General features: G+C 45.6%; 4 protein-coding genes across 10 annotated transcripts; 1 reads left to right on the top strand and 3 right to left on the bottom strand.

The window, feature by feature from the left end:
• The first annotated feature begins 5,983 nt into the window (after positions 1 to 5,983).
• LOC138349510 (uncharacterized) lies at positions 5,984 to 19,153 on the top strand. 5 transcript variants are annotated; one of them, XM_069317953.1, is made up of 10 exons: positions 6,044 to 6,088; positions 7,161 to 7,300; positions 9,036 to 9,287; positions 10,999 to 11,255; positions 11,727 to 11,811; positions 16,415 to 16,529; positions 17,330 to 17,426; positions 18,044 to 18,112; positions 18,360 to 18,437; positions 19,001 to 19,153. In XM_069317953.1, the coding sequence occupies exons 4-8, from the start codon at positions 11,152 to 11,154 to the stop codon at positions 18,105 to 18,107; spliced, it is 465 nt and encodes a 154-aa protein (XP_069174054.1). In that variant the 5' UTR covers positions 6,044 to 6,088; positions 7,161 to 7,300; positions 9,036 to 9,287; positions 10,999 to 11,151; the 3' UTR covers positions 18,108 to 18,112; positions 18,360 to 18,437; positions 19,001 to 19,153. The 5 variants fall into 5 exon arrangements, with proteins under 5 accessions (XP_069174056.1, XP_069174055.1, XP_069174054.1 ...); XM_069317955.1 differs by lacking the exon at positions 7,161 to 7,300 and having other exon boundaries at positions 5,984 to 6,088; XM_069317957.1 differs by lacking the exon at positions 9,036 to 9,287.
• Positions 19,154 to 54,378: 35,225 nt separating this feature from the next.
• LOC123773407 (mucin-2) lies at positions 54,379 to 119,393 on the bottom strand. 3 transcript variants are annotated; one of them, XM_069317951.1, is made up of 5 exons: positions 118,041 to 119,393; positions 78,271 to 78,374; positions 67,681 to 69,572; positions 64,188 to 64,357; positions 54,379 to 63,727 (listed from the first exon to the last, which is right to left on the bottom strand). In XM_069317951.1, the coding sequence occupies exons 2-5, from the start codon at positions 78,372 to 78,374 to the stop codon at positions 58,307 to 58,309; spliced, it is 7,587 nt and encodes a 2,528-aa protein (XP_069174052.1). In that variant the 5' UTR covers positions 118,041 to 119,393; the 3' UTR covers positions 54,379 to 58,306. The 3 variants fall into 3 exon arrangements, with proteins under 3 accessions (XP_069174052.1, XP_069174053.1, XP_069174051.1); XM_069317952.1 differs by lacking the exon at positions 118,041 to 119,393 and having other exon boundaries at positions 67,681 to 68,067; positions 68,227 to 69,572; positions 78,271 to 78,986; XM_069317950.1 differs by lacking the exon at positions 118,041 to 119,393 and having other exon boundaries at positions 78,271 to 78,986.
• LOC123773248 (protein SON-like) lies at positions 56,947 to 58,230 on the bottom strand. The gene is made up of 2 exons (XM_045766862.2): positions 58,207 to 58,230; positions 56,947 to 57,852 (listed from the first exon to the last, which is right to left on the bottom strand). Exons 1-2 carry the CDS (start codon positions 58,228 to 58,230, stop codon positions 56,947 to 56,949), a joined length of 930 nt encoding a protein of 309 aa, XP_045622818.2.
• LOC138359121 (glutamine-rich protein 2-like) lies at positions 91,438 to 113,223 on the bottom strand. The gene is made up of 3 exons (XM_069317837.1): positions 113,186 to 113,223; positions 109,572 to 110,173; positions 91,438 to 91,478 (listed from the first exon to the last, which is right to left on the bottom strand). The coding sequence occupies exons 1-3, from the start codon at positions 113,221 to 113,223 to the stop codon at positions 91,438 to 91,440; spliced, it is 681 nt and encodes a 226-aa protein (XP_069173938.1).
• Positions 119,394 to 144,179: the final 24,786 nt, after the last annotated feature.

Raw genomic sequence — 144,179 nt, 5'->3', positions numbered from 1 at the left:
ATGTTCACAGCGCTAGTCACAGCATTATTTCGTTCATCTAGGAATCTTGAAATGATTTTTTAGGTTCCTTTTCAAAATAAACGTGTGGTCACTTATTCATTTACAGGAATTAGTGACCAGGATTGTGATAATAGTAGGATTGTGGTTATAATTAGCGTTGTGCGTAGTATTGTGGAAGGAGGAATTTTGATGAGGGAGGAAGGGGTTCATAGAATTACCCAAATCGACCCAAAAGTACCCAAATCTTCCTAGCATTACGTAAGTAATGAAGAAATATGGTATATTTATTTACTAAAATGTTGGTGCTACACGTAGAACATGATCAAACCTATTTTTACTCTGAAATAATCTAATTTCATAACGAAATTAGACGTAAATATGTCAGAGGTGACGCCATAGGAAGTCGACGGTCCAAGTGACAATTGTGTGGAGCGACTTATCCAAGATATATGGTCGCCTGGAGAGTGTTTGCTGCCATATCAGCCTCCTGTACACAGTGATCCAGTCGTCGTATTTCATGGCTCAAATTGTCGCAAATTTAATTGGTAATATTAACAAGTAGAATGTGTATTTATAATAATATTTTTCATAAACAGCCACAAAATATTTAATATTTATTAAAAAAAAGTGTCTGGAAGTTAAATCAATTCCACATGACAATAAATTTGTTATATAGATACAAGCGTTATTCGTTGGTATGCGTTCGCTATTTAAACTACTCCAGTCCTTTTCGTTCATAGAACACCGAACCCTATACGCTCTCTGATATATTGCTTAACAAATATTCACAAATAAAGATTATATTTATATATGTTATCAGAAAGGCAGATATAAAATAGTTTGTGTTAATGCATCACAGAGATTATACCTTATTAGAGAGGAAAAATATTCATATTTTAAACAAGGCTTCTTGGCCGACGCTCTCCCTTTCGATGGGAACTATGACCTTTTGAAAATCAATGTTAATTGAATCTATATATTGTAAAAAACGAAGTTTTTTATGTCATCAGAAAGACATATAAGCTGCATGTTAATACTTTGGTATAAATATAACTGAAGTGAAAGTGAAGATATATGCCTTTTTATAGTTACTTGATGGCTCGCTCAGGGAGTGTGAAGGCCTGCACACAAGCCAATCAATTTTATAATTAATGTACATATATGCAAAGTAACGTCAACGGTTTTTATTTCAGAATAAAGACAGATGTAGACGATAATGTAAATACATTTCAAGGAAAACATATCTTAAATGAAAGCAAAGATATGGTCAAATAAATAGGCAATACCACACCATCGCCAGTGTCCGGACACATGAATATTCGCATTAGGTAGGTGAAAGGAAATGTACCCAACCATGCATTTCCATTTACGCGACCAGTTTCCGTTCTTATGTTCTTACTTACATTTATTGAAATTTATCATCATCATCATTTACAGAAATAAATTAACATAAAAATGTAGTAATTTTAATACACAAAACAGAAGTAGATATGTATGTAAATTATGACGCAGGATAGGATCACTATTGCAGAACTATTCGCATACTTTGTGTCTTTATATACAGTACTGGAATTTAAAAAAAATCGCAGAATTCAGAGATAACACCATCATTGGTGTCCAAGAAAAGTGTAAGTACTTCATTTATAATGATGTGCTGCCCGAAATCTTAGCGAAGTATCTAAAATTTGCTTACTGTAAGTAATTCATGCAAATGATTGTAAAGCCGTCGCCCAGTTGGGTGGGTGTGGAGCACATGACTGTTAAGCTGCCGCCCAGTTGGTTGGGTGTGGAGCACATGACTGTAAAGCTGCCGCCCAGTTGGGTGGGTGTGGAGCACATGACTGTTAAGCTGCCGCCCATTTGGGTGGGTGTGGAGCACATGACTGTAAAGCTGCCGCCCATTTGGGTGGGTGTGGAGCACATGACTGTTAAGCTGCCGCCCAGTTGGGTGGGTGTAGAGCACATGACTGTTAAGCTGCCGCCCAGTTGGGTGGGTGTGGAGCACATGACTGTTAAGCTGCCGCCCAGTTGGGTGGGTGTGGAGCACATGACTGTTAAGCTGCCGCCCAGTTGGGTGGGTGTGGAGCACATGACTGTAAAGCTGCCGCCCAGTTGGGTGGGTGTGGAGCACATGACTAAAGCTGCCGCCCAGTTGGGTGGGTGTGGAGCAAGACTAGTAATTGGACGACTCACCATAGATGTAAAGTGCCTAGTATAGTGACTTGTGAGCCTCTTGTTGAATCACTTGTGATACAAAGATTATTGATGTGTGTGGGTGATTGAATATGTATGTGAATGTATATGTATGTATATGTATATATGCAATTGACGATCACGTAATCTTAATCTTAATCTTAAACCGGGAGGACATGGAACAAATTTGTGTCCAAGACCTCTTCCTGTTAATCAATTTGGCTGTGTGTAACCAAACTAGAAGTGCTCTACAAATCAAGGGACCCAGAATGTGGAATGACTTCCCGAATCATGTCAAAGGCTGTACCTCTCTCAACCAGTTTAAGAGTTAAACCAAGTACTGCCTAATTAACTCCATGTAACCTAACTTACCTCCTGAATGTCAATCCATGTCTTGCTATTTTTTAAACAACGCTGTTCACCAACATGTGTAATTGCTGATTTATGCTATGTTAACCCCCCTTTTTGTATTTTTTATTCCTTCTTTCACCACAATTTATACCTCATCCCGATTACTATTAAGTTTTAGTCTGTGTTTTTTTCCCCCACACCTTGCCCGAAATGCTATGAGTATTAGTGGCTTTAGGTATTGTATGTACTAGCTCTGTCTATAAATCCAACATTATGTTTGTAAATCAACTGTATGTACTTTTCCTGAATAAAATGTATTTATTATTTATTTTTTAATCAGTAAGTATTAAAAGAAGGCACCAAGCTGGGAAGGCTATGTAGCACCATTGTGTGTAACAATAAACCAAATTTTTTTTTAACAAATAATGCACCTGTATGGTAAAAAATCCTGTCAGCTGTAAAAATATTGATGCAGTTATTTAAATGAAAAATATAATGAAAGAAATATTACTGGTTTATTTTTATCCTATCTTTTTGTACTGTACAGTATATCCAAAGAAGTGAAAAATTGAGACATAATGCACAATTTAATGAATGATTAGCATGGATTAGCAGTTCAAAAGAAATATGACTATTACATATGAACATGAGATCTTAATGATCCATGGTCAACATGATTTAATAAGGATAATATAGTACTGAATTTGTAATAATACAAACTATAATTTAAAATCTTTATTACTGATTATTTTTATTAAGAAGATTAGGTATACACACCAATGTGCTGCTACCCTATTCTATATGGAATATTACACAGTGTAGATAAAAAACTAGCTATAAGTTTATCTAATACTCCCATCTCACAGAATGGTTAGACATACTGTACATGGAATCAATTTAGAAAATACCAGCCTCAATACAAAAAACAAATCAACTCTGACTAAACAACTCTAAGCAATTTTCACAAGAGGTAAGCACTGAATCATGGAAACATTATATTATAATTACTCTTACCAGTTTCTACAAAACTCCTCTCAAACAATGTATTTTTAAACATGTTTAGGTATACTCAGCAATGTGCTGCTTATCTATTCTGTATAAAGGACCACACAGTGTAGATCAAAAACCAGCTACAAGCTCATCCAACATCCTCACCTCACAGGATGGCCAGTCATACATGGAATTAGGAGAGAACAAAATACTTAATGCTGATCTATTAGCCTCCACTGGCAAAATCTGGGTGCAGCACAAGAATATCTTCCAATATTCCTGAGTGTATGAAGTAATTACAGAGCTCAAAATACCTCATACCATTTGGTATGAAGTCACTGATAACAGGACAATCACAGATATAGTGTTGGAGAGTATGTTCTCTCAAGTAGGACTGAAAACAGATGTTTTTTTTCCACCAAGAGGGCTATGAACCCATGGAACCGCCTACCCGCTGAAGCCGTAAATGCCAAATTCCAGCTAAAAAATATCATTGACAATTGGCGGGCCCTTTAACAAGCCGCCGGCTTTCTGTCCTCTTCGAGGCCACTAGATAATTAGTGGTCCTTGGATTCTTAGAATTACGTAGGTAAACAACAAATGTAACATATTTGTTTACTACAATGTCGGTGCTGGCTGTAGAAGTTGAAAAAACATTGTTTTTTCTGAGGTTGGAAGAAAACGTGCTCAGATTGGGGACTTGTTTATTTTATAATGGTAAATAATAAATTAATATATAATAAATTAATGTTATGTAAGAGCAGCTGCTGGCTTGGGAAAGGGGCCCACGCCGTCTCCGTCCCAGTTTATATAACCTCGGGTCAATGCGCGCAGCTTGGGGCGGTTAAAGTCAGCTTCCAGACATACGTTTTCTTCCACTCAGAAAACCCACCGTTTTGGGAAACAGTGTTCTTTACTTCGAAATATAAAATTTCTTCCTAAGTGGACCTTATTGAATCGCACCTAAGCATCTTCTTGCATCTAAGCATCTAAGCTTCTATGCATCTAAGCATAGCAGTCAGCATAGCAGCTTCTATGCATCTAAGCATAGCAGTCCCCGTGGCGCAGTGGTAAGATACTCGCCTGGCGTTTCGCAAGCGCCTTGCCTTGGGTTCGAATCCTGGCCGGGGAGGATTGACCGGGCGCCAATCCTTAACTGTAGCCTCTGTTCACCCAGCAGTGAATGGGTACCTGGTTGTTAAACGATTCGGCGGGGTCGTATTCCGGGGAAATTAGGGTTAAGGACCTTGCCCGAAACGCTACGCGTAATAGTGGCTTTACAAGAATGTAAACTCTTGTTCTTAGGGCGCACTTAGGAACCTTCGTAGCAAACCCACTTACGAAGAAATACACAGAGCTTCCTGAATCGGTTAGGCCCCATTTAGATTATGCAGTTCAGTTTTGGTCGCCGTACTATAGAATGGATACAAATTCACTAGAACACGTCCAGCATAGGATGACAAAGTTAGTCCCGCAAATTAGAAACCTCTCATACGAAGAAAGATTGACAAAGCTTAAATTGCATTAGCTGGAAAGGCGAAGAGTTAGGGGTGACATGATAGAGGTGTTTACTGGTTCGGTAACAGGATTGTTGATTTGTGGAACCATTTACCGCGTAAAGTGGAGGTGGGGTCCGTTAATTGTTTAAAGCGTGGGCTGAACAATACGCTATGCGTATTAGTGGCTTTAGGTATTGTATGCACTAGCTCTATAAATCCAACATTATGTTTGTAACACATCATCTATGTATGTACTTTTCCCGAATAACAATTTGAATTTTGAATTTGACATGTATGTGGGTGGGATATTGCGTGGTTATAAATAGGAGATGCCTCGTATGGGCCAATAGGCTTTCTGCAGTTATCTTTAGTCATATGTTCTGCAGTTATCTTTAGTCATATGTTCTTATGTATTAGGTGATAGGAAACGTGCCGAAGCTGTACATGCCAAAACTGTTAAATATTAAAATCCAGCTGGAAAAACTCATCACGGTAAATAGGAACAGCCTCGTATAGGCCTTCTGCAGTTACCTTAATTCTTATGTTCTTATATAACATAATGATGTTATATAAGAATATAAGGTTCAGGTTCAGGAGCTTGTACACCAATTGATTGACAGCTGAGGGGCGGGACCAAATATCAAAATCAAAAATCAAAATCAGAATCAAAATGTTTATTCAGGTAAAGTACATACATACAAGGTGAGATACAAACATTGATTTATTTATTGATAGAGCTAGTATATACAAAGCCTAAAGCCACTATTACGCAAAGCGTTTCGGGCAGAAATAGTCGAAGCTCAGCCCCGTAAGCACAACTAGGTGAGTCCATTGGCATGACCATTAGGGTGTGCGCCATCTATATTTTGACAGCAGCACTACACATTAACCCCGCGTTATTCTATATCCAATACATGAGTGTTATGGTCAGTTGCTAGTCTATATATGTTTCTGGACAAAGTAAGTGATGTGAGGCTTGTTGCGGGCCAAGATCGGTAGTAACTGTATGTATTGTGTTGGAAGAGGATGTGTAGGCCAGTGTGGTAGACTAGCGGGTAAGTAGCGAGTCTTCTAGCTTTTTAAAGCGCGTCTTTGTAATTCTTTTGTGGTAATAACCAATTTTAGGCTGTTTAGTTAGGTTTTGTTTGAGATTTATTTAATGGGTATCGCTAGTAATATAAAGGGGGGGAGGGAAATTGTGTAGATAAAAGTAAATTACCTGTGTAAGCTACATACGGTTTGAAACATAATTGCTCAGATCGTTATCTTGCGGAATAACTTAAGCTTTTTTAGGGTTGATGGATGTTAATCTTCGTTTGAAGAGCTGTTAACTTGACAGTTAAGGAAAGTTCCAGCTGTGTCTGGGTACAAGTGACAGGATGAACCCAGCGGGTTTTCTTCCTCTAGGCGAGTGTTGTACATGCTGCTATGGCGGTGTGTCCACTCAAAAGATGAGTGGCGCTGCCCAATAAACTCGCCCCTCGGGGCAAAATTTAAAAAGAAAAAAATTAAAATGTGCCAGAACCCCTAGTGACCTTGAAAAGGCCATGTAGTAATGGTCTTGTCAATTCCCGCACTTTTGAAAGCGGTTTAAACAGTACGGCTTCGGTTTCATAGGCTTATACCTATGTGGGAACATGTCCTAGCAACCACGTTAGACGCTTAATCTGATTGTTTTGAGCTTTTAAAAAGCCTCTTCAGCAGAGGCCGTCCCTTTAATTACGCCTAACGTGCAGCTGGAGTTTTTAAGTGTACTTCTCAGTTAAGGACAAAGACAAAAGGTCACGTATCGAATAGATTAGGGAAAGTTTGAAGTCTATCTGAAACTGTCAGAAGTGATAACGGAGATAACTAGGTTTTTATTCTGTATTTACTAAACATTATCAGCCGAACAAGACTTTGGGAGTACAGGTTGGCTAATTCGGCAGTTACCAGGGAGGATGGTGGTTTATTTAAACAAATGGTAACTCTAGTCTGATAGTTTTTGCCAGGGTGCTTAAAAAAAGGGCAGCTTTGAGAGGTTTATCACTTATTAGTCAGGCAGTACTAGACGTGTGAAGGTACTAATGTGGTACCAGTTTCAAAGGAAAACGAAAATTTTAAAGAATTTTTTTAAGTTATTCTAAGGTTAGCTGATCAACCAGGCTGTGACTCATACGTCAGGCTGCGAGCAGCCAAGTCGAACAGCCTGGTTGATCAGTCCAGCAACCAGGAGGCCTGGTCGACGACCGGGCCGCGGGGACGCTAAGCCCCGGAAGCACATCAAGGTAAGGTTTAATTTCCTTGTCAAATTAACGGCCAATTAGCTTGGTCTATTGTGGGAAGTTACTTTAATCTTAAAACTACAAATATTTGTATTCCTCTTGGAAAAATCGTACATAAATTGCATAGTTCTACTATTAGCTGTTAATGATGTAACACTTGCATAGTTGATGAAATAGTGATAAGGTTTGTGATGTGTACCATGACTTTAGCAAAACTTTTTTTTGATAGTGCCAAATGGAAAAGATAGGCTCAAAATATTGGGTGGTGTATGAAGTTTAGAGCATTGCTATACCAAAGTGGTTAGTATAAATGGTGTTAAAGGAAATATTGTTGGTGCCTCAAGGCTATTCTGGGACCTCGGTTGAAGATGTTGGAGCAGGAATAATTGCAGAATTGCAAAATAAAAAAAAAATCGGGAAAGAAATACTTGCTATCACTTGGAGGATGGTTTTGAAATGGTATAATTGCCAGATGCAGTCTAATGCTGACAAATGCAAGGTTTTGAGGCTAGGAAATGATAGTACAGATAAGAGGTAGATGGTGTGGATTACAAGAGGGACCAGAGTTTGATAAATGCATAAATGTTCGTAATTGGGGCAAATGGGACGGTGATTTGTCAAAGCACTAGTAATAAAATGCCTGGTATTCTCCAGGTATCTTGCTCTTGTTAAAGCCCCATTTAGGTGATGCAGTTCTGGTTGGCATGCTATAGAACGGCTATAAAATAATGCATTCAACGTAGGATGAGTTAACCCCACAAATTGGGAAAGTGTTGTATGAAAAGATTGAAAAGGCATAAATGCATGGCTCTAAAAAGGCAAAATTAGTGACATGATAGGTGTAAACGTGGGCAAATGGACATAAGGGAATATTAATGGGGTATTAAGAGTATGCACAAGACGACCCCGAAACAAAGGGTATGAATTGGATAGTTTAGCTTTATGAAAGACCTGGGTAAATACTAGTTCGACAAAAGGGTTTTGGTTGAACAAATTAACGCGTAACAATGTGGAAGTGGGATCCCTAGATAAATCCACAAGGGCCGTGATGAGGATTGTAACCTGCGTCAAAGAGCATCACTCTGCTTTAATAGACTGAGCACATGGTAAAATCTTACAATGTCGTAGCTCAATCGATTAAGGCAGCGTCTGGGATGCTCTCGGACGCAGGTTAGAATCCTCGTCACAGCCCTTGTGGATTTGTTCATCTAATGCATCACGTTGTGATTTGTGATCCCTAGATAGTTTCAAGCGTAGGTAAATTGTTCAGTATAAGTGGGTGGATATAAGGAGCTGTGCATTGTATGGGCCAACAGCCCTTCTGAAGTTACCTTCATTCTTATCTTCTAACCTGCTTAGGCCTAGTTTTAATCGGAAGCTAATATGGCTATTAACTAGAAAGTTAATTAAAATATTTCAATAGTGAAAGCCAAAGTTGATAACAATGTATACTGTTGACTGAAGTTAAATAGGTGTTGCATCACCATACCAAAGCTTTAATCTTGGTAATCTAGTTTACAGCACTCCATACTTATTTTTATTTTTTATTTTTATTTTATTTATATATATAAAAGGTAAAAGGTACAAAGGTACCACTAGTACGCACAGCGTTTCGGGCAGGTCCTTAATCTAGCAGATAATTTTAAGTAGGTAATTTCAATCAGAATTGATAAATGATAGATACATTACAAGAGAAAAATGAGATGAGATAAGTAGGTATATTAAAGCATACTTACAGAACGACAGCTGAAACGGCTGAAACATCGGGAAGAAACGGAGGAGACAAATATTAACAAGACCTCGTCGTGGATAGTTGCTAAGGACAGGGGTCTTGAAGACCTTGACAAGGCGTCCTACAGACGCCCTAAGGACAGCAAATTCATTTGCCGTGTTGGACAAGTGCTGTGGTGAGCCTGCAGTTCACTCGAAACGGAAATCGGCGAGGAGCGGCGAAGCGCAGACCCCTCAGGCTGCTCAGAAAGTTAAGGAGGTACCAACGCGAATTTTGGTTGTGGGAGATTCCCAGGTGAGGTATTTAGACAGAACGTTTTGTGCCAGAGATAGGGGAACAGATTAAGGGTTTGTTATCCGGGAGCTGGAATTGGTGATATTGTTGGAAACATGAATGATATTATGATGGGAAATGGGAACAAACCCATTATTTGTATTAGTGCAGAGGGTAATGATGTTGGACGAGTTAGTGAGGAACTAATAGATTCAGGACAGCCATTGAATTAGTTAGGAACAAGGGAGGAATCCTGATTGTCCCTTTCTTCAAAGAAAGGGAGTGAGTAATGAATGAATGGATGTTGAGGCCACTTGGTGTCACTTGCTGGCTGGAAAGATATTGCAAATCAAATGCAATCTTTCATAGCCAACTGGAAACACTTCTATGGAAGAAATGAAATGTATGCTCGTGATGGGGTGCATCTATCGAGGGCTGGGGTTGTTGCTGTTGCAAACTCGTTGGAACCAGTGGTTAGAGGTGTTTGTTTGGGTTTAAACTGTTAGTAGATAGTGGTATGGGAATTGATTTGGAGGAAGGAGGTAATAAAAGTATGTGTTCGTGGGAGAAAAGAATTGGCAAAATGATCGGGGAAAGAAAAGGGCCTCAAAATAACAATTCACTTAGGGTATATTGCACTAACAGTAGAAGTCTAAGAAATAAAATAAACGAATTAAATGCTCTTGTCTGCACAGAAAGATTATTGCACATGCCGAAACATGGATGAATGTAGAAAATAGAGGACTATTAGCTGAACATAAAATAGATTTAAACTATATCAGATATATTAGACGAGGGGGAGTAGCCATGTATGTTGGGGACACACATGGTATGTTGGGGCCACACATCTATGGATCATCCAATTAAGGAACCAACGCGGGAAAATATTTTAGATTTAGTGTTAACAGGGAAACACAAATTAATGACATCGAAATAGGGAGTGAGCTAGGGAACAGTGATCAGAGAAGTCAGATTTAGCATAGAATGGAATAGACCTGTAGGAGAAAATTCTGTTAGTGCCAGATTTTCGAGAAGCTGATTTTAATAGCCTAAAATTTTTTGGGTCAAATAGATTGGAAAGTCTTGGGTATGGGGTGTGGGCCGGTCTTGGACATGAACCCAGCAATAGGTGACGTAAAAGGGGATTTCGATGTGGATTTAATATATAACTCGATTAAGAATATTCTAAACAAAGCACAGGAATGTAGTATACCATACAAATTGAATAGATCAAATACTAATGACCCAAAGTGGATAACGAAGAATTTAAAGAACCTTGTAGGTAAAGAGAGCTTGGTACAAAAGGATTAAGCATGGGGAAGTCGGTTTAGAACAGGAATTCATAAAACTGGTTAGAGATTAGGAAAGCAAAAAAACTAAAGTTCGCATAGCAGAGCAAGTAAAGTAAAATCCTAAAGGGTTTTTTCAGTTATATCGAACTAAGACTAGGGAAAGGATAGGTCCATTAAAAACTGACAGGTCAAATAAAGGACAATGACAGATCAGTATTTTTAACAAATATTTTATCTGTATTTACTAAAGATTACTAAATTGCCTTCTGGTGCCCATTTGAAAACTGATCCACTTTGTGTTTAAATGTTTTGAGTGATTTTCATTTCTTTGGTCCTGCATAAATTTACTCAAAATATTCCTAAAATTTGCCATATTTTAGTCTTTAATTAAATTGTATTTGCAGGTGGTAAATTGTTTCGGCTGCTACAGCTCTCCAGCCCAAGTTGTTGACTGGCTAGTCTTTGACTGCCTCCCAACATGTTAGTGAGGTCCTGAGCTGATGTACCCTATGGCGAAGAGTGAGGCAGTAGTTTCCTGAAGTAATGTATAGCATGAGATGGCACCCATGCTAAACAGCAGCCGGCACCAACTCTGGCCGACGTTGGAGTGGACAAGACCCAGATCCTGTGGGGAGGAAAAGTCTACACTAAACTGTAAAAGGTACAGATAATCTGACCTTCCCCCCCCCCCCCTTGGCAGTTTCTCGGATACCCCCTTCTTTTCCATTTCCTTATTTTGTAAAGCTTTATCTTAAACGGCAGCATAGCTTGGCACTCGTGGCTTTAGTGGGACTGTTCCGTTGGATTGTAACTGTGGGTGGGGGGGGGGAAAAGCATCTCTAGTTTTGTTCTGCATTGTAGTCTCTATTTAAACCATTTTAATGTTGCACTCGACTTATTGTTCTTGACAGTTTTGCAAACTTAGATTTTCAGTGAAGAAATTGGTACCATCCTGTCTGACTTGCAATGTACCGTTTTTATTAATAGCAGTTTCATAAAGAATGACTTATTGGCTGGTATTAAATATCCTCTAAAGCGGATAAAATCGGTAAAGTGTCCATGCCTTGGTATGATTAGTTGGGCGAATGAGTGTTGTATAACTGCTTTCTAAAGTGTAAACTTTTATTTTCAGGGTGTTGGTTTTTCTCACTGAAGCTACCACTCGTGCAATTATGATTGGTGATTGTGACTTAGTCCTCCTCGTGATCTACGGCAAGGTAATATTTTTAGCATTTATGTTATGCTGCACATGTTAAGCTTTAGTTTTAAATTAGCTTGTCTTCAAATTACATGTGTTGATGACCGTTTTTGTATGGGCTTCATACCCTTCACTTAAACATAAATTAACATCCTAAAGTCAGGCCAAAAAATAGAATATATGGTTCTGCGACGTTTAGTAATTTGCAAGACGTTCTCACTATTTTTAAACTATTGGTTTTTATCCATTTTAAGTTATTAAATGTGCTTTAACTTGCCAGTAGTGTGGTAGGTGTGGAAAGCTTTAAAAAATCCATATATCCAGAGTTGCTGGAGCTCCTATATTAGGAGCTTAATTTGCATGATAGCCTTGTTTATATAATTTTGGGGGAACCAACACTTTAAATATTTAATGGAAATGGTGACTGAATCTTACTTTAGATACCCAAAAATAACCAGAGCAAAGTGTACTTACAAAAGTAGGCAATTGTTCCATTAAATTTAGATAAAATTAATCAGTTTGGTAGTTCCAGGGAGATTTGTGTAGTCGGTCAGTCTTTACTATTGTGAATTGTAGTTTTATAAATTATGCCAATGCTACTTTTTATATCGAGTCTTTGCACCTGTTTCCTAAGATTGACAGCATGAGGTGAATCTTCCAGCTTCGGTCTTGGGAAGTTGTAAATAATTAGGTAATATAACTTTTAATTAAAAGAAAATGAAATTAAAGTGTAGCATAGGCTTGTATCTCCCTTGGGAGAGTTGTCAAACCCATAGATATTTCCTTGTCAAAATACTTTAAAGGTTGTAAGTTGTACCTATTGTAATTTAGCATTAACGTATTGTCAGTCTTAAAGGGCATGACAATGATTAGGTTTATAATCTAGTATCTTGGCATAGACAAATTTGAATCTACTAAAATACTAAATTGTATAATTATCAATTAACATTGATGCACAATGAATGTGGTACTGCAGTTTAATAATTATGGTCCAAAATTTTAAATTTGAGTGAATATTTCCAGAAAGTTAATTGTGGCCATACCTGTTGGAGTAGTAAAGACGAACGTTCAAATTGCTCTTCTTGATGCTGTAGGCTGCTGTTATTTTAAGAGGTAATCTTATTTTACTTGTGGAAAACTGGCCACTGTAATGATTAATCTCTACTAGATATACAGGCTCAATAGTCTCTATAGTAAATATACTCTATTGTCAATGAAGTACACAAGTCTTAGGTGATCCATTGGCTGAGGAAAATCAAAGTTCATTGAAATAAATTTATTGAGGTAAAATCCAACAAGGGATGAGGTAGCTAAGGCAGTTCATAACTTGTCCTTATTGGTAGTTCAGTAATTTTTTAGCTAGCATGTTGCATAATAAAAATTAAATGGTTAAAATGTTCATTGCACACACCATAATGGCCGTCAGATGTTAAATGTCAGACTAAGGGGTGAGATTAGTGGTAAATGTGACATTGATCAGTGCAATGTTACTATATTCTTGAAACTTTCCCTTGCATGGTCAAATTATGTAATTATTTTAATTTGTATCTATTGGTTTGGTGTTATTGTAAGTTTCATAAACTTTCTAATGCGACTTGTTATACTGAGAGCACTTTATGAATATTGAAGTACCTAAGTTCATAATTTGTAAGCTTAATAGTAACAAAGTATACTAAAATGTATTAATATTTTCTCTTGACAGGTGGAGACGCATTATCTGAAATGGCTGTTGCAATGTATTGAAATAAAATTTTATTAAGAACTCTGGGTTAGTCAGTCACTTATTGTAAATAGTGATGAATTGTGGTATTTTAGAGTTGTTTCTCTAATTTTATTGAAACGAGCTTTTTCAGTGTTTTGGAATGTTTAATAAGGTTCTTGGCACCATCTGTGTCTTGACTACAAATTTACTTGTTACTAGATTATAAATATATTGGTGTTCTGGGCAGCTCACCTTGTTTGAGCAACAAGGTGATGCAAGGCAGTTTTTGTCCCAACTTGTCTGTAGTTGTTAAAGCCAAACATAACTTAGAAACGTTGGTTGCAAGTTTGTAGTGTGGTGCATGGGATTGAAGGAATAATCACCGCTCCACATTGATAAGATAGATTCCTGTTGCATTGAAGTCGGCAAGTTGAATAAATGTTTTGGAGAATATTGTAGTTATAATATTGTACAACATTGTGTTAATTAGAATAATGATCATAACTTGGTGAAAGGGTGGTTATTATATTGGTTTTCAATTTTATAATTACTTTATTATAGCAAATGTTTGTTTTTGAAGGTAGTTCAAATCTAATTTATATATTACCTGTTGGTAATATAGTCGCCAACATCAAACTTAAAGTATACAAGGCATTATAGTAAGTCGTTACCAAAGTTCATGTATATTAGGATACTTAATGTAGGTGTACATAAGCTAAAAGTTGAAAAAATGTTAATAGAACACAATTGTGTAGATTATCATTGCCCATACTGTAGATATTAGTGATAAGTTTTCTACTAAATGAGGTCCATCTCCCTTTCTGGCTGTCGTTGTCGTGACAGAGTAGGGTGGGGGGGGGGGGGGGGTAAACGCACAACTGTCAGATTAGTTTCACGTCACATCTGCAAGGTGACAATATTTCATAATTTCACATTCAATGATCTTGTAATATCGACACATTGATTTTAAAAAACAAACCTCACTTTTGATAGTATCACCTTTTGATAGTAAGACCCTTCAGCCACCTATCATTCTTGCTGGTGCCAGGTGCCCTGTTCAAGAGTACATCCCCCCTCTCACTCATTGTAATAAGTGAGGCAAGTTAGAGCACGGTGCCCTCAAATGCACAAGTCTTCGGTTCTCTCTGCCCCATGTGTGGGGACGATAGCCACTCTAAGACAGATTGCTCATATCCCCCGGGCTCGCTACCTGCATTGCGGCGAGGCCCACCCTACATTCTCTCGCACGTGTATAGACTCAAAGCTTGAAGTAGTCCTTAACTTGAAACACCAGGATCATTTGACTTTTCCCGAGGCAAGACACGGTTTGCAGTGTCCACCCCTTCACTGGCGTATCTTATGCTCGCACGTTGTTCTACCTCTCGTCCTTCCCACCTTTGTCCCACAACCATTTCTAGGCCTTGGACCCGAACATGCCCACCACCTTCCCTGTTCCTTTACGTCCTGGGTCGGAAGGTATCTCTCGTGAATCTCCTTCTGGATTCCCCCCCCCCCCCACTTTCGTTTTCCTACCCTGTCTGCCAAGTCATTTCGTTTTCCCCGATCCTTCCTGTCCCTCCCCACTACCTCTTGGCCCTCCACGTCGCCTGTCTGTCCAGGCTGATGTCATCATCCTCCCAGCAATCTTGATGTTGTTCATTCCCATTCTTCACTTAAGACCCTAGTCAGTCGGCCAGTACGATGTTACTGGAACACTTGTCCGTCAGAAACGTAAGCCTGGCTCCTCTCCATCCTCCTCCCCCTGCGGGTAAGAAAAGAGACGGCATTCCTTTCTTCCTCGCCCCTAACTAATGCTTACTCCCCATTTTATTGGTTGGGGCCCCCTGTCCCTAATGTGGAAGTTTCTTTTGGCCCAATTTCCTCTTGGTCGCTGACCTAGAGTTTCTACCCCTATCCTCCTGGCCTTGACAGCCCCCCCCCCCTCCCTGAACCTTGTCAATCTGCCTCTGGTGTCCTGCTCTTTTTTTCCCTCCATTCTTACTAAGTTAACCCATGGCCCGCTAAACCTTATTCTGATCTTTAGCTTTTTTAATATGCTGTGTTATTTACCTTTGTTTCTTTGTTCTGTTGCTGTCCTTTTATTTTTTTTTGATAATGTAAATTCCTCAATGGAATATTCATGGGTTTTATGCTAACTCCCATGAACTCCAACTTCTGTTTAGGTTTCACCACTTTGTCTCTGGGAGCCGATGCTTGGTGCTCGTCGTGGTTATTCCTTTCTTCCCCTTCCCCTCCCCCCCCCCCCTTTTGAACTTGCTGGGGCCCATAACTATATTGGTCTCTTGATTCGTACTGATAATCCCTTTGTCCTACTGTTTCCATGTCCTATCCATTATTTTGCTGGCCATGTTTTTACTAAAATGTAGTCTGTTAAATTTTTCCCGCAAATGTCCCTCTTTCCCTTCCTGATGTCAGGAACCTCCTGGACTCCTTAACAGAGCTGGTGTTCCTGTTGGGTTATTTTAACTGTCGACATACCCTTTGGGGTGATGTTGACACACCCGAGGCGGCCTTCTCGAACCATTCGTTCTCTTCCCTGTCTTGATCTTTCTCTGATCGTCTCTGTACTTGGATATCTCGTGGAGGGTTCATAACCTCCATAAGTGACCATTTCACCATCCTTGTTTTCCCTTGTCTTTTCACCCTCCCCTCTCCTTCCCTAGGTGGCAGTTTGCCAAAGGTGATTAGAACCTATTCACCCTCTGTGCTAGTGTGACCTCTCCTTACTACCTCTTCCTTGCACCCTCCTCGTTTTCATTAGTCTTCGATGCTACCCTCTATTCCTTGCTCTACCTCCCAGGGCACACGGAAGTGCGTTCCCTGGACTGCTAGGGTTGTCGGCTGTAAGTGTGCAGCCTGGAAAAGACTGACGCTGGCTGATTCTTATATTTTGTTTCAGAAAGTGCAGTGGCCTGTTGGACCACCTGGACAGCGAGGCGCGGGAGTTGGAAGTGTTTCCACCATTACGTCAGATACTCCTCTGCCGCAGATTTGGAAGATTTGCAATATTGTGGGTAAGCTCATTCCCTATGACTAGCAGGTGGTAGCAGCAGAGTACTAGCAGAGTACCACCTCTGTGGTACTCTGGTGGAGCCAGTACAGGTCACAACCGAACTGGGTTCTCACTTGTTAGCTGTGGTTCTAATCTTCAAATTTTCCTTAAACACGTTATTGAATCTCGTGCCTTAAACTTCCACACTCGGTGGTACTACATAGCCTTCCCGGTTTGGTGGGTTTTATAAATTTTTACTAAATGAGGTTTAAGTTCTTTAAAAGTGGCAAATACATAGATCTGTGTACAGTTTGCTTATCTATTTAAAATTAAATCCCATTTGATCCGCAAGCAAGAGTGATTTTGCATGAATCCTGGGCGAGTAACTGTATCATCTGTTTAACGGTGTAAAATTGGTACCTAGTTAAATTTTTAGTGTTCTGGGGTAACATGGAATAAAGTTATTGGGCTAAATGGTACGCATGCTTGTGGCTGTACAAGAATGAAAGATCTGTCGTATTGTTTTTTTTGACATAAATAGCAACAACTCTTGAGTTTGCTTGGCATGTTTCAAATACATGTTACCAAAGATGTATGGGGGAGGGGAATCGTAAACTATAAATTTGAAATGCAAATTTTGTAGGATATAAACCTTAAATGTGGACTTCAAAGTGCTCTATCTTCTAATTTATAAATTAGATATGGTGGGGGGGAAGTAGATAATGTGTTAGTGTAACTTTAAAATGACAAATATTTTAAAGTTAAACAAAATGAAATTGCTATGCAAAACCTTATTAACCATATTTAATGTTCCATTGACAGGTCCTTCCGACATAACTTCAGGAACAGTTGCAGAACAATCGCTGGAAGTGTTAAATGCTACAGAAAGTAGCATAGTTGTCAGAATTAGAGGGCCAAAGTAAGTTTATTTAGTTTAATAGGTAAAATGTGTTTACATAATTTTTACCTAAATATTTAATGAAATTGTGAAGGCCTTGAAATTGGGTAAATTGAAACAAACTAGTTTAAGGCCTTGACTAGTGGGTACTATATCCTAAAGTTAATTCTTGCAAGAATTTTGCTTTGAATAGAATAAATGGGACTTTAAATTTGTGAATAAAGTTGGGCACTAACTGTTAAACGGCATAAATTTCAAGTTAAAGATTTTATGAAATGTTTTATTTAAATCTTAATTTGTTTGCATGGTTCTTAATTATTTGGCTAAAAGTCATTCATTTATAAATTACGCAAATCACAATGTGATATTTGTAATGCACAATGGCTGTGATGAGGGGTTCAAACTTATGTCGGAGGATCCCAGATGTGCTTTAAGACTGTGCCACAACATGGTAAAAGAATCCCAACTGGGAGGTCTACTGACATCATGGATTTAATCTACGTTTGTAGCTTAAAAGGCTATGTTCATAAATTAAAGAATCATTTAATGATGGTATAGTACACAAATTAAATATTGAATGGTAACTGTACTTCAACTTGGTTTATTTATTTGAAGCTTAAATAGATATTGTCTTCCAGAATATTGATGGGAAAGTCGAACTTCAGCCCTGAGTTTGAAGGTGTTAATTGCTTGACATTCTGAATTAGGTGAGTGTGGTAGTAAACATTATAACTTAAACAATCACTCATTATGGCTGAAGATAATCTGAAATGATGCTTACATGTAGATAAAATAAATTGCCGAGAGATATTAGTGACTTTAATGAACTTATGGTTAGTCAAACTAAGTTTAATGTTTTTGCTTGATTAGCATTAAAGGAGAATTCTAACAATCTTAAAGGAACCTGCTTATGTAAAATCTTGTTTAACAAGCTAATTTGGGTAAATGTTTCAGGTGGTATGGAAGATTACAATATCAAAGCATTGACTGGCTTCAGTGTGGTTGTTCTACTCTGCAAATCTACGAAAGTTGGTATGTGGAATTAAGTGTTTTAGCTATGTCAACTAATTAATTTACTTTCTTTCATCTAGTCCATTTATAGATGTGTACCAAAGTCCTACTGTTACCACCTGCAGGGATTGATGCAGTTTGTACTGATCCTACCCCATTTCATAGAAGGGGACCAGGCAGTCCTGCAGATTTCCCTGGCTTGGCTTTTTCAGAGCCCTGCTCTACTACCCATCCAATAGATGGACTAGAATTGCATAGGTGTAGGGACCCTTAACAATGTGCAAACATTGTTAATCACTACAGGGCTTGTTCACTGAAAGAGTGGATACATCCAGAGGTTTAGTGCCTGGAACATGATGTACATAGGCTTTACACAAAGCTTATGTACATCATGTTGGGCACTAAACCAAAAGATGTGATGCACTCATTCCGCCAACAAGTCCTGCCTGAAATTGAAGTAAGGGATAGGCCTTGCTGAGCCTATCTTAAAAGATAGGGACTTAGGGGTTTTGGTGCTTCTAGATAGGTGTTAGTGTTAATAAAACGAGTGTCCCTGTTTGATATACTTTATTTTTCCTTTACAGGTGGATGTTGTCCTTGGTACTCTGGTTTTCCCTGCCCTTTGTTGATCTTTGAGTCTTCAGTGGATTGCATCTAGGAGGAGCAGCTTCCCACAACCTGAAATAGACAATAGTCAATGTTACACTGTAAACTATTAAATAAATATTGCAATGAAACTTTATACTGTACTTTATCCTGAAATTAGCAAAGATTCTATCATGCTGGAAATTACTGATGCAAAGAACTTGTGAAATAACTTACTAGAGTGAAATTAATTGACATCACTAACTTCAGAGTTTTCTGCATGTAATGCCAAACTGGATTAAGCTGATAAGATACTTTGCAAATTAGTAATGTTAGTTTAGATTTAAGTTTAATTTTAGTCAAGTGTAAAATTAACAATTGTAGGGACTACATTTAAGGCTAAGCAACATTGAAAGATTAGTGGAAGTGTTGTAACAAAAAATAAGTTGACATTTAAGTCAAACTAAAACATCTATACAATATGGTTTTCACCAATACCTTACTAAATGACAGACCTGGAACACTGGTTCCAGTAATCAAAAGTTAATTATAATGGGCTAGATATTAAAACTTGATAGGAAAGTATGAAACTACCTATTGTCAAAAGTAAAATCCAACTCTGAAAGTTCCAGTATAAGAAAAACAATATTAGACATGACCAGTCTGCCTTATTATTTCCTGGACTTTGATATGTCCTACTAAATATTTCGAATGAAAATTTCATTCACACCAGACATCCCATAACCACAAATGTTTCAAGCTGATGAATAGAAGTAATTAAGGATAGTAGTGTATTATACACTACCTGTAAAAAGTACCATAAACTGGAAGAGCCTTACAAACTAAAATTTATAATTACCACATGCCTAGAATTTAATCCAAACTTAAATGAACTCTCAGCCAAAATTACTAAAGTTAAAAGATGTTCATAACAAGTTTATCTAGATTTCAAATGTCACTCAAATCTTCGAAATAACCAAGCACAAAACTGTCAGATTAGTTTCACCTCGCAGATGCGAGGTGACAATCATTCAATGATCTTGTAATAACACATTGGTTTGTTAAAAAAAACCTGGTCACTTTTTTGTGGAAATGGTAACCAGCTATTCAAACAAGACTTCTGGTACACATGTCACTTGCTTGCTAAAGCTGTTGATAAGGTACCATATGAAAGAATAGGAGGGGAAAAACAGGCACAGAATCAGTGGTAACAGTCAAATTAAAGCGTCCTAAACAGAAATGACTGGAAAATTTTGCGAGATTCATACCACAAGGGTCTAAACCTTATAAATCGATGACATCAAACACCAAGATTTATAGAGTAAAAAAAAACCAATGATATCGAGGCCTTACAAAGATCTACATGAACTCTAAAAATGGTTACAAGGCTGACAAATTCTTCTTAATATACAAATAACATTGTTCTGGCTCACATGCAAGGTTTTACAATCCATATCACAACTACCACATTAACATTACAACGAAATAGAACGATGAAATAAGGACCTTCGAGTATGAATCATTCACCAAAAGTTGATGCAGTGAAAGGTAAGGTAATTATCAAAAGAAGGCACCAAACCGAGAAGGCTACATAGCACCCTCAAACTGCGAAATAATCAGAGGGCGCTAAATATCACCAAGAATGCCAATACGAGAACAGAACGCATAAGGCGAACGATATCAAAAGTATCCGATTCACCAAGAATTCTATCCAGGGACAAGTGACCGCGAGGGGCGGTCGGAAAGCAAGACACACGCACATCCTGGAAGTCAGGACATTCAACAAGGATATGCACAACTGTACGAGGGACAATAAGGAGCAGGGTGGCGCTCCATTAAGTGACCATGAGTTCAGCGAGTATGGCCAATCAGCAACTTGCTGGAGCAGTTTCCCACCGACGGTTACGGTGGCAGGAAGAAGGACACAGGGACACACTACGTTTGAGAGTACGCAGCTTGTTACCAACTACAGACGACCAACAACCCTGCCAGTGGGCAAGGATGGAGGAATGAATAACAGGATAAAAGTCCGAGTAAGGAATACCTTTATGGGAGATGGGACAAGAACGGATAGCTTCCTTAGAGGCAGCATCCGCATGCTCATTTAAAGAAACACCAATATGGCTGGGAACCAAGCAAAACTCTACCGATTTAAATGTACTAGAAATAAGAAACAGCCAATGTTGAATATCCATGACCACCGGGTGGACAGGATTAAAGGACCCTACAGCCATGAGAGCACTACGAGAGTCAACTACAATCACAAAGGAGGATTGACAATGAGAAAACAAGAGACGGAGAGCATAGAGAACAGCATAAAGTTCTGCTGTGAAGACGCTAGCCTCCGAAAGAATGCGACACATATAAGTGCGGTCAGGCAAAAAACAGTAGCCCACACCGTCCGCAGACTTAGACCCCTCGGTGAAGATGGAAACAGAGTGGGAGTGCGAAGAAAAGTGCTCAAGGAAAAGGCGTTTCAGAACCCTAGGAGGGGTAAAAGCGTTAGTGATGCGGGTCAAGGACGTACAAAACTTTGGAAGGGGTACTCTCCACGGAGGCAAGGAACAATACGAGGAGAAACATTAGAAATACGAACAGAAAGCGAGATAACCGGACAGAAAGAGGGAGGCGATGAAGATGAACAGGAACCGCAGGAGGAGTCAAAGTTAAAGCACGACAGAGGTGAGAGGAAGGATGTTGTAAGGACCACGCAAGATAGCGAAGATAGTAGCGATCACGGCGGTCCTGGAGAGAGAGAAAGCCAGTGTCAACATACAAACTGAGGGCGGGAGTCGAACGAAAGGCACCAAAGCTGTGTGGGGAAACTCCAGGCAGCTAATCTCTTTATTTAAATTGACTTTAATATGATAAAGTTATGTATTATTTATTTTTCTAAGTAAGAATTAATTGAGTGGACTGTATATACTTGTAAACTGCCTGAAATCTTCTTACACACTAATGGGAGGGACAATTGGTAGCCTAAACCACTTTGTTATGGCTCCTTCTTAAACTACCAATTGTTTACCTTTTATTATTATTATATACCACATGTTGGGTATAAAAATTCGTAATTTCAAACTGCGAATATGTGCAGAGAGCCAGAATTTTGCTCCAAAATATGGCTCAGGCCTCGAAATTGGGATGTTTGGGATATTTTGAAAACAGCAGGGGAGTTTGTGCAAAATGTGACTCACTGCCGTTTCCAGTACTTGGCATATGTTGGGTATAAAAAGTCGTAATATCAAACTGCGAATACGTGCAGAGAGCCAGAATTTTACTCCAAAATATGGCTCAGGCCTCGATATTGGGATGTTTGGGATATTTTGAAAACTGCAGGGAGGTTTGGGACAAATGTGACCAAACGCCGCTTTCAGTACTTCGCATATGTTGGGCATAAAAGTCATAATTTCAAACTGCGAATACGTGCAGAGAGCCAGAATTTCGCTCCTGGCTCCAAAATATGTCTCAGGCCTCGAAATTGGGATGTTTGGGATATTTTGAAAACTGGAGGGAGGTTTGGGACAAATGTGACCAAACGCCGCTTTCAGTACTTGGCATATGTTGGGTATAAAAAGTCGTAATATCAAACTGCGAATATGTGCAGAGAGCCTGAATTTGGCTCCAAAATATGACTCAGGCCTCGAAATTGGGATGTTTGGGATATTTTGAAAACTGCAGGGGAGTTTGTGCTAAATGTGATTCATTGCCGCTTTCAGTACTTGGCATATGTTGGTTATAATAAGTTGTAATCTCAAACTGCGAATACGTGCAGAGAGCCAGAATTTGGCTCCAAAATATGGCTCAGGCCTCGATATTGGGATATTTGGGATATTTTGAAATCTGCAGGGGGGATTGGGACAAATGTGACCAAACGCCGCTTTCAGTACTTCGCATACGTTGGGTATAAAAAAGTCGTAATTTCAAACTGCGAATACGTGCAGAGAGCCAGAATTTGGCTCCAAAATATGGCTCAGGCATCGAAATTGGGATGTTTGGGATATTTTGAAAACTGCAGGGGAGTTTGTGCAAAATGTGACTCTCTGCCGCGTCCAGTACTTGGCATATGTTGGGTATAAAAAGTCGTAATATCAAACTTCGAATACGTGCAGAGAACCAGAATTTGTCTCCAAAATATGGCTCAGGCCTCAAAATTGGGATATTTGGGATATTTTGAAAACTGCAGGGAGGTTTGGGACAAATGTGACCAAACGCAGCTTTCAGTACTTCGCATATGTTGGGTATAAAAAAGTCGTAATTTCAAACTGCGAATATGTGCAGAGAGCCAGAATTTTGCTCCAAAATATGGCTCAGGCCTCGAAATTGGGATGTTTGGGATATTTTGAAAACAGCAGGGGAGTTTGTGAAAAATGTGACTCACTGCCGTTTCCAGTATTTGGCATATGTTGGGTATAAAAAGTCGTAATATCAAACTGCGAATACGTGCAGAGAGCCAGAATTTTACTCCAAAATATGGCTCAGGCCTCGATATTGGGATGTTTGGGATATTTTAAAAACTGCAGGGAATTTTGGGACAAATATGACCAAACGCCGCTTTCAGTACTTGGCATATGTTGGGTATAAAAAGTCGCAATTTCAAACTGCGAATACGTGCAGAGAGCTAGAATTTGGCTCCAAAATATGGCTCAGGCCGCGAAATTGGGATATTTGGGATATTTTGAAAACTGCAGGGAGGTTTGGGACAAATGTGACTAAACGCCGCTTTCAGTACTTGGCATATGTTGGGTATAAAAAGTCGTAATTTCAAACTGCGAATACGTGCAGAGAGCCAGAATTTGGCTCCAAAATATGGCTCAGGCCTCGATATTGGGATGTTTGGGATATTTTGGAAACTGCAAAGGGGATTGGGACAAATGTGACCAAACGCCGCTTTCAGTACTTGGTATATGTTGGGTATAAAAAAGTCACAATTTCAAACTGCGAATACGTGCAGAGAGCTAGAATTTGGCTCCAAAATTTGGTTCAGGCCTCGAAATTGGGATATTTGGAATATTTTGAAAACTGCAGGGGAGTTTGTTCAAAATGTGACTCAATGGCGCTTTCAGGACTTGGCATATGTTGGGTATAAAAAGTCGTAATATCAAACTGCGAATACGTGCAGAGAGCCAGAATTTGTCTCCAAAATATGGCTCAGGCCTCAAAATTGGGATATTTGGGATATTTTGAAAACTGCAGGGAGGTTTGGGACAAATGTGACCAAACGCAGCTTTCAGTACTTCGCATATGTTGGGTATAAAAAAGTCGTAATTTCAAACTGCGAATATGTGCAGAGAGCCAGAATTTTGCTCCAAAATATGGCTCAGGCCTCGAAATTGGGATGTTTGGGATATTTTGAAAACAGCAGGGGAGTTTGTGCTAAATGTGACTCACTGCCGTTTCCAGTGCTTGGCATATGTTGGGTATAAAAAGTCGTAATATCAAACTGCGAATACGTGCAGAGAGCCAGGATTTTACTCCAAAATATGGCTCAGGCCTCGATATTGGGATGTTTGGGATATTTTGAAAACTGCAGGGAATTTTGGGACAAATGTGACCAAACGCCGCTTTCAGTACTTGGCATATGTTGGGTATAAAAAGTCGCAATTTCAAACTGCGAATACGTGCAGAGAGCTAGAATTTGGCTCCAAAATATGGCTCAGGCCGCGAAATTGGGATATTTGGGATATTTTGAAAACTGCAGGGAGGTTTGGGACAAATGTGACTAAACGCCGCTTTCAGTACTTGGCATATGTTGGGTATAAAAAGTCGTAATTTCAAACTGCGAATACGTGCAGAGAGCCAGAATTTGGCTCCAAAATATGGCTCAGGCCTCGATATTGGGATGTTTGGGATATTTTGGAAACTGCAAAGGGGATTGGGACAAATGTGACCAAACGCCGCTTTCAGTACTTGGTATATGTTGGGTATAAAAAAGTCACAATTTCAAACTGCGAATACGTGCAGAGAGCTAGAATTTGGCTCCAAAATTTGGTTCAGGCCTCGAAATTGGGATATTTGGAATATTTTGAAAACTGCAGGGGAGTTTGTTCAAAATGTGACTCAATGGCGCTTTCAGGACTTGGCATATGTTGGGTATAAAAAGTCGTAATATCAAACTGCGAATACGTGCAGAGAGCCTGAATTTGGCTCCAAAATATGGCTAAGGCCTCGATATTGGGAAGTTTGGGATATTTTGAAAATTGCAGGGGAGTTTGTGCAAAATGTGACTCACTGTCGCTTTCAGTACTTGGCATATATTGGGTATAAAAATTCATAATATCAAACTGCGAATATGTGCAGAGAGCCAGAATTTGGCTCCAAAATATGGCTCAGGCCTCGAAATTGGGATGTTTGGGATATTTTGAAAACTGCAGGGAAGTGTGGGACAAATATGACCAAACGCCGCTTTCATTACTTGGCATATGTTGGGTATAAAAAGTCGTAATTTCAAACTGCGAATACGTGCAGAGAGCCTGAATTTGGCTCCAAAATATGGCTTAGGCCTCGAAATTAGGATATTTGGGATATTTCGAAAACTTCAGGGGAGTTTGTTCAAAGTGTGACTCACTGCCGCTTTCAGGACTTGGCATATGTTGGGAATAAAAAGTCGTAATTTCAAACTGCGAATACGTGCATAGAGCCAGAATTTGGCTCCAAAATATGGCTCAGGCCTTGAAATTGGGATGTTTGGGATATTTTGAAAACTGCTGGGAGGTTTGGGACAAATGTGACCTAACGCCGCTTTCAGTACTTGGCATATGTTGGGAAGAAAAAGTCGTAATTTCAAACTGCGAATACGTGCAGAGAGCCTGAATTTCGCTCCAAAATATGGCTCAGGCCTTGAAATTGGGATGTTTTGGATATTTTGAAAACTGCAGGGGAGTTTGTGTAAAAATGTGACTTATTGCCGCTTTCAGTACTTGGCATATGTTGGGTATAAAAAGTCATAATATCAAACTGCAAATACTTGCAGAGAGCCAGAATTTGGCTCCAAAATATGGCTCAGGCCTCGAAATTGGGATATTTGGGATATTTTGAAAACTGCAGGGGAGTTTGTGCAAAATGTGACTCACTGCCGCTTTCAGTACTTGGCATATGTTGGGTATAAAAAGTCCTAATTTCAAACTGTGAATACGTGCATAGAGCCAGAATTTGGCTCCAAAATATGGCTCAGGGCTCGAAATTGGGATGTTTGGGATATTTTGAAAACTGCAGGGAGGTTTGGGACAAATGTGACCAAATGCCGCTTTCAGTACTTGGCATATGTTGGGTATAAAAAAGTCGCAATTTCAAACTGCGAATACGTGCAGAGAGCCAGAATTTGGCTCCAAAATATGGCTCAGGCCTCGATATTGGGATGTTTGGGATATTTTGAAAACTGCAGGGGGGATTGGGACAAATGTGACCAAACGCCGCTTTCAGTACTTGGTATATGTTGGGTATAAAAAATCGCAATTTCAAACTGCGAATACGTGCAGAGAGCCAGAATTTGGCACCAAAATTTGGTTCAGACCTCGAAATTGGGATAATTGGGATATTTTGAAAACTGCAGGGGAGTTTGTGCAAAATATGACTCTCTGCCGCTTTCAGGACTTGGCATATGTTGGGTATAAAAAGTCGTAATTTCAAACTGCGAATACGTGCAGAGAGCCAGAATTTGGCTGCAAAATATGGCTCAGGCCTCGAAATTGGGAAGTTTGGGATATTTTGAAAATTGCAAGGGAGTTAGTGCAAAATGTGACTCACTGTCGCTTTCAGTACTTGGTATATATTGGGTATAAAAAGTCGTAATATCAAACTGCGAATACGTGCAGAGAGCCAGAATTTGGCTCCAAAATATGGCTCAGGCCTCGATATTGGGGTTTTTGGGATATTTTGAAATCTGCAGGGAGGTTTGGGACAAATGTGACCAAACGCCGCTTTCAGTACTTCGCATATTTTGGGTATAAAAAAGTTGTAATTTGAAACTGCGAATACGTGCAGAGAGCCTGAATTTGGCTCCAAAATATGGCTCAGGCCTCGAAGTTGGGATGTTTGGAATATTTTGAAAACTGCAGGGCAGTTTGTGCAAAATGTGACTCACTGCCGCTTTCAGGACATGGCATATGTTGGGTATAAAAAGTCGTAATATCAAATTGCGAATACGTGCATAGAGCCAGAATTTGGCTCCAAAATATGGCTCAGGCCACGAAATTGGGATGTTTGGGATATTTTGAAAACTGCAAGGGGGTCTGGGACAAATATGACCAAACGACGCTTTCAGCACTTTGCATATGTTCCGTATAAAAAGTCGTATTTTCAAGCTGCGAATACGTGCAGAGAGCCAGAATTTGGCTCCAAAATATGGCTCCGGCCTCGATATTGGGATGTTTGGGATATTTTGAAAACTGCAGGGAGGTTTGGGACAAATGTGACCAAACGCCGCTTTCAGTACTTCGCATATGTTGGGTATAAAAAAGTCGTAATTTCAAACTGCGAATACGTGCAGAGACCCAGAATTTGGCTCAAAAATATGGCTCAGGCCTCGAAATTGGGATGTTTGGGATATTTTGAAAACTGCAGGGGAGTTTGTGCAAAATGTGACTCACTGCCGTTTTCAGTACTTGGCATATGTTAGGTATAAAAAGTCGTAATATCAAACTGTGAATACGTGCAGAGAGCCAGAATTTTACTCCAAAATATGGCTCAGGCCTCGATATTCTGATGTTTGGGATATTTTCAAAACTGCAGGGAGGTTTGGGACAAATATAACCAAACGCCGCTTTCAGTACTTTGCATATGTTCCATATAAAAAGTCGTAATATCAAATTGCGAATACGTACAGAGAGCCAAAATTTGGCTCCAAAATATGGCTCAGGCTTCGAAATTGGGATATTTGGGATATTTCGAAAACTGCAGGGGAGTTTGTGCAAAATGTGGCTCTCTGCCATTTTCAGTACTTGGCATATGTTGGGTATAAAAAGTCGTAATTTCAAAGTGCGAATACGCCCAGAGTGCCTGAATTTGGCTCCAAAATATGGCTCAGGCCTCGAAATTGGGATGTTTGGGATATTTTGAAAACTGCGTGGGGGGATTGGGACAAGTAAGTAATTATCAAAAGAAGGCACCAAACCGGGAAGGCTATGTAGCACCATCAAATACGCAAAATAATCAGAGTGCGCTAAATATCACCAAGGATGCCAAAACGAGAACAAAAGCGCATAAGGCGAACGATATCAAAAGTGTCCGAGTCACCAAGAATTCTATCGAGGGACAGGTGACCGCGAGGGGCGGTCGGAAAGCAAGACACACGCTCGTCCTGGAAGTCAGGACATTCAAGAAGGACATGCACGACCATAAGAGGGACAATGCAACTAAGACAATAAGGAGCAGGGCGGCGCTCCATCAAGTGACCATGGGTTAAGCGAGTATGGCCAATACGCAACCTCGCCAGAGCCGTTTCCCACCGCCGGTTACGGTGGAAGGAGGACGGCCACGAGGAAACACAACATTTAAGAGTACGTAGCTTGTTACCAGTAACAGACAACCAAGAAGCCTGCCAACGGGTAAGGACTGAGGAATGGATAACCGGGTAAAAGTCGGAATATGGAATGCCTTTACGAGAGATGGGACAAGAGCGGACAGCTTCCTTGGCGGCAGCATCCGCATGCTCATTTAAAGACACACCAATATGGCTGGGAACCCAACAAAACTCAACCGACTTAAATTTACTGTGAACGAGAAACAGCCAATGCTGGATCTCGACAACTACTGGATGAACCGGATTAAAGGACCCGAGAGCCATGAGGGCACTACGAGAGTCAACAACAACCACAAAGGAAGACTGACAACGAGAAAGCAGGAGACGAAGAGCATAGAGAATAGCATAAAGTTCCGCTGTAAAGATGCTAGTCTCCGGAGGCAAGCGACACATATAAGTGCGATCAGGAAAAACAACAGAGTAGCCAACACCGTCCGCTGACTTAGACCCATCGGTGAAGACAGAAACGGAGCGGGGGTGAGAAGAAAAGTGCTCGAGGAAAAGGCGTTTCAGAACCGTAGGAGGGGTAAAAGCTTTAGTGATACGGGTCAAGGATGTACAAAACCGCGGAAGAGGGATCCTCCACGGGGGCAAAGAAGGAACAACACGAGGAGAAACATCAGAAATACGAACGGAAAGAGAATCCTGTAGGCGAGATAACCGGACAGAAAGAGGGAGGTGGTGAAGAGGAACAGGAACCGCAGGAGGGGTAAAAGTTAAAGCACGACAGAGGCGAGAGGAAGGATGTTGCAAGGACCGCGCAAGATAGCGAAGACAGTAGCGATCACGGCGGTCCTGGAGAGACAGGAAGCCAGTGTCAACATACAAGCTAAGGATGGGAGTCGAACGAAAGGCACCAGAACTGAGGCGCAACCCAGTATGGTGCAAAGCATCAAGACGGCGAAGAGTAGAAGGAGAAGCAGACGAGTAAGCAGGGCAACCATAATCGAGCTTAGACAGGACGAGAGAGGAATGTAAAGCAAGGAGAGTGCGCCTATCTGCCCCCCAAGAAGTATGGGACAAGACCCGAAGGAGGGTAAGGGCCTTAGAGCACTCAACACGGAGGTAAGAGATATGGGGAGACCAAGACAAACGAGTGTCAAGGAATAACCCCAAAAGCTTCGCGGAATCTTTGTATTCAAGGGGATGACCATAAAGTGACAAAGAGGGACGAAGAACAACCCGTTTCCGCGTAAAAGTCATGGCACAAGTCTTAGAAGTAGAGAACTTGAAGCCATGACCTGTGGCCCAAGACGACACGGCATCAATTGCAAGTTGAAGCCGGCGTTGAAGGAGAGGCGAATCATCACCCTGACAACAAAGGGTAAGATCATCGACATAGAGAGCGGAGAAGACACCAGAAGGAAGAGAGGAAAGAAGACCATTGAGGGCAACCAGAAAAAGAGTAGTGCTCAGAACACTACCCTGGGGAACACCTTCGTATTGCTGAAAAGAGGGAGAGAGAGCGGTACCAAGGCGCACCCGAAAGGAACGACGAGAGAGGAAGCTGCGGAGAAAGAGAGGGAGATGACCACGAAGGCCAAAAGAATGAAGTTGAGATAGGATATGATAATGCCAAGTGGTGTCGTAAGCCTTTTCTAGGTCAAAAAGGACGGCAACAACGGAGGTCTTCGCAGCAAAAGCAGTACGAATATAGACCTCCAAGTTCACCAGGACATCTGTCGTGCTGCGGCACTTGCGGAAACCAAATTGAGAAGGGGAGAGGTGATGGTGTTCCAGGAACCACATCAGACGAACGTTAACCATACGTTCAAAGAGTTTGCAGACACAACTTGTGAGAGCAATAGGGCGAAAGTCCTTAGGGGAAGTACCCAGAGACCCCGGTTTGTGAACAGGGAGGACAACGGCATCGAGCCAGTCCGCAGGGACTGACGACGACTCCCAGATCCGATTATACAGACTCAGTAAATACTGAGACGTGCTCGGAGGGAGATGGCGAAGCATCTCATAATGAATACCATCGGAGCCCGCCGCCGTAGAACCGCAGAGGGCCAGGGCAGAACGAAGTTCAGAGAGAGAGAAGGGATCATTATAGGGAAGCTGAAGATGAGTGCAGAAATCTAAAGGACGAGACTCAAGGACAGGTTTACGAAGAAGGAAAGATTGGGGAAGATGAAGACCAGAGCTAACAGAAGAAAAGTGGGAACCCAGTTCGGAAGCGACCTGCAACTGGTCCGCCACAAGAGTATCATGGAGGTGAAGGACCGGTGAAACATCGGGAACGAACTTACCCGCTATCTTGCGGATACGCTTCCAGATCTGGGCCAGAGGGGGTTCGGACGTAATTGTTGAGACATAAGATGCCCAACATTCACGTTTAGCCGTACGGATGGCCCTACGGGCCACCGCACTCGCTTTCCGAAAGAAAAGAAAAGAATCGGTCGTCTGCCTACGGCGGTGCCTCTTCCAGGCTGCACGCTTACAGCGGGCAGCCCGAGCACAGTCCGCATTCCACCAGGGAACGCACTTCCGTGGACCCCGAGAGGAAGAGCGAGGAATAGAGCGGAGGGCAGCGTTGAAGACAGTGTCATGAAAAAGGAGGAGAGCGCGAGAGAGAGGCAGAAGGGAGAGGTCAGAGAGAGCAGCACTGAGGGAAAATAGGGTCCAGTCTGCCTTAGCAAACTGCCACCTAGGGAAAGAGAGGGAAGGGCGAAAAGAGAAAAAGGAAACAAGGATGGGGAAATGATCACTTCCATGGAGGTCATCAAGAACCTGCCACGTGAAATCTAAGTAAAGAGAAGAAGAGCAGAGAGAAAGATCAAGACAAGAAAGGGTGCGAGTCCGAGAGTCGAAATGAGTGGGCTCACGAGAATTCAGAAGAGACAGGGAAGAAGAGAGGAGAAACGGCTCAAGGAGGCGACCCCGGGTATTCGTCAGAACGTCACCCCAAAGAGAATGACGACAATTGAAGTCACCCAGCAGGAGCACAGGCTCCGGCAAGGAGTCTAGGAGGTGTTTCAAATCAGGAAAAGAGAGAGCGGGACACTCGGGGGGAGATAAATGGAACAAACTGTGTACCATTTCCCCACAAAGATACGAGCAGCAGAACAATGGAGAGGCGAAGGAAAAAGTAAAGGAACAAAGGGAACATCAGCCCGAATCAAGAGAGCAGAAGAATTAGAAGCCCCAGCAATGGCTGGGGGGGGGGGGGGGGAGAGAAAGGAATAGCCACGAAAACGACCAGGACGAGCACCAAGCATCGGCTCCTGGAGACAGACACAAAGGGGCGAAAACCGCGAAATCAGAAGTTGGAGTTCGAGGAAATTGGCGTAATAACCTCGAACGTTCCATTGAAGAATGGACAACGACGAGAAGAGAAAGGACAAAAACAGAGAACAAGGAAGAAACAAAGGCGAAAGAGCAACAGAGCACGTTAAAGAATATCAGGGTCGGGATCAGGGTCAGCAAAGTCAGGGTTAGGGGGCATGGGTAAACTGAGCAAAGACGGAGGGAAGGAAACGGGAGAACAGATCAGAGGTGGGCGGGCGGGGTCCGGAGGAGACAACGGAGAGGAGCAGTCAAGGACAGCAGTAGGAAGAGGGGGAGTAGAAAGAGGGGAGCACACCCCAGCAAGAGCAGCAACCGAAAGGGAAGCAGGGGCCAAAGAAACCTCCATAGCAGGAACAGGGGGCGCAACCACTGAAACGGGAGAGGAAGGAGCAACAGAGCCAGAAGTAGGAGCTAAGGAAGAAAGCGAAGCCTTCTTACCCGCCGGGGAAGAGGAAGGAGAGGAGCCAGGCTTACGCTTCTGACTTAAAGAGACAGGTGTCCCAGCAACTACGTACCGGGCAACGGATTCCAGTGTCTCAACAGGAGAAGCCGAACGAGAGCACACACGACGGCCGTTAGGAGAGCGATGGACATCCGCCTGCACCGACAGGCGGCGGGGAGAGCCGATAGATGGAGGAAGAGGATGGGAAGGAGGATCGGAGGGGGACGAGGAAGAAGACACAGGAGACATGACAGACCGGGTTGAAAGAAGGGGAACCCCAGACAGAGGACCAGGAGGGGGACCCCTCGGGAAAGAACTCAAAGGAACAGAGGAGGGGGCAGTGGGCGTATCAGGGTCCAAGGCCCGGAAACGGTTGAGAGTCTGAGGAAGGGGGGAAGGACGAGGAGAGGAAGAGCACAACACGCGAGCATAAGAGATATTAGCATAAGGCGGGAGCCGGCGAACCTGGCGCCTCGCCTCAGGAAAAGACAAACGCTCCCGGTGCTTCAAGTTGAGGACGGCTGCCTCAAGCTTGTAATGGACACAGGCACGGGAGAACGTAGGATGGGCCTCACCGCAGTTGAGGCAACGAGCTTGGGGAGAAGTGCACTCCGACTTAGAGTGACCTTCACTCCCACACAAAGGACAGAGAGAGACAGTCCCAGAGCAGCGGAGGGCACCATGCCCAAACCTCCAGCACTTATTACAAAGTCGAGGAGAAGGAATATACTCCTGGACAGAGCACCTAGCACCAGCAAGAATGACAGAGGGTGGAAGGGTCCTACCATCAAAGGTAATCTTCACAACGCAAAGGGGTTGACGGCGACGACCACGAGGGGGACGAGTAAACGAGTCAACCTGGAGGACAGAATGGCCTTGGGCATCAAGGATATGCCGAATATCATCGTGGCAATCCTGCAGATTCCGAACACCGGTTGCAACATGGGGTGGGAGGAGAATAGTGCCAACACTGGAATTCATCTGAACGTTCTTGGAGACCCGAACAGGGATCTCGCCAAGGCAAGATAAGGCAGCCAAGCGGGAAGCCGCATCCTGAGAAGGAGCAGCAACGACACGTGTACCGAGACGAGTGGGGTTGAAAGTAACACACGCATCCACGGAATCTACAAGATGCCGATGGAGGGAGAAATCGTCAGGAGGCGCAGAATCAAGAGGGAGGAGATCAAAATATTTGGCCCATGAAGCAGGACCAAACAAGGCCTGATACGCATCAGCACGGGAAGGAATCGAGCGAGTGCGGTTGGGGCGCGAACGGCGTTGAGAACCCCTAGAGAGAGAGGGGTCAAAAGGCGCAGTAGTCACAACGAAAGACTTAGCCACACCAGGGGACGAAGTGGTCACCACCGGGGGCTGGAGGCTCGACCCAACCTCAGAGGAGGGAGGGGAGCTGGGGGAAGAAGTCAGGACGGTCAAAGGAGGAGCAAGGTCGGGGCCCAACGCAGCGGGAGCTACAGAGCCTGGTCTTCCAATACAGGCCGACTCGGGGGCTTGGTCGCCCACCCCACGAGCCTGAGAGGGTACAACGGAAACATTCAACGACATAGAGACGAAAAGTGACAAATTCATCCACGAATGTGCCCCCATACCCACCATGGAGCCACAATTAGAGGCAGGACACCCAACAGGAAGCTATCGCCGATTATGCCGGGGCCCCCTAGGGGTGCGTCGTGAGTATACGCCCCACAAACGCCACCTTAAGAACCGTCAGTCCGTCGAGATCGGGTTCAGCGACGAAAGGGGGATTGACAATAAAAGGTTCCCCTCGCTCTCGACGTCGGGTACTACAGTTCTACGGGTGCAAGAGTATGCCTCCTCAAACACCCGGGCGTCAAAATAGAAGAAGTCCAAAGAAATAATCCAAAACAAGCAAAAGGTCGGCAGGAAACGACAAGCAGATAGGAGAAGAGGGGGGAGAAAAACGAAACATAAGGAAAAGGAAAAGCGATCCGGCACAATTGGAGAAGACAGCAGCAGGAGTGCAAGGCCAGAAAAGGACAGAGGACTGCCCAACGGAGCATCACACTCCGGCAGCCGTCCACCAAGCCCCCTCACGACGCCAACGGGCCGGAAGGGGAGGGGGAAAATGTGACCAAACGACGCTTTTAGTACTTGGCATATGTTGGGTATAAAAAAGTCATAATTTCAAACTGCGAATACGTGCAGTGAGCCAGAATTTGGCTCCAGAATTTGGTTCAGGTCTCGAAATTGGGATATTTGGAATATTTTGAAAACTGCAGGGGAGTTTGTGCAAAATGTGACTCACTGCCGCTATCAGGATTTGACATATGTTGGGTATAAAAAGTCGCAATTTCAAACTGCGAATACGTGCAGAGAGCCAGAATTTGGCTCCAAAATATGGCTCAGGCCTCGAAATTAGGATATTTGGGATATTTTGTAAATTGCAGGGGAGTTTGTGCAAAATGTGACTCACTGCCACTTTCAGTACTTGGCATATGTTGGGTATAAAAAGTCCTAATTTCAAACTGCGAATACGTGCATAGAGCCAGAATTTGGCTCCAAAATATGGCTCAGGCCTCGAAATTGGGATATTTGGGATATTTTGAAAACTGCAGGGAGGTTTGGGAAAAATGTGACCAAACGCCGCTTTCAGTACTTAGCATATGTTGGGTATTAAAAGTCGTAATTTCAAACTGCGAATACGTGCATAGAGCCAGAATTTGGCTCCAAAATATGGCTCAGGGCTCGAAATTGGGATGTTTGGGATATTTTTAAAACTGCAGGGAGGTTTGGGACAAATTTGACCAAACGCCGCTTTCAGTACTTGGCATATGTTGGGTATAAAAAGTCGTAATTTCAAACTGCGAATACGTGCAGAGAGCCAAAATTTCGCTCCAAAATATGGCGTCCATTAGGGGGGCTCCGGCCTCCCCCGATGCTGTGAGCCCCTGGGTAGCTGCAGTGAGCACACACTGGCCCAAAAAAGCCAGCTGAATTCAAAGATGAGCTCCTGGCGAGGTGTGGAAAGAAAGTCCAGCCAGGAGCGTTCAAACTGCGCGCCAAGATGGCCGACCTTTCGGGCGGGAATCTCTTCCACAACGAAATCTTTTATTGTAGAGCTGTTGACAACATACTTTTATCTCAATTTAAGTTTTTGCCACGCATAATTTTTTCTCATTTGGAAAATACATTATCATCTTCACTATAAATGACTACTATAGCGTGTCATTTCTGCTCACACTCATCTCTAAATAAAATGATTACAAATATTTCCCAAGACAAACTGCCTCATCCAGCCCGCCTCTTCCCTCATTCCACATCCACAAACCCACCAACAATCCTCCAACTTCATGGGAAGGTCAAGCTTCCCATGACCTTGGAGTCATTGGATATGGGTTTGTGGATGACCTGACCTAGCAGTTTATGCCTTTGGGGAGATCTCCTCCCCCCCTGGCATATGCATTAATGATATATAATGCATATGCCAGCCAGTCCAAGTCTAATCTTAAGATAATTCTCCTATCTCTCAATTTATTCTTTACCTACTCTTCACAGCAAGTCTTTGTCACCCACATTGAACAATATTCTAAGTCTTCACTACCCCAAAACTTGCCTCGCCACTCAGCTTTTACCTTACCATACATCTTTGCTACCCATCATTTGGTTTGTATTAAACATTCAAGGTTAAATGTTTGCCCTTGATCACCTAGCAGCAATTGAGGATACAGATGTAAGCTGATTGGAGAGTCGCGTTCTGAGTGTAAACTAGTAGAACGTAAGTCAAGAAACTGCAGATGGCCTATTGTCCTCCACGTGGCACTTCCTATTTATATCCACCTACACTCATTCATATACGTCTAACCTAAGCTTCAACCAATCAAAGATTCCTATGCCTATTATGATCCAGTAATATGGATCCAGTGATCCAGTAGTATGATCCACAATCGACTTGAGAATGGTCCAGGACGGACCGAAACGTCGTTGTCCCTTCACCTTCTAGTGTGTGGTCTGGTCAACATACTTCAGCCACGTCATTGTGACTCGTCGTCTGCACATGATCCAGTAATTTGTTCCACAAATCCACAACCCAGTTACCAAACCAGTATTTACCCAGGTATTTCCTAAATCTGAACTTATCTTCATTTAAAGCCTTATCAATAGCTTCCTTGTTATGCCCATTCATCCACTTGTACACTTCAATCATGTCACGTTAAGGTTTTTCCAACATCTCTTCATACGGAAGCTTTCTAATTTGCGTGATTAACTTTGTCATCCTAACTGACGTGTTCTAGTGAATTATGTCCATTCTTTAGCATGGCGATCAAAACTGAACTGCATAATCTAAATGGGACCTAAAAACAATACGTTAATAAACCCAGCCGACTTATTGCTAACTCTTCTATAAATAAATCTATGGGAAAGAAAAGCTCTCAGCCTGCTAACAAGAGTGTACAAATCCACAAGGGCCGGGACGAGGATTCAAACCTGCATCCGAGAGCATCCCAGACGCTGCCGTAATCGACTGAGCTACGACATGGTCAAAAGGAGTTGAAACCGAAGTTCTACTGAACTTACTGGATCCTGCAGCCTCTCCGAGGCACAAACCAGTGTTAGTGTAACAAGAATGTGAAGTTTTCTACGTCCATCTAGTTCCACCCGCTCCTCCCCAGAACTAGTTGTTAAATAAGCACTTTACCTTGACTCCTCTGATCCAACACTTGTCCACACGTGCCACACTCCTGAAAAAATATTTTTTACATATATTAAGGGCAAGTATAAGTAATTATTAAAATAAGGCACCAAACCGGGAAGGCTATGTAGCACCAGGGTAAGTATAAAGTTTATTTCAAATACAATCGAGTAGGAAAATACAATTATGAATTTCAAGAACACTGGAACCAATCACTGGAAAAGGTGTAATTGCAATGGAGATTAATTACAGATTGTATCAACAATAGCGAGTACGCAAGACTGATAAGACTGCAATAGCCTAACGGAGTACATTTTTGTCTTGGACTCATGAAGCTATGGTTAAGCATCAATGTTCTTTTAAAGTTACATAGAAACACATTACCTTATTAGGGTCTTCCACTAAAACAAACCTTTAGCTAACCTTAGATAAACGTACTGTGTATTGTTAATTTATTTAGCTGTCTATTGGCCTAAATTATATAAATAACATGTTTAAAACCTCTCAAGTACAGTATATGGTCTATGAGCACTAAACCAACGTTAGAAGCCTAGTGATTACATTGTCAAAAATGACCATTTACAGGTGAAACCATTTTATATCGCAGAGTAAACAAGATGCAAACAATTAACATCTTCCATCTATTAGATAAACAATTATCTAGTCGTCCCTTCACTTTCTAGTGTGTGGTTTGGTCAACATATTTCAGCCCCCGTTATTGTGTCTGCAATTATCTTCCCCATTTATCTGCACAATTGCTATCCTGATATGACCACTCCATCGCCCTAGTCGTTAACACTAAACAATCTAGGGTGACTTGTTGCTAAACATTATATGCCACCTTTAGCTTAGCTACAAAACACGTTGTGCATATTATCAAACTACCTTTAATGTCATAATGCAACAGTTTGCGCGCTCAAAATACAGATAGACAAACTCCACAGGAACCGTAGGGGAACCTTTGACAAGCCGCCGGCTTCCTGTTGCCGTAGAGGGCACTGGACAAATGGTGGCCCTCTGGTAAATTTAAGTCAATATTACCTAGGAGTTATGATGTACCAGCCATTGAACATCTGGGACTCACAGTTAATATGAAAACAATCCTTAAGAATAGTTAAACGAATCTTTGACTTAAACGAACAACGTTGAATATTGAACTGTACGAGTCTCTGTTGTGGTCCCATCTGGCCTACTGGGTCCTAATATGGAAACCTCACTTCAAAAACACATCAATGATTTTCCGCTTTGGAGAAAGTTCAAGACAGCAACAACAATCATGCCAGAACTTGTTCAACTGTCACTACCACGAATCAATGAAGGATTAACACTATAAATGTTTAAATTGTTGTAGATTTTGATAGATTAGCCTATAAATTGTCCTAGAAATTACTTACTTAATATTATCTGTTAGATTAAGGACCTGCCCGAAGTGCTATGCGTACTAGTGGCTTTACAAGAATGTAAACACATAGTGCTATGTACTCCTTGTCACCTGTCCTCTTAAAAATAGCGTCGCTTTTGGCCGTTTACCCGTATGGCCGAATTTGGACGTAATTTGAAAATGAAAATAAATTTGGGATTTCTTTTTCAACAATAATAACTTAAGGGTCCTCTGATAGGTTAGATGGGCAGGAAATTCTCATAAAGTTTCAAAACGTTATGAAAAATGTTAATGGAAAGAATCCTCTTCTAAGCTGGCCGAGTAAGCCGGGCGACTCAAACAGAAAACGGAACAGTACGTCACTTTTGTGAGTCGATTTCATTTCAAATTACGTCCAGATTTGGCCATAGTGCCGCCAAAAGTGACGTTAGTTTTAAGAGTACGGGTTGATCAGAAACCCAATATAACTTGTAGATATATAAATAAATAAATAACAGCCGAGGCCTTTGTAATACTGACGAAGTTGGAGGTCATTAATACAGACCACTTCTCTAAAATGTCATATTTGACACAGACAGGCTGGACAACAGCTTCAAGCTCAACAAGCCACAATGTAACACAGAAAATAGATGTGTTGTTTCCCCCATAGGATTATTAACCCATGAACCCGCTTAACCACTCAAGTCGTAAATGCCGAGTCATTCCTCTTGTTCACAATATACACATGACAAATCCTCAATAAAATAAGGGTGGAGGGAGTAGGAAGGCTGACCTTTGACAAGATGCCGCCGTCCTGTCCCCGTCGAGGCCACTGTAGATGGTGGCCCTTAGGTCAATTCATCATAGGAGCCCTTCTCCTTCCATCATTCTGAATCATGCTCATCATATTAACCTGCACCCCCTCAATTCCCCCCCCCCCCCCCCCACCACCATCTTCACACAATCTGTGGCCAAAATTTCTCGTTTCATTCAGATTTTCATGAAAATATGTCGAAGATTTCTCTTTGGGTTGTTTTAAGGGGCCTGACAGCCGAGTGGACAGCGCTTCGGATTCGTAATCCTGAGGTTCCGGGTTCGATCCCCGGTGGAGGCTGAAACAAATGGGCACTTTCTTTCACCCTGATGACCCTGTTTACCTATCAGTAAATAAGTACCTGGTAGTTAGACAGCTGCTATGGGCTGCTTCCTGGGGATGTGTAAGAAAAAGAAGGCCTGGTCGAGGACCGGGCCGCGGGGACGCTAAGCCCCGAAATCATCTCAAGATAACCTTAAGATTGCTGGCTAACTACTGGCATGGCTATTAAGGCCACCACCACAAGCGCCCTAATGACTTAACTAGCGGGTACACCTATGGCTGCCACCTGACAATCTCCTCTATATTTTGTCTAAATACATAAAATATACAAAATAATAACGAATAACAACATGAAGTACACACCCCGAACAATTCTTTCTATATTATGATTGAGTAATGATATCTGTAACACATTTATTTTTTTTCACTGGTAATCAACGTGACCCTTGCCAGGCGGCGGCTGGTCGACAACTGAGCCACACGTTAAGAAGCAGGACTCCCAGACGCGCCACTCACCCTTACTTCACTATAATATCTAAACTGTCAACCTCTAATACAGTTAAGCATCTGACCACCAGAGGCGCTACTGCTCCCCTGTTATTACGCCATCCATATAATGATTGCTCTCATTATTCATTGTTGCAACGTGTAAATACATTCAACACACTGTAGTGACAGTGTCAGATGCAGGCGATGAGTCACAATAACGTGGCTGAAGTATGTTGACCAGACCACACACTAGAAGTTGAAGGGACGACGACGTTTCGGTCCGTCCTGGACCATTCTCAAGTCGATTGTGAAGAGGAGGTAGAGACAGGCAATAAATAGGCAAGAGAGAGCTGAGGAGGAAAGTAAGGTGTAGGGGATAGTAGTAATAATGAGAACTGCAGAAGGCCTATTGGCCCATACGAGGCAGCTCCTATTATAACCACCGAAAGAGAAGGAGATAGTAAGAATAAGAAGAGGATAGCAAAGGAGCGTAGGAGAAGACAATGCACAGAAAAAGGTGAGAAGAGAGAAAGAAAAGGAAAGAGAAAGAAAGATAAATGGAAGGGGTAAGCTTATGTTAAGTCACGTTTGTTAGAAAGTTTAGAGCATTTGAGTATATACTGTGAAAGGGAGGAGTCCACAGCAACAAAGCCAGGACTCAAGTTCATGTTGGGTACATTGTGTATCAGAGCCGATTCTACAAGACAGCGTCTGTGTAGAGGCAGGAAAGATTATTTTGTAGGAAGACCAATCAATGGGATGATTAGAATCCCTCACATGGCAGAAGAGAGCATTGTTAGTGTCTGCAGACTTAACACTTCTCTTGTGTTCTTTAAGTCTGTCATTCAGTGTGCGGCCAGTTTGCGTAAATGAAATTTTTTTGACCATCATTGTTTGCCGTGATCGCCAACATGGTATTTAGAAAAAGTTGATCTGCTGCTGACCTCTTGCTAAATCTCTCCACTAAGTGACATTAGACGCTGGATGAATCATAGATCAGCAGTGTTGTTGATCTAAATATAGCAGGTGCATTTGAGTGGGTCTGGATTAGTAGGAAAGCATCACGCACTAGCCCCTATCAGTCACCATTCTGCAATATAAACAAAAATCCCCCATGCTTTCCACATCACTTGTAATACAGGAAATATGGAGTGGATTAACAGGAATGAGAGAGGACCAAGTCAGAGAGAGAGAGAGCTGAGGGTCAAGGAAGTCTATGTTCCCTCTCTATTACAGGCCAAAACAAAAATTCATACCTTGGATTAATTTCCAACTGTGGCTGCAAAAGTGAGTATCTGGTGTCTTCGGGTACTGTGTAAATTGAGTGTGTACGAAGTGTCTTGCTGCACCCATCTCTTCCACAGTGATGACACATGGATGCTACTCCAGACGAGAAGTAGCCTTCACTCCCCAACATCGTCCAGCCAACACAGTTTTTAGCCAGTCCATAAATTCATTTGCTTGGGAACGACGAAGAATACTCTCAGCTGACACTGTAAAAAAAATTGGACACAATTTATATGTTATATGCAATAAAAACCCAGAGTTGAATGTAATGAAACGCCATTTTCTGGGTGAGACCTGGAGGCTCCCGGAGCTTACTAGGCTGATATGCTAATGTCAGCCTTTGGCATCAGTCATGTGTATGGAGTTCTGTGGGCCTACCGGGGACCACGAGGCAGAACCTGGCCCCCTCAGAGAGGGGGCCAGGCATGGTGAGCAATGGCCTATAGAAACCCTCGTGTGGTTGGAAGCATTCTATGTCTGCCATAGACCAGGTCAGGCACCCAGAAAGGTAAGCATCCCAAAACAAACCCCTATTCTGGTGAAATTATTGATACCACAAGCCGAACAAGTGGATAGAACTCCCCCTAAAAGAAACGAGCATGACGTCACACGTCGCCGTGCCGCTTTCTGCACAGCTGGTGGGAGCCTCAGACTCCCTACGCCGGCTATCCACCCTTCAGTTCTGAGGCTGGATGTCAAAACATGCAAAAAACTGCCGACCAGAGGGAGGTAGGGTGGGAGGGATGCCGGGGAGCCTCCGGGTCTCGCCCAGAAAATGGCATTTCATTACATTCAACACTGGTTTTCTGGGGGGAGCCCCTCCAGCTCCCCAAAGCTCCTCAGAGCTACTTACCAAACGACAAAAACATGAGGGACTTACCCCAGAGGCAGTTGGCACTCACCCCTCAAAGCGAAGTCGAGACAACTGGCTGCAACCATCGACCCAAAGCAACACAGGCCTCGGATCATTGACCAAGTAGCGCGCTGCCAGGACCCTGTCCGACCGCCAAAAACTCCGCACCCAAATCTCGGCCCAAGACATGTTACCGAAGACGGCAGCAATGAGCAGCAAACTTACGAATGACGTGGCCACGGGGATAGATCGTAGGCTGGCTAGACCGAATAACCCTACAGACGACCTGGGAGACCCGAACCCTGGAAAAGGGAAGGAGGGAGACCGGATCAACCCAGAACGTGTCCCCAGACACAGAAGCCGTGGCGTGCAAAGGACGGTGGAGAGCCGCAACCAGACAACACATGATGCACCCACAGCCTGACCAACCAAGCATCAACAACCCAAGGACCCCTCCGGAAAGCATCCATCTCATTCTTTGCCAGAAAAGAAGAAGTGGGACAAACTGCAAAAGTGCCGGTGCAAATCCTGAGGCATTACGAGCCATTGTACGGCATCGACCCATTGCAGATGAAGCCACCCCAGGTGGCACATGCAACCCGGCCTCAGACTCCACCTATGGCCTACCTCGACCAACTCATGTGCATAGCTCTCTTCCTGGCCAGAGCAGAGCACCCGGACATTCTCTGAGAGCCAATCTGGAAGGAGCTCAAGGAGGCTCAGCAAGCCTACGACAGAACCCAAGTGCCGACAGGCCCGTAGGTAATCCACCACAAACAATGCCAACAGCGAGGGAAATAACATGAAGCTGCAGCTCACTAACTTTTGTGAGAAAGGGCGGAGCCAAAGATAGGCATCAAGGGGCTCAAAGTCGAGACCCTTTAAAACCTAGAACACTTTCCCAATTCCACGCCACTCCAGCATGCAGGGATCGGCAAAGCCGCGCCAAGAAAAGTGAGAAAAACAATGGGGTGTCAGCTAGCCAGAACGACCGAAAAACCTTGGACTGTATCAAATAGGATAAGAAGGACCTGAACTCAAAACAGGCCAGGGCCAAAGCCAAGGAAAAAACTGGGCCACACAACAGAAGCTCATGCTCCTCCAAAGGGGAAGACATGAGAACAGAAACCTCCAGAAAGATGCCTACCCCCAGGGAAACCCAAAGGAACCCCGAAAGCAAAATTGAGAGGGAGTCGAACCCAAGTCTAAAAACGTACAGGTATGAAATATCCCACTCCTGCATGAAAATACCATGCATGAGTATGAAAATACCCCCCCCCCAGTAGGAGTATGAGTAGCCTGGGAGAAGCTTCGGCACAGTTTGTTTTAACAGAATAACTGGTCACACAGACCACAATGCTCCCCACCAACCAAAACACTCCCGAACCAAGGAAAAACAAAGACAGATTTACTTATTAAAGGTTTTAATATATTTAATTTATTTAATAACACAGATTAAAGGTTTACCTTAAGGGCGAGGACCACCACAAGTGAGGAGGCCCCCCTGAAAAGAGTGTTGACTGAATGCCCCCAAGGAAAGATAACCTTCACCATGCAAGGCTAGTACTTACAGAGCGCACAGGGAAGGAAACCCTGAGCACATGCAGTTCCAGTACACTAAACTCCTGGCTCACGCACACATCCCTATAGGAACACACACCCTCAAAAGCAAAAACACCAAAGAAAACGGGATACCAGAGCCAGAGCAAAGTGACTACCAGGCCCGGACATCAGTATAGAACTAGACTCTACACGACCTGGCTGACCCAGGCAGGTGGGGGGGCAGACTAGTGATGGGGGAGGGGGGGCAGACTAGTGAAGAAGGGGAGGGGGCAGACTAGTGAAGAAGAAGGGGGGGGGCAGACTAGTGAAGAAGAAGGGGGGGGGGGCAGACTAGTGAAGAAGAGGGGGGGCAGACTAGTGAAGAAGAGGGGGGGGCAGACTAGTGAAGAAGGGGGGGGGCAGACTAGTGAAGAAGGGGGGGGGGGCAGCAGACTAGTGAAGGGGGGAGGGGGCTAGTTTTAAAAAATTTTGTTTTCATTGTGGGGGAGTTCGTTTGGGAAATTTTAGGCTACGGTTTCGTTTTAACCATGCGGTAGTCTGTTTTGATTTGCTTATCTTGCTAGGAGCTTTCCCTTGGATGGTGAAAAAGATGATAAACTTTACAATTATTTAAAGTGTTCACAGGCCATTGCTCCCTGCTCCTCTCTGAGGGGGGGGGGGGGGCAGGATCTGGCTCATAGTTGTTTTGTTGTATAAGATTCGTTCCTTGGAACAAAAAGTTCCAAGTAGCATGGGCTATGGTGAGCCCGTAGTGGACTTTTTTCTCATAGTCCACAGAAGGCCAACAGAACTCGGCAACTGATGACACCTAGTAGTATGGCACTTATTCAGTGTGATAGCTTCAGAGAGCTGACAATTTCCCTCACAGAAAATACAATAACAAAAGCAGTATTAAAAATAAAATTAATGATTTGAATGCACTTGTGTGCAAAGATTCAATGGGCATTATGGAATTTTAATTAATCCAGATTGTAGATGAATGTAGACAATTGGAAACTTACGAGAACAGAAAATTATGGGACACCAGTTATTTCACATTAATATACAAATTAAAAGAGGAAGGGAATTAGCAGTAATATCAGAAATTTTTTTAAATTTTCACCAAAGAATGAATAAAAACTCATGAACATAATGTTTTTCTGTCTTCTTAGCAACCAGTTAGAAAAGTTATACAAAAGTTGTTAAGTTTCTTACTTCCTTCGTAATCAACTGCTTCTTTATCCGGACGCTTTTCTTTCTCTACAGAAACAATTTTCCTGTTAGTGAATTCCCGTAGCTGCATGAGAACTACTTCATCATAGGCCTCGTAGCAGAATAACACTTCCACATTGCGTTCCTGCACAGGAGAAAAAAGAAACACATTAACTGTTATATCCTCAGTATCATAATTCTAAGAACTGTCCAGCATTGCAAACATCACTAAATTATTGTATTGAGTGGAACACCTTAAACCTAAATGGTTCAGAGATTAAGGTGTGGATCAACAAGTAAGTGTGTTTTAGACCTGGAACAGTTCCACACCGGCTAGTCTTAGATGATATAACTACTATTTGAGTCTTATTATTTCTACAACCTATTTTTTTCAGGGAAAAGCCCCTAGTGGCTCCCTGAAGCTACTATACTGATATAGTGCCAAACTACAAGGTGCCATCAGTTGTGGAGTTCGTAGTGACAGAACCTGACCCACCTCACAGATGCAGGGAGCAAAGGCAGTTATGAAAAAAAATTGTCAACTTATTTCTGTTTGCCACCACCAAAGCAAGGCACCCAGAAAGTCAATGCAACAAAATAGACCACAGCCTCAAAACCACCAAATGAACAACAATGTAAACAAACAATTGAAAATTCATGAAACTTGAGCTAGCTCATTTGCCTCCACCTCCCTCAACATTTGGGGGAAGGAGGGAGGCAGTCAGGTGTCAGCCAACTGCTCCACCCTCAGTTCTAATGCTGATATGTATGTGCCTAGTTCCTCTCTCATTGTTCTGGCTCTGGTCTTGGTTTCAGCTCAGTGGTGTTTTGCCCTCGAGGCTTTTTGCCCTCATTCCTCTAAGGGGGGTTTATTTGTGCCATTCCTGACTTATTAGGTTTACCTAGTGTCTAGGCATGGATGTTCCCCTTTTTGGTTTCTCTCTTGCTCTTTCTGGTGGTATTGGGTGTTAATAGGGGAAACCTATACAATTATATAGGAGTTACCACCATGGCTATAACAGTGCCTGGGCATACCTGCAGGGAACATTCACCCTGCAAGCCCTGGAAAACCCCTATGGGTTTGGTGGTCCTTGTGATCCACCCACCATCCCTGCTCTTACTTCGAGCAAATTTCTGGGTTGCGCACCATCCATGCTTTGTGGCAATGTTCAGTTTGTCTGCCTCCACTACTACCTGTTGGGTCTGTGACACCTTTGGCACTGAGTCATGAAGGGGATGCTCCCTTCAAGTTGCTCTACTCTGCCAATTTTGGAGGGGCTTCTGGCAGCAACTGCTGGTGTCTTTAGTTCCTGGATTGCAGCAGTCAAGGTTGTGTCCCCGGTTTGAGGTCCGGGGCTAGCAAATGATGCTTGTCTCATGGAATAGGCGGTGACTTTGTCCATACCTCCTTTTCCTTCTTTCTCCTTTGGGCAGGGGGTTTGCCCTTCTCTTTTTTCCCTGCCCCTGGCCCAGTAGCAGGTTTAGGGTTGGGGTTTTTCTTTGGGATATCCCTTCCTTCAGCTACGAGGGTTGTCCCTTTCAATTCGAGTGTAGACACAGTTGAGCCTTCTCATCTTGCCAAGGTTTCTGGGAACTCCTTTTTTGTTCCATCACACAAAACAATAAAAAAACAGCTTTGAATGTAATGAAACGTCATTTTCTAGGTGAGAGCCCGGAGGCTCCCCAGAGCTATCCAGGCAGATATGTATACAGTATTATTAGACTTTGGCATCAGTGTGAATGAAGTTTTAGGCCTACCAGGGACCACGAGCCAGAACCTGGCCCCCTCAATGAGGCACGAGGAGCAATGACCTATAGAACTGCACATGTGATTTGGAGCATTCTATGTCTGCCATTGACCAGGCCAGGCACCCAGAAAGGCAAGCGCCTCAAAACAAGCCCCTCTTCTGGTTAAAACCACTACTGAAACTAACGAGTGGACTCAACTCCCCAAATGAAAACGAGCATGATGTCACATGTGCCGTGTCACTTGTCTGCTCAGCTCCCCCCCCCCCCCCCCCCACCCCCGGGAGGGGGAAGGGGGAGCCTCAGACCCCTCATGCCAGCGATCCACACCCCAGTTCTCGGCTGATGTGATAAGGCTCAGTCGTGTGGCTCCAGATTCTCTCTGTTGTGCTATGCCTTGTGTTCAGTACTGCTCTTACAGTGGCGTGTGAGCTGGGAGTAATAATCTAATATTCACAGGTACTCGGGGTTGTCCTCTTGCAGGGTTTTTCTTTTCATTTTTTTTTGTACCTAGTGGGGGGGCCTGCTTTTGTAACTAGTGCGGGGGGGGGCCTGCTTTTGTAACTAGTGCGGGGGGGGGGCCTGCTTTTGTAACTAGTGCGGGGGGGGGGCCTGCTTTTGTAACTAGTGCGGGGGGGGGGGGCCTGCTTTTGTTCCCCTGCCCCCTGTTATATTAGGACCCTGACCTCCTGGGCTCGGTGGTTCCCCCTGCTTGGCCCCCGTGTGTGGACACGTCCCGGGGGTTCAGTTTTAGAAATTTGTTTGGTAGACTTGGGTGCCAGTTAGCAGTACCCTGGCAGGGCTTACCCTTAACAAAACCTGTCTTAGGGCCCTGGGAAGCCCTGTAGGGGTGAAAGGGGTCCAATGGATGCGACCCCTGGGTCTCCACTCACTTTTTGAGAGTTTGAAGGTTGCTCTGTCCCCTTGTCTCAGGGCAATGCTCAATGTTTTTGCCTCCGTTATGCTGCCTGTAGAGTAAGTGACACCTTCGACTCCGAGTCCTGCTGTTACGAATCTTACTAGGATTCTAACATTACTCTTGATGCTTATATTACTATTGTCTTGTTCTATAATTATTATAGTATCCAGTTGGATGATATTAGATTCTTGTATGTTATATATTGTAGCATGCTGTTGTGTGCCTGAGTTGCATTATATTGTATGAGGCTTTTGCAAGTATTTTCATGTTGGTTTCTCCGTGTGGGGGGTTGACCATATTTGGATGTGGCCAGTGTGGGAACTTGATGTCAAGCGAGTGAGTATAGTTCAACCTTGACTAATTCTTATTATTGTTTGCCAGTAAATTATATTGAGTAATGTAACATTATTATATACTCTTATGATTAATAATGATTTGAATATTAGTACTACATTTTGTTAGTAAGTAAGTAAGTAATTATCAAAAGAAGGCACCAAACCGGGAAGGCTATGTAGCTCCATCAAATACGCAAAATAATCAGAGGGCGCTAAATATCACCAAGGATGCCAATACGAGAACAAAAACGCATAAGGCGAACGATATCAAAAGTATCCGAGTCACCAAGAATTCTATCGAGGGACAGGTGACCGCGAGGGGCGGTCGGAAAGGAAGACACACGCTCGTCCTGGAAGTCAGGACATTCAAGAAGGACATGCACGACCGTAAGAGGGACAATGCAACTAGGACAATAAGGAGCAGGGCGGCGCTCCATCAAGTGACCATGGGTTAAGCGAGTATGGCCAATACGCAACCTCGCCAGAGCCGTTTCCCACCGCCGGTTACGGTGGAAGGAGGACGGCCACGAGGAAACACAACATTTAAGAGTACGTAGCTTGTTACCAGTAACAGACAACCAAGAAGCCTGCCAACGGGTAAGGACTGAGGAATGGATAACCGGGTAAAAGTCGGAATATGGAATGCCTTTACGAGAGATGGGACAAGAGCGGACAGCTTCCTTGGCGGCAGCATCCGCATGCTCATTTAAAGACACACCAATATGGCTGGGAACCCAACAAAACTCAACCGACTTAAATTTACTGTGAACGAGAAACAGCCAATGCTGGATCTCGACAACTACTGGATGAACCGGATTAAAGGACCCGAGAGCCATGAGGGCACTACGAGAGTCAACAACAACCACAAAGGAAGACTGACAACGAGAAAACAGGAGACGAAGAGCATAGAGAATAGCATAAAGTTCCGCTGTAAAGATGCTAGTCTCCGGAGGCAAGCGACACATATAAGTGCGATCAGGAAAAACAACAGAGTAGCCAACACCGTCCGCTGACTTAGACCCATCGGTGAAGACAGAAACGGAGCGGGAGTGAGAAGAAAAGTGCTCGAGGAAAAGGCGTTTCAGAACCGTAGGAGGGGTAAAAGCTTTAGTGATACGGGTCAAGGATGTACAAAACCGCGGAAGAGGGATCCTCCACGGGGGCAAAGAAGGAACAACACGAGGAGAAACATCAGAAATACGAACGGAAAGAGAATCCTGTAGGCGAGATAACCGGACAGAAAGAGGGAGGTGGTGAAGAGGAACAGGAACCGCAGGAGGGGTAAAAGTTAAAGCACGACAGAGGCGAGAGGAAGGATGTTGCAAGGACCGCGCAAGATAGCGAAGACAGTAGCGATCACGGCGGTCCTGGAGAGACAGGAAGCCAGTGTCAACATACAAGCTAAGGATGGGAGTCGAACGAAAGGCACCAGAACTGAGGCGCAACCCAGTATGGTGCAAAGCATCAAGACGGCGAAGAGTAGAAGGAGAAGCAGACGAGTAAGCAGGGCAACCATAATCGAGCTTAGACAGGACGAGAGAGGAATGTAAAGCAAGGAGAGTGCGCCTATCTGCCCCCCAAGAAGTATGGGACAAGACCCGAAGGAGGGTAAGGGCCTTAGAGCACTCAACACGGAGGTAAGAGATATGGGGAGACCAAGACAAACGAGTGTCAAGGAATAACCCCAAAAGCTTCGCGGAATCTTTGTATTCAAGGGGATGACCATAAAGTGACAAAGAGGGACGAAGAACAACCCGTTTCCGCGTAAAAGTCATGGCACAAGTCTTAGAAGTAGAGAACTTGAAGCCATGACCTGTGGCCCAAGACGACACGGCATCAATTGCAAGTTGAAGCCGGCGTTGAAGGAGAGGCGAATCATCACCCTGACAACAAAGGGTAAGATCATCGACATAGAGAGCGGAGAAGACACCAGAAGGAAGAGAGGAAAGAAGACCATTGAGGGCAACCAGAAAAAGAGTAGTGCTCAGAACACTACCCTGGGGAACACCTTCGTATTGCTGAAAAGAGGGAGAGAGAGCGGTACCAAGGCGCACCCGAAAGGAACGACGAGAGAGGAAGCTGCGGAGAAAGAGAGGGAGATGACCACGAAGGCCAAAAGAATGAAGTTGAGATAGGATATGATAACGCCAAGTGGTGTCGTAAGCCTTTTCTAGGTCAAAAAGGACGGCAACAACGGAGGTCTTCGCAGCAAAAGCAGTACGAATATAGACCTCCAAGTTCACCAGGACATCTGTCGTGCTGCGGCACTTGCGGAAACCAAATTGAGAAGGGGAGAGGAGGTGATGGTGTTCCAGGAACCACATCAGACGAACGTTAACCATACGTTCAAAGAGTTTGCAGACACAACTTGTGAGAGCAATAGGGCGAAAGTCCTTAGGGGAAGTACCCAGAGACCCCGGTTTGTGAACAGGGAGGACAACAGCATCGAGCCAGTCCGCAGGGACTGACGACGACTCCCAGATCCGATTATACAGACTCAGTAAATACTGAGACGTGCTCGGAGGGAGATGGCGAAGCATCTCATAATGAATACCATCGGAGCCCGCCGCCGTAGAACCGCAGAGGGCCAGGGCAGAACGAAGTTCAGAGAGAGAGAAGGGATCATTATAGGGAAGCTGAAGATGAGTGCAGAAATCTAAAGGACGAGACTCAAGGACAGGTTTACGAAGAAGGAAAGATTGGGGAAGATGAAGACCAGAGCTAACAGAAGAAAAGTGGGAACCCAGTTCGGAAGCGACCTGCAACGGGTCCGCCACAAGAGTATCATGGAGGTGAAGGACCGGTGAAACATCGGGAACGAACTTACCCGCTATCTTGCGGATACGCTTCCAGATCTGGGCCAGAGGGGTTTCGGACGTAATTGTTGAGACATAAGATGCCCAACATTCACGTTTAGCCGTACGGATGGCCCTACGGGCCACCGCACTCGCTTTCCGAAAGAAAAGAAAAGAATCGGTCGTCTGCCTACGGCGGTGCCTCTTCCAGGCTGCACGCTTACAGCGGACAGCCCGAGCACAGTCCGCATTCCACCAGGGAACGCACTTCCGTGAACCCCGAGAGGAAGAGCGAGGAATAGAGCGGAGGGCAGCGTTGAAGACAGTGTCATGAAAAAGGAGGAGAGCGCGAGAGAGAGGCAGAAGGGAGAGGTCAGAGAGAGCAGCACTGAGGGAAAATAGGGTCCAGTCTGCCTTAGCAAACTGCCACCTAGGGAAAGAGAGGGAAGGACGAAAAGAGAAAAAGGAAACAAGGATGGGGAAATGATCACTTCCATGGAGGTCATCAAGAACCTGCCACGTGAAATCTAAGTAAAGAGAAGAAGAGCAGAGAGAAAGATCAAGACAAGAAAGGGTGCGAGTCCGAGAGTCCAAATGAGTGGGCTCACCAGAATTCAGAAGAGACAGGGAAGAAGAGAGGAGAAACGGCTCAAGGAGGCGACCCCGGGTATTCGTCAGAACGTCACCCCAAAGAGAATGACGACAATTGAAGTCACCCAGCAGGAGCACAGGCTCCGGCAAGGAGTCTAGGAGGTGTTTCAAATCAGGAAAAGAGAGAGCGGGACACTCGGGGGGAGATAAATGGAACAAACTGTGTACCATTTCCCCACAAAGATACGAGCAGCAGAACAATGGAGAGGCGAAGGAAAAAGTAAAGGAACAAAGGGAACATCAGCCCGAATCAAGAGAGCAGAAGAATTAGAAGCCCCAGCAATGGCTGGGGGGGGGGGGGGAGAGAAAGGAATAGCCACGAAAACGACCAGGACGAGCACCAAGCATTGGCTCCTGGAGACAGACACAAAGGGGCGAAAACCGCGAAATCAGAAGTTGGAGTTCGAGGAAATTGGCGTAATAACCTCGAACGTTCCATTGAAGAATGGACAACGACGAGAAGAGAAAGGACAAAAACAGAGAACAAGGAAGAAACAAAGGCGAAAGAGCAACAGAGCACGTTAAAGAATATCAGGGTCGGGATCAGGGTCAGCAAAGTCAGGGTTAGGGGGCATGGGTAAACTGAGCAAAGACGGAGGGAAGGAAACGGGAGAACAGATCAGAGGTGGGCGGGCAGGGTCCGGAGGAGGAGGAGGAGGAAGAGGAGGAGACAACGGAGAGGAGCAGTCATGGACAGCAGCAGGAAGAGGGGGAGTAGAAAGAGGGGAGCGCACCCCAGCAAGAGCAGCAACCGAAAGGGAAGCAGGGGCCAAAGAAACCTCCATAGCAGGAACAGGGGGCGCAAGCACTGAAACGGGAGGGGAAGGAGCAACAGAGCCAGAAGGAGGAGCTGAGGAAGAAAGCGAAGCCTTCTTACCCGCCGGGGAAGAGGAAGGAGAGGAGCCAGGCTTACGCTTCTGACTTAAAGAGACCGGTGTCCCAGCAACTACGTACCGGGCAACGGATTCCAGTGTCTCAACAGGAGAAGCCGAACGAGAGCACACACGACGGCCGTTAGGAGAGCGATGGACATCCGCCCGCACCGACAGGCGGTGGGGAGAGCCGATAGATGGAGGAAGAGGATGGGAAGGAGGATCGGAGGGGGACGAGGAAGAAGACACAGAAGACACGACAGACCGGGTAGAAGGAAGGGGAACCCCAGACAGAGGACCAGGAGGAGGATCCTTCGGGAGAGAACCCAAAGGAACAGAGGAGGGGGCAGTGGGCGCATCAGGGTCCAAGGCCCGGAAACGGTTGTGAGTCTGAGGAAGGCGGGAAGGACGAGGAGAGGAAGAGCGCAACACGCGAGCATAAGAGATATTAGCATAAGGCGGGAGCCGGCGAACCTGGCACCTCGCCTCAGGAAAAGATAAACGCTCCCGGTGCTTCAAGTTGAGGACGGCTGCCTCAAGCTTGTAATGGACACACGCACAGGAGAAGGTAGGATGGGCCTCACCGCAGTTGAGGCAACGAGCCTGGGGAGAAGTGCACTCCGACTTAGAGTGACCTTCGCCACCACACAAAGGACAGAGAGAGACAGTCCCGGAGCAGCGGAGGGCACCATGCCCAAACCTCCAGCACTTGTTGCAGAGCCGAGGAGAAGGAATGTACTCCTGGACAGAGCACCTGGCACCAGCAAGAATGACAGAGGGTGGAAGGGTCCTACCATCAAAGGTAATCTTCACAATCCGGAGGGGTTGACGGCGACTACCACGAGGGGGACGAGTAAACGTGTCCACCTGGAGAATAGAGTGGCCCTGGGCAGCAAGGATATGACGAATATCGTCGTGGCAGTCGCGCAGGTCCCGAACACCGGTCGCAACATGGGGCGGGAGCAAAATAGTGCCAACACTGGCATTCAACTGAGCGTTCTTCGAGACCCGAACAGGGGTCTCGCCAAGGCAGGATAAGGCAGCCAAGCGGGAAGCAGCATCCTGAGAAGGAGCAGCAACGACACGTGTACCGAGACGAGTGGCGTTGAAAGTAATGGAGGCATCCACGGAATCAATGAGATGTCGATGGAGGGAGAAATCGTCAGGAGGCGCAGAATCAAGAGGGAGGAGATCAAAATATTTGGCCCACGACGCAGGACCAAACAAGGCTTGATAGGTAGCAGAACTGGAAGGAATCGAGCGAGGGCGGCCGTGACGAGGACGGCGGTGAGAACCCCCAGAGAGAGAGGGGTTAAAAGGCGCAGTAGCTACAACTAGAGAAGGAGCCGCGCCAGGGGATGAGGTAGTCACCACTGGGGGCTTGGGGCTCGACCCAACCACAGAGGAGGGAGGGGAGCCAGGGGAAGGAGTCAGAGAGGCCAAAGGAGGAGCAAGGTCGGGGCCCAATGCAGCGGAGGCTACAGAGCCCGGTCTTCCAATACGGACCGACTCGGGGGCTTGGTCGCCCACCCCACGAGCCTGAGAAGGTAAGCCAGAAGCAGCCGAAACAGGGGTTATCATCTTGACGAAAAGAAGAATTCACTCACGAATGTGCCCCCACACCCACCATGGAGCCACAATTAGAGGCAGGACACCCAACAAGAAGCTATCGCCGATCTTGTCGGGGCCTCCTAGGGGTGCGTCGTGAGTATACGCCCCACAAACGCCACCTTAAGAAACCGACAGTCCGTCGAGATCGGGTTCAGTGACGAAGTGGGGATTGACAATAAAAGGTTCCCCTCGCTCTCGACGTCGGGTACTACAGTACTACGGATGCATGAGTATGCCTCCTCAAGCACCCGGGCGTCAAAATAGAAGAAGTCCAAGGGAAGAACCAGAACGAGCAAAAGGTCGGCAGGAAACGGCAAGCAGATAGGAGAAGAGGGGGGAGAAAAACGAAACAGAAGGAAAAGGAAAAGGTGCCCAGCAGAATTGGAGAGGACGGCAGCAGGAGCACAAGGCTAGAAAAGGACAGAGGACTGTCCTAAGGAGCATCACACTCCGGCAGCCGCCCACGAAGCCCCCACACGGCGACAACGAGCTGAGCGGGGAGGGGGTGGGGTCCGAGTAGATGAGGGTGGTATCATCAGCAAACAATATAGGTTTAAGAATGTTAGAGACATTAGGCAGATCATTGATGTATATAAGAAACAGGAGAGTTCCTAGGATGCTGGCCTGTGGCACTCCTACGGTTAATGGTACAATGGGAAAGGGTAATGAATGGATAATGAAACAAAGACAAGCAAAGATATATTTATTTAAGTGTCTTTGTAATTCAAAATCAGTATTGAAACAGCAGAAGCCTACTGGAACTTACACACAGTGGTTTACATTTAAGCTGTCTTGACTGGACCGTACGTGTATTCTACCAGATAAATGTGATTAACCAAATGCTGTAAGATGTTTAAGAGCGCCTTGATCAATTCTGAGGCTATGTTCCCAGTACTGAGGAGCATTGTTCCCAGTACTGGGGGGAATTGTTCCCAGTACTGAAGGTAATTGTTTCAAGTAACTGTGGGGAATTGGCCGTCGTGGACCATGGCAACCAGGCTCTCTACTCCTTGGTCCAAGATGCTTCCAACACTACTGGTCCAAGATGCTTCCAACACTTCTGGTCCAAGATGCTTCCAACACTACTGGTCCAAGATGCTTCCAACACTACTGGTCCAAGATGCTTCCAACACTACTGGTCCAAGATGCTTCCAACACTACTGGTCCAAGATGCTTCCAACACTACTGGTCCAAGATGCTTCCAACACTACTGGTCCAAGATGCTTCCAACACTACTGGTCCAAGATGCCTCCAACACTACTGGTCCAAGATGCCTCCAACACTACTGGTCCAAGATGTCTTCCCCACCACTGGTCAACAAAGACATCACTTTGTATCACCAGTGGCTAAATCAAAATCCTTCTTCATTAGAGACACATCACTTTGAGAGGATTGTAACACGTGAACACAGCGCCATTGTCTCAATACATGATGCGCGTACCCTGGACGGCTTCCCAGCAGGCCTGCCTGACCAACCCGTCCTCATAATAGAACGTCGCATTTTGACGCATACTTTACCTAAGGCCAAAAATTGTCGTACCAGAAAATGACGGCAGCTCGCAAAACTGACATGCTGTCCCGTTTTCTGTTTTGGGTCCTTTGGTAGGTTAGGATAAGGGCACTTTAATATGACAGTTTCTTGACGTTGGGAACCTTAGGGGGACGGACTGACTTGACAAGCATACCCCTAGTAGGTCACACAGTAGGATTACTTTACACTCGTATCGAAGAAGTATACACAGTATCAGTATCACCATACCAGCACCGTGGTTTAACTTACACACTACTGTATTGGCAAATTGTACATTTGGGGTACCGAGGATAACACACACACACAGGCTGTAAGATAGAGGATGTGACATGCAGATATCACACAATGCTGGGTACAGTGGCTCTTACACAGGCCCTATAACATGTGATTCGGTTCATATATAGAATGCTGGGTACAAATAATGATTCAGGGATTATTCGATACAGTGCATGATGTACTTGTAATACAGTGCACGATGTAACTGTTACTACGAAATACATTTAAGGAGTTCTTTTGGCGTCAATACATCAGTAGGGTGTTTGAGAGACCCCGCGGATGTTGGAGAGACGTGATCTGATTGTCTGGTGTTTATCATCACAGGTCACTCAGACGATCCTCACTAATCGCTTATTAAATGAATAAATTTAAGTCATCTTCGCCTACCCCACCTTAATCTTACTCACTTAGTGTTACCGGAACTCTCCGAATTACAACTTTACGTGTACGTCCCACTCTGCATTCGCGTAGATTCTAACAGTGATCGTCGAGTACGCCAATGGTTGCTGCTGCTGGTGATTGTCGAGTACGCCAATGGTTGCTGCTGCTGGTGATCGTCGAGTACGCCAATGGTTGCTGCTGCTGGTGATCGTCGAGTACGCCAATGGTTGCTGCTGCTGGTGATCGTCGAGTACACCAATGGTTGCTGCTGCTGCTGGTGATCGTCGAGTACACCAATGGTTGCTGCTGCTGCTGGTGATCGCCGAGTACACCAATGGTTGCTGCTGCTGCTGGTGATCGTCGAGTACGCCAATGGTTGCTGCTGGTGATCGTCGAGTACACCAATGGTTGCTGCTGCTGCTGGTGATCGTCGAGTACACCAATGGTTGCTGCTGCTGCTGGTGATCGTCGAGTACACCAATGGTTGCTGCTGCTCGGTGATCGTCGAGTACGCCAATGGTTGCTGCTGCTGCTGGTGATCGTCGAGTACGCCAATGGTTGCTGCTGCTGCTGGTGATCGTCGAGTACGCCAATGGTTGCTGCTGCTGCTGGTGATCGTCGAGTACGCCAATGGTTGCTGCTGCTGCTGGTGATCGTCGAGTACGCCAATGGTTGCTGCTGCTGCTGGTGATCGTCGAGTACGCCAATGGTTGCTGCTGCTGCTGGTGATCGTCGAGTACGCCAATGGTTGCTGCTGCTCGGTGAAACATGATAATGTCTCATTTTATACCATAAATTTAATCTATATAGACATCTTCACCCTAACACATCCCAAGCTGATAACTTATTTTTATATATTTTTTTTATTTTCCTTTCATTTGAGTGATGCTTTGCTACATTTAAAACCACTCTGCTTGACACTGAAGTGTGGTTCTCATAATAACTACTACGTATGTACAGTGTGAACTAACAACTAATTAACTATATGTCTCATTATTCCTGCAGGAGGTCCAATGCTAATTAATATTGCACTAACAAAGGGGAACTATGTAAAAGACGACTTTTCTTCTTCACGCAGCTGAGTGTGTCAAGTTGTCCTCACACAGCTGAGAGGCAGCCAGGGTGTCCTCGCACAGTTGTGAGGCAGCCAGGGTGTCCTCGCACAGCTGAGAGGCAGCCAGGGTGTCCTCACACAGCTGAGAGGCAGCCAGGGTGTCCTCGCACAGCTGAGAGGCAGCCAGGATGTCCTCGCACAGCTGAGAGGCAGCCAGGGTGTCCTCGCACAGCTGAGAGGCAGCCAGGGTGTCCTCGCACAGCTGAGAGGCAGCCAGGGTGTCCTCGCACAGCTGAGAGGCAGCCAGGGTGTCCTCGCACAGCTGAGAGGCAGCCAGGGTGTCCTCGTGCAGCTGAGAGGCAGCCAGGGTGTCTTCGTGCAGCTGAGAGGCAGCCAGGGTGTCCTCTTGCAGCTGAGAGGCAGCCAGGGTGTCCTCTTGCAGCTGAGAGGCAGCCAGGGTGTCCTCTTGCAGCTGAGAGGCAGCCAGGGTGTCCTCGTGCAGCTGAGAGGCAGCCAGGGTGTCCTCGTGCAGCTGAGAGGCAGCCAGGGTGTCCTCACACAGCTGAGAGGCAGCCAGGGTGTCCTCACACAGCTGAGAGGCAGCCAGGGTGTCCTCACACAGCTGAGAGGGAGCCAGGGTGTCTTCGCACAGTTGAGAGGGAGCCAGGGTGTCCTCGCACAGCTGAGAGGGAGCCAGGGTGTCCTCGCACAGCTGAGAGGGAGCCAGGGTGTCCTCGCACAGTTGAGAGGCAGCCAGGGTGTCCTCGCACAGTTGAGAGGGAGCCAGGGTGTCCTCACACAGCTGAGAGGCAGCCAGGGTGTCCTCGCACAACTGAGAGGCAGCCAGGGTGTCCTCGCACAGCTGAGAGGGAGCCAGGGTGTCCTCATGCAGCTGAGAGGGAGCCAGGGTGTCCTCATGCAGCTGAGAGGGAGCCAGGGTGTCCTCATGCACTTTATTTGTACTAAATGTTGGTTTAATCCATTGACAATTACGTCGGCATCACAGCCGACTCCGAGCGCTGTGATACCCACGAGCGTTCCGATCTGCGCACAGATTACTGCAAATAGCGGCTGGCGCAGTGTAAGGGTTAACGAGAGCGGGCCAATAACTGTATATACGCCGCCCTCTCTCGAACAACACATACATGTCCAAGTAACGCTTAATCCATAGTGGATCACCGTAAAATCAACATAGCATTAACAGTAAATCAATGTCATTTAAACGTTGTTTGCCCAGATTTGGGCAGCGGGAGACAGGATAATAATAATCGGGTACTTCTCTACAGCTAATAATGCCCATCCGGTGGTACTCTTTGTATATCACAGTATTGTGCAAGATATCAGTGGGAATATATCCACTCTCAGCCCCGGGCGCGTCATTCTATAGTGGCAGCAGGACGCCGGCCCTGTGGCACCAGGTTCTGCAAGCTGTACAGGTGCTTGAGGAGCTCCGACCAGAAGCTGTGAGGCGGCGGCGGCGGCAGGGAGGTCGAGGGCGCGTCTGGGTGTGTGGAGGGCTGGTGGGGCGAGTACGGCCAGAAGGAACCTGGGGGAGGCTCCGTGGGTGTGGAGAGGACGTCCCCTGCAGGACCTGGGCTCTGGTCACTGTCTGGACTCTGGCCACTGTTTGGTCTCTGGTCACTGTTTGGTCTCTGGACAATGTCTGGGCTCTGGACACTGTCTGGGCTCTGGACACTGTCTGGGCTCTGGACACTGTCTGGGCTCTGGCCACTGTCTGGGCTCTGGTCACTGTCTGGGCTCTGGTCACTGTCTGGGCTCTGGTCACTGTCTGGGCTCTGGCCACTGTTTGGTCTCTGGTCACTGTTTGGTCTCTGGACAATGTCTGGGCTCTGGACACTGTCTGGGCTCTGGACACTGTCTGGGCTCTGGTCACTGTTTGGTCTCTGGCCACTGTCTGGGCTCTGGACACTGTCTGGGCTCTGGCCACTGTCTGGGCTCTGGCCACTGTCTGGGCTCTGGCCACTGTCTGGGCTCTGGCCACTGTCTGGGCTCTGGCCACTGTCTGGGCTCTGGTCACTGTTTGGTCTCTGGTCACTGTTTGGGCTCTGGACACTGTCTGGGCTCTGGACACTGTCTGGGCTCTGGACACTGTCTGGGCTCTGGCCACTGTCTGGGCTCTGGCCACTGTTTGGTCTCTGGTCACTGTTTGGTCTCTGGACAATGTCTGGGCTCTGGACACTGTCTGGGCTCTGGCCACTGTCTGGGCTCTGGACACTGTCTGGGCTCTGGCCACTGTCTGGGCTCTGGCCACTGTCTGGGCTCTGGCCACTGTCTGGGCTCTGGCCACTGTCTGGGCTCTGGCCACTGTCTGGGCTCTGGCCACTGTCTAGGCTCTGGTCACTGTCTAGGCTCTGGTCACTGTCTGGGCTCTGGACACTGTCTGGGCTCTGGCCACTGTCTGGGCTCTGGCCACTGTTTGGGCTCTGGCCACTGTCTGGGCTCTGGTCACTGCGTATACTCTGGTCACTGTCTGTACTCTGGACACTGTCTGTACTCTGGACACTGTCTGTACTCTGGACACTGTCTGTACTCTGGACACTGTCTGTACTCTGGACACTGTCTGTACTCTGGACACTGTCTGTACTCTGGACACTGTCTGTACTCTGGACACTGTCTGTACTCTGGACACTGTCTGTACTCTGGACACTGTCTGTACTCTGGACACTGTCTGTACTCTGGACACTGTCTGTACTCTGGACACTGTCTGTACTCTGGACACTGTCTGTTCTCTGGACAATGTCTGTACTCTGGTCACTACCTGGGTTCTGGTTACTCTCTGTACTCTGGTCACTACCTGGGCTCTCATAAGTACTCTCACCCATCATTTGGTCCTGGACTACAATGTTCGCCTGGAGTGTTGGTGCGTGTTGTCCTGCCGTCGGGGACCCGCTGTGGGCGTGTTGTCCTGCCGTCGGGGACCCGCTGTGGGCGTGTTGTCCTGCCGGCGGGGACCCGCTGTGGGCGTGTTGTCCTGCCGGCGGGGACCCGCTGTGGGCGTGTTGTCCTGCCGGCGGGGACCCGCTGTGGGCGTGTTGTCCTGCCGGCGGGGACCCGCTGTGGGCGTGGGGGGCGTGGTGGTGGACGCCCGCAGTTGTCCCCGTGTTCTGGGAACCGTCGTCACCCTCGACAGCTGCACCACCAGGCAGTTCGTCATGACTTGGGAGGTCACTCTCGTATCTACTGACCGCTTGATCGTTCAAATCGTCAACAATGTGCTGCAGTGTCTGCTGGATTCGTAGATTCATGTTTGGAGCTGTACCCAGCGAACTGTAATCCTCATCCATGAAGGAGTAATCCAGGGAGTATTGTTTGGGTGGGTGACTGAGGTGGGTGTGGGCGGCTGTGGGTTGGTGGGAGGATTGCAGCCCTGGGTCTAATGGTTGCATGAGGTTGCTTGCCCATGACAGGAGAGGCAGTGTGTCCTGAGGGCGGGTAGGTCTATGCCCCAGCGGGGGCGGCGGCGGGGGGCTGAGGGCAGTGCTGGGTGCTGGGCCTCCCGGCCACTCGTCGCCGCTCAGGTCGTGGGTCAAGTCGTACGCGCTCTGCAGCTGAGAAATTAAGTTATCCATGAACTCTGATTGTTCAGACTCTGAACCATGGTTACCTGGTGATTCCAGTGCGACTGTAGGTTGTTGGTCAGCGGCGGCAGCGTCCTGGGGGCGCTCAGCCGCCTCCTGAGGTGTACTGGTCCAGTCGCCAGGATGGAAGGGCTTCCCTCCGGTGGTGGTCGACGGCGACGGTCTCTTGGCCGCCTTGTCTGCCACCACTTTCTTGTTTATGTTCTGTAATAAAGTGTCTCTCAAGTTGTCAATGTCATTGAGGCCAGGGGAGGTGTGAGAGGTCGGGCTGCCCCCTGCGTCGCCCTGGGCGCCAGGTTTAGGCCTGGGCAGCCCGATGTAGGACAACAAGGGCTTTAGGGGCTTGGGTGGGCGGGCCGGCTGTGGGCGTGGCTGGTTGACTGGGCGGAAAGGGCTGGGTATGGGTCTATTATACTGGAGCCTGTATGGTCTGTACGGGCGTGGGCGGACCCATTGTGGGGGCGTGTAGGAGGTGGCCGTGGGCAGGACCCACGGGGTGGGCCGGCTGATGAGGGATGGCTGTGGGAGAGGGTAGGCGATGGGTGGGCGGCCTGTGACTACTGAGGGCGGCGCTGCAGGCGTCACCGTCCCGCCTGTCACAGGGTACAGACCCGACGGTAGTGTCAGGGGCGGCGCACCTCCTGAGGGTGTGGGCGCGGGCGGGGTGGCTGAGGGCGCTGGCTGGGTGGCTGAGGGTGTGGGCGTGGGCGGGGTGACTGAGGGTGTGGGCGCGGGCGGGGTGACTGAGGGTGTGGGCGCGGGCGGGGTGACTGAGGGTGTGGGCGCGGGCGGGGTGGCTGAGGGCGCTGGCTGGGTGGCTGAGGGTGTGGGCGCGGGCGGGGTGACTGAGGGTGTGGGCGCGGGCGGGGTGACTGAGGGTGTGGGCGCGGGCGGGGTGACTGAGGGTGTGGGCGCGGGCGGGGTGACTGAGGGTGTGGGCGCGGGCGGGGAGGCTGAGGGTGTGGGCGTGGGCGGGGTGGCTGAGGGTGAGGGCGCTGGCTGGGTGGCTGAGGGTGTGGGTGAAGTGATTGGACGTACACTGTCGGACAGGGTGATTGGACGTACACTGTCGGACAGGGTGATTGGACGTACACTGTCGGACAGGGTAATTGGACGTACACTGTCGGACAGGGTGATTGGACGTACACTGTCGGACAGGGTGATTGGACGTACACTGTCGGACAGGGTAATTGGACGTACACTGTCGGACAGGGTAATTGGACGTACACTGTCGGACAGGGTGATTGGACGTACACTGTCGGACAGGGTGATTGGACGTACACTGTCGGACAGGGTGATTGGACGTACACTGTCGGACAGGGTGATTGGACGTACACTGTCGGACAGGGTGATTGGACGTACACTGTCGGACAGGGTGACTGGACGTACACTGTCGGACAGGGTGATTGGACGTACACTGTCGGACAGGGTGATTGGGCGCACACTGTCGGACAGGGTGATTGGGCGCACACTGTCGGACAGGGTGATTGGGCGCACACTGTCGGACAGGGTGATTGGGCGCACACTGTCGGACAGGGTGATTGGGCGCACACTGTCGGACAGGGTGATTGGGCGCACACTGTCGGACAGGGTGATTGGGCGCACACTGTCGGACAGGGTGATTGGGCGCACACTGTCGGACAGGGTGATTGGGCGCACACTGTCGGACAGGGTGATTGGGCGCACACTGTCGGACAGGGTGATTGGGCGCACACTGTCGGACAGGGTGATTGGGCGCACACTGTCGGATAGAGTGATTGGGCGCACACTGTCGGATAGAGTGATTGGACGCACACTGTCGGATAGAGTGATTGGACGCACACTGTCGGGCGGAGTGATTGGACGCACACTGTCGGGCGGAGTGATTGGACGCACACTGTCGGGCGGAGTGATTGGACGCACACTGTCGGGCGGAGTGATTGGACGTACACTGTCGGGCGGAGTGATTGGACGTACACTGTCGGGCGGAGTGATTGGACGCATACTGTCGGATAGTGTGATTGGACGCATACTGTCGGACGGAGTGATTGGACGCATACTGTCGGATAGTGTGATTGGACGCACACTGTCGGATAGTGTGATTGGACGCACACTGTCGGATAGTGTGATTGGACGCACACTGTCGGATAGTGTGATTGGACGCACACTGTCGGATAGTGTGATTGGACGCACACTGTCGGATAGTGTGATTGGACGCACACTGTCGGATAGTGTGATTGGACGCACACTGTCGGATAGTGTGATTGGACGCACACTGTCGGACGGAATGATTGGGCGTACACTGTCGGACAGGGTGATTGGACGCACACTGTCGGATAGAGTGATTGGACGCACACTGTCGGACTGAGTGATTGGAGGACGCTCACTGTCGGACTGAGTGATTGGAGGACGCTCACTGTCGGACTGAGTGATTGGAGGACGCTCACTGTCGGGCTGAGTGATTGGAGGACGTACACTGTCGGGCTGAGTGATTGGAGGACGCTCACTGTCGGACTGAGTGATTGGAGGACGTACACTGTCGGGCTGAGTGATTGGAGGACGCTCACTGTCGGCGAGAGTGATTGGAGGACGTACACTGTTGGAGAGAGAGATTGGAGAACGCACACTGTTGGAGAGAGTGATTGGAGGACGTACACTGTTGGAGAGAGTGATTGGAGGACGTACACTGTTGGAGAGAGTGATTGGAGAACGCACACTGTTGGAGAGAGTGATTGGAGAACGCACACTGTTGGAGAGAGTGATTGGAGGACGTACACTGTTGGAGAGAGTAATTGGAGGACGGACATTGTCGAACAGTGTGATTGGAGGACGCACACTATCAGACTGAGTGATTGGAGAACGTACAATATCTGATAGAGTGAGTGGAGGACCCACACTGTCGTACAGTGAGAGTTTAGGACGCACTCTATTGAGCAGTGAGGGTAGAGTGGGTGGCGGACGGGCGGTGAAGGGCGGCCGTGGTGTGGGCGGCGGGGGTGTGAATGGTGTGGGCGACGGGGGTGTGAATGGTGTGGGCGGTGGGGGTGTGAATGGTGTGGGCGGTGGGGGTGTGAATGTTGTGGGCGGTGGGGGTGTGGGCGGCGGGGTTGTGGGCGGCGGGGTTGTGGGCGGCGGGGGTGTGGGCGGCGGGGGTGTGGGCGCAGCAGCACTCTTGGCCACAGCGGAGCTGGTTGAGGCTGGAGCCGGGTATAGGTTTATCTGTAAAGAGAACAAACACCACACCATGAAAACCACACACAAGAACAACTTCCTCTATCCCCCCTAAATGATGTTAGAGGCGAGAGAGGATACAAAAAAGGGGGAAAAATCTTATAATTAGGAAAAAGATAACAACACCACATCAAAACATGATCAGAACAATCATTCACAACGAGAAGACACAAAAGACAAAGGAAGGAAAGGTTAACGAGATAGAGAAGGAAGGCATTATCAGAGGAAAGCTCAACGTTATTACGACTATACAGCACTTGGAAGGAGTTAGGATAATGATTTGGGATGGTACAGGGGAAGGAATGGTGCCCAACCACTTGGACGGTCGGGGATTGAACGCCGACCTGCGTGAAGCTCTACCGTCCAGTCCAAGTGGTTGAACAGTAGGAGTAAAGAGTGCTGAGAGCGAGAGTAAGCATAACACCACAAGAGCCTGCCCCTCCATCACCTTCTGGCCAGGACGCACGATGCGGTAGCCCCCGGCGTCTGCCACGTAGTGGGTCACGTGATGCTTGCCCACGGCGTCGTGCCAGCCGTAGCGTCCGATGACCACGCCGTCGGGGCGTCGCTCCTCGTGGCGCCACTGGTTGTCGTCGCTGTGGCCGAACCTGTAGGAGCCTGCAGGGGAGAGGGGGAGACGCCGTCAGGCTGGGCAGGAGGTTTGTACCAGCAGGTAACTTCCTAAGTGACGTCACTTCAACACGAATGAATCTAAAGCCAGTAACAGCGTGAAGATTGTAACGTCAAAACGTCACACATCTCGTTCACACCATATATAAAACACAGCATTTTATCTCTTATATTTTAGTTAGGTTCGGTTTGGTCAGGTCAGGTTAGGATAGGTTAGGTTATCTTAAGAGGTTATCTTCAGATGATTTCGGTGCTTAGCGTCCACGCGGCCCGGTCCTCGACCTCGACCAGGCCTCCTTTTTGTTACACCCCCCCAGGAAGCAGCCCGTAGCAGCTGTCTAACTCCCAGGTACCTATTTACTGCTAGGTGAACAGGTGCATCAGAGTGAAAGAAACTCTGCCCATTTGTTTCCGCCTCCACCAGGGATCAAACCCGGACACTTACAACTACGAACCCAAAGCGTTGACCACTCAGCTGTCAGGGCCCCGGCTTAGGTTAGGTTAGGTTAAATTGGGTTGGCTTGGGCTGGGTTGGCTTGGGTTGGGTTGGCTTGGGTTGCGTCAGGTTAGGTTGCGTTGCGTTTGGTTGGGTTAGGTGAGGATAGGTTGGGTTAGGTTAGGCTAAGTTGGGTTAGGTTAGGTTAGGCTAGGTTGGGTCAGGTTGGGTTAGGTTAGGCTAGGTTGGGTAAGGTTAGGTTAGGCTAGGTTGGGTAAGGCTAGGCTAGGCTAGGTTAGGTTAGGTTAGGTTAGGCTAGGCTAGACTAGGCTAGGTTAGGCTAGGTTAGGTTAGGTTAAGCTAGGTTGCGTTTGGTTGCAAACCCAACGTAATGCCAGAGGCACATACATAATGCAGCGAAGATGCGGGAGCGACGGAGATAGAAATGATTGGCTTCAATTAGCTTAAATGATAAGCATTTAATATTTACTTATTAAGTATCTACGTAATAACTTGTTATACTAAATTTTATTTGTCAGCTGCGGGTAAGGCAGCTGACTCTCCCCCTGTCCTCAGCCTTCCCGCTCTGTTCCACCTTTGTACACGGGTCGTAGTTTTATTGTGGTATTTTTAAGTATTTTTATTGTGGAAAATATGCAATTTTATGAGTTCTGAAAGCTACTTTTTTATGACCTCTGAGAGTTCCTTTTTTGTGAGTTCTGAGAGTTATTCTTTATGAGTAAGGGATCATTTGTTATTGTTGAGACTGCAAGAGTGCCTTCATTGTGCTGGGATCTCTCGCCCCTTCTCATTCCCGGGTGATGGCGTCTCAACATTGGTTGTGTGTCATATTTGGCATGTATGACAATCATTGGTGTTGCCTCTAGTGACCTTGGAGACGCCATCGCTCAGGAAACCCATTCCTAGAAAACCATCCCCAGAAGCCACTCCCCTAAAACCCATTCCCCTTCCCGGGTTTCTACTCGGTCATTCGCGTTCTTGTTCCCAAGCTGAGGAAAGCAAGATGGCGGCCAACTTCCACTGAAACATGCCGTCCATCAACTGTGATCTGTTCACGTGACCGTCCTCCAGTATCTATGGTTGTAATGAGTGACCGTCCTCCAGTACCCAGGGTTGTAATGAGTGACCGTCCTCCAGTATCTATGGTTGTAATGAGTGACCGTCCTCCAGTACCCAGGGTTGTAATGAGTGACCGTCCTCCAGTATCTATGGTTGTAATGAGTGACCGTCCTCCAGTACCCAGGGTTGTAATGAGTGACCGTCCTCCAGTATCTATGGTTGTAATGAGTGACCGTCCTCCAGTACCCAGGGTTGTAATGAGTGACCGTCCTCCAGTATCTATGGTTGTAATGAGTGACCGTCCTCCAGTACCCAGGGTTGTAATGAGTGACCGTCCTCCAGTATCTATGGTTGTAATGAGTGACCGTCCTCCAGTACCCAGGGTTGTAATGAGTGACCGTCCTACAGTGTCCGTGATAATGAGCCGGTCGGCCGAGCGGACAGCACGCTGGACTTGTGATCCTTTGGTCCCGGGTTCGATCCCGGGCGCCGGCGAGAAACAATGGGCAGAGTTTCTTTCGCCCTATGCCCCTGTTACCTAGCAGTAAAATAGGTACCTTGGTGTTAGTCAGCTGTCACGGGCTGCAACCTGGGGGTGGAGGCCTGGTCGAGGACCGGGCCGCGGGGACACTAAAGCCCCGAAATCATCTCAAGATAACCTCAAGATGGATGAGGAACGTCCTTGGTTAGGTCAGGAGTCGGCCACACCAGGCTTCTCAGTAACCTTAATGGGGCGGAAATCCTGCCAGTGTGGTTGAGGAAAAATGGCGATTGTCCTGCCAATCTGGACATTCAACCAGGATATGAATGGCAGTAAGTGCAGCGCAGCGGGACGGACCGCAAGGGGCATTGGGCCAGGATTCATCAAGACCGATCCATTAATCCAGCCTCTTTCGGAACCTTAACATCTATTCTAAATCATGGCGGCCATGTTTACGTTTACAAAACAGTTTAAGTGTGTCGAATCTTCACAGCCCAAGCTTATTAATAACGGTTTAAACAACCTCTCATAATGTTTTGGAACTCATAAACTGTTTAAGTACCCGGGAGTTAGGTAACTGTTGTGGGGGTTGCATCCTGGGGAAGGTCAGTAGTTTGACCTTGAGGGGGGGGGGGGTGATAGGGTTAATGGAAAACCTGGATACAAGCTTAAGCACTGGCTTCCACTCCCCGATAATGGGAATTGATTACCTGAAAAAATCCATTCATGAGAACCAGAACAAACTCTGTCCTCACACAAGATACATCTCCCCTTTCCAGGTCCCTAAACACCTTAACCACAGACACACACCCATCATGTATATTCTCGCCTACTCATTTTAACGTATAAGTAATCTACCGTAAGGCTAACCAATCCTAGCGATCAACACGGCTGACCAGGAATAAAGTCGTATCTGTCATCCCACAACAAATTGTTTTTCAATAATGAAAAACTGCGCAACGGTGTTAATTTATCTGGCTAGTGTCCCTGGCATTGGTGCTGCTAAGCACTATCAGTTGAAAGCTTAGACTTAATAATAATTATAATAATTATTATTATTATATGGTACTGGATAACGTTCTCCCATCCTGTGGTCCAGACGTAGATCACACTTACTGGTCCTAGAAGCAGTACTTAAAACACACACGTATGATGGTCCTGTACGTAGAACGCAATCTAGTGCTTAAACACATTCACTCATATGTTGGTTCTGGAAGCAGTACTAGAACACATTCATCCACATGGAAGTCCTGGAGGCACAACTGGAACACACTCATCTGCATGGCTGCCCTGGAATTGACACAACAATCTTACCTGTCTTGTGATCCTGGAAGTGGTATTGGTAGAGGTCATTGGTATGGCCGCCTCTGTGCTCGACCGGGTAATCCGCCAAGGACTGGGCCCTGGATTCCACCGATCTCCCCAGTGGAGCCTCTTGCGTGTCCTCTTTCTTCTCGTCAAGGTCAAGAGCAAAGTACAGCGTGTTTTCCAAATGATCCACAGACTCATTCCTCAGTTTCGTCTTCGTTTTCTTCTCTGTTTTCTTGTCGTCTTCAAATCGCACCATGATGTTTTCTTCGGGTTGTGCTGGCGTGATATCATTTGCTTCTCTGGGCGTTGTCGGCGATAAAAGAATCGTGTGCAAGATTCTCTCATCAACCAGATCTTCCCTAAATGTTGCAGGAAGCTCTAAATTGTGCTCTGTTGAAAGAATATGCACATTAGGACCGTCCTTCAGCTCATCTGAGGAAGTATGGACGCTCGGGTGATCATTGTGTATCACTGAATCTTTCGTTAATATTTGAAAATATGAGTGATTACCAAAACTCCCGGTGCTCAGGTCACCGTTTATCAACTGACCAGAGATCTGGGCGTCTGGAAGGTGACCCTCAGAGGTCTGGACGTCTAAAAGGTCACCATCAGAAGTCTGGGCGTCTGGAAGGTCACCATCAGAGGTCTGTAAGTCTGGAAGAACATCAACAAAAGACTGTGATTCGGGAAAAACAAAAGAGGTGTGGGTGTGTGTAAGGTCACCAGCAGATTTGTTATCCTGAAGTTCCCCCGTGTAGGTCCGGGTGCTTGCATGATCACCCGTAGAGGCTTCCATTTTCATAACATCACCTTTCAAGGGCTGTGTTTTGGGAACACCACTATTAGAAATATGGGCTTTTGGAAAATCACCGTCAGAAAGGTAGGTTTTTGGAAATTCATCAACATCTGCCAGAGAATTTGGTTGATCCCCAGAAGGGTTTTGGGTATTAGTAAAGTCAACTTCAACAACCTGAGAGTCTCGAAAACCATCAACAGAGGTCTGGGAGCTTGGAAGATAAGTAATAGTATACTGGGGGTCTGGTTGGTCACCAGCAGAGTTATGGGCTTCTGGATGTTCATTCGTGTACACCTGAATATCTTGAAGACCAACAGTAGTTTCTATGTCTGGAAGGTCAGTAACAGTGGTCTGTGAGTGTATATCACCAGCAGAGGTCTGCGTGTCTATACGGTAATCAACAGAGTTATAGGTGTCTGGAATATCAACGGAAGCTGTTTGGAGCTTTTTAGGTTCACCATCAGACGTTTGAGTATCTGGACGTCCAGCAACAGTGGTCTGGGAGTCTGGAAGATCTTCAGTTGAGTTCAGAGCCTCTGGAAGATTATCGGCTGAAGTCTGGATATCTCGAAGATCACCAGCATATGTCTGGATTACTGGAAGCGTCCCAACAGATGCCTCTGTATCTGGAAATTCAGCTGGGTAGACGCCTGGAAAATTACGAAAAGAAGACGGTTGGTTGGCTAAAAAGCCATCAAGAAAAGTTTGACTGTCTTGAAGATCACCGTTAAAAGTCTGGTCTGCTTGATAACCAGCAGAAGTATGAATGTCTTTTAGATCTCGAAAAGATGTCTGGGTTTCTAGATTACTAGCAGAAACTTTTATTTCTGGAAGATAACCGGTAGAGTCCTGGGTATCAGATAGGTCACCAGAAGAGTCCAGGGTATCTGGAAATTCAGCAACCGAGCCTTTAGCACGAGAGAAGTCACCCTCATAGGTGCTGAGGTCAGGTGAAAGAGGTGCAGGATCGTGGCGAGGGGTCTTGTCCTGCCTGATCACGGTCAAGACCTGTCCAGCAGCGTGGGTCTGGAGTCCAGTGTTGTGGGCCTGATGCATCATCAGCTGGATGTCTGGTGGCGGGGCGCCGTCTGCCGGCGGACTGCAAGAGAAAGCTCATGTTACTTTCATCCGAGGATGAAACCTATTGCTAAACGGATGCTATTTGCAACTATACTAACGTTATTTATGCAGCTATATAAATTATATAAAATCTAATAATATAATAATTTTATCCGAATATTTCAAAATTAAGTATTTCATTTAATGTTGAAATGTTATTTATTCTGCCTTAAGTTAACACATTTAAAGACAACGTCAACAAATACCTTGAGGATTGAGACATTAATTTTATACACAATACATAAGACAAACACAGTAAACTTGGTGGGGGTACCCGGCGGTGCCCGGTACTAAGGTCTTCCTCACACTTCTTCCACATCTTCTCCAACACATACCCTCCCTGTCTCTCTTCACACACACACCTTGCCTGTCTCCCCCCCCCCCCCACACCCTCTCCATCTCCCCAACACACAATGGTTGTACTCTTCAAGTCACTTGTGTTGTCCCGTCTCGAGTACTGCTCAGTACTCACTTCCCCCTTCAGAGCAGGAGAGATTACTGAAATAGAGGGAATACAGAGAACATATACGGCACGCATAGACGAGATTAAGCACCTAAATTATTGGGATCGTCTCAAAGCCCTCCAAATGTACTCTCTAGAAAGGAGACGAGAGAGATACCAAATAATATACACGTGGAAGATACTGGAGGGCCAAGTACCAAATCTACACAGTAAAATAACAACGTACTGGAGTGAACGATATGGAAGAAAATGCAGAATAGAACCAGTGAAGAGCAGAGGTGCCATAGGCACAATCAGAGAACACTGTATAAACATCAGAGGTCCGCGGCTGTTCAACGTCCTCCCAGCAAGCATAAGAAATATTACCGGAACAACCGTGGACATTTTCAAGAGAAAACTAGATTGTTTCCTTCAAGGAGTGCCGGACCAACCGGGCTGTGGTGGGTATGTGGGCCTGCGGGCCGCTCCAAGCAACAGCCTGGTGGACCAAACTCTCACAAGTCAAGCCTGGCCTCGGGGCGGGCTTGGGGTGTAGAAGAACTCCCAGAACCCCATTAAGCAGGTATCAACCAGGTACTTCCCCATCTCCCACACACACACACACCCCTCCTTGTCATCCTCCCACATGCCTTCTCTGTCTCTCCTCCACACTGTGACCATTATCCATAAACCCTGTAACCAAAAAGATACAGCCAGAATGCAAACGTCCTTTAAACATACAATTTACAAGTCAGTATCTGAATTCACTAGTATTTAAGATAATGCTAAACTCTACGGACTTTGAGCGGCACATTTCATATCTAGCGTCTTCGTGCATGGGGGTATATGGGGATACATGGGTTCACTGCCCCTCCGAGGGAGGCATGGGGGGCCGACCGTGACTTCCCCCCCATAACACTGCCCATACAATCACTATCAGTCATGCAGAGTTTAATGAGTCTAGTCCAAAGCTTCCAACTTCGGAGAAGCAAAAAGTGCGACAGATATTCCCTTTTTATAGTTATTTGATATCTATAAAATTATTTTATAATTTATATAGAAGGGAGTACCACCTCTGGCTGGATGAAGAGAACCCTTAGCCTTGGAGGAAATCACACATTACACAGTAGAGGGAATGTTTAGGTCCCCTCCAATACAGTTTCTGTGAGCTATTCTTCTACCACCCCCTTCCTTTTGTCTTTTGTGCTTTATTGGATATTTAAAGGTTACAAGATGTACCTTAGTTAATACAATGAGTGTTTGAAGGTTATGGATCTGTTGGAGCTCCTCCGCTTCCGGACAAGAACCGAGAACGCAGCAGTCGTTTCCCCTCTGGGTCGCCACACTGAGGCGCTGGAATAAGAAACTGGCCGCCCTTGGGTCTCTGGTGCTGTCAATGAGCCTGGAGCCCAATTCTTTGAGAAATCCCAAGGAGCTCCTTCCCCAGGGGCCATGCGTCTCAGACGCTATGGGAACAAAGGTGTATTGACAATCCGGTCGCCTGTACGTGATTGATTTTTCTGTTTCCCTGGGGTTGGCTAAGGAACAAGCCACATCTAGTGGCTTGTTCATCTTGTGACATCTCAACCTGCTTGATCAGCACCGAAGTGTATGTATGTGTCAGCCAGGGTGGATACACATATGTAGTCCCACACCAGCTCCCTGCCCATTTTCCAGGAGTACATTGTGATGCCATCTAGGCGATGTGTGGAGTCATCCGTTTTGTTCCATCCTAGGGGTTTTGGTCCCCTAGGATGCGAGGTTCTCTCTCTTCTGGGCACTGAGCTGAGGCAAGGCTCAGTGATATTATTAACCTTGTTGTGTCTTGCATGCCAGCCCTTTGTGCTTCCGCAGTGCAACCCATGCAGTCCATATTGGCCTGCTTCCACTCTGTTGCAAATACACTTGTATTCAGTGTAAATTGGGGCACCAAGGCGGAGGGCCACTGCTACACGAAAGGATTCTGGATGTAAACTCGTGCCTGTTGTCGACATGGGTACTGCCAGAAGGAAGTCTCCTGCATGGGGGGCACGCACTGCTCAGAGGCGGGTTTTCTCCTTGCCTAATGTTGCGGCGCTGAGCATGGCATCAGCTATTTTTTCCACTAGTGGGTGATCCCAGCTGGACTCTTCGTGCTTTTTTGTTGGATCTATGATGGATGTTGGGGCTGCAAGAGCATCCCACTGATTTGAACTGCAGCACTATGCACCTTGGCTGTGCTCTTGGCTCTCTGGGTTCGAATCCTTCTGGGCGTGGTGTTTTCAGTTGCATATTGGCTTGGGGACCATTGAAGCTTGTTCGCATTTGTGTTGCCCACGTGACCCCAAGTGAGGTGATTTGATGAAATGTCTATTTCCAACCTTACCACCAAGTGCTGTCGGGTCGTTGGGGATATAGCCTCGGCTAACAATGACTTCTGCAGTCACGGTGCAAAAACTTTTGCACAGTCACCAGATATTATATATATATATATATATATATATATATATATATATATATATATATATATATATATATATATATATATATATATATATATATATATATATATATATTTATGACATTCATAACATGAATGATACACGTGATAATTTTAATATTAATTATGACTGATAATAGTAATAATAATAATAACATCTTCTTCTGAGTGTGTGATTAGGACGAGACTTCTCGTAACTCATCTCAACATCTAATGAGGCTGCTATCGTCGTTGTTGCTGTTATTTTAGATTCAGCTACTGTGGAACAAAAAGTTCCAAGTAGCACGGGATAGAGTGAGCCCGTAGTGGACTTACCTGGCACAGGAGCGAGGCTGTGACTGGCGGCTATCCTGTTGTTGTTGTTGTTGTTGTTTCAGCCACTCGGAATGAAATGTCCATGTAGCACGGGCTATGGTGAGCCCGTAATTGAGTTTGATTATTGGCGATAACCTTAGTTACTTTGATATTGGGGTCAAAGTTTTAAATGAACGTAGAGTTTCCTATATTTCGCACTGGGTTTAGTCTTTTGTTTAAATAACGTTATCTTGGTCGCAGATGTGGGAACCGACTTGTGAGATTTATATTTATTTAATTTATATGAATTTATATAGAATTTATATTTACGTTAATTTATATTTTTCGATAGCAATTTGTATGATAAGTGGACTGTATTTCTGCAATAATCTCACAAATTGATCCTTACACATTAGGGGGGGGGGTTTATATTGAATTTATATATATGCAGCCAATCAAACTACAGTATTAAACTACATATATTAGTATACATTGAGGAGGTTCCTTATATTATACAACAGGCTTAGTCCACCAGATATAACTAGGATGTAGACACCAAATTATCCTCGTGTGAGGTAGCTTCCGTCACCCAGTAACTGACGCACAAAGCTTGCTTCCTCTTCTTGACCTGTCAAAGGCACTAGCTGTAAAGCCAGAATCCTAATATATGACAGCTTCATCAGAGAAAACACTGTACAATGAATCAGATAATGACCAAGGCTTAATTACCTTTTATTAAGAGGCTGTTCGCATTCTAACCGGTTCGCTCTATCTACTGACATTAATGGCCAAAAATGATTAGATAAATGGGTTTCGGTAGAACACTTTCCTTGTATTTGTTGACAGCGTGTTGATGATGGAAGACCTTTGGTTTCCATAACACTTCGTCCAAGAGAAATTAACAAGAGCCGTTTACTCCCGTGCGCCTCAGGTCTCAACAACAATGGCTGACCAATCCCTCCTCACTGACGCCACTGGCCTATATTGTCCAGATATCAGAAAGTGATAGAAGGGTCACATTTACTTTACACATTTTAATACTGATAATTAAATTAATTCAATTGAGATGTTTTATGATGGTAAAGTCCAAAGACTAATGTATTTAAGAATAATTCCCACCATAATAGGTGGTGAATTTATAATAGTATGTGGCAATGATATCCCGTTTTCTATAGACGGAAAATTCCACTACAAGCTACATTTTCTATGGGTAACTTGTTTATACAATGCAACAATATTATCTGCAATTGCATGTAATATTATTAAATGGTGTCGGATTTTCCGACAGAAGATATAGATGCAAAGTGTTCACTAGTGTGTCCCTTTCTTCAACTGCTTTTTTTTAATCCTTGTAGTCGCTGTGGATTTTTCATTTAATGCAGCTGCTGTCGTTGGATTAATGTTGAGTTTGATGTGCAGGGCTTCAGTAGCTTCACATTCCAGTAAGTAGTGCAATAGTGGCGCCTCTGCTTCTGTTCCACAGATATGACACTCTTTAACTATTGGGTTTATTACCTCCCAGCAGCACTTGTAACCAAGTCTGAGTCTGTGTATGGCTACTGCAATGTAGCCATACCCAGCCATACTCTCCAACGGAAAGATATCTCTGGATATCTTTTTGTCAGGCTTGAAAGAGTAGTACCCAGCACCCAGTGGCTTGTTCGTACTATATCGCAGTGGATCTTCCTTCCGCTACTTTGGCTCTGAGGCGACCTTTGATACTTGGGATTATTTTTTCTTGATTTGCTCCTTAATCTGTGAAAAACTTGTAGGTATTTTAACCTGTACGACAGGTAGATCAGTGGCAGGTTTTGCTAGTGAGTCTGGCTTTTCATTACCATCTACGCCAATGTGACTTGGTATCCAGTTTAGAATGACTGACAGCCCTAGATTGTGTGCTTCGTTTTCTAAATGTAGGACTTCAGTGATGAGTTGTATATTATCTGTGCTGACTGGATAACAATGCCTGTAGCGAAGATTTAAGAGTCGGTATAAATGATTATATCTTTTAAATTGTTCTCAATTGCATAATTTATGGTTTTTTTCAGAGCCTAAAACTTTGTTTGCAATGTTGAGCACCCACTATTCATGCTCCAGTAAGCTTCATGGTTATTAGTGTAAACTGCTGCCCCAGCAGAACCTCTTTCTTGATCAACTGATCCGTCTGTGAAGATGTGAGTGGTTGTAGGTCTTGAGATGGTTTCCATCTGTGGTGTCCTCACCACAGTTAGGCAGGTCTGTGACTGGCGTGGCATTGATATGATTTCTTACTAGCATTGAAGTGCCTCTGGTGCCGCCTTGTGCACTTGGGCAGTGCAAACCTTGATATCCTGGGATACTGATACTTCGTTCAGTGATAGTGAGTGTTTCTTGAAGTCAAACAATATCAATGGTGTCCCTGATAAGCCCAGCTCTGAGTGTTTGTGCTTGGTTTTTGACTCCCTGGATGTTCCATTGTATAATGTTGATTTTGTCGTTATTGTCTGTTATTCTATTAGAGTTGAATCCATTGAGTCCTCAGTGGTTTCTAGTGCGCTGATTTGCCTTACGTGTTGTGTCTTCTTGGCCGGAGTGGAGACTGCCGCTGGGTGCTGAAACAATTCCGTTTCGCCACCTTCATCGACTTCGACTTCGTCGACGTCTTCAGGTAGAGCTTCTTAAAGAGTGGAGGACTAAGTTCATAAGAGGTAAAAAAAAAAAATAATCTAAACATTTCCTTCCTTGACTGAGAGCTGGTCTGTTCCAGTGCTTGGAATACTTCGCCGAGCATCATGCTGAAGGTCTCGGTTAGGGAGGCAATAACCACTGGAACAGAAGTCACTTGATACTCCTTTGGCTGCCTTTCTTGTTTCCCGGGAGGTGGAGACTGTGGGTTGGGTCGTGGTGTCACCGCTACATCCACCTACTGGACCACTTGATGATGTAGAGCTCGTCATCCGTACCTGAGGTATCGTGGCGGCAAGAGCAGGTGTATTGGCCCTGACCTGTGTGTTGTTGTTGCCCTGACCTGTGTGTTGTTGTTGTTGTTGCCCTGACCTGTGTGTTGTTGTTGTTGTTGCCCTGACCTGTGTGTTGTTGTTGCCCTGACCTGTGTGTTGTTGTTGCCCTGACCTGTGTGTTGTTGTTGCCTCGTGATATTATCACAGGTTACAAATGACAGTGTAACCTGTAACATATAGTGCTCTGTTTCCTCCAGTTGCTCGAGGTCCCCTTCTTGTTCTGACTGAAAGGAATTGGAGCTTTAGACTGTTGCTGATTTTCATTTTCATAGACTCGGTCTTGCCGATGAGTATTCTATTGGCTTTTAATTAAAGGACGGGTAGTTTGTGGCGCGAAGTTGTGGCTTTGGGTTGCTGGGTAGATCCAAAGGCTTGGATTCTCTTGACCGTTTCTGGATCAAGAAGACACTTATTTTACTTTTGAAAGTTTGGCTTATAAACGCAAGTTCGGGGTGGCTGTGGGTTCTTCCCGTATCCCCTATTCTTGCAAATTTATATATGGATTTTTTAAGCACAATTTGCACCCACAGTAATAATAGATGGGAAAGATCCCAGAGCTTGAGATATGGTGATGATGTTATCGCTGTAAGTGACGATCATTTCGAGAACCTAGATAGGTACCTAGAGGGGGTCTTAATAGCCTTGAGTTTACTATACAGTTTACTATAGAAAAAAAGTTAATAAAGTTTACTATAGAAAAAAGTTTATAAACAACCACCAATCCCAGGCCTTGGTGGTTGGACTTGGCCAAAACAATGGAAACTCTTGGGCTGCCAGAGCAGGAAATGTCCTAAACAGATTACATTTAAAAAGCATAATTCTTGATAGAGAGGGAGATCATCCACACCCAAACTACACTTCTTCCCTACCGTGGGAGGAGTCTACCTTCAAAATAGTAATAGAAAGTCTCCCAGTGAAAAAGGCTGCCTATGATCCGACAATCCTAAGGCGCATAATAGAAGAGCAAATGTATAGCATAGCAGTAGCAGGAGCCACCCACATCTTCACAGACGGATCGGTGGACACAGAATATGAGAGTGTTGGCGCTGCTCTTTGCACGACCAGCGTGCAGGCATATTGGAGACTGGGAGGACTAGTATCATCAACCCAAACTGAGCTGTTTGCCATACAACAGGCATTCGCATATGTGATTGCACAAAACACTTAAAATGCAATCATACACACAGACTCAAAAGCTGCACTTCAAATATTAGCACAAAAACAGTGGAAAGATAACGTGATAATAATTACCACCATTTTGTATCTTTGAGCAGTCGCTAAAGGCAAAGGCCTCAACATAACTTTAAACTGGATCCCACCCCATATTGGAATCCCATTAAATGAAAAAGCTGATGAAATTACTAAATTGGCAACTCGTCATCCAGTGATACATAAAACAATTCAACCCAGCCTAGAGAACATAAAAAACATCATCACCAAAAAACTCTCACATCTCAACAAAGCCGACCTGCACCAGAGAGTAGCTGAAGGTTCGCCATCTGCAACATGGTATCTTCAGGCAACCAAATTAGAAAGGTTAAATATCCCAAAAGGAATCCACAGGGAAATAGCAGTTAGGTTATATAGACTACGTCTAGGTTACAGATGCAACTGGGAGATTGGTGAACCCCGACAGAGAGAGTGCATCTTCTGCCAAACTGTCACAGAAAAGCCATTACTTCACTATCTTCTGGAATGTGAAGCAACCAATGACCTTAGAAGAGCTTTAAGAGTTCCTGAATCATGCAGTGGCCACCCTGAAGCCATCAACACAGCCACTCTCCTGGTCAACAAAGGTGTCTAGCAGCTGGACACCCTCATAAATAATGTCAAGCAGTATCCTCCCCGCGATAACAGCTTGACGATTAATGGGACCTCAGAACACTGAAAAGATTTACTGAACAAAAAATTGTACCACTTATGGCTATTCATGCCCGTGCCACGTCTTTGGTGGCTTAATCTTTATCAATCAATCAATCAATCATGGACCCAGCATAGTAGCCGCAAGTTACAGGCCGCTCCTCTTTTGGGTGGCTTAATCTTCATCAATCAATCAGCCCCGCTCCTGTGCCAGGTAAGTCCACTACGGGCTCACCATAGCCCGTGCTACTTGGAATTTTTGTTCTTAGTAACTGAATCTAAAACAATAATGATAGTAGCCTCACTAGACTGTGAGATATAATTCTCGTCCTGACCACACACTCAGACCTTCACAAAACACTCAGGAGAGTGCGAAAGACTTGGTGTGAACTCTGTACATAAATTTCACAAACACACAAATGTGGGTTTTTATCCCATGTTATTATGTCTGCGAGAAGACATTACCATTACTTAAATAATAATAATAATAATAATGAGAAAATCAGTAGGAGCCAAGAGGAGGATTCGAACCTGTCCACTGCGTACTCCCAAGCACACGCCCTAGACCACTTAACCACGACATGCTAGAAGCATTACAACTTACTTGTAGTAGATGAAGGAGTGGCCGTAGCCCGAGCTGCTGCCGGACGCGGCGCTCAACACGGCCGCCATCACCGCCGCCACCACCACCACCACCGCCTCCTTCATCTGCCGGACACAACCATACATTATTATACGCAAATATGGCGGCTGAAGCTCATGCAACTGTACTCACCAAGTTGTGCTTGCGGGGGTTGAGTTTCGGCTCTTTGGTCCCGCCTCTCGAGTGTCAATCAACTGGTGTACAGATGCCTGAGCCTATTAGGCTCTATCATATCAACATTTTCAACAGTGTATAAGTCTGCCTCCACCACATCACTGCCTAAACTGTGGCGCTAAGAGCGTCCTCGCTCTCAAGGGAAGCGGCATCATAGAACCAGGGGAGTATGATGAGAATTAACATATTGTGTTTAACATATCTATATATAATATTATATATTAGATGTATTTATTATATACGCTACAGAGACACACCCTAGTGTGGGGCTCCCAGAGACACACCCTAGTGTGGGGCTCCCAGAGACACACCCTAGTGTGAGGCTCCCAGACACACCCTAGTGTGGGGCTCCCAGAGACACACCCTAGTGTGAGGCTCCCAGACACACCCTAGTGTGGGGCTCCCAGAGACACACCCTAGTGTGAGGCTCCCAGAGACACACCCTAGTGTGAGGCTCCCAGAGAGACACCCTAGTGTGGGGCTCCCAGAGACACACCCTAGTGTGGGGCTCCCAGAGACACACCCTAGTGTGAGGCTCCCAGACACACCCTAGTGTGAGGCTCCCAGACACACCCTAGTGTGAGGCTCCCAGACACACCCTAGTGTGAGGCTCCCAGACACACCCTAGTGTGAGGCTCCCAGAGACACCCTAGTGTGAGGCTCCCAGACACACCCTAGTGTGAGGCTCCCAGAGACACCCTAGTGTGAGGCTCCCAGACACACCCTAGTGTGAGGCTCCCAGAGACACCCTAGTGTGAGGCTCCCAGACACACCCTAGTGTGAGGCTCCCAGAGACACCCTAGTGTGAGGCTCCCAGACACACCCTAGTGTGAGGCTCCCAGAGACACCCTAGTGTGAGGCTCCCAGACACACCCTAGTGTGAGGCTCCCAGAGACACCCTAGCGTCTCTCTGGGAGCCCCCAACTTAGTGTGGGGTTCTCAGAGACACCCTAGAAAGAAATTATCAAAGAAGGCACCAAACTGGGAAGACGGTTTACCATGTTGACGGTACTGTTGTTCCGTCAACATGGTGAACCTGCTGTACCATGGTGAGTGTGTGTGCTGCTGGGAGCTGTGTGCTGCTGGGAGCTGTGTGCTGCTGGGAGCTGTGTGCTGCTGGGAGCTGTGTGCTGCTGGGAGCTGTGTGCTGCTGGGAGCTGTGTGCTGCTGGGAGCTGTGTGCTGCTGGGAGCTGTGTGCTGCTGGGAGCTGTGTGCTGCTGGGAGCTGTGACTATGGTCAACCAGTGTGGTGGTGGGAGCTGGGAGCGAGCAAGGAAGGTGAGGTGTGAAGGGCTGGGAGGTGCTAGAGAGACAGCCATACGGTGGGCGGGTGTCACGATGTCACTCCTCCCTCCCATCTTGTTCCCTATCCCATCTTAGCCTGGCCAAAACTATCCCAAGCTAACCTAACTTACCCGATCCAAGCTTAACCTAGGCAAACCTAACTTAATCCACCATAACCCAACTTAATCAAATTGTAGCGAGTAGATTATCCCAATAATATACTCGCTCCAAATATAGTGTTAATATTCCTGTCAACCTTTGGAGATGAATGAGGTGAGGCGTTGCCCGGGCATATAAGCAGCAGGATAGCAAACATTAACCAGAGTCTACTTTCAAGTGTGGTCTAGAGCAGACACTTGCGAGATACTGTACCAACGCTCAGTGCGCTCAACTCACACCAACGTATCACCTGTGTACTTCTGTATATTCGACCAAATATATATATAGTATCTTAGTGTCTGTGTTTATTTGTCACCATACTTTACGTAACAATAGAACCGTTACATTGGTGACCCAGTGAGTGAAAAAGAACACCTAGTCACAAACTAGATCTTCGTCATGGATTTATCTACCAAGTTTCCAGCATACAACGCAGATGAGCCAGAATTTTGGTTCATGCAGATGGAGGCTATTTTCGACCTTCACGAAATTTCGACTGAGAAAGCCCGATATGCCTGTACCCTGCCAACACTTACCTCGGAGGCTATGCACACTGCCTCCGCTGTCATCACCGGACACCAGGACGTACACTGCATTGAAGGCCGCTCTTCTACAGGCAGCAATGAAACGCCGCATTCAACAAAGAGACCAACTCCTCACTGACAAAAGGTTAGTAGACAAAACACCAGCCCAGCTTCTGCGGCATATTCAGTATGTGATGCATACTGCAACTGGTCCAGCCCCCAGCGAGATTGTGAGATCACTGTGGATACAACTCTGTCCAAAACACATTCAACCGGCCCTATTCAGTATGGCTGACGACACCCCATTAGCCCAGCTGGCTACACTGGCAGACCGGCTTCATACGACGTCTGATAACGCTACGCTGTCCCACCTCAGTGATACACAGCAGACTACAGACACCCAACAACTCGACGTCCTCCAGAACCGGCGTTTTTTCCACCCAGGGAAGACGTACCATGCGAATCCAGTATCAGTCTCTAGGCGACAGCGAGAACGTCGTGGAGAGCTTTGTTCTTACCACCAGAAGTTCGGACACCAAGCCCGCAACTGTAGGGCTCCTTGTTCCTGGTCGGGAAACTACTTCGGCGGGGACTGTTAACGGCCAGTGACCCCGCCATTTCAAACACTACACTGCTCTACATATCTGACGTCATAACCAAACGCCGTTTCCTCGTTGACACAGGTGCAGCAGCTAGTGTGTTGCCTCCCCCACTGGTCAAACCAACCCGTACTCCTGGTTTGGACTTACGAGCCGCCAATGGTACGTCCGTCCGTACATATGGGACCCGCGCCCTGGTTCTCGAGTTCGCCTCTCTGGGTCGCTTTACGTTCACTTTCCTCATAGCGGATGTGGAACAACCCATTCTTGGATGGGATTTCCTGCAACACCATCGACTTATGGTGGATCCCGCAGGTGCAGTACTTCGAGCCTCTCCTAGTACCTCACCACAAGTTAACATCGTCACCCCAGTCGCATCTACGGAACTTCAAGCACTCCTGGATGAATTCAAAGATGTGACCCAACCCGCCAGCCCTCGACCAGAGGTGCAACATACGATTACGCATCACATTACTACAACGGGAGCACCTACCTTCGCCAGACCACGCCGCCTGGCACCGGAACGACTGGCGGTAGCACGTGCTGAATTCAATAAGCTACAGGAGGCGGGAATAATCCGCCCTTCGAACAGTCCATGGGCTTCACCTCTCCATATGGTCCCGAAAACAGCCCCAGGGGAATGGCGCCCTTGCGGAGACTACAGGGCTCTCAACGTTCGCACTCTGCCGGATCGCTACCCAATACCACACATCCAGGATTTCTCACAGGGATTGAGCAACGCAACCGTTTTTTCGAGAATTGACCTTGTGCGGGCATTTCACCAGATCCCTGTGGAACCGGCAGACATTCCGAAAACAGCGATCACAACACCTTTTGGACTGTTTGAATTCGTCCGGATGCCTTTTGGTCTACGGAATGCAGCCCAGACATTCCAACGCTTCATCGACCAAGTAGTTAAGGACCTTCCTTTTTGCTACGCCTACATTGACGATCTGCTGGTGGCCAGTACATCACAAACAGAACATCTGCTACACCTCCGACTCCTTCTCACCCGTCTGCGCAACTTCGGCTTGCAGCTCAACTCCGAGAAGTGTATTTTCCATGTTCCAGAGCTGGATTTCTTGGGACACCGTGTGTCAGCAGCAGGGGTCCAACCACTAGAGAAGAAAATCGATGCAATCAAGGAATTCCCGCGCCCATCTACTCCAAAGAAGTTGCAAGAATTTCTTGATGTAGTGAATTTTTATCATCGATTCATCCCACATTGTTCGGACATCTTGCGACACTTATACGACCTCTTACATGGTCGGAAACTCACGTCCCGTCTTCCGTTGGAGTGGACTCCCCAGGCAGAGACAGCATTCACCGACATAAAAAACAAGCTGGCGGAATTCACCTTACTCGCACACCCAGTGTCTGACGCTCCCACCAATCTCTCTACCGACGCTTCAAACACAGCAATTGGTGCTGTACTACAACAGCTCGTCGAAGGAGAATGGCGCCCAATTGCATTCTTTTCAGTGCGCCTGTCACCCACTGAAGAGAAGTACAGCACTTTTGATAGGGAACTGCTCGCCATCTACTCAGCCATACAACATTTCCGGCACTTTCTCGAGGGGCGGAACTTCCACATCCTCACAGACCACAAACCTCTCACTTATGCGCTGGCGGCCAAGGGTGATGCTCACTCTCCTCGAGTAGCCAACCACCTGGGATTTATTTCCCAATTTACCTCGGATATCCGTCATGTCAAAGGAACTAATAATGTCATAGCCGATGCACTGTCTCGACCCACCATAAACCACGTCGTGACAAACCCAGCTCAGGTGGACTATTGTGTAATCAGTAAGGCACAACGGGAAGACCCTGATCTGCAGCGATTACGAACATCTGACACAGCTCTCCGGTTCATCGAGATTCCCATGGAAGGTGGCGGAAGTATAATCTGTGACACCTCACGGACGGGAGCACTTAGGCCCTACATTCCTGCCCAGTTTCGCTGGAAAACGTTCTCAGTATTTCACTCCCTAGCACACCCAGGAGTACGCGCTTCCCAGAAACTACTAACGGAGCGTGTTGTATGGCCAGGAATCAATGCCGATGTTCGACGATGGACTCGCTCATGTCTCCAGTGCCAGCGAGCGAAAACACATCGTCACACAAAGAGCCCTCTTCAACAGTTTCCGTTACCTTCTGACCGTTTCGAGGTGGTGCATGTAGACATCGTTGGACCATTACCGTCGGCAAGAGGATATTCTTATCTACTCACCTGCATCGATCGATTCTCCAGATGGCCGGAAGCAATCCCATTAATCAACATCTCAGCTGAGTCAGTGGTCCAGGCTTTCCTCTCTGGATGGGTCGCCCGTTTTGGCAGCCCCTCTGTCATCATCACCGACCAAGGACGACAGTTCGAATCATATCTATGGAAGGAACTTATGGAATTCCTCGGCACCACACATAACCGAACCACAGCATACCACCCTGAGTCGAACGGAATGGTAGAACGCTTTCATAGACAACTAAAAGCTGCCCTAAGAGCTCAAGCACGCCCTGATGATTGGATCGACAACCTTCCATTAGTCTTGCTTGGCATCCGTTCGGCCACGAAGGAGGGCAGTGGATTCTCGGCAGCAGACTTAGTATACGGATCTAGCCTGCGGCTTCCGGGCGAATTCTTAACCCCAACGCCACTTATCAAACCCCCAGACCCCACTTTTGTCCAGAAATTACGGGCGGCCATGACAAACATTCGGCCTACACCACCACGCCAACCGACAACTCGTGCTACATATGTGCCTCATGAGCTCCACACAACTGAACACGTGTTTGTAAGAGTCGATGCTGTTCGACGCCCTCTACAGTCACCTTACGAAGGACCATTTAAAGTGGTTTCTCGAACACCGAAGTTCTTCACCATTGAACGCCGAGGACAGCGGGTAAACATCTCCATCGATCGCCTTAAACCAGCACACTGTGACGCTGCCCCAGACATCCCTCCAGAGACACATCCGCCGACTACGCAGTTCACTTTTCGACCACAGTTACCAGCAGCACCGCCACCTACGACAACGGACGATCCTGTACGACCTCCCATGTTACAACCCCAGTTACCAGCTGCACCACAACCTGATCCTACGACGACGGACGATCCTGTGCGACCTCCCACCCTACGACCCCAGTTAGATGACATCAGCGAAGAGGAGGAAGTTAACTTTGATGGTTATGTAACGCGAGCAGGGCGTACAATTCACCGACCAGCTAAGTTCCTTGATCAAGTATTTTTCCTTTCATCCCCTGGGAGGGGGAGTTCTGTAGCGAGTAGATTATCCCAATAATATACTCGCTCCAAATATAGTGTTAATATTCCTGTCAACCTTTGGAGATGAATGAGGTGAGGCGTTGCTCGGGCAACACAGTGAGGTGTTGCCCGAGCAATATAAGCAGCAAGAATAGCAAACATTAACTAGTCTACTTTCAAGTGTGGTCTAGAGCAGACACTTGCGAGATACTGTACCAACGCTCAGTGCGCTCAACTCACACCAAAGTATCACCTGTGTACTTCTGTATATTCGACCAAATATATATATAGTATCTTAGTGTCTGTGTTTATTTGTCACCATACTTTACGTAACAATAGAACCGTTACAAAATTTAGCTTTTTATGGGAAGCTTTGCATGTGGTGGAGAGGTGAGGACGGAGGAGGCGGGTGGACGAGGGTGAGGGCTGGCTGCTCGCCACAATGTTTACCCCGCGCCTACTACGGCCATGTCGTTCTAACGGCAGCGGAGGAGTAAGTTACCAGGGAGGAGGGGGGGGGGGGTTACCTTGAGGTGCTTCCAGGGCTTAGCGTCCCCGCGGCCCGGTCGTCGACCAGGCCTCCTCGTTGCTAGACTGGTCAACCAGGCTCTTTGACGCGGGTGCTCGCAGCCTGACGTATCTGTGACAGCCTGGCTCTCTCCAGCCTAGAGGGGGTGGATTACTCTTACACGGAGGGATAGACTATGGATCTGCTCTTCCATGGCCTCAACCATTTGGACTAGACGGTAAAGCGAGGATCTCGCTTCGTGCAGGTCGGCGTTCAATCCCCGACCGTCCAAGTGGTTGGACACCATTCCATCCCCCGTCCCATCCCAAATCTATATCCTGACCCCTTCCCAGTGCTATGAAGTCGTAATGGCTTGGCGCTTTCCCTTGATAATTCCCTCCCACCATCTTCCATAGGCCTTAAGTAGAAGGCATGAACTTTAGCCGTGTGTTACAGCCGGGTGTCTTAACCCAAGCTTACTGGCGCCCTCACCACCTCTCACAGCATAAAGGGGCGGGACTGGTTCCAGAGTTTGGCTCCTCCTTGACAGGTCATGTGTCTTCAACGAGTCCAAAGTGTCTTCAAACCACTTGGCTTAAAAATTTTGTGTGTGGTGGCCAGGGTGGGTTGGTGGGGTTATGGGGGTGGCCTGGGTGGGTTGGTGGGGTGAGGGTGGTGGCCTGGGTGGGTTGGTGGGGTGAGGGTGGTGGCCAGGGTGGGTTGGTGGGGTGAGGGTGGTGGCCAGGGTGGGTTGGTGGGGTGAGGGTGGTGGCCAGGGTGGGTTGGTGGGGTGAGGGTGGTGGCCAGGGTGGGTTGGTGGGGTGAGGGCGGTGGCCTGGGTGGGTTGGTGGGGTGAGGGTGGTGGCCAGGGTGGGTTGGTGGGTTGAGGGTAGTGGCCAGGGTGGGTTGTGGTGGGTTAATGAACAGTCAAGGACCGTGACGACCCTGGCGGCGGGTTTAAGAAGCACCCGGGCCGGGCACAGGGGATGGGGGGGGGTAGAATGACCAGCAACACTGTGTGTGTGTGTGGGGGGGGGGGGGGGTGTGCCTCTCTATCTTGCTGGAGGATGAGGTCAGTGTCGTGTAACTGTTCCATTTCCAGACTTTACCAAGAAGCCCCCCCACTCACCCCCCCCCCCCTAGCCCCCTCCTCACACACACACACACACCCAACACACACACACACACTACCCATAATGGTATTATGATGTACCCATATCAACACACGGGTAGCTCATTAACAACGTCGTGTAAGTGGTGATAAGTGGTGGAATTATAATTTATCGTCGTGGCTGAGGGGTGTCAGCTGACGCAGCGCCTCATATCAGTCAATCAGCCTCTCTTGATTATCAGGGCCACACCTCACGGATTGACACCCTTAATCACCCTAATTATAATCAGTACTTTAAATAGCTGCACCGTGTAAGGGTTATAATCAGGGTATATTTGTAAAGTTGTTTGAGGGCCAGACACACAGCCAGGAATGAGACGCATGAATGAAAGGGGAAACAAGAGAGCGGACACATGATAATGACATACATGATCCTCAAAGGTATCAACAAAGACGCGACTCCCACATAAAGGAACTGTATAACTTGGCAGGTTGGCACCTGGCGAAGCAAACTAACAACAGAGACACCAGAAGGAACTTCTTCAGTGTGAGAGCTTTAAACAGACGAGCGGAGCAGCAGTAAACTCAATGCACAGTGTAAAAAATAAACACGATAAAATATACAAAGAAAGCGAATCCTTTGAGGAAAAGACCATTAGTGGCAAGACTTGGCTCAGGAGAATAGCGCGGGAGAGAGAACCCGGACAACGATCAACACAAGACGCAGTGGTCCACCTCACCACCAAACTCAAATAAGCTGAAGGAAGGAGAGGAGCCAGGAGGCAACACAGAGGCCACCGAACATAAGGGAACCTCCACATATAACACAACCATGAACGAGGATATACATGGACAAAGTGACAGAGATGTATTATGGAAATAACATAGCACCCAAAGCCAAGGATCAGATTAAGCTGTTCCTTGGCCACAAATAGAGGGAAAATCCTGTGACTAAACAGACGATGACGCTACATATAACAGAGAGGACATACAGAGAGTAATGATTCCTGTTGTTGGGGACAACAACATATACTTTAGGGTTGTATTGAGGTCCGCCCTTTCCCAGGGTGCAGGCAACTTTTTTTTTTTTTGCAGGGATATTCCTGCGCGGGCCCTAAGCCTCTGGCTGGCCCACTAAGTGTTGTTTGTTTCTGTTTTACTTGGGGTGTGAGTATTTATGACTCGTATGGTCGCTTCAGTAAGATTTTGCCATATGTGTTTAACAACTTCTTCTGCTCTGTTGAATCTTACAGGCAACTGTTGCCTAACTCCCAGGTACCTACTATATTTACAGCTAGGTGAACATTACATGAAAGGAAACGTGCCCAACCATTTCTGTCCCGCCCGGGAATCGAACATTGAATGCTCGATTGTGAGTCGAGAACGAAGCCAACTATGCTAGTAGTCTCTACATAAATGTACGTAATATGACAGAACACTGAAATTTATTTTTGGAAGTTTATGATCAGTGGGAGGGATGGTGGGATACTCAACAGTATCAACAAAGAAGCAACTCCCACATAAAGGAACTGTATAACTTGGCAGGTTGGCACCTGGCGAAGCAAACTAACTAGAAGGAAGAAGACACCAGAAGGAACTTTTTCAGTGTGAGAGCTTCAAACAGACGAGCGGAGTACCTTCCTCGTCGCTTCCAGCTTGCCCTTGCCTCCCTGAAATCTAACGACTCTATTCTTATCCTTCCTTCCGACAAAGGCAATTCAGTAGTTGTCCTTGACCGTGAGAATTACCGCCAGAAAGCAGATGTCTTGCTCTCTGACTCCCACACTTATGCTCCCCTGATTTCTAACCCTTTGGGTCACCTTAAAACTGCCTTCAACCGCAAACTAAGACAGTTCTCTAGTCTCTGTCAGCTATCCTCTTGCCTCCTGGCTCGCTAAAACCCTGACGCCTTACCTTGGCACTTTTTCCCCTGCCCACCTTCGTCACTCTCAGGACTTCATAGAAAGACTGCGCCTTCAGCCCTCTGGTGTAAGATGGTGTAAGATGCTTATTCTTTATGTCGACTCACTGTTTACTAATGTTCCCCTCGATGACGTTCTCTCTTTCCTTAGACAGAAGGCGACTGAAGGTCTTCTTCCTCTCCCGCTTCCCACTGACGTTTTCGTCGAACTCATTAGACTGTTTTGACTCTCTAACTCTTTCTCTTTCAACGGTAAATATTACTCTCAAACTTTCGGTGTGGCTATGGGTTCCCCTCTCTCCCCTGTTCTTGCTAATCTCTATATGGAATACTTCGAAACTGTTCTTCATCCCACTATTGACACTCGTCCCTCTCTCTGACTTCGCTATGTTATCTTGTGATGATTTCGGGGCTTTAGTGTCCCAGCGGCCCGGTCCTCGACCAGGCCTCCACCCCCAGAAAGCAGCCCGTGACAGCTGACTAACACTCAGGTACAAATTTACTGCTAGGTAACAGGGGCATAGGGTGAAAGAAACTCTGCCCATTGTTTCTCGTCGGCGCCCGGGATCGAAATCGGGACCACAGGATCACGTGTACAGCGTGCTGTCCGCTCGGCCGACCGGCTCCCTTGTTGATGTTGGGAGTTGTGAAAATGTTGATGACATTTTTGCTCTATAGTCTCATGACCTTAGTATTTTCCAGCCCATCCTCGCCTCTCTTAACAATCTGGCTCCTTCCATCCATTTCTGAGTTGAATGGGAATCTAATATCCTCCTTCCTTTTCTAGACGTTCACAGCTTTGTGTCCGGGTTCTCTTTCTCTGTCTACCGTAAACCCATGCATAGTGGCATGTACATTCACTTCTTTTCCTACCATCCTCCTTCTGTTAAGAAAAGTGTCCTCGTCTCTCTCTTCCTCCGCGCTCTACGCATCAGCGACCCTCAGTTCCTTGATTCTGAAATTTCCTTTATCTACAAATCTTTCTCTCGCCTTGGTTATCCTTTACATTTTATCAACTGTGTCTACTCTCAAGCTAAACGAAATTTCTTTCATCTTAAACCTGCTTCCAACACTAGTAGTACTGTACTCTGCCTTCCCTTCATATCTAAACTCTAAACTTCTACTAATACCTTTCGTCCTCTTGACATAAAGCTCGCCTTTCGTCCTCTTGACATAAAGCTCGCCTTTCGTCCACTTGACATAAAGCTCGCCTTTCGTCCTCTTGACATAAAGCTCGCCTTTCGTCTTCTTGACATAAAGCTCGCCTTTCGTCCACTTGACATAAAGCTCGCCTTTCGTCCTCTTGACATAAAGCTCGCCTTTCGTCCACTTGACATAAAGCTCGCCTTTCGTCCTCTTGACATAAAGCTCGCCTTTCGTCCTCTTGACATAAAGCTCGCCTTTCGTCCACTTGACATAAAGCTCGCCTTTCGTCTTCTTGACATAAAGCTCGCCTTTCGTCCACTTGACATAAAGCTCGCCTTTCGTCTTCTTGACATAAAGCTCGCCTTTCGTCCACTTGACATAAAGCTCGCCTTTCGTCCACTTGACATAAAGCTCGCCTTTCGTCCACTTGACATAAAGCTCGCCTTTCGTCCACTTGACATAAAGCTCGCCTTTCGTCCACTTGACATAAAGCTCGCCTTTCGTCCTCTTGACATAAAGCTCGCCTTTCGTCCACTTGACATAAAGCTCGCCTTTCGTCCACTTGACATAAAGCTCGCCTTTCGTGTTCTTGACAAAGCTCGCCTTTCGTCCTCTTGACATAAAGCTCGCCTTTCGTCCTCTTGACATAAAGCTCGCCTTTCGTCCTCTTGACATAAAGCTCGCCTTTCGTCCTCTTGACATAAAGCTCGCCTTTCGTCCTCTTGACATAAAGCTCGCCTTTCGTCCTCTTGACATAAAGCTCGCCTTTCGTCCTCTTGACATAAAGCTCGCCTTTCGTCTTCTTGACATAAAGCTCGCCTTTCGTCCACTTGACATAAAGCTCGCCTTTCGTCCTCTTGACATAAAGCTCGCCTTTCGTCCACTTGACATAAAGCTCGCCTTTCGTCCTCTTGACATAAAGCTCGCCTTTCGTCCTCTTGACATAAAGCTCGCCTTTCGTCCACTTGACATAAAGCTCGCCTTTCGTCTTCTTGACATAAAGCTCGCCTTTCGTCCACTTGACATAAAGCTCGCCTTTCGTCTTCTTGACATAAAGCTCGCCTTTCGTCCACTTGACATAAAGCTCGCCTTTCGTCCACTTGACATAAAGCTCGCCTTTCGTCCACTTGACATAAAGCTCGCCTTTCGTCCACTTGACATAAAGCTCGCCTTTGTCCACTTGACATAAAGCTCGCCTTTCGTCCTCTTGACATAAAGCTCGCCTTTCGTCCACTTGACATAAAGCTCGCCTTTCGTCCACTTGACATAAAGCTCGCCTTTCGTGTTCTTGACAAAGCTCGCCTTTCGTCCTCTTGACATAAAGCTCGCCTTTCGTCCTCTTGACATAAAGCTCGCCTTTCGTCCTCTTGACATAAAGCTCGCCTTTCGTCCTCTTGACATAAAGCTCGCCTTTCGTCCTCTTGACATAAAGCTCGCCTTTCGTCCTCTTGACATAAAGCTCGCCTTTCGTCCTCTTGACATAAAGCTCGCCTTTCGTCCTCTTGACATAAAGCTCGCCTTTCGTCCTCTTGACATAAAGCTCGCCTTTCAACAAACTAACACTCTTCCTAGCACTCTAGTTCACACTGCTCCTCCTGCTTCTAATGCTGCTGGTGTCTACTCTATTTCCTGTTCGTCTTGTCCTCTCCAATACTTTGGCGAGACTGACCGTACACTGAATGACAGACTTAAGGAACACAAACGAAGTGTTGTGGTCGAAGTCTGCAGACACTAACAATGCTCTCTTCTATCATGTTAGGGATTCTAATCATCCTATTGGTCTTCCTCCAAAATAATCTTTCCTGCCTCTACTCTACACAGACGCCGTCTTGTCGCCACAGTTCTGATACACAACTTACCCAACATGAACCTGAGTCCTGGCTTTGTTGCTGTTGACTCTTCCCTGTCACAGCACATACTCAAAAGCTCTAAACTTTCTAACAAACGTGACCTAACATAAGCCTACCCTTCCTTTTATTTCTCTCTTTCTCTGGTTTTCTCTTACGGTCCCTTTCTTATTGCTATTATTACACGTTACCTTCCGTACCTTTGCCTTGCTCTCACCTTCCTCTAAGATTTCCATCTCCTCACCTCTCTCTTGCCTTACCTATTGTCCATGTCTCCCTCGGCTCATCACAATCGACTTGAGAATGGTCCAGGGCGGACCGAAACGTCGTCGTCTCTTCACTTTCTAGTGTGTGGTCTGGTCAACATTTTTCAGCCACGTTATTGTGACTCTTCATCTACACAAAGATGCTGGGATACGGCCTCCTCGCGGCCTGCGCCCTCTCCTCTGTGTATACACCCGCTCCTCTCTGTATACACCCGCTCCTCTCTGTATACACCCGCTCCTCTCTGTATACACCCGCTCCTCTGTGTATACACCCAGTATACAATAGACCAGGACGATGCCAATAAGAAAAGTATACATGCTGCTTATTCAGTGAGCACTTGTGGTGGCCTTAACTGACCCCTGCACACCTGGATACACATTAAGAGGTATACACTATACCTTATACAATAGGGTATAGTCCATACAATATACCCTATACTATAGGGTATAGTGTATACGCTTGAGCGCCATCTTGCCCCGTTGTGATTGTCAGTTTGGTGGCCATACCAACAGTGGTGAAGATAATCCCAGGAATCACAACCCAGGAATCACAACCCAGGAATCACAACCTAGGAATCACAACCCAGGAATCACAACCCAGGAATCACAACCCAGGAATCACAACCCAGGAATCACAACTCAAGAATCACAACCCAGGAATCACAACCCAAGAATCACAACCCAGGAATCACAACCCAAGAATCACAACCCAGGAATCACAACTCAAGAATCACAATCCAAGAATTACAACCCAGGAATCACAACCCAAGAATCACAACCCAGGAATCACAACCCAGGAATCACAACCTAGGAATCACAACCCAGGAATCACAACCCAGGAATCACAACCCAGGAATCACAACCCAGGAATCACAACTCAAGAATCACAACCCAAGAATTACAACCCAGGAATCACAACCCAAGAATCACAACCCAGGAATCACAACCCAAGAATCACAACCCAGGAATCACAACCCAAGAATCACAACCCAGGAATCATAACCCAAGAATCACAACCCAAGAATTACAACCCAGGAATCACAACCCAAGAATCACAACTCAAGAATCACAACCCAGGAATCACAACCCAGGAATCACAACCCAGGAATCACAACCCAGGAATCACAACTCAAGAATCACAACCCAAGAATTACAACCCAGGAATCATAACCCAAGAATCACAACCCAAGAATCACAACCCAGGAATCACAACCCAAGAATCACAAGCCTCCCTAAGCCATAACTGAGGAGCATAAAGGGACAAAAGACATAAGGAAGGGGACACAGGTAATGTTTATAATGTATCAACACAACCCACAACACAAGACAGTGAATACAAACTGGATAAGTTTAGACTCTGAAAAGACCTGGGTAAATACTGGTTCGGAAAACTTGTTGATGCGTGGAAGAAATAAGAGGATGACATTATAGATGTTTAGTCGCTGGATGATTTCAAGCGTAGGGCAGACACTGGAGTGTGGGTGTACACTGGTGTGTGGGTGTACACTGGTGTGTGGGTGTACACTGGTGTGTGGGTGTACACTGGTGTGTGGGTGTACACTGGTGTGTGGGTGTACACTGGTGTGTGGGTGTACACTGGAGTGTGGGTGTACACTGGTGTGTGGGTGTACACTGGTGTGTGGGTGTACACTGGTGTGTGGGTGTACACTGGTGTGTGGGTGTACACTGGTGTGTGGGTGTACACTGGTGTGTGGGTGTACACTGGTGTGTGGGTGTACACTGGTGTGTGGGTGTACACTGGAGTGTGGGTGTACACTGGTGTGTGGGTGTACACTGGTGTGTGGGTGTACACTGGTGTGTGGGTGTACACTGGTGTGTGGGTGTACACTGGTGTGTGGGTGTACACTGGTGTGTGGGTGTACACTGGTGTGTGGGTGTACACTGGTGTGTGGGTGTACACTGGAGTGTGGGTGTACACTGGTGTGTGGGTGTACACTGGTGTGTGGGTGTACACTGGTGTGTGGGTGTACACTGGTGTGTGGGTGTACACTGGTGTGTGGGTGTACACTGGTGTGTGGGTGTACACTGGTGTGTGGGTGTACACTGGTGTGTGGGTGTACACTGGTGTGTGGGTGTACACTGGTGTGTGGGTGTACACTGGTGTGTGGGTGTACACTGGTGTGTGGGTGTACACTGGAGTGTGGGTGTACACTGGTGTGTGGGTGTACACTGGTGTGTGGGTGTACACTGGTGTGTGGGTGTACACTGGTGTGTGGGTGTACACTGGTGTGTGGGTGTACACTGGTGTGTGGGTGTACACTGGTGTGTGGGTGTACACTGGTGTGTGGGTGTACACTGGTGTGTGGGTGTACACTGGTGTGTGGGTGTACACTGGTGTGTGGGTGTACACTGGAGTGTGGGTGTACACTGGTGTGTGGGTGTACACTGGTGTGTGGGTGTACACTGGTGTGTGGGTGTACACTGGTGTGTGGGTGTACACTGGTGTGTGGGTGTACACTGGTGTGTGGGTGTACACTGGTGTGTGGGTGTACACTGGAGTGTGGGTGTACACTGGTGTGTGGGTGTAAGTAGTAGGGAAGGCGCCTCACAGGTACCTTTTTTTCTGGGAGAAAAAAGGTACCTGTGCGCCCCAAGGGTTTCAGGTAAATTTAGAATATCCCCTGTGCGCCCCAAGGGTTTCAGGTAAATTTAGAATATCCCCTGTGCGCCCCAAGGGTTTCAGGTCCAAAGGGAAAAAAAGTGCCTGTGCGCCCCAAGGGTTTCAGGTCCAAAGGGAAAAAAGGTACCTGTGCGCCCCAAGGGTTTCAGGTCCAAAGGGAAAAAAGGTACCTGTGCGCCCCAAGGGTTTCAGGTAAATTTAGAAATATCGTCTGTGTGGAGCCAGGGTTTTCAGGTAAATTTGTCAGTCACAGATTTTAGAAGTTGTTAAAGTTCTTATGAGAAAAATAATTTCCGAGACTTAGAAGTTTGTTAAAGCCTTATGGGAGAAATTCAAATAACGTGTGTAGCACTTTAGGGTTTCCAGGAGAACTCTACGGACATATTTTACATGTTTTCAACTTACAAAATCGTCTATGTAAGCCTTAGTTATTCATATAAATTTAGAAAATCACCTGTGTAAGTCATTGTTTTCAGGGTTTCGTACATCACACCCCCCTCCCTCCCCCCCTTACCTCGCAATCTGTCGCCTCACCTGTGTTTACTTTACGCCCGGTCAGCCAGACCTCTTATCTTATGTTATCTTCTCATAATATCTGGACCGTCCCTCCTCTCTCTCTCTCTCTCCTTTCATTCAGTTCAACTATTTTCCAACATCGTATGTTTGCTCCTTTTCATTAAGCAAGTCAGTATGTTTGCTCCTTTTCATTAAGCAAGTCAGTTTTACACAAATAAATCATGTTAGTAAGCAAGTTCTAGCTCACGTTCCCCACCTTAGTCCCCTGTCGTATAAAGAATACTATCATTCCAATCCCTCTAAAATTTAAAAATAATCATATTTCAAATGTAGTTCAATACAGTAATTTAGTTACCAAGCTCCAGCTCTTGTCCTCCGCCTTAGCTCTCTCTCGTATCTTCGTTAGTATCAGTCCAATTTCCCTGAAATTTCTACCCTCTGTATTTCAGACATAGTTTAGTAAATGCAAACAATTATCAAACTCTAGCTCTTGCCCCCAGCTAGTTCATTTGTACAAAATCGTTAGTAACAGTCCAAATTCCCTGAGATTTTTAGCCTCTGTATTTCAGACACCGTAAATAAGATCAAAACAGTTACCAAGCTCCAGCTCTTGTCCTCCGCCTTAGCTCTCTCTCGTATCTTCGTTAGTAACAGATCAATTCCCCTGAAATTTCTACCCTCTGTATTTCAGACACCGTAAATAAAATCAAGTCAGTTATCGAGCTCCAGCTCTCGTCCCCGCCTTAGTTCTCCTTCGTATCTTTGTAAATAACCCATCAATTTCCCTAAAATTAAAAGCAGACATACTTCAAAGTTAGTAAATAAGATCAAGTCAGTTACTGAGCTCCAGCTCTCGTCCCCGCCTTAGTTCTCTTTCATATCTTTGTAAATAAACCATCAATTTCCCTGAAATTTTTACCCTCTGTATTTCAGACATAGTAAATATGAAGTAAACAATTATAAAACTCTAGCTCTTGTCCTCTGTCCAAGCTCACTTTTGTAAAATCATTACTCTCAGTCCAAATCACCCAACTACATTTTCAGACATAGTAAATAAAAACCAGTTCAGTTATCAAGTTTCAACTCTTGTGCCCCAGCTTAGTTCATTTGTACAAGTTCTTTATTTTCCAACTAAATCACCCTGAGATTTAAGATCACCGTATTTCTAACGTAGTAAAATTAATAGGGGCATTAACCAAGCTCCATTCCCTCTGCCTTAGATCATCAGACATAAATATTTTCGATCAAGTCCGTCTCCAGCTTAACTCTTACCCTTTCCCTCCCTTACCTTCTCATCCCCAACTTATCCAAACCTTCAATAATCATACTGTATTTGCATATTTTCTCTATATTCACTGTGTTCTTCATATTCTCATCCGTGTTCACTCCATGTTCTTCAAATGTTCACAGTCCCATTCAGTTCATATTTTCACAAGTATCTCCATTTTTTATGTAATCTTTCTCTTAGTCTCATTATGTTCTCTACAAATTCTAGTCATATTTTCTATGTTTTCATATTCATCACATGTTCTCTTTACAACTTTTATACTCAATATTCATGCTAACTTCCATATTTTGTGTTCTTTGTCAATATTCATGTTCTCAATGTTCTTAGCTTGTTCTTCACATGTTCAGTGTTCATTCTTTGTATTCCCTATGTTCCTTATCATGTCTTCATATTCTCTATAAGTTCATATTCCCTGCATGTTCACTCTATTCATCAACTGTTTCTTACATGTTTTCTGTGTTCACCGTATGTTCACTGTGTTCATTCCCTTACTTAACCTCAATTTTTTATGTTCTTTGTTTCTTCCATTCACTAACTAGTTCTTTGTCAAATAATATTATACTGCATTACAGTTCCCTCAACAATTTTAGTCACCAAGTTTTTATTTGCAAAACTATGTCAAAGTAATTCTCGTAGTCAACTTAATAGTTCTACCAACCCCGTTCTTAAACAAATCTACACTTTATTCAGTTCCAAATTTACAAAGACAAACCTTTCTTGTAACTTCTTAACTAAAAATCTTTCGCCAATCAACTGAAACATAGTCACTTTCCTCATTTCTCAACTAAACTTATTATCCAGTCAACTAAAAATAGTCAGAAATAGCCTCGTTCAACACTGTTCTTAACTAAAACAACCTTTCTCTTAGCTAAAAATTGTCAAAGGAAACTTTTTCAGCACTTTCTTAACAGGCGCTATGTTTCATCAAGAAAAATTGTCAAAGGAAACTTTCCAAAACTGTTCATAACTAGCTTTTATCCATCGTCAATCAACTAAAAATAATAACTTTCATCATTTCTTAACTAAACTTATTCCCCCAGTCATCAGAAAATAACAGTGTTCTTCATGTTTCATTGTCATTTCATAACTAAAATTAACCATCAATCAACAGAAAAAGCCATGTTCATCATGTTTTGTCTTTTTGCTTAACTAAAATTATGTTTTTTCAAGTAAGAAAAAATAACCAAAGATATCTTTCATAGCTGTTCTTAACTGACATTATACTTTGGGGGAGCACAAAAATAGTCTCCCTCGTCATGTTTTATCTTTTCCTTAACTAAAGTATTCATCAGTCAACTAAAAAAATAGTTACTTCATCATGTTTCCTTGTCATTTCTTAACTGAAATATCACTTCGCTCATTTAAAATAGTCATGTGTAACCTCTTTCCAACACTGTTCTAACTAAAGCAACCTTTCACATCGCTAAAATAGTTACTTCATCATGTTTCCTTGTCATTTCTTAACTGAAATATCACTTCTCTCATCTGAAATAGTCATGTGTAGCCTCTTTCCAACACTGTTCTTAACTAAAGTAGCCTTTCACTTCGCTAAAATAGTCATATTCATCGTTGTTCCTAACTAAAATATATGTCGTTAAGTAAGAAATATAGTCAAAAACACTCTTCCAGACATCAAGGACTCACTCTCGTTCATCAAAGTTGTTTCAAAGACATCAAAGTTATTCAAAGAGCTAACAAAAGTTATTCTCAGAGTCACCTTCGTTCTTCAGAGAAACTTTCCAAAACATCTTTATTCATCAAAGTTATTCTCAGAGGCATAAAAGTCATTCTCAGAGCTATCAAACTTGTTCTCAAAGTCATCAAACTTATTCACAGAGTCATCAAAGTTAATCTAAGACATCATTTTTCATCAAAGATATTCTCTCTAAACCATCAATGTTCTTCTCTAAGACATAAAAGTTATTCTCAGAGTCACCTTCGTTCGTCAGAGAAACTTTCAAAACATCTTTGTTCATCAAACTTGTTTTCAAAGTCATCAAAAGTTAATCTAAGACATCTTCTTTCATCAAAGTTATTTTCAGAGACATCTAAAGTTATTCTCAGAGCTATCAAACTTGTTCTCAGAGTCATCAAATGTTATTCTCGAAGTCATCAAAGTTATTTTCAGAGACATCTAAAGTTAATTTCTATGTTATAAAGTTATTCTCAGAGACATCTAAAGTTAATCTTGGTCATCAAAGTTGTTCTCTAAACATCAATGTTGTTCTCCAAGACATCAAAGATGTTCTCAAAATCATAAAAGTTATTCCCAGAGCTATCAAAGTTAATCTCAGAGTTATCCAAAGATATTCTCATGTCCACAAAAAGTTATTCCAAGAGACGTCAAAGTTGTTTCAAAGACATCAAAGTTAATCTCAGAGTTATCCAAAGACATTCTCAGAGACATCTAAAGTTATTCTCTAAGACATCAAAGTTGTTCTAAGAGTTATCAAAAGTTATTCTCAGTCATGATATGTTATTCTCTAACTCACTTCCATTCATCAAAGACATTCTCTAAGTCCTGAAAGTTATTCTCTAAGACAACAAAGTCTTTCTCAGAGCTACCAAAGATGTTCTCTAAATCATAAAAGTTAATCTTAACTCACCTTCGTTCATTAGAGAAACTTTCCAATCCATATTCGTTGACCAGAGTTATTCTCAGAGTCATCAAAGCGATCTCTAATTCATCTTCGTTCTCCAAAGTTGTTCTCTAAGACACCTTCATTCATCAAAGAAACTCTCCTTCTTCCATCATGTTATTCTTTAAGACATCTTCAGTCATAAAATTTTCTCTCCAAAATGTAACTAGTTCAGCTTTTCATACCAAACCTGCATTCTGTTAAAACATATTTTCTTAGTTGCTTTACCCTAAAACTGTTCTCTGAACTACACTGTTCAAACCTACGTAACCTATCCTCTCCACCCAATGTTACTTAGTTAACGTAACGTTCCTAAACCTAGCTTTACCTATCCTAACATAACTTACCTTACCTTCCCTAACTTAACCTAACTTTACTTTACCTATCCTAACTTAACTTGCCTTTCTTAACCTAACTTTACCTATCCTAACATAACTTACCTTACCTTCCCTATCTTACCTAACTTTACCTATCCTAACATAACTTACCTTGCCTTCCCTAACTTAACCTAACTTTACCTATCCTAACTTAACTTACCTAACTTATTCTGCTTAACATAACTTACCTTACCTTCCCTATCTTACCTAACTTTACCTATCCTAACATAACTTACCTTACCTTCCCTAACTTAACCTAACTTTACCTATCCTAACTTAACTTGCCTTTCATAACCTAACTTTACCTATCCTAACATAACTTACCTTACCTTCCCTATCTTACCTAACTTTACCTATCCTAACATAACTTACCTTACCTTCCCTAACTTAACCTAACTTTACCTATCCTAACTTAACTTACCTAACTTATTCTGCTTAACATAACTTACCTTACCTTCCCTATCTTACCTATCCTAACGTAACCTAACTTGGCTTACCTAACTTAATCTTACTTTCCCAAACTGATGTATCCTAACTTATCTAGTCCAACCAGACATGATCTAACTTAAGTATTCCTTCTTGTCTTTGTGTTTCGTCAATCATTGTCTCATATTCATTTACTCATTTCATTAGTTAATTTCTCAAATGGTCACTTATGCATTTCAATGCTATTTGTTAGAGATTGGATATTAAAGCATTTCAAAGAATTATAATTTCTCAAATGGACGTTTTTGCATTTCAAGTGCTATTTGTTAGAGATTGAATATTTAAGCATTTCAAAGAATTTTTGTTATATATGGGCATTTACTCATTTCAAGGGATAATTTCTCAAATGGACGTTTTTGCATTTCAAGTGTTATTTGTTTAAGATTGGGTATTTAACCATTTCAAAGGATTTTTGTTATATATGGGAACTTACTCATTTCAAGGGATAATTTCTCAAATGGACGTTTTTGCATTTCAAGTGTTATTTGTTTAAGATTGGGTATTTAACCATTTCAAAGGATTTTGTTATATATGGGAACTTACTCGTTTCAAGGGCTAATTTCTCAAATGGTCATTTTTGCAGATCAAGGGTTATTTGTTAAAGTTCATCAAGTTGCCCATAAGTTGTATTAGTAGGTTCTATCTTATGTTCTTATTCCCCAACCCTTTAACCTAACCTTTCAGATGTAGTTTGTTGAATATATTATCCTTTCCTAACCTTTCAGATGTAGTTTTGTTTCTCCTTTTGTATATTTTTACCCAAACCCACCATCCCACTTAACCTTCTTTCATTCTTTACTTTGTTTTCACATATAAGTTCATTCTTTATCTTAGTAATAATAAAATTACAAAAGTAAAGAATCAGATCTACTATGACTTGAAATTGAGAAACAAGAGCTCAAGGGAGTGAGAGCATGAAAGAAGAGCAAGGAGTAAGAGAGAGGGGGCGGAAGAAAATGGGACCAAAGAAGAGAGAATGAGAGAGAGAGTGTGGGCATGGGGGAACTAAGACTTGAATTTGAGAAAAAGAAAAACTAAGTGAATGAGAATGAGGGTGTGAGAATGGGAGCAATAAGACTTGAATTGAGAAAAAGAAAAACTAAGTGAATGAGAATGAGGGTGTGAGAATGGGAGCAATAAGACTTGAATTGAGAAAAAGAAAAACTAAGTGAATGAGAATGAGGGTGTGAGAATGGGAGCAATAAGACTTGAATTTGAGAAACAAGAGAGCATTTGAGCAAATGAGGGAGAGAGAGGGGGAGGAAGAGAGAGAATAAGGGAGAGAGATAGAAAAGGAGGGTTAGAAGGAGTAGGAGAATCAAAGTAAAGAAGGAAAGATGGTTTGGGTAAAAATATACAAAAAGGAGAAACAAAACTACATCTGAAAGGTTAGGAAAAGGATAATATATTCAACAAACTACATCTGAAAGGTTAGGTTAAAGGGTTGGGGAATAAGAACATAAGATAGAACCTACTAATACAACTTATGGGCAACTTGATGAACTTTAACAAATAACCCTTGATCTGCAAAAATGACCATTTGAGAAATTAGCCCTTGAAACGAGTAAGTTCCCATATATAACAAAATCCTTTGAAATGGTTAAATACCCAATCTTAAACAAATAACACTTGAAATGCAAAAACGTCCATTTGAGAAATTATCCCTTGAAATGAGTAAGTTCCCATATATAACAAAAATCCTTTGAAATGGTTAAATACCCAATCTTAAACAAATAACACTTGAAATGCAAAAACGTCCATTTGAGAAATTATCCCTTGAAATGAGTAAATGCCCATATATAACAAAAATTCTTTGAAATGCTTAAATATTCAATCTCTAACAAATAGCACTTGAAATGCAAAAACGTCCATTTGAGAAATTATAATTCTTTGAAATGCTTTAATATCCAATCTCTAACAAATAGCATTGAAATGCATAAGTGACCATTTGAGAAATTAACTAATGAAATGAGTAAATGAATATGAGACAATGATTGACGAAACACAAAGACAAGAAGGAATACTTAAGTTAGATCATGTCTGGTTGGACTAGATAAGTTAGGATACATCAGTTTGGGAAAGTAAGATTAAGTTAGGTAAGCCAAGTTAGGTTACGTTAGGATAGGTAAGATAGGGAAGGTAAGGTAAGTTATGTTAAGCAGAATAAGTTAGGTAAGTTAAGTTAGGATAGGTAAAGTTAGGTTAAGTTAGGGAAGGTAAGGTAAGTTATGTTAGGATAGGTAAAGTTAGGTAAGATAGGGAAGGTAAGGTAAGTTATGTTAGGATAGGTAAAGTTAGGTTATGAAAGGCAAGTTAAGTTAGGATAGGTAAAGTTAGGTTAAGTTAGGGAAGGTAAGGTAAGTTATGTTAGGATAGGTAAAGTTAGGTAAGATAGGGAAGGTAAGGTAAGTTATGTTAAGCAGAATAAGTTAGGTAAGTTAAGTTAGGATAGGTAAAGTTAGGTTAAGTTAGGGAAGGCAAGGTAAGTTATGTTAGGATAGGTAAAGTTAGGTAAGATAGGGAAGGTAAGGTAAGTTATGTTAGGATAGGTAAAGTTAGGTTAAGAAAGGCAAGTTAAGTTAGGATAGGTAAAGTAAAGTTAGGTTAAGTTAGGGAAGGTAAGGTAAGTTATGTTAGGATAGGTAAAGCTAGGTTTAGGAACGTTACGTTAACTAAGTAACATTGGGTGGAGAGGATAGGTTACGTAGGTTTGAACAGTGTAGTTCAGAGAACAGTTTTAGGGTAAAGCAACTAAGAAAATATGTTTTAACAGAATGCAGGTTTGGTATGAAAAGCTGAACTAGTTACATTTTGGAGAGAAAATTTTATGACTGAAGATGTCTTAAAGAATAACATGATGGAAGAAGGAGAGTTTCTTTGATGAATGAAGGTGTCTTAGAGAACAACTTTGGAGAACGAAGATGAATTAGAGATCGCTTTGATGACTCTGAGAATAACTCTGGTCAACGAATATGGATTGGAAAGTTTCTCTAATGAACGAAGGTGAGTTAAGATTAACTTTTATGATTTAGAGAACATCTTTGGTAGCTCTGAGAAAGACTTTGTTGTCTTAGAGAATAACTTTCAGGACTTAGAGAATGTCTTTGATGAATGGAAGTGAGTTAGAGAATAACATATCATGACTGAGAATAACTTTTGATAACTCTTAGAACAACTTTGATGTCTTAGAGAATAACTTTAGATGTCTCTGAGAATGTCTTTGGATAACTCTGAGATTAACTTTGATGTCTTTGAAACAACTTTGACGTCTCTTGGAATAACTTTTTGTGGACATGAGAATATCTTTGGATAACTCTGAGATTAACTTTGATAGCTCTGGGAATAACTTTTATGATTTTGAGAACATCTTTGATGTCTTGGAGAACAACATTGATGTTTAGAGAACAACTTTGATGACCAAGATTAACTTTAGATGTCTCTGAGAATAACTTTATAACATAGAAATTAACTTTAGATGTCTCTGAAAATAACTTTGATGACTTCGAGAATAACATTTGATGACTCTGAGAACAAGTTTGATAGCTCTGAGAATAACTTTAGATGTCTCTGAAAATAACTTTGATGAAAGAAGATGTCTTAGATTAACTTTTGATGACTTTGAAAACAAGTTTGATGAACAAAGATGTTTTGAAAGTTTCTCTGACGAACGAAGGTGACTCTGAGAATAACTTTTATGTCTTAGAGAAGAACATTGATGGTTTAGAGAGAATATCTTTGATGAAAAATGATGTCTTAGATTAACTTTGATGACTCTGTGAATAAGTTTGATGACTTTGAGAACAAGTTTGATAGCTCTGAGAATGACTTTTATGCCTCTGAGAATAACTTTGATGAATAAAGATGTTTTGGAAAGTTTCTCTGAAGAACGAAGGTGACTCTGAGAATAACTTTTGTTAGCTCTTTGAATAACTTTGATGTCTTTGAAACAACTTTGATGAACGAGAGTGAGTCCTTGATGTCTGGAAGAGTGTTTTTGACTATATTTCTTACTTAACGACATATATTTTAGTTAGGAACAACGATGAATATGACTATTTTAGCGAAGTGAAAGGCTACTTTAGTTAAGAACAGTGTTGGAAAGAGGCTACACATGACTATTTCAGATGAGAGAAGTGATATTTCAGTTAAGAAATGACAAGGAAACATGATGAAGTAACTATTTTAGCGATGTGAAAGGTTGCTTTAGTTAGAACAGTGTTGGAAAGAGGTTACACATGACTATTTTAAATGAGCGAAGTGATATTTCAGTTAAGAAATGACAAGGAAACATGATGAAGTAACTATTTTTTTAGTTGACTGATGAATACTTTAGTTAAGGAAAAGATAAAACATGACGAGGGAGACTATTTTTGTGCTCCCCCAAAGTATAATGTCAGTTAAGAACAGCTATGAAAGATATCTTTGGTTATTTTTTCTTACTTGAAAAAACATAATTTTAGTTAAGCAAAAAGACAAAACATGATGAACATGGCTTTTTCTGTTGATTGATGGTTAATTTTAGTTATGAAATGACAATGAAACATGAAGAACACTGTTATTTTCTGATGACTGGGGGAATAAGTTTAGTTAAGAAATGATGAAAGTTATTATTTTTAGTTGATTGACGATGGATAAAAGCTAGTTATGAACAGTTTTGGAAAGTTTCCTTTGACAATTTTTCTTGATGAAACATAGCGCCTGTTAAGAAAGTGCTGAAAAAGTTTCCTTTGACAATTTTTAGCTAAGAGAAAGGTTGTTTTAGTTAAGAACAGTGTTGAACGAGGCTATTTCTGACTATTTTTAGTTGACTGGATAATAAGTTTAGTTGAGAAATGAGGAAAGTGACTATGTTTCAGTTGATTGGCGAAAGATTTTTAGTTAAGAAGTTACAAGAAAGGTTTGTCTTTGTAAATTTGGAACTGAATAAAGTGTAGATTTGTTTAAGAACGGGGTTGGTAGAACTATTAAGTTGACTACGAGAATTACTTTGACATAGTTTTGCAAATAAAAACTTGGTGACTAAAATTGTTGAGGGAACTGTAATGCAGTATAATATTATTTGACAAAGAACTAGTTAGTGAATGGAAGAAACAAAGAACATAAAAAATTGAGGTTAAGTAAGGGAATGAACACAGTGAACATACGGTGAACACAGAAAACATGTAAGAAACAGTTGATGAATAGAGTGAACATGCAGGGAATATGAACTTATAGAGAATATGAAGACATGATAAGGAACATAGGGAATACAAAGAATGAACACTGAACATGTGAAGAACAAGCTAAGAACATTGAGAACATGAATATTGACAAAGAACACAAAATATGGAAGTTAGCATGAATATTGAGTATAAAAGTTGTAAAGAGAACATGTGATGAATATGAAAACATAGAAAATATGACTAGAATTTGTAGAGAACATAATGAGACTAAGAGAAAGATTACATAAAAAATGGAGATACTTGTGAAAATATGAACTGAATGGGACTGTGAACATTTGAAGAACATGGAGTGAACACGGATGAGAATATGAAGAACACAGTGAATATAGAGAAAATATGCAAATACAGTATGATTATTGAAGGTTTGGATAAGTTGGGGATGAGAAGGTAAGGGAGGGAAAGGGTAAGAGTTAAGCTGGAGACGGACTTGATCGAAAATATTTATGTCTGATGATCTAAGGCAGAGGGAATGGAGCTTGGTTAATGCCCCTATTAATTTTACTACGTTAGAAATACGGTGATCTTAAATCTCAGGGTGATTTAGTTGGAAAATAAAGAACTTGTACAAATGAACTAAGCTGGGGCACAAGAGTTGAAACTTGATAACTGAACTGGTTTTTATTTACTATGTCTGAAAATGTAGTTGGGTGATTTGGACTGAGAGTAATGATTTTACAAAAGTGAGCTTGGACAGAGGACAAGAGCTAGAGTTTTATAATTGTTTACTTCATATTTACTATGTCTGAAATACAGAGGGTAAAAATTTCAGGGAAATTGATGGTTTATTTACAAAGATATGAAAGAGAACTAAGGCGGGGACGAGAGCTGGAGCTCAGTAACTGACTTGATCTTATTTACTAACTTTGAAGTATGTCTGCTTTTAATTTTAGGGAAATTGATGGGTTATTTACAAAGATACGAAGGAGAACTAAGGCGGGGACGAGAGCTGGAGCTCGATAACTGACTTGATTTTATTTACGGTGTCTGAAATACAGAGGGTAGAAATTTCAGGGGAATTGATCTGTTACTAACGAAGATACGAGAGAGAGCTAAGGCGGAGGACAAGAGCTGGAGCTTGGTAACTGTTTTGATCTTATTTACGGTGTCTGAAATACAGAGGCTAAAAATCTCAGGGAATTTGGACTGTTACTAACGATTTTGTACAAATGAACTAGCTGGGGGCAAGAGCTAGAGTTTGATAATTGTTTGCATTTACTAAACTATGTCTGAAATACAGAGGGTAGAAATTTCAGGGAAATTGGACTGATACTAACGAAGATACGAGAGAGAGCTAAGGCGGAGGACAAGAGCTGGAGCTTGGTAACTAAATTACTGTATTGAACTACATTTGAAATATGATTATTTTTAAATTTTAGAGGGATTGGAATGATAGTATTCTTTATACGACAGGGGACTAAGGTGGGGAACGTGAGCTAGAACTTGCTTACTAACATGATTTATTTGTGTAAAACTGACTTGCTTAATGAAAAGGAGCAAACATACTGACTTGCTTAATGAAAAGGAGCAAACATACGATGTTGGAAAATAGTTGAACTGAATGAAAGGAGAGAGAGAGAGAGAGGAGGGACGGTCCAGATATTATGAGAAGATAACATAAGATAAGAGGTCTGGCTGACCGGGCGTAAAGTAAACACAGGTGAGGCGACAGATTGCGAGGTAAGGGGGGGAGGGAGGGGGGTGTGATGTACGAAACCCTGAAAACAATGACTTACACAGGTGATTTTCTAAATTTATATGAATAACTAAGGCTTACATAGACGATTTTGTAAGTTGAAAACATGTAAAATATGTCCGTAGAGTTCTCCTGGAAACCCTAAAGTGCTACACACGTTATTTGAATTTCTCCCATAAGGCTTTAACAAACTTCTAAGTCTCGGAAATTATTTTTCTCATAAGAACTTTAACAACTTCTAAAATCTGTGACTGACAAATTTACCTGAAAACCCTGGCTCCACACAGACGATATTTCTAAATTTACCTGAAACCCTTGGGGCGCACAGGTACCTTTTTTCCCTTTGGACCTGAAACCCTTGGGGCGCACAGGTACCTTTTTTCCCTTTGGACCTGAAACCCTTGGGGCGCACAGGCACTTTTTTTCCCTTTGGACCTGAAACCCTTGGGGCGCACAGGGGATATTCTAAATTTACCTGAAACCCTTGGGGCGCACAGGGGATATTCTAAATTTACCTGAAACCCTTGGGGCGCACAGGTACCTTTTTTCTCCCAGAAAAAAAGGTACCTGTGAGGCGCCTTCCCTACTACTGGTGTACACTGGTGTGTGGGTGTACACTGGTGTGTGGGTGTACACTGGTGTGTGGGTGTACACTGGTGTGTGGGTGTACACTGGTGTGTGTGTGTGGGTGTACACTGGTGTGTGCGTGTGTGTGTACACTGGTGGTGCGTGTGGGTGTACACTGGTGGTGCGTGTGGGTGTACACTGGTGTGTGTATGGGTGTACACTGGTGTGTGTATGGGTGTACACTGGTGTGTGTGTGGGTGTACATGGTGTGTGTGTGAGTGTACACTGGTGTGTGTGTGTGGGTGTACACTGGTGTGTGTGTGTGTGGGTGTACACTGGTGTGTGTGTGTGGGTGTACATGGTGTGTGTGTGAGTGTACACTGGTGTGTGTGTGGGTGTACACTGGTGTGTGTGTGTGGGTGTACACTGGTGTGTGTGTGTGGGTGTACATGGTGTGTGTGTGAGTGTACACTGGTGTGTGTGTGTGGGTGTACACTGGTGTGTGTGTGTGGGTGTACACTGGTGTGTGTGTGAGTGTACACTGGTGTGTGTGTGTGGGTGTACACTGGTGTGTGTGTGTGTGGGTGTACACTGGTGTGTGTGTGTGGGTGTACATGGTGTGTGTGTGAGTGTACACTGGTGTGTGTGTGTGGGTGTACACTGGTGTGTGTGTGTGGGTGTACACTGGTGTGTGTGTGGGTGTACATGGTGTGTGTGTGAGTGTACACTGGTGTGTGTGTGTGGGTGTACACTGGTGTGTGTGTGTGGGTGTACACTGGTGTGTGTGTGTGGGTGTACATGGTGTGTGTGAGTGTACACTGGTGTGTGTGTGTGGGTGTACACTAGTGTGTGTGTGTGGGTGTACACTAGTGTGTGTGTGTGGGTGTACATCAGCATGCGCGACCTTGTGTTGCGCGTGTGTGAATGTGTTTACGTGAGCGTGTCCGGTCGCTTACACACGCACGCGCGTGCCTTCTCAGCAGGCTCATAAATCACCATTATAATCACCTCATCTCGCGCGGGATCCACCACCCAACACGCGCCATTACCCAGAGTGGCGGCGGCGGCGGCCCGCTCTATTGTGAGGCGCGGCCACCGCTGGCCTGTGTGTTGTGGCTCGGGGGGGGGGGGGTGTTATGTGGCCTGGGGGAGGCACGGAGGCCCACAGACACCCCCAGAGAGAGACACGGAGAGCCAGAGAGACCCCAGAGAGAGACAGGGAGAGGCAGGGAGACAGTAGAGAGAGACAGGGAGAGCCAGAGAGACCCAGAGAGAGACAGGGAGAGCCAGAGAGACCCAGAGAGAGACAGGGAGAGCCAGAGAGACCCAGAGAGAGACAGGGAGAGCCAGAGAGACCCAGAGAGAGACAGGGAGAGCCAGAGAGACCCAGAGAGAGACAGGGAGAGCCAGAGAGACCCCAGAGAGAGACAGGGAGAGCCAGAGAGAGACAGTGAGAGCCAGAGAGACCCAGAGAGAGACAGGGAGAGCCAGAGAGACCCAGAGAGAGACAGGGAGAGCCAGAGAGACCCAGAGAGAGACAGGGAGAGCCAGAGAGACCCAGAGAGAGACAGGGAGAGCCAGAGAGAGACAGGGAGATCCAGAGAGACCCAGAGAGAGACAGGGAGAGCCAGAGAGACCCAGAGAGAGACAGGGAGAGCCAGAGAGACCCAGAGAGAGACAGGGAGAGCCAGAGAGACCCCAGAGAGAGACAGGGAGAGCCAGAGAGAGACAGGGAGAGCCAGAGAGACCCAGAGAGAGACAGGGAGAGCCAGAGAGACCCAGAGAGAGACAGGGAGAGCCAGAGAGACCCCAGAGAGAGACAGGGAGAGCCAGAGAGACCCAGAGAGAGACAGGGAGAGCCAGAGAGACCCAGAGAGAGACAGGGAGAGCCAGAGAGACCCCAGAGAGAGACAGGGAGAGCCAGAGAGACCCCAGAGAGAGACAGGGAGAGCCAGAGAGACCCCAGAGAGAGACAGGGAGAGCCAGAGAGACCCCAGAGAGAGACAGGGAGAGCCAGAGAGACCCAGAGAGAGACAGGGAGAGCCAGAGAGACCCCAGAGAGAGACAGGGAGAGCCAGAGAGAGACAGGGAGAGCCAGAGAGACCCAGAGAGAGACAGGGAGAGCCAGAGAGACCCAGAGAGAGACAGGGAGAGCCAGAGAGACCCCAGAGAGAGACAGGGAGAGCCAGAGAGACCCCAGAGAGAGACAGGGAGAGCCAGAGAGACCCCAGAGAGAGACAGGGAGAGCCAGAGAGAGACAGGGAGAGCCAGAGAGACCCCAGGGAGAGACAGGGAGAGTCAGAGAGACCCCAGAGAGAGACAGGGAGAGCCAGAGAGAGACAGGGAGAGCCAGAGAGACCCCAGAGAGAGACAGGGAGAGCCAGAGAGACCCCAGAGAGAGACAGGGAGAGCCAGAGAGAGACAGGGAGAGCCAGAGAGACCCCAGAGAGAGACAGGGAGAGCCAGAGAGACCCCAGAGAGAGACAGGGAGAGCCAGAGAGACCCCAGAGAGAGACAGGGAGAGCCAGAGAGACCCCAGAGAGAGACAGGGAGAGCCAGAGAGACCCCAGAGAGAGACAGGGAGAGCCAGAGAGACCCCAGAGAGAGACAGGGAGAGCCAGAGAGACCCCAGAGAGAGACAGGGAGAGCCAGAGAGACCCCAGAGAGAGACAGGGAGAGCCAGAGAGACCCCAGAGAGAGACAGGGAGAGCCAGAGAGACCCCAGAGAGAGACAGGGAGAGCCAGAGAGACCCCAGAGAGAGACAGGGAGAGCCAGAGAGACCCCAGAGAGAGACAGGGAGAGCCAGAGAGACCCCAGAGAGAGACAGGGAGAGCCAGAGAGAGACAGGGAGAGCCAGAGAGACCCCAGAGAGAGACAGGGAGAGCCAGAGAGACCCCAGAGAGAGACAGGGAGAGCCAGAGAGACCCCAGAGAGAGAGACAGTGTTGTTGTTGTTAAGAGCCTACACGAGGAGGCCAGGACACTACAGTTGGAGGGTCGCCAGCTCCTCCACTCTCTTTCTCCCTCCTGACCACTGTCAGGCTGAGGAAGTCCCTCCTGACCACTGTCAGGCTGAGGAAGTCCCTCCTGACCACTGTCAGGCTGAGGAAGTCCCTCCTGACCACTGTCAGGCTGAGGAAGTCCCTCCTGACCACTGTCAGGCTGAGGAAGTCCCTCCTGACCACTGTCAGGCTGAGGAAGTCCCTCCTGACCACTGTCAGGCTGAGGAAGTCCCTCCTGACCACTGTCAGGCTGAGGAAGTCCCTCCTGACCACTGTCAGGCTGAGGAAGTCCCTCCTGACCACTGTCAGGCTGAGGAAGTCCCTCCTGACCACTGTCAGGCTGAGGAAGTCCCTCCTGACCACTGTCAGGCTGAGGAAGTCCCTCCTGACCACTGTCAGGCTGAGGAAGTCCCTCCTGACCACTGTCAGGCTGAGGAAGTCCCTCCTGACCACTGTCAGGCTGAGGAAGTCCCTCCTGACCACTGTCAGGCTGAGGAAGTCCCTCCTGACCACTGTCAGGCTGAGGAAGTCCCTCCTGACCACTGTCAGGCTGAGGAAGTCCCTCCTGACCACTGTCAGGCTGATGAAGTCCCTCGTGACCACTGTCAGGCTGAGGAAGTCCCTCCTGACCACTGTCAGGAGGTACTGGAGGTACTGTCACCAGTACCTCCACCAGTACCCCCACCAGTACCCCCACCAGTACCCCCACCAGTACCCCCCACCAGTACCTCCACCAGTACCCCCACCAGTACCCCCCATCAGTACCTCCACCAGTACCCCCCACCAGTACCCCCACCAGTACCTCCACCAGTACCCCACCAGTACCCCCACCAGTACCAGGTACAACGTAAACAAGGACCCGGAAGGGCTTTTCACCATCCTGGCAACGGGATTGAGGGAGCGGCCGTCATCCTGAGTGATGGAGGAGCTCCTCAAGGTGTCACGGGCGGCGCCGGTGGGGTGGGAGGGAGGGAGGGAGCAGTTAAGGTAGAGGGAGGAGATCGGAAGATGGTGATTACAAGATAATTGTGAGGTGGGAGACGTCTTCCATACCCCGCGGGGCTGGTACAGTTATGCCGCCCTCAATGGTGATACTTGCTGGGCTGTGATGGCTACACTGCCGCACTCTGTGTGTGTGTGTGTGGGGGAAGGGGGGGGTAGCTGACAATCCCCCCTACGCACACACACCCACACACACTGGAAGACAGAAGAGTAAGGGGGGACATGATCACAACCTACAAAATCCTCAGGGGAATCGACAGGGTAAACAAGGATAAACTATTCAACACTGGACGGACGCGAACAAGGGGACACAGGTGGAAGCTGAGTGCCCAAATGAGCCACAGAGACATTAGAAAGAACTTTTCAGTGTCAGAGTAGTTAACAGATGGAATGCATTAGGCAGTGATGTGGTGGAGGCTGACTCCATACACAGTTTTAAATGTAGATATGATAGAGCCCAGTAGGCTCAGGAACCTGTACACCAGTTGATTGACAGTTGAGAGGCGGGACCAAAGAGCCGAGCTCATCCCCCGCAAGCACAACTAGGTGAATACACACCCCCACACACACACACACACACACACACACACACACACACAGAGTGTGTGTGCGCCTCAATGGATAAGGGAGGTTATCTTAAAGTTATCTTGAGATGATTTCGGGGCTTTAGTGTCCCCGCGGCCCGGTCCTCGACCAGGCCTCCACCCTCAGGAAGCAGCCCGTGACAGCTGACTAACTCCCAGGTACCTATTTACTGCTAGGTAACAGGGGCATCAAGGTGAAAGAAACTCTGCCCATCGTTTCTCGCCGGCGCCCGGGATCGAACCCGGGACCACAGGATCACGCGTCCAGTGTTCTGTCCGCTCAGCCGCCGGCTCCCTAAACCTAAACAACAGGAAGCAGAGAGTCACTGTGAGTGGTGAAACCTCAGATTGGTGTAAAGTCACAAGTGGAGTCCCACAGGGCTCTGTACTGGGACCTATCCTGTTTCTGATATATGTGAATGATCTTCCAGAAGGTATAGACTCATTCCTCTCAATGTTTGCTGATGATGCTAAAATTATGAGAAGTATTAAGACAGAGGAAGTCAGCAAGAGGCAGATGACCTAGACAGACTGAAGTAATGGTCCACCAAATGGCTACTTGAGTTCAACTCGAGCAAGTGCAAAATAATGAAGATAGGCGTAGGGAGCAAGAGGCCAAACCCAAGGTACCAGCTGGGAGAGGAAAACCTTCAAGTGTGTGCACGAGAGAAAAATCTGGGAGTTGATATCACACCAGACCTGTCCCCCAAAGCTGACATCAAAAGAATAACATCAGCGGCGTATGCAAGGCTGGTGATCATAAGAACTGCCTTCAGAAACTTGTGTAAGGAATCATTCAGAACCTTGACTACCACATATGTCAGACCAATCCTGGAATATGTGGCTCCAGCCTGGTGTCCACTTCTAGTCAAACCCAAAACTAAGTTCAAAAAGGTTCAGAGGTATGCCACCAGGCTAGTCCCCGAGCTTAGAGGAATGAGCTATGTGGAAAGATTACTGGAACTGAACCATGACTTGACATGGTATATAAAGATAAATTACGTCCACCATCTGTGTGTATGTATGTATGTATAGTGTATTGTATATAGTCCCGATATACACGGGTGATAGACAGGAGGCACTGAACTTCAGGCCAGTGTCCCTAACTTACATACCATGCAAGGAGATGGAGAATATTGTGCGTAAAAACTAGTAAAACATCTGGAGCAAAAAGAACTTTGTAACACATCAGCATTGGTTCAAGGACAGCAAATCTTGCTTCACGGGGATAATTGAATTCCACGACCAAGCGACATAAATCAAGCAAGACAGAGAGGGATGGGCAGACTGCATATTTTTGGATTGCCAGAAAGCCTTTGACACAGTACCCCATAGGTGACTAGTGAATAAGCTGGAGAGCAGGTAGGAGTGAAAGGGAAGGTACGCCATTGGAAAAGGGAATACCTAAGCTATAGAAGATAGCGAGTCACTGTGAGGGGTGAGGTCTCAGAGGGGCGAGACGTCACCAGTGGAGTCCCGCAGGGGTCAGTCCTTGGACCTATCCTGTTCCTGATATATGTAAATAATCTCCCAGAGGGTATAGACTCGTTCCTCTCAATGTTTGTTGACGATGCAAAATTATGAGGATGATTAAAACCGAGGATGATAGCAAGAGACTGTAAGATGACACACACAAACTGAAGGAATGGTCCAACAAATGGCTACTAAAGTTCAACCCAAGTAAATGGAAGGTAATGAAACTAGGTAGTGGAAACAGGAGATGAAGTCCTTCACGAAACGGACAAGGAGAAAGATCGACGAGTTGATATCACACTAAACCTGTCTCCTGAAGCCCACATCAAAAAAATATCGTCAGAAGAGTATGCGAGGCTGGTTAACATTAGCTAAAAGCATAACTGCCTTTATAATCTTGTGTAAGGAATCATTTAGAACTTTATATAATATACATGTCAGACCGATCTTGAAATATGCGGCCCCAGCACAAAGTTCATACATTGTCAAGCGCAAGACAAAGCTGGAGAAAGTTCAGAAATATTCCACTAGGCTAGTCCCAGAACTAAGAAGCATGAGTTACGAGGAGAGGCTGAGGAACTGTACCTCAAGTAGCTGGAAGGCAGAAGAGCTCGGGGAGACATGATCACTACATACAAAATTCTCAGCGGAATTGTCAGGGGTAGATAAGGACAAATTATTTATCACGGGTGGAACACGAACAAAGGGACACACATGGAAAGTGAGTACCCAAATGAGCCACAGAGAGATTAGAAAGAACTTTTTCAGTGTCAGAGTAGTTAGTAAATGGAATGCATTAGGCAGTGATGTGGTGGAGGCTGACTCCATACACAGTTTCAAATGTAGATATGATAGAGTTCGAGAAGCTCAGGAATCTGTACATTAGTGGATTGACGGTTGAGAGGCGGGACCAAAGAGCCGAAGATCAACCCCTGCAAGCAGAACTAGATGAGTACAACTAGGTGAGTACACCCACCCCACACCCACACTACATATGGATGGTGGCAGATGATGCAAAATTAATGAGAAGAGTCAAGTCAGTTGAAGGTTGTCAGATTCTTCAAGGTGACTTAGAGTCTTAGACAAGCTGCAGAGTTCATCCGAGAAGTGGCTACGGGATTCCAACACCAGCAAGTGCAAGGTGGTGGAAACGGGAACAGGTGCTGGAGGCCGTAAGGACGGTACACGCTGAAGTGAACTACCTGCTTGTAACGACCTGAGAATAACTACTGGGTGTAGATGTATCACCAAGGCAGACTTCCGAGCCACATATAAATAGGATAATTTATATCGCTGGCAAACGATAAAACATCATTCAGAGACCTAAATTGTGAGGCATTCGGATCACTGTACACCACAAACGTGAGACTAGTCCTAGAGTATGCAATCACAACGTGGCGCCACAACATGAAAAATACATATAAGAACATTCGATGAGAGAGAGAGAGAGAGAGAGAGAGAGAGAGAGAGAGAGAGAGAGAGAGAGAGAGAGAGAGAGAGAGAGAGAGAGAGAGAGAGAGAGAGAGAGAGAGACAGAGACAGAGACAGAGATAGACAGAGAGAGAGAGAGAGAGAGAGAGAGAGAGAGAGAGAGAGAGAGAGAGAGAGAGAGAGAGAGAGAGAGAGAGAGAGAGAGAGAGAGACAGAGACAGAGATAGAGAGAGAGAGAGACAAAGACAGAGAGTAATACGATGTAATACAATCTATATCTATAAAACAAAATGTCTGTCCAAAGTTTTAGATGCAGACAATTGGAGTCATTAAATTTTGCCTAATTACCGATTATGGTGTGGGGGAGTGTTCGGGGGAGGGGGGGAGGTCAGCCCCCATGTCACCATTGAAGGGGGAAGTGGCCCCTATGCTCCCCTACTTCATGAAGTCGGCAGATATGAAATATTCTGCTACGAGTCCGTAGATTTATCATATGTTATATATATACAGTATTTATAATCAAATATTGCCAGGATCAGGTTGGGTTACCGTTACCTGTGGCTGCAGGTGACGGGTCTCCCAATCCTGAGCACTCCAGGTGCAAACTCTGTGAGCAGGAACTACGGCATGATCTCCCGCACTACATCACTGAATGCCCAGTTATTAGACCTTTCAGACCAGTTGGCATGAGGTACCTGGAACTTTGCAATTACTTTATTCACTCTCGTGTTCTTGAAGATATCCTCACAGTATACCCAAAATTTGCCAGTGCAGGCTACTGATCACATGCCTCTATATGACTGACCATCCTGTGTGATGGGGAGTTTTGAGCACCACTTAGCTAGCTTTTGACACACTGTACTCCCCTTCATATAGTCTAGGGCAGCTGCACAAATGAAGATGTACCTAATGTATTAGTAATAATAATAAAAATATTGACATGCAAAACGCATGTTCAGATATGTATTCCGTCACAAACATTTGGTTACGGTGAAAATGGTTACAGTGATGGGGGCGATGGTGGGGTAGGGGGGGGGGGGGGGGGTGGGGGTGTGTGGGGCAGGTGATGGGGCCAACGAGGTGTGTGTGTGTGTGTGTGTGTGTGTGTGTGTGTGTGTGTGTGTGTGTGTGTGTGTGTGTGTGTGTGTGTGTGTGTATATATATATTTTTGTGTGCGTCTATTTACTATTTGAACTTTGCAACATTGAGGTTTTAGTTCTTGGACCCCGCCTAACCGTCGAGGGCCGGCTCAAGTGCCATTCTTTAAGAAGTGTCGGTACTTAAGTGCCACTTGTATTTTTCATAAAGTAGAAAAAAATATGGGTTTACTTAAAACCCTTTAACTTGGTTTACAGAATCACAGTATTCCAGTATGGGGAGGGGGGGGGGGGAGGGAGGGGTCTAATGGGGGGGAGGGAGGGGGGTCTAATGCGATAAGAATGGGGTCAAATAATTTTAACCATAATTGACTGTGACGGGGACAGGAAGCCAGAGTGTATTCACACACGTTAGGCTTATATCGAGCCCCCCCCCCACCCTCCAGGTAGAATCACTGGCCCCGCCCAGGCTGCTACCCCCCCCCCCCCAACAACAAGCTGACTAACTCCTGAGTACCTACTTACTGCTAGGTGAACAGGAGCATTAGGTGATACGAAACGCGCCTAATCATTTCTGTCCCGCCCGGGATTCGAACCCGGCATTCTCGATTGTGAGTCGAGAACGAACCCGGCTGTGCTACTGGGACCCATTAAATGGGACGCGTGTGGACAAATTGGCACCAGAGTGTCCAATGGGGGAGAAGGGCAGGACAAATGGGTAAAGAGGGAGGGCGTTACCCTACACGATTGCTCAGTGCCCAACTACTTCGGCTGGACCGTAGAGCGACGGTCTCGCTTCATGCAGGTCGGCGTTCAATCCCCGACCGTCCAAGTGGTTGGGCACCATTCCTTCCCCCGTCCCATCCCAAATCCTTATCCTGACCCCTTCCCAGTGCTATATAGTGGTGATGGCTTGGCGCTCTCCCCTGGTAATTGCCTCCCTGAGTACCTGGACCCCAGCCTCCCTCAGGTGGACCCCAGCCTCCCTCAGGTGGACCCCAGCCTCCCTCAGGTGGACCCCAGCCTCCCTCGGGTGGACCCCAGCCTCCCTCAGGTGACCCCGGGGGTCAAGGTCCCACGGCGCCCTCACCACCAACTAGGAACATTCACCAAATTGGAAAACCAACTTTATCACATTCCTGGACGAGTAAACAAACACTCAGGAGAGCTGAAGCAAGCACAGGAGGAAGAGGGACAACAAAGACACACAACAAAGACACTAGAGGAGGACAGAGACGGGAGAGGAACAACCAGAGCGGAGGAGTCCTTAAGGCGGGGCCCAGGTTATTATTTGAGTTCCCTGGCGCGGGTTGACTGACACTCTGAGGGACACGCTGCGGCACGGAGCCTCTCACTCACTCACACACACACACACACACACACACACACACACACACACACACACACACACACTAGGTGCACGGTGAGTGACAGCCAAATGGAAGAAAAGACAGAGAATAGTCCCCGTGTGTGTGTGTGTGTGTGTGTTAGTGTGTGTGTGTGTGTGTGTGTGTGTGTGTGTGTGTGTGCGCGTGTGTAATTACCTAAGTGTAGTTACAGGATGAGAGCTACGCTCGTGGTGTCCCGTCTACCCAGCACTCTTTGTCATATAACGCTTTGAAGCTACTGACGAAGCTACGAGCTAGAAGCTAACTAGTGAAGCTACGACGAAGTTACTACTGAAGCTACTAGTGTGTGTGTGTGTGCGCGTGCGCGTTGTGAGCGAGAGTGTGTGTGTACACCCGCGTGTGAGTATATTTCCAGCCATGACGGTGTGGTAGCCAGCGCCTGGGGATGCCTGGGGATGCCTACACTCTGAGCTCATGAGCTGTAATGTCCTGTTTGGTCTCTCATTTATGTTTTCTAACACGCTTTGTGTATTGCCTGTGAAAAGGGGGGGGGGGTGTAGTGGGAGTGTGTGTGTGTGTTCATCTAGTACACACGCAGTTGTCCTTGCGAAGGTTGAGCTTCGGCTCTTTAGTCCTGCCTCTCAACCGTGTGTGTGTGTGTGTGTGTGTGTGTGTGTGTGTGTGTGTGTGTGTGTGTGTGTGTGTGTGTGTGTATTCACCTAGTTGTGCTTGCGGGGGTTGAGCTCTGCTCTTTCGGCCCGCCTCTCAACTGTCAATCAACTGTTTCTACTACTACTATTTTTTTTCCACACCACACACACACGCCAGGAAGCAGCCCGTGACAGCTGACTAACTCCCAAGTACCTATTTAATGCTAGGTAACAGGGGCATAGGGTGAAAGAAACTCTGCCCATCGTTTCTCGCCGGCACCCGGGATCGAAGCCGGGACCACAGAATCACGTGTCCAGCGTGCCGTCCGCTCGGCCGTCCAGCTATGTGTGTGTGTATGTATAGCAGGTTCTGTATTGAATAGCATAGTGTATGTCTTCCTTGGTTTGTAAAGAATAACACCGTGCGCGCGCGCCCCACGTGTGTGCGTGTGTGTGTATGTGTGTATGTATTGCGAGCTGCAGCTGTTGGACCCGGCGTTTTTGTCTCCGGGGTCATATTGCAAGGGCGTAATTGGTAGTTGTGACCCCTAGTGTTGACCCACAGCACAGCGCGGGACACGACTGCCTCCTCTCCTGGGGTCATTCCACCTATTTAGTCCTCGTGGCTCGTGGCGCCTCGTCCCTACGGCTCAGACCATAGTCTCCATCCACGCCCTTTTGTTCATGATGAACTGTTAGTGTTTGTTCACTGTGACTGTGTTAATCTTGACCTAGCGTGATCGCGACCTTGTGTGTGGGTTTAGGTTTCTGGTGTGTGTGTGTGTATGTGTGTATGCATGTGTGTATTACCCTGAAACAATACACAATAAGACAGTATATATATACAGCAAGTTCCAACACATCACACTGTGAAACAATAGAGAAGACCGCAAGTAGGTTCACCAGCACTGACCTTGACGTGAAGGGCGAGGAAGGTCACCAGGAGACCTGCCCACTCTCTCCGCTCCTGCTGCCCGTCGCCGCTGCCCGCCGCGGGTATCCTCACCCACCAGGAATTCCCCGCTCCCCGCCTCACCCACGGTATCCGTAAACTGTCCCCCTCTTGTGCGGCTTTCCGCGGGGCCGCAGAAATAACTCCACTCTATTGGAGTCGATTTCACTTAGCGTAGCATTTCGCGCGCGCGCGTAAGTGTCTGCGGTCGCCGCGGTGAGAAATTATTTTCCCAGGTCCATCTTCAGCCTCTTGTTATCTGGTTGTTAGTGCTCTGAGACCGGCTCCGTGAGGAGAATGTCTCAGGGGAATGTTCTGAGACCGGCTCCGTGAGGAGAATGTCTCAGGGGAATGTTCTGAGACCTGCACTGCGAGGAGAATGTCTCAGGGGAATGTTCTGAGACCTGCACTGCGAGGAGAATGTCTCAGGGGAATGTTCTGAGACCTGCACTGTGAGGAGAATGTCTCAGGAGAATGTTCTGAGGCCCAAAGCGTGAGGAAGACGTCTGAGGGCAGCGCTCTGAGGCCCGCAGCGTGAGGAAGACGTCTGAGGGCAGCGCTCTGAGGCCCGCAGCGTGAGGAAGACGTCTCAGGGCAGCGCTCTGAGGCCCGCAGCGTGAGGAAGACGTCTCAGGGCAGCACTCTGGGGCACAGAGCGTGAGGAAGACGTCTGAGGGCAGCGATCTGGGGCCCGCAGCGTGAGGAAGACGTCTGAGGGCAGCGATCTGGGGCCCGCAGCGTGAGGAAGACGTCTCAGGGCAGCGCTCTGGGGCCCGCAGCGTGAGGAAGACGTCTTAGGGCAGCGATCTGGGGCCCGCAGCGTGAGGAAGACGTCTCAGGGAAGCGCTCTGGGGCCCGCAGCGTGAGGAAGACGTCTCAGGGCAGCGCTCTGGGGCCCGCAGCGTGAGGAAGACGTCTCAGGGCAGCACTCTGGGACACAGAGCGTGAGGAAGACGTCTGAGGGCAGCGCTCTGAGGCCTGCAGCGTGAGGAAGACGTCTGAGGGCAGCGCTCTGAGACCCGCAGCGTGAGGAAGACGTCTCAGGGCAGCGCTCTGAGACCCGCAGCGTGAGGAAGACGTCTCAGGGCAGCGCTCTGGGGCCAGAAGCGTGAGGAAGACGTCTCAGGATACCTTGCTTCGTGGCATTGAAATCATCTGCACGGGGCAGGACGGCTAGTGTGGGGGGGGGGGGACACACTCGACTGGTGTCTCCGCGAGTGAGTGAGTGATTGCGTGAGTGAGTGAGTGAGGGAGCAGGCAGAGTGGAGCACCTCGCCGCACTCGTGGCCCCTGCTAGACTGCCATCACCGCCCTCCACCCCCGTCTGTGTACTCGAGCACCACTCTGGCCCCACACCACCACCCACCCACCCACTCTCACACTTAACTCCTCAGGTTTCCTCTCTTCCTCCCTTCCTCATCCTTTTCCTCCTCCTCCTCCTGCTTCTCCTGCTTCTCCTCCTCCTCCTCCTCCTGCTTCTCCTCCTCCTCCTCCTGCTTCTCCTCCTGCTGCTTCTCCTGCTTCTCCTCCTCCTGCTTCTCCTCCTCCTCCTCCTGCTTCTCCTCCTCCTGCTTCTCCTCCTCCTCCTCCTGCTTCTCCTCCTCCTGCTTCTCCTCCTCCTGCTTCTCCTCCTGCTGCTTCTCCTGCTTCTCCTTCTCCTGCTTCTCCTCCTCCTGCTTCTCCTCCTCCTCCTCCTGCTTCTCCTGCTTCTCCTCCTGCTTCTCCTCCTCCTCCTCCTGCTTCTCCTCCTCCTGCTTCTCCTGCTTCTCCTCCTGCTTCTCCTCCTCCTCCTCCTGCTTCTCCTCCTCCTGCTTCTCCTGCTTCTCCTCCTGCTTCTCCTCCTCCTCCTCCTGCTTCTCCTCCTCCTGCTTCTCCTGCTTCTCCTCCTCCTGCTTCTCCTGCTTCTCCTCCTGCTTCTCCTCCTCCTCCTCCTGCTTCTCCTGCTTCTCCTCCTGCTTCTCCTCCTCCTCCTCCTGCTTCTCCTCCTCCTGCTTCTCCTGCTTCTCCTCCTGCTTCTCCTCCTCCTCCTCCTGCTTCTCCTCCTCCTGCTTCTCCTGCTTCTCCTCCTGCTTCTCCTCCTCCTCCTCCTGCTTCTCCTCCTCCTGCTTCTCCTGCTTCTCCTCCTCCTGCTTCTCCTGCTTCTCCTCCTGCTTCTCCTCCTCCTCCTCCTGCTTCTCCTCCTCCTGCTTCTCCTGCTTCTCCTCCTGCTTCTCCTCCTCCTCCTCCTGCTTCTCCTCCTGCTTCTCCTCCTCCTCCTCCTGCTTCTTCTCCTCCCCCTCCTGCTTCTCCTCCTCCCCCTCCTGCTTCTCCTCCTCCCCCTCCTGCTTCTCCTCCTCCCCCTCCTGTTTCTCCTGCTTCTCCCGCTTCTCCTCCTCCTCCTGCTTCTCCTCCTCCTCCTCCTCCTGCTACTCCTCCTCCTCCTCCTGCTTCTCCTCCCCCTTCCCCTCCTCCTCCTGAGTGGACACGCCGCCACAGGGACAGTACTGGGTGAAGACGAGGGCCGGGGAAGAAGTACATACAAATGAAGAAATATCTGGCAAAGTAACAAATTATATAAAGTTAAAGAAAGAAAGAAAGCATCAATATCATCTTTGAAAGGTGTTGCAACCCGCCGTGAACACTGACTGTAGTGTTGCAGGTTGAGGCGGGCTGTCCTGACCAACACCAGCGACCTCTCCAGCCGGGCAAGAGTCTCCACCACACCACCATCATTGACCAAGAGTCTCCACCACACCATCATTGACCAAGAGTCTCCACCACACCATCATTGACCAAGAGTCTCCACCACACCATCATTGACCAAGAGCCACCACAACACCATCATTGACCAAGAGTCACCACCACACCATCATTGACCAAGAGCCACCACAACACCATCATTGACCAAGAGTCACCACCACACCATCATTGACCAAGAGTCTCCACCACACCATCATTGACCAAGAGTCTCCACCACACCATCACTGACCAAGAGTCACCACCACACCATCATTGACCAAGAGTCTCCACCACACCATCATTGACCAAGAGTCTCCACCACACCATCATTGACCAAGAGCCACCACAACACCATTGACCAAGAGCCACCACAACACCATCACTGACCAAGAGCCACCACCACAACACCATTGACCAAGAGCCACCACAACACCATTGACCAAGAGCCACCACAACACCATCACTGACCAAGAGCCACCACAACACCATTGACCAAGAGCCACCACAACACCATCACTGACCAAGAGCCACCACAACACCATTGACCAAGAGCCACCACCACACCATTGACCAAGAGCCACCACAACACCATTGACCAAGAGCCACCACAACACCATCATTGACCAAGAGCCACCACAATACCATTGACCAAGAGCCACCACAACACCATCATTGACCAAGAGCCACCACAATACCATTGACCAAGAGCCACCACACCATCATTGACCAAGAGTCTCCACCACACCATCATTGACCAAGAGTCTCCACCACACCATCATTGACCAAGAGCCACCACAACACCATTGACCAAGAGCCACCACAACACCATCACTGACCAAGAGCCACCACAACACCATTGACCAAGAGCCACCACAACACCATCACTGACCAAGAGCCACCACAACACCATTGACCAAGAGCCACCACAACACCATCACTGACCAAGAGCCACCACCACACCACCATTGACCAAGAGCCACCACAACACCATCACTGACCAAGAGCCACCACAACACCATTGACCAAGAGCCACCACAACACCATTGACCAAGAGCCACCACAACACCATTGACCAAGAGCCACCACAATACCATTGACCAAGAGCCACCACAACACCATCATTGACCAAGAGCCACCACAATACCATTGACCAAGAGCCACCACAACACCATCACTGACCAAGAGCCACCACCACACCACCATTGACCAAGAGCCACCACAATACCATTGACCAAGAGCCACCACAAAACCATCACTGACCAAGAGCCACCACAATACCATTGACCAAGAGCCACCACAACACCATCACTGACCAAGAGCCACCACCACACCACCATTGACCAAGAGCCACCACAACAACACCATTGACCAAGAGCCACCACAACACCATCACTGACCAAGAGCCACCACAACACCATCACTGACCAAGAGCCACCACCACACCACCATTGACCAAGAGCCACCACAACAACACCATTGACCAAGAGCCACCACAACACCATCACTGACCAAGAGCCACCACAACACCATCACTGACCAAGAGCCACCACCACACCATCACTGACCAAGAGCCACCACAACAACACCATTGACCAAGAGCCACCACAACACCATCACTGACCAAGAGCCACCACAACACCATCACTGACCAAGAGCCACCACAACACCATCACTGACCAAGAGCCACCACCACACCATCACTGACCAAGAGCCACCACCACACCATCACTGACCAAGAGCCACCACAACAACACCATTGACCAAGAGCCACCACAACACCATCACTGACCAAGAGCCACCACAACACCATCACTGATCAAGAGCCACCACAACACCATCACTGACCAAGAGCCACCACAACACCATCACTGACCAAGAGCCACCACAACACCATCACTGCCCAAGAGCCACCACAACACCACCATTGACCAAGAGCCACCACAACACCATCACTGACCAAGAGCCACCACAACACCATCACTGCCCAAGAGCCACCACAACACCACCATTGACCAAGAGCCACCACAACACCATCACTGACCAAGAGCCACCACAACAACACCATTGACCAAGAGCCACCACAACACCATCACTGACCAAGAGCCACCACAACACCATCACTGACCAAGAGCCACCACAACACCATCACTGACCAAGAGCCACCACCACACCATCACTGACCAAGAGCCACCACAACAACACCATTGACCAAGAGCCACCACAACACCATCACTGACCAAGAGCCACCACAACACCATCACTGACCAAGAGCCACCACAACACCATCACTGACCAAGAGCCACCACAACACCATCACTGACCAAGAGCCACCACAACACCATCACTGCCCAAGAGCCACCACAACACCTGTCACCGTCCTTGAGAGTGAGAGGTTATGCAGTCAGTGGGAGTCATCGTCCCAGATGCACCTTGTGTGTGGCTGCTGGTCAGAGTGGGAGCGAGGACGGGTGAAGAGGCCAGATATGGAGCGACCAGAGGACATCACCCTAACCGTATGGAAGAGATTGGTGGCATAAGAGGAACTCTCGATGGAGGCGCAAGGGAAGGTCATTACTGTGGTCGACCTTCGGGACACCCTGGGATGAACGAGTGAGAGGTAACGCTACAATGTGTGAGGAGCTGGAGGAGGAGAGAAGGAGAGGGGGAGAAGAAATACTGGCACTTGAAGAGGCAGCTCCTGTAGGAGGGCAGCTTTAATAATAACAAGAGATGGCAGACAAAACAGATAAGGATACTGGAGGCGTAAAGGTAGAGCCAAACAGGTGTGACGAACCCCGTTAGAAACAAGGAGAAGAACTGCAGGAAATATATTACAAAAGGAGCCAAGTGTGAATATGTGACAGAGCAGAATAGAAACAGTGGAAGAGGAAGGGAAGGGAACGGAGTTAACAGAGGCAAGAATTGAGAAGAGAGAGAATGTAACGGAGATTTTTGAAGATCAGGTGAATCCTTTGCTGAGGCAGGGAAGGGTTCAGAGGTAAGTCCACTACGGGCTCACCATAGGCCGTGCTACTTACAACTTTTTGTTCCCAGTAGCTGAAGCTGCAACAGCAAGAACGACGGGTTGAGAGGGATAGAATGATGGACTAGTGGTCAACGAGGTGGCGGATGACCTATCTTGAGGTTATCTTGAGATGATTTCGGGGCTTTAGTGTCCCCGCGGCCCGGTCCTCAACCAGGCCTCCACCCCCAGGAAGCAGCCCGTGACAGCTGACTAACACCCAGGTATCTATTTTACTGCTAGATAACAGGGGCATAGGGTGAAAGAAACTCTGCCCGTTGTTTCTCGCCGGCGCCCGGGGTCGAACCCGAGACCACAGGATCACAAGTCCAGCATACTATCCGCTCGGCCGACCGGCTCCGCCTGGCCAAAAGTGCCACATCAACACCACAAGTTGACATAGAATGTGTTTTAACAATGAGACAAATAAGAAGCAAAATAATGAATATTGAGGCGCAGGCAGGAGTGGGGAGGAGAGGTATAATGTATGAGGGAAGACAGCCCCTGCAACACTACATGGCAGTCTAAACATCAACATTACACTTATGGTAAAAGGAGAAATGTTTGGAGTGACTGTGCACATGTGGCTCAGGCTCAGGCTTGGGTATATATATTACTGCCAATATGGAATGTGTACTCACCTAGTTGTGCTTGTGGGGGTTGGGCTCTAGCTCTTTGGTCCCACCTCTCAACTGTCAATCAACTAGTGAGCTGGTGTCAATAGGTGTCAGTGACAATGACACCAAGTGTAAACTATGTGCTATGTTAAGGTCTCACACCCTCACCCATTATAATCTTAAGTGTCCGTTGATTAATGTATATAGAAACACTGAGATAAGGACTGTTCCTGAACAAATAGCCTGGATGTGTCACAATGGAAAGGTTGATGATATTCTGGAGAGATAAAAGAATTTTGCACCAAGAATGTAACATTTTGTTGAACTGTCTGCATGTCTATTGCAAATTGTCTATGTACCTGGTCATACAAGTATTTGTGTGTACGTCTGGTGATATACTACATGTGTAAAGGAAGAAATGTATATGTTTATCACTCAGACTGTTGGTAATATATTTATTGTGTCTATATATCCAACTCCACACCCCAGAAGTGACTCGAACCCGGACCGTCAGGAGCACATTGCAACTGGTGTACACGGTGCCTTAAAGCACTCGACCATCAGTGACCGTACAAAAAGTGGTGATAGCCGTTGCTTAAAGTACCGTGTACGCAGCTGCAATGTGCTCCTGGTGGTTCGGGTTCGAGTCACTTCTGGGGTGTGGAGTTTTCATTAGCATACCAAGGACCATTCAAGCTTGTTCATATATATATACACACATATATGAACACGTTGTACTGAACGGGGTGAGAATAGCTTGAGCTACCTCATCCATTTGTGTGTATTTATACCTCAAAAAACTTATTTCAATTTCAATTTCAGAGTGAAAGAAGATAATTAAGGAAACAGTGTTAAAGACTGTAAACATTACACAAGTCATGAATTGTACCAGGCAGGAGACGGAGAGGGAAAGGTCAGTGATATGCGACCCATCACGACCTGAGACTCAGACATGACAAATATGGAGAGAGAACGGAATGAAATAACGGAAATTCTACACAAAAATCGTGCCAGAGAAGCAACAAAGGGAATGGGGCATTTCTGCAGGCCAGGCAGGGTTCAGAGATGAATAATTTGACCAGTGAAAGTTTTTTATGTTCAGCAACTCACTTAAGTACATACTGGCAGAGAAGAAATATTTAAGAAACAAGGAAAAGAACCGTACAGTGTTCATTAGACCGGACATGTGAAAGGAGGAAAGGGAGGCAGCAAAGAGGATCAGAGAGGAGTGAGAAGTGCAAGGAGATAAAAAATTACATAAACATGGAGCACGACGGAGCAAATCTGGTAATAGAGAGAACACAGGGACATAGCGGGGTGGACCAGCTTAACAATGCAACAGTGTGTACTACAGAGGGAGGGAGTAGGAGTTCCGACCCTAACAACACATTGACACAAACGAGGAGGCAAGAGTGACTGGTTCACCACTCTCCTCCTCTCCTGTCAGACTGGGACACTCACCCACATGAACAACTACTCCCCGGGGGGGGGGGAGCACAGTTGTCATCAGCAACATACAAGTAATGTACACAAATGCAGATGGAATATGCTAATAAAGGAATAGATTTACTCTTTATTGTTTATAATATAAACTCTAATAAAGTTCTCTTTATTGTTTATAGGCCCGTTAGTATTTACGTAGTCAACATGGAAGGTTACTTAGTGTGCGTCAGAGCTAGGTGACCAAACCACACTTCAGAAGATAAATAGACGACGATGTTTCGGTCCGTCCTGACCATTAGCAAGTCCTGGACCATTAGCAAGTCCTGGACCATTAGCAAGTCCTGGACCATTAGCAAGTCCTGGACCATTAGCAAGTCCTGGACCATTAGCAAGTCCTGGACCATTAGCAAGTCCTGGACCATTAGCAAGTCCTGGACCATTAGCAAGTCCTGGACCATTAGCATCAACACACGACTTGCTAATGGTCCAGGACAGAACCGAATCGTCGTCATGTCATCTTCTAATGTGTGGCTTGGTCAGGTCGTCAAGAGCCAGCTTTGGGATACTAAAACACGCCGTCTTGCCGGCTGGTCTGCCACCCAGGGGCGAGTGACCGCTGTGGGCCACGCGGTGGCCCACAGCGGTCACTCGCCTCTACTGGCAAGTGTGTTATGAGGATGTCCTCGAGAAGACCAGCGTGGGTAAAGTAACAGCAGATCTCTAGGTTCTTTATAGTGCGATTTGGGCAGCAGAGCCTAAGGCTAAGCAGAGCCACTAACACTGCATTGGCCTCGACGAGGACAGGAAGCCGACGGCTTGTCAAAGGTCCCCCCCTTTGATTTTGTCCTGATGATTTGTTCCAGCTGGATTTTAACATTTAACAGAGTTTTGGCGTTTACGGCTTCGGGGGGTTGGTGGTTCCATGGGTTTATAACCCAATGGAAACTCCTTTTGCCACTCCATTACGCGATATATAGTGTGGTGGCCACATTGTTGGTGGGAAGGAATTATCAGAGGGGAAAGCGCCAAGCCATTACGACTATATAACACTTGGAAGGGGTGAGGATAAGGATTAGGGATGAGACGTGGAGGAATGGTGCCCAATCACTGGGACGGTCGGGAATTGAACGTCGACCTGCAGGAAGTGGGGCCGTCGCTCTACCGTCCAGCCCAGAGGGAGGGTTATGACTCTCACTCTCAAGGCATATAAGGTATGATGGGTGGCGTGGTGAAGGTCGGGCAGACATGGTGGGTACTGAGGCAGTGTTTGGCCTGGTCACTGGAGGGTGGTGAAGGTGGTGGTGCGTCTTAGTGTACAATGTGTGGGGCTTGTGGGTAACTCATATCCAGCCGCTGCTAGTGGTGTTCTTCCCTGTAGACGTGTGTGTGACGACGTGTACTGGGTGTATACCTGCCCACACCTTAACTCTCTCCACACCACAGTACGCTGTGTGTGTGTGTACTCACCTAGTTGTCCTTGCGGGGGTTGAGCTTTGGCTCTTTGGTCCCGCCTCTCAACTGTCAATCAACTGGTGTACAGATTCCTGAGCCTACTGGGATCTATCATATCTACATTTAAAACTGTGTATGGAGTCAGCCTCCACCACATCACTGCCTAATGCATTCCATCCATTAACTACTCTGACACTGAAAAGTTCCTTCTAACGTCCCTGTGGCTCATGTGGGTACTCAGTTTCCACCTGTGTCCCCTTGTTCGCGTCCCACCAGTGTTGAATAGTTCATCCTTGTTTACCCAGTCGATTCCTCTGAGGATTTTGTAGGTTGTGATCATGTCTCCCCTTACTCTTCTGTCTTCCAGTGTCGTAAGGTGCATTTCCTGCAGCCTTTCCTCGTAACTCATGCCTCTTAGTTCTGGGACTAGTCTAGTGGCATACCTTAGGACTTTTTCCAGCTTCGTCTTGTGCTTGACAAGGTACGGGCTCCATGCTGGGGCCGCATACTCCAGGATTGGTCTTACATATGTGGTGTACAAGGTTGTGAATGATTCCTTACACAGGTTCCTGAACGCTGTTCTGATGTTAGCCAGCCTCGCATATGCCGCAGACGTTATTCTTTTTATGTGGGCTTCAGGAGACAGGTTTGGTGTGATATCAACTCCTAGATCTTTCTCTGTTCGTTTCATTAAGTACTTCACCTCCTATTCTGTACCCTGTGTCTGGCCTCCTATTTCCACTGCCTAGTTTCATTACTTTGCATTTACTCGGGTTGAACTTCAACAGCCATTTGTTGGACCATTCACTCAGTCTGTCTAGGTCATCTTGTAGCCTCCTACTATCGTCCTCAGTTTCAATCCTCCTCATAATTTTTGCATCATCGGCAAACATTGAGAGGAACGAATCTATACCCTCTTGGAGATCATTTACATATATCAGAAACAGTATAGGTCCAAGGACTGACCCCCTGCGGGACTCCACTCATAACGTCTCGCCAATCTGAGACCTCACCCCTCACACAGACTCGTTGTCTCCTGTTGCTTAGGTACTCCTGTATCCTGTGGAGTACCTTCCCTTTCACTCCAGCCTGCATCTCCAGCTTTTTCACTAGCCTCTTGTGTGGCACTGTACCAAAGGCTTTCTGACAATCCAAAAATATGCAGTCTGCCCACCCTTCTCTTTCTTGCCTTATTTTTGTTGCCTGGTTGTAGAATTCAAGTAACCCTGTGAGGCAGGACCTGCCATCCCTGAATCCATGTTGATGCTGTGTTACAAAGTTCTTTCGCTCCAGATACTCCACTAGCTTTGTGTGTGTGTGTGTGTGTGTACTCACCTATTTGTGCTTGCAGGATCGCGCATTGACTCTTGGATCCCGCCTTTCCAGCTATCGGTTGTTTACAGCAATGACTCCTATCCCATTTCCCTATCATACATAGTTTTAAAAGTATGAATAGTATTTGCTTCCATAACCTGTTCCCCAAGTGCATTCCATTTTTCCACTACTCTCACGCTAAAAGAAAACTTCCTAACATCTCTGTGACTCGTCTGAGTTTCCAGTTTCCACCCATGTCCCCTCGTTCTGTTATTATTACGTGTGAACATTTCATCTATTTCCACTTTGTCAATTCCCCCTGAGTATTTTATATGTCACACACACATATGTTGTGTGTGTGTGTGTGTGTGTGTGTGTGTGTGTGTGTGTGTGTGTGTGTGTAGGCTCGTCCACACTACTTTGACACCCGTGGAGGAATTTGACCTCACCAGTGATGAGGTCAAAGTGAATCTGTTGGGCCTTTCAGAATCTCACCGTGGATACTAAAAGAAGGTGCAAAAGCACTAAGTGTGCCACTCTCAATGGTGTATAAACAGGAGACCTACCGGAAAAGTGGAAGACAGCTAACGTAGTCCCAATATACAAGAAGGGTGACAAGCAAGATGCACTGAACTACAGGCCAGTTTCCGTGACTTTTTTACCATACAAGGTGATGGAGAAGATCGTGAGAAAAAGGCTCGTAGAACATCTGGAGGGAAAGAGCTTTGTAACACCACCTGCATGGTTCAGGGTTGGTGAATCGTGCCTCACAGGTTTAATAGATATCTATAACCAGGTGACACAAATTAGGCGAAAAAGAGAAGGATGGGCAGACTGCATTTTCTTGGACTGTCAGAATGCCTTTGACACAGTACCCCATAAAAGGCTGTTACAAAAGTTGGAAAACAGGCAGGAATAACAGGTAAGGTGCTCCAGTGGATAAGGGAGTATCTAAGCAACAGGAAACAGCGAGTAACTGTGAGAGGGGGGGGGAGACATCAGAGTGGCGAGATGTCACCAGCGGAGTCCCACAGAGCTGTATACTTGGATCCATCCTGTTTCTGATAGTTGTAAACAATCTTCCAGAGGGTATAGACTCGTTCCTCTCAAAGTTTGCTGATGATGCAAAAATTATGAGAAGAATCAAGACGGATGAAAATAGTCAGACTACAGGACGACCTGGACCAACTGGAGGAATGGTCTAGAGAATGGCTACTAAAGTTTAAGTCAGGAAAGTGTAACGTATTGAAATTAGGTGAGGGAAGCAGGAGGCTGAACACAAGGTACCATCTGGGAGGTGGTATCGTGCAGGGGTCAAAAAGAGAGATCTGGGAGTTGATATCAAAGCAAACCTATTCCCAGAGGCCCACATCAAAATGATATCATCAGCGGCATATGCTAGATTGGCCAACATAAGAACTTCATTAGAAACTTGTGTAAGGAATCGTTGAGGACCTTGTGTACCACTTATGACAGTCAATCCTGGAGTCCATACCTAGTTAAACACAAAACAAAGTTAGAGAAGATTTAGAGGTATGCCACCAGACTAGTCCCAGAACTGAGAGGTATGAGCTACGAGGAAAGGCTGCGGGAGCTAAACCTCACAACCCTGGAAAACAGAGGAGTAAGGGGAGACATGATAACCACCTTCAAAATTCTCAGGGGAATTGACAGAGTGGACAAAGACAAACTACTTTGCATCGCTGGAACACGAACAAGGGGACACAGGTGGAAACTGAGTACCCAAATGAGCCACAGAAACATTAGGATTTTTATTTTTTTTCAGTGTCAGAGTAGTGAACAAATGGAATGCAATATGCAGTGATGTGGTGGAGGCTGACTCCATACACAGTTTCAAGTGTAGCTTTGATAGAGCCCAGTAGGCTCAGGAACCTGTACACCAGTTGATTGACTGGCGTCGAGAAGCGGGACCAAAGAGCCGAAGCTCAACCCCCGCAAGCACAACTAAGTGAATACAACTAGGTGAGTAGCACAGGCTGGGAGTGGAGTGTCACTCCACTTGAACAATGAGAGGGAAGGTGGCAGAGATAAGGACATTGACAGTGATAGTGACAGTCACAAAAACAGTAACAGTGACGAAGCTAATGACAATGGCCGTAACGTTCAGTGACACTGATGACATTACAACAAAGACAGCAACGACAACAACAACATTCACGCTGGCTCGTTACAACAATTGCAAGTAAATAAGAGCAATAACTATTATTACTTGCAGAGCTTTGTGGCGAGTGGAGCGCCCCAAGGCTCTCTCACGGACTAAGACAAGGACAATGGCATGGACAGTGACAAGGACAATGACATGGACAGTGACAAGGACAATAATATGGACAGTGACAAGGACAATAACATGGACAATAACATGGACAATGACATGGACAGTGACAAGGACAAGATTAAAAACAAGGACAAAGATAAAGGCAAAAACAGGGCTAAAGGCAATGACAAGGACAATGGCAAGGACAAGAAGTTTACCAAGACACTGACAGAGGGGGGGGGGCAAAAAGAGAGAAAGAGAAAGAAAGAGATAGAGAGAGAGAGAGAGATAGAGAGAGAGAGCAAGAGAGAGAGAGAGCAAGAGAAAGAGAGAGCGAGAGCGAGAGCGAGAGCGAGAGAGAGAGAGCGAGAGCGAGAGAGAGAGAGAGAGAGCAAGAGAGCGAGAGAGAGAAGGATGGAAGATGGTGGGGTTCAAGGCCACAGGAGCCCGGGGACGGCCTCCTGGGTCAACACCACAGCGTCCTGGCCTGGGGCAGGATCCAGGCCAGGTCGTAGTACCCTGGGCAGGTGGTGTCCCTCCCTACCACAGGCGGGAGACCTGCGGCCAGGAGGCACTTTACCCTGGGGCATCTGGGCAGGCATTATAATATAATAATATAATAATATATTATTATATATATATATATATATATATATATATATATATATACTATATATATACTATATATATATATACTATACTATATATATATAGTATATATATATATAGTATATATAGTATATACTATATATATATACTATATATATATATATATATATATATATATATATATATATATATACTATATATATACTATATATATATAGTATATATATATATATACTATATATATATACTATACTATACTATACTATACTATATATACTATATATATATACTATATATATATACTATATATATATACTATATATATACTATATATATATATATATATATATATATATATATATATATATATATATATATATATATATATACTCCTCCCCCCGGGCTCCTCAGGAGGCTACACAGGGGTAAGACCTCAACATGTGAAGGAAATGGTGAACCCTGTTCTTGGCCCAGCTGCAGAAGCGCTCCTGACAGAAATCACAACGTTTGTCAACAACTGCCTCGCCGGGTTAATCCCAGATGAAATCAAACCATTCTTCTTTGGTGCATCCCTATGTGCCCTGAAAAAGAAGGGGGGAGGAATCAGACCCATTGCCGTTGGTAATACCCTTCGCCGCCTAGTTGCAAGGGCTGCTGTCAGAAGTATCCGAACGGAAGCAGCCACCATGTTGCAACCCAACCAGCTGGGGTTTGGAGTCCCCCAAGGCTGTGAAGCAGCGGCTCATGCTGCACGAGCCTACATTAGCTCTCTTACTGAAGACCAGACAGTAGTAAAATTAGATTTTAAAAACGCTTTCAACTCGGTCAAAAGGGAAGCAATCCTCACTGCAGTCCAGGAACATTGCCCAAGCATTCTCCCGTTTGTGTCAGCAGGCTACAGCAAAGACTCAACCCTCCTGTTTGGCAAACATGAAGTCACCTCAGCAGAGGGAATTCAACAGGGTGACCCACTTGCACCGTTCCTCTTTTGCATAGCGGTTCGAGAAATTACAACCAGACTGTCCAGCGAGCTCAACATCTGGTTCCTGGATGATGGCACTCTGGCAGGCACACAAGACTCCCTGCTGGAAGACCTGCAGCTGGTGAAGACACGGGGGGAGTCCATGGGTCTCGTTCTTAACCCCTCCAAGTGCAAAATTATTGCATCCAGTGAAGTAATCATTAGAGCAGTGAAATCAGTTCTATCAGAAGCCTCAGTCGTTAAACCTACCGACAGCACACTACTCGGAGCACCTCTGGGCCACAATGCCATTGCTGCAGTCCTTGACGAAAAGTTTAGAGACCTAAAGAGGATGGAAGAGAGAATTGGGGACTTGGACTCCCACGATGCCCTCTACCTTCTCACAAAGTGCCTTACCTTGCCCAGGCTAACATACTTCTTAAGGTGTGCACCAACTTTTGGCAACCCACTTCTAAATCAATATGATGAGCTCCTCAGGTCAATATTCAGGAAGGCGCTCAACCTAGATTTAGATGACAGTCAGTGGGACCAAGCAACACTACCAGTGAGATTTGGAGGGATAGGCATACGAAAGGCAACTGAGGTAGCACTTCCAGCATTCTTATCCTCATGTACAGCAGCCAACGAATTGGTAGGGCAGATCCTACCAGAGCGTATGAGAGAGACAGCGGGAACTCATGATCAAACGTTCATCGAAGCAGCCAGACAATGGGACACCATTGCACACCCTCAACCCCGACCACAAGTCCCAAAAGACCACAAGCAGGCCCACTGGGATAGCCCTATAATGGAAAAGACTGTCACAGCAATGATTGACAACGCTGATGCTGAAAACAAAGCCCGCCTCCTAGCGGTAACAGCACCCCACGCCGGGGATTTTTTATTTGCTGTGCCCAATGCAGCCCTGGGAACTCGCCTCAGTCATGACGCTCTCCGCATTGGAGTTGCCCTTCGCCTTGCCGCACCGATCCTCACCGAACATAGGTGCATCTGCGGAACTGCGATGGCAGACCAATATGGTCGTCATGGTCTGGTATGTCGTAAATCACAGGGTAAAATTGCAAGACATGAAGAAGTCAACGACATCATCAAGAGGAGCCTCGCCACAGCCCGCTGCCCGGCACAAAGAGAACCACACTTATCCAGACCTAACGACCCTCAGAAGCGCCCTGATGGGGTCACCTTGCTACCTTGGAAGGATGGTAAGCAAGTGGTATGGGACTACACGTGCGCTGCCACACTGGCCAGTACCTACCTCCACTACAGCACACGTGAAAGCGGTGGTGCTGCTTCTTTCAGGGAATCGCAGAAAAATTATTAAATACAGAGGTCTAGCACACTGCTACAGCTTTGTTCCGATCGGCTCGGAGACCCTCGGTTCGTGGGGAAAATGTGCATTGAAGTTCCTGAAGGAATTGGGGGACAAATTGATCAGCGCTACAAAGGACCAGAGAGCAAAAAGTTTCTTGTTCCAGCGCCTCAGTGTTGCGATTCAGAGGGGAAATGCCTGTTGCGTCTTGGGCACTAGTCCAACTTCAGAGGAATTCGAAGAAGTGTTTGACTTGCAACAATGATCGAACCCGTCTGTGACATTCATCAATGTTTCCCATTGTTGTGTTTTTCAAGAGATCCATAACCTTTAAGCACCTTTTTGCATTATTATTTTTGTATCAACCCATGTATATCTTGTAACCATCAAATGCATAATAAAGCACAAAAAATAAAAAAGGAAAGGGGTGGTAGGAGAAAAGCACACAGAAACTGTATTGGAGGGGATCTAAACATTCCCTCTAATGCGTTATGCGTGGTTTCCTCCGAGGCTATGGGTCCCCCTTCTTCCAGCTAGAGGTGGTACTCCCTTCCATATTATATATATATATATATATATATATATATATATATATATATATATATATATATATATATATATACAATATATATATATATACAAATATATATATATATACCTATATATATATATATACCTATATATATATATATATACCTATATATACATATATATATACATATACCTATATATACATATATATATATATATATATATATATATATATATATATATATATATATATACAATATATATATATATACAAATATATATATATATACCTATATATATATATATACCTATATATATATATACCTATATATACATATATATATACATATACCTATATATACATATATATATATATATATATATATATATATATATATATATATATATATATATATATATATATATATATATATGTCGTACCTAGTGTTCTATCTTGTGTTGAAAGTTTGTTTTCACCTCATCCAAAACTGTTGTAACATATCACCTCACCCAAATGCAGGTATATAAAATGAAAAGCCGTTTGAATTATAGCATAGTAAGAAATCTGTTTTAGTGTTTGCAGGTTATAGTTGTGTGTGTGTAAACTAAAGTCTTTGAAAATGTAATAAGTTATTACGAAACGCGTTCAAGTGTCGTGTCAGACTAGAAATAAAAATGAATTTTGGAGAATTGATTTTTCAATTACCATCAACAGTGAAAAGAAACATAAGAAAGATCGAGAAAATTCGTGTTAGAATTATTAATTTTACTTTTTCGGTCATATTTAATAATATTATATATATATATATATATATATATATATATATATATATATATATATATATATATATATATATATATATATATATATATATGAATGAGTTCGACTGAATATAAATAGGAGTTGCCACGTATGACCCAATGGGCAGTTTCCTTCATTACTGTGTAGGCAAGAGGGAACTATGGAAGCTGCTTAAGTCCACAATGGCAAGTGGACAGAAGACATGGACAAGTGGACAGAAGACATGGACAAGTGGACAGAAGACATGGACAAGTGGACAGAAGACATGGACAAGTGGACAGAAGACATGGTCATGGGCAACCTGTTCCACTTATCGTTAACTCTCTTAACACTGAAAAAGTTCTGTTTGACGTCCGTGTGACTCATTTGCGTCTCAAGTTTCCATCTGTGACCCATCATTCTGTTGTTCCTAGCTCTGAACAATGATGCTTTGTCTACCTTATCAATTTCCCATTGAATCATATATGTTGTTAACATATCTCCCCTGTCTCTCCTTTCCTCCTGTGTGGTGAGGTTCAGTTATCTCAATCTTGTCGGGAAACCGACACACACACACAACCACACACACAAATAACACAGTCTCCCCTAGTCTATACTCCCTTCAGGATGGAAAATGGGAGACTCCGTGACGTCATCGACTCCGTGACGTCATCAAAGTCATCGTATATTTACATTATGAAACATTGTTAATAGATTAGTTTAATCTCTAAAGTCAATAAAAAAGTAATCACTAAGAATGAATATAATTATTTACATCAAATAGTAGCTAGGTTCCCTTGTTAATGTAAAATTACTTTGAGTGAGGAACCAGAGCATAAGAGCGTCACCCCGGGGAGGAAGGCGTCTACACAATATCAACAAAACATGGGATGAGCATACCACGCTGTCTTAACTGGTGTAAACAGCTAGACACCCCATTTACGTGTCAACACCAGCCACACAGCCTAACAACATCACAACAACTACTGTATCCGTCTACCAAGTAAATTGTGAGAGGAGCTTCAAGAATCTGAGCAGACAGTTGGTTCATACACATAATTAACTACTTGTTTGCCAAGCCTTGTCCTTCCCTCCAGCCGCCATTACGTGGCACAAAGAGGCAGGGCCACACCCATCTTGAGGCTACACCTACACGCCTTACTAGGCCCATTCTACTGGCACAGCTAAGACATTATAGCAGTAGCAGTAGTTATAATTAATTACTTATAATGAAATAACTGAAATAATAGTTTTAAAGGTAAACAATTGGTAGTTTAAGAAGGGACCATAACAAAGTGGTTTAGGCTACCAATTGTCCCTCCCAATGGTGTGTAAGAAGATTTCAGGCAGTTTACCAGTACATACAGTCCACTTAATTAATACTTACTTACTAAGAAAATAAATAAGACATAACTTTATTTTATTAAATCAATTTGAAAAGAGAGATTAGCTGCCTGGATTTTTCCCCACATTGTTTGGTCCTACGGAACCGGATTATATTTAGTTCTTTGAACTAGATATTATACATACATATAGTGATAGTGCAATATTACCTACACACATTATAGCAGGAAGACACTGCTATATATTTTGCATATTTTCTAGCCTAACTTTTCAATCTCATAGCAAACAGAACTTACAACAAGCACTATTATTGTTCTGACAGTATCAAAGGAACAATTGTGTCTTTTTTTCATTTCATTACAAGAGGTTGATAAGAGGCTACTTTACTTATAAGTTACTTATATATGTTTTTTTGTATTATTGCATTATTATTGCCATTACTGTAACATTTACTGCATGCCACATCATTTACTACTAATTCTTGCACAAGGGTAGAACATTTTAGGCTGGTGTTGTACAGCAACCTAGTCTAATTTATTGTGCTAACCTGGTGTAAGGGTAAGAATTTTACACTTGTCTAGAGTTGAACACATATTACAACCTAGCAAGTACATATTTTTATGCAGTATTTAAGACAACCCGAGTTGTGTTGTCAATATGATATCAATATAACATTAGTACAATTTAACTATAATCATTTCACCTTTGAGTGTTAACCTGTGTCTCTGTACCAACCAAGAGTGATAATGATGGGCTAACTTGCGGATACCAGCATTGATACAGGTCTACCACTCAAATTATAGTGTGTATGATTTTACAGTGTATATTTAAATATAGTCTATACGACTAACAAGTACTTCCAAAATGTCTACTGTCAAAAATGTCCAAATAACCCTCACAGGATTGAGGGATCATTTATCACGGCAGATTAGCACATGTGATGACATAAGTAAACAAACTCCAGTTAACTATGTAGCATTGGAAAATTATCTTAGGCTTGCACGGAACAAATATGACCGTGTGTTGCAACAAATGAAAGAATATCAAGTTTTACTTCAGAATACCAGTGTTGGTGGAGAAACATTACAAGATGTTATACAAGAACATTCCGATTATGAAGATACAATGTTTACACAGTTGCAATACTTTGATGATATCATACATGCCCATAAAGCTAATATAAATATTGTAACCACAACTTCCCAGAAACAGACAGCACCAGAAGTCAAATTGCCATCACTTAGTTTACCAACTTTTTCTGGAAGAGAAGACGAGAGTTGGGACGGTTTCTGGAGCAAATTTGTCGATTCTGTGGATTCTAATGCTAATGTGCCAAAAACAACAAAGTTTACATACTTACAGAGTGTCTTGAAGGATGAAGCGTATCAGGTAGTCTGTAATCTAAATCACACAGATGATGATTATGACAATGCAGTGCAACTCCTGAAAGATAACTACGCTAAACCTGAAAGGACTATCAGAATTCTAACACAGAGACTGTTAGACATTAAACCTCCAAATAATACTGCAGTCTCACTCCAAACCTTCAGATTGGAGCTTGAGTCCATACTCAAGGCACTTAAAAATAAAGTGAACCTGGATGAGTCAGACTGGATAATACAAGTCCACATGACACGGAAATTACCCAGGGACATACTGGATAAGTTGTTTGTATTAGTAGGTAAGTCATCCTTGACTGTAAATGAGATTACAAAGGGTTTACAAACCATCATAGAACGAGAAAGAGTTAATCCAGAAGAAAAACCATCTAAACCCACATCTGCTACTAATAGTAAACAACAGAGTACAAACAGTGCTCCAAACAAAGCTAAAACATCTTCCCCCTCCACAAAGTGGAATCAGGGCAGTGTAGGAACATATGCAGTTGGTCCTTCCAAACCTACAGTCAACGCATCACCCAAGACGGTGACTCCTCAAGATACTGTTAATGTCTGGAAACCATGTGTGTTTTGTGAGCAATCACATTCCATGTACAATTGCAGACGCTACCCTGATCGTGCAACACGCATAAAACGACTCAAGGAGTTATATAGATGTAGCAAGTGTATAAGGGAACATCATCCCGACAATTGCACAACAGCAATGCGCATCTGCACTAAGTGCCATAAGGGTCAACACCATACTGCACTTTGTGGGGACACAAGTATAAAGTCTCCCAAACCACAGGAGGAGGAAGGAGCTACAGCATCAGTAAAACTTTGTACTGTGTTACCTGACATAAGTGTCTTCACAACCAGGTCTAACCATAAATCAGCTCTACCTACTGCACGATTGATCATTAGAAATGGAAAGAAAAAGGCCACCGTACGTGGATTATTTGATCAGGGGTCCCAACTGACCTTTATATCCAAGGAGTTGGTAGATAAACTGAAACTTACACCTGTAGAGGAGACACGGATAAACATAAAAGGATTCCTGACTAACTCAGGAGCCCGAACTTACGGGGTAGTACGACCCACAGTACGACTAGGAGGTTATGTACGAAAAGTACCAGCACTAGTAGTAGATAGATTTCCAACAGACCTGTATATAGAAGGTCTAGGAACAACAGCCAAATTCCTAGAAGAAAAGGGAATTCCTTTGGCTGATAACATTACTTCGGACAACCTTTCCGATATTGGAATCCTTATGGGATCAGATGTCTACCATAAGTTTATCATAGGAAAGGAAGATTACCACGGTATGAACGTGTTACCATCTGCAGGTGGCTATTTACTAACAGGCCCAGTATTACGGCTAAAACAACCCGCACCTGTGGATCACCAACATGCCAACACAGTAATGGTTGCATGACTAGGAGAACAGTCTCCACTGCAACTCAGAGACATTTCCGAGGATGAGCTTGATCCCCCAGTATATAAGTTATGGGACCTAGCAACTCTCGGCATTGTCCCTGAACAACCTAGTCCAGATGATGACTGGACTTATAAACAATACCTAGACTCAGTTATCTACAGAGATAATCAGTACTGGGTCAGGTTACCATGGAAGCTGAATCACCCTCAGCTACCCATCAATTACTTCATGGCACAAAATCAATTAAGATCACAGGTGTTACGTTTACAAAGACAACCTGAGAACTTGAAGTTGTACCATGAAATAATACAGAAGCAGCTCGATGACAAATTTATCGAAGTTGTAACAAATGATAACCCAAAGGAAGGACATTATCTGCCACACCACCATGTTCAGAAGGATTCTGCGACTACCCCGCTACGGATAGTATTTAATTGCAGTGCTAAGATGGGGCAGAATAGTGTTTCATTAAATGATTGCCTTCAAACAGGCCCAAGCCTAACACAAAGGCTTTTTGACGTGCTGTTAAAGTTTCGTATAGGGACTTATGCATATACGGCCGACATTAGCAAGGCATTCCTTAGGGTAGGTCTTCAAGAAGAAGACCGGAACTACACAAAGTTCCTATGGATTAAGGATCCTAATGATCCAAACAGTGAAATAATCACTTATAGGTTTGCGTCTGTTTTGTTCGGAGCCACGAGCTCACCATTTCTGCTTCAAGCTACCTTGGATACGCACTTGAAGAAGTCCAATAGCCCGAACAAGACAGAAATTAGCGAAAACCTGTATGTGGATAACTTTCAAGGAACAGCCAACAGTGAAAGTAAGCTGTTGGACATATACCATGAGGCCAATCGAGAATTAATGGGAGCCAATATGCCTCTCCAGTCTTGGGTCTCTAACAATGACAAATTAAAACAACTGATCACAACTGAATTTCCCGACTACCAAGTACCCGAGATGACAAAGGTACTAGGTGTCCAATGGAACACGACAACCGATCAGTTGACAATCAAGTCAGTGGAGACAGATACCACTAACTTAACAATGAGAAAATTGCTATCACAAGTCAGCAAACCCTTCGACCCATTAGGCTTATTAAGTCCAATACTAATTAATGGGAAGATGATAATACAGGAATGTTGGCAACAAAAGATAGGCTGGGATGATCTTCTAACACCTGCCCTACAAGAAAAATGGCAAGGGTTAGTGAAAGATTTAAGTATCCTAGAGTCTGTCAAGTTCCCTAGGAACACAACAGTAAATGAAAAGGAACCAATTAAGTTGCATGTATTTTGTGATGCCTCAGGAAAGGCTTATGGTACAGTAGCTTACCTGGTCTCAAATGGGCAAGCCAATTTGCTCACATCAAAGGCCAGAGTGGCACCTTTAAAGAAAAGATCACTGCCACAACTGGAATTAACAGCCTTACTGCTAGGTGTAAGATTGGCTCATTATCTGATCAAGGCCTTAAGCCACATCCACTTTACAGAAACAGTAGTATGGTCAGATAATGAGGCAGTGCTACAGTGGGTTAAAAACAATAACAGTAAGAATCCTTACGTGAGTAACCGCGTTAAGGAAATACGAGAGTTGTCAGCAGGGTATAAACTAAGATATGTACCTACTAAAGAGAATCCAGCTGACTATCTCTCCCGAGGCCTGACTTTACGGCAATTAACAACCTCTCTGATGATGCTTTGCAGCGTGAACCATTAAGTCCAGCTCATTTGATGTATGGGAGACCTCTCAAAACACTTGTGTCCCTTACGGATGAGGAACCAGAGGATCCTTCATATGTCAAAGAGAGTGATTTGGTTCAACGTTTCAAACATCTTTCAGGGGTGATAAGTCGGTGGAATGACGTATGGACTCGTGAATACCTAACAGCTCTGAGGGAGTATCATTACGGGGCAAACAGTCCCTATAACAGAATTAACTTGAACCCTGGTGACATAGTTCTGGTGGATAGTGATGGACCACGCTCTGAGTGGCCTATAGGAGAAATAGTCTCTGTTCATCCAGACAGCCAGGGCATCTTGAGAATAGTGAAAGTAAAGTGCAAAGGCAACACTACTCTCAAAACTTTAGAGAAATTAGTACCTTTAGAACTGGCCAGGAAAGAAGACGTACAACGACTTCCAGCACCCGGTACGCCAGTACGGGACATACGTCCCCAACGGACTGCTGCACAACAATGTAAACTCAAATTAAAGCAGCACTATAATTCTGAGGGAGAAGAATAAAGTGATCGCAGTCCTTACCGGGACTTCGACCCGTGTTCTGCCCCTGGGAATTATGTCGGGAAACCGACACACACACACAACCACACACACAAATAACACAGTCTCCCCTAGTCTATACTCCCTTCAGGATGGAAAATGGGAGACTCCGTGACGTCATCGACTCCGTGACGTCATCAAAGTCATCGTATATTTACATTATGAAACATTGTTAATAGATTAGTTTAATCTCTAAAGTCAATAAAAAAGTAATCACTAAGAATGAATATAATTATTTACATCAAATAGTAGCTAGGTTCCCTTGTTAATGTAAAATTACTTTGAGTGAGGAACCAGAGCATAAGAGCGTCACCCCGGGGAGGAAGGCGTCTACACAATATCAACAAAACATGGGATGAGCATACCACGCTGTCTTAACTGGTGTAAACAGCTAGACACCCCATTTACGTGTCAACACCAGCCACACAGCCTAACAACATCACAACAACTACTGTATCCGTCTACCAAGTAAATTGTGAGAGGAGCTTCAAGAATCTGAGCAGACAGTTGGTTCATACACATAATTAACTACTTGTTTGCCAAGCCTTGTCCTTCCCTCCAGCCGCCATTACGTGGCACAAAGAGGCAGGGCCACACCCATCTTGAGGCTACACCTACACGCCTTACTAGGCCCATTCTACTGGCACAGCTAAGACATTATAGCAGTAGCAGTAGTTATAATTAATTACTTATAATGAAATAACTGAAATAATAGTTTTAAAGGTAAACAATTGGTAGTTTAAGAAGGGACCATAACAAAGTGGTTTAGGCTACCAATTGTCCCTCCCAATGGTGTGTAAGAAGATTTCAGGCAGTTTACCAGTACATACAGTCCACTTAATTAATACTTACTTACTAAGAAAATAAATAAGACATAACTTTATTTTATTAAATCAATTTGAAAAGAGAGATTAGCTGCCTGGATTTTTCCCCACAAATCTTTCCTCATAGCTTTATCCCTTCAACCCAGGAACGAGTCTTGTTGCATATCTGTCAACTTTTCCTAGTTTCTCCTTGTTCTTTTCGAGGTAAGGGTTCCATGCTGGGGATGCATATTCAAATGTAGGTCTCACCTTCGCTGTAAATAGATCCCTTGTCTAGATTTCTGAAGGATACCCGGGTGTTGACCAGTATGCCATAAGCAGCTGTTGTTACTCTGCTAATGTGAGCTTCTGGCGTCAGATTTGGGGTTATGTCTACTTTCTTCTTTTCTGATTGAAGAATTTGTCTTCCCTTCATCCTATACTGCTGTACTGGCCTTCGTATTCCTGCTCCAATCCTCATAACTTGGCATTTGGCTTGGTTAAACTTTAGCAGCTGTTGTCACCACTTTTAGAGTGTGTCCAAATCCGTTTGCAATGCCTTATAATCTATCGCTGTTCTGACTCTTGTCATCAGTTTTGCATCATCTGCAAACTCTGATATGGAGGAACCACTTTCCTTTGTCAGGTCGTTGACAGATATCAGAAACAGTACGGGCCCAAGAACCGCCCCTTGTGGTACTCCACCCGTGACCTCTTTCCACTCTGATGTCTCTGCTCTCACTGTTGCTTCCTTCCTGGGAGATACGCTCTCTTACCCACCTCATGACTTCCCGACACACAAGCCTGCTTCTGTAGTTTGAGTAGGAGTCTTTCGTGAGGGACCGTATCAAATGCTGTTTGACAGTCGTGTAATATGCAGTCTGCCCATCCTTCTCTCGCGTTTGTTTTCTGTCATTTTGTTATAGAACTCCAGCAAGTTTGTCAAACATGATTTTATAGAGCCGCATACTTCAGGATTGGCCTAGCATACGTAGTATACAAGGTTCTGAAAGATGCTTTACTCAGGTTCCTGAAGGCAGTTCTGATGTTAGCCAGCCTCGCATACGCCGCCGATGTTATTATTTTGACGTGGGCTTCAGGAAACAGGTTTGGCGTGATATCAACTCCTAGATCTTTGTCTCTGTTCAGTTCGTGAAGGACTTCATCTCCCATTCGGAATCCTGTGTCTAGCCTCCTGTTTCCTCCGCCTAGTTTCATTACCTTACATTTATTTGGGTTGAACTTTAGAAGCCAGTAATAGAACTTGTGTATTCACCTAGTTGTGTTTGCGGGGGTTGAGCTCTGCTCTTTCGGCTCGCCTCTCAACTGTCAATCAACTGTTAGTAACTACTAACTTTTTTTTTTTAACACACACACACACACACACACACACACACACACACACACCCAGGAAGCAGCCCATAATAGCTGTCTATCTCCCAGGTACCTATTTACTGCTAGGTAACAGGGGCATCAGGGTGAAAGAAACTCTGCATTGTTTTTCGCTGGCGCCGGGAATCGAACCGCGGACTATTGGATTACGTGCCCAGCGTGCTATCCACTCAGCCACCGACCCCTCTTTCTGTGTGTGTGTGTGGGGGGGGGGACCATTTGGGCCGCCGGGGACGGGACAAAACACCCGTCACAAGGTTGACGGCCGGGACAGGTGGGTGTGTCCGGGGGACGGGGACTCAACACCGCAGTATCCACCGTCTCTATGGTGAGTGAGTAGCAGCTGCACTCCGCCGCACTCAGACAGACAGACAGACGGGGAAGCTGGTGATCCTGGCGTGACTCT

The sequence above is a fragment of the Procambarus clarkii genome, chromosome 89 (genome assembly GCF_040958095.1).
Source record: "Procambarus clarkii isolate CNS0578487 chromosome 89, FALCON_Pclarkii_2.0, whole genome shotgun sequence".
Taxonomy (NCBI): domain Eukaryota; kingdom Metazoa; phylum Arthropoda; class Malacostraca; order Decapoda; family Cambaridae; genus Procambarus; species Procambarus clarkii.
Note: the sequence above shows the minus strand (reverse complement) of the source record. Positions and strands in the feature narration are given on the sequence as shown.

Coding starts and splice junctions, on each gene's coding strand:
- LOC138349510 (XM_069317955.1), top strand. CDS start 11,152: ATGGCACCCATGCTAAACAGCAGCCGGCACCAACTCTGGCCGACGTTG. Junction 11,812..16,414: donor TCCTCGTGATCTACGGCAAG/GTAATATTTTTA, acceptor ATTTTGTTTCAG/AAAGTGCAGTGGCCTGTTGG. Junction 16,530..17,329: donor GAAGATTTGCAATATTGTGG/GTAAGCTCATTC, acceptor TTCCATTGACAG/GTCCTTCCGACATAACTTCA.
- LOC123773407 (XM_069317950.1), bottom strand. CDS start 78,395: ATGTATGGTTGTGTCCGGCAGATGAAGGAGGCGGTGGTGGTGGTGGTG. Junction 69,573..78,270: donor CACTCCTTCATCTACTACAA/GTAAGTTGTAAT, acceptor TTTCTCTTGCAG/TCCGCCGGCAGACGGCGCCC. Junction 63,728..64,187: donor TCGTGCGTCCTGGCCAGAAG/GTGATGGAGGGG, acceptor TTCTCTTTACAG/ATAAACCTATACCCGGCTCC.
- LOC138359121 (XM_069317837.1), bottom strand. CDS start 113,223: ATGTCTCCCCGAGCTCTTCTGCCTTCCAGCTACTTGAG. Junction 110,174..113,185: donor CTGCCTTCCAGCTACTTGAG/GTACAGTTCCTC, acceptor ACCTCCTGACAG/TGGTCAGGAGGGACTTCCTC. Junction 91,479..109,571: donor ACTTCCTCAGCCTGACAGTG/GTCAGGAGGGAG, acceptor ATGTGTATCCAG/GTGTGCAGGGGTCAGTTAAG.
- LOC123773248 (XM_045766862.2), bottom strand. CDS start 58,230: ATGGGCATTATTAGCTGTAGAGAA. Junction 57,853..58,206: donor GCATTATTAGCTGTAGAGAA/GTACCCGATTAT, acceptor GCTCCCTCTCAG/CTGCATGAGGACACCCTGGC.